General features: G+C 36.2%; 1 protein-coding gene across 1 annotated transcript; it reads left to right on the forward strand.

The window, feature by feature from the left end:
* The first annotated feature begins 28,830 nt into the window (after window positions 1–28,830).
* LOC131748611 (charged multivesicular body protein 1B2) lies at window positions 28,831–68,068 on the forward strand. Its single transcript, XM_067024054.1, has 8 exons — window positions 28,831–29,010; window positions 49,435–49,532; window positions 55,463–55,609; window positions 55,994–56,062; window positions 56,148–56,255; window positions 59,491–59,534; window positions 62,271–62,343; window positions 62,754–68,068. The coding sequence occupies exons 1-8, from the start codon at window positions 28,995–28,997 to the stop codon at window positions 62,796–62,798; spliced, it is 600 nt and encodes a 199-aa protein (XP_066880155.1). The 5' UTR covers window positions 28,831–28,994; the 3' UTR covers window positions 62,799–68,068.
* The last annotated feature ends 76,111 nt before the right edge of the window (window positions 68,069–144,179 follow it).

A 144,179-nucleotide genomic window follows, 5' to 3' on the forward strand; every position in this document is an offset into this window, starting at 1 on the left:
AATCATGAGTAAATTAGTTAAATTCTTTAAGTCTTTCATCTTTCATTTATAAACTGTATATAATTTCTATCCACATCAATGCTATGAAACGTAAGATGAAAGAATGTACTAAGTAAAGTGCCCAGCATGGTACTTAAGACATCATAGAGTCTTCGATTAACATTGAAATCAGCATGATATAGTAGATAAAGAGTATGATAGTCTCAGAATCCTAACACACCAGGGCTTAAATCTGTATCTATAATTTATAAACTACATTATGATGAATAAGTTACTTAATATTTGTACCTTAATTTTCTTATCTGTGAAATGGGGGTAATAATACACTTCATATGTCTATTTGATGATTAAATGAGAAAATACACAGTGAGCATTCAATCAGACATCCATTCTCTTAACCCTTCCTAAAAATCAAATGGAATATATATCTATATCTTTTAGAAATATGCATATGTGGTATGCCACTATAAAAATATTCAGCTCTTGTGTCTTCTATGAGACAAAGGATAACTGAGAAAGCCCGTATTCAAAAAAAAAAAACTGAGGGCTTCCCTGGTGGTGCAGTGGTTGAGAGTCCACCTGCCGATGCAGGGGACACAGGTTCATGCCCTGGCCTGGGAAGATCCCACATGCCACGGAGCAGCTAGGCCCATGGGCCATGGCCGCTGAGCCCGTGCGTCTGGAGCCCGTGCACTGCAACGGGAGAGGCCACAACAGTGAGAGGCATGCGTACCCCCCCCCCAAAAAAAAAGAAAGAAAGAAAAAAGAAATAAAATAAACTGTAGCCAAAAATACTGTTTTACTTTTTTTGGAAAGTATTACTACTTTAAGTGCATTATAATAAAAGGGCAAAATCCTAAAGTTAATTTATATAGTAAATGATATAAGATCTATGTTAAAGTCGAAGTGCTAGAAAAATAAAACAGTTGTACTATTTTCTCAATAATAACACTTTTTCCATTATTAAGGTTGTGGAATAAATTCCATAAAGAATACACACACACAGAGACACACACACACACACACACACACACACTCTCTCTCTCTCACTCTCATCCACCACTAGAGAAACCTATCTAGTTTTATAAATAATGAAAGTCACAATACTTTCAACATTTCTTAAAATCTCATGGGAAACTATCAAACAGCAAAAATGAGACTTATGAATTAATCAGTGAACTAAGTGTTAACATTTGCTACGACACAACATATTTCCATGACAAAACAAAGTATAGCGATAAGGACAATTACTACTGTTAAAATTATTCTACTACTGCTGCTGCTTGACAATAAAATATTAACTTTTTATTGAACATTAGCTGTGTTTCTTGTGGTCTGCTAAATATTGCAAAGTATATTATCTCATTTAATCTTTACAACAGCTGTATGAAGAAAATAAAACTATCTTAATTTTATAGATGAGGAAATTAACTTTCTAGAAGTCAAAGTTGGCAAGTCATGATATAAAAAACAAGTCTTACTCTAGAAACTCTGGAGTGATACCTACATACCAGAAAGAAATTTTGAGGAATTTTTGTTTTGATAGAGTAAATGAGGCCAGGCTGAAGGAAGGCACTAAAGACTTCCTGATAAAGACAAGTGGCATCCAATCCAAAAACATGGTATATTTCTCCATCTGTTTATGTGGGTCATATGGTAGTTTTATTTTTAGTTTTTTAAGGAACCTCCATACTGTTCTCCATAGTGGCTGTACCAATTTAAATTACCACCAACAGTGCAAAAGGGTTCCCTTTTCTCCACACCCTCTCCAGCATTTATTGTTTGTAGATTTTTTGATGATGGCCATTCTGACTGGTGTGAGGTGATACCTCACTGTAGTTTTGATTGGCATTTCTCTAATAATTAGTGATGTTGAGCATCTTTTCATGTGCCTCTTGGCCATCTGTATGTCGTTTTTGGTGAAATGTCTATTTAGGTCTTCTGCTCATTTTTTTATTTGGTTGTTTGTTTTGATGATATTAAGCCACTTGGGCTGTTTGTAGATTAATACTTTGTCCATTGCTTCATTTGCAAATATTTTCTCCTGTTCTGAGGGCTGCCTTTTCCTCTAGTTTATGGTTTCCTTTGCTGTGCAAAAGATTTTACGTTTAATTAGGTCCCATTTGTTTATTTTTGTTCTTATTTCCATTACTCTAGGAAGTGGGTCAAAAAGATTGTGCTGTGGTTTATGTCAAAGAGTGTTTTTCTAATGTTTTCCTCTAAGAGTTTTATAGTGTCTGGTCTTACATTTAGGTCTTTAATCCATTTGGAGTTTACTTTTGTGTATGGTATTAGGTAGTGTTCTAATTTCATTCTTTTACATGTAGCTGTCCAGTTTTCCTAGCATCACTTATTGAAGAGAGTGTCTTTTCTCCATTGTATGTTCTTGCCACCTTAAAAAAAACTAGAAATAGAATTACCAATTGACCCAGCAATCCCACTACTGGGCATATACCATGGGAAAAGCATAATTCAAAAGGAAACATGTACCCCAATGTTCATTGCAGCACTATTTACAATAGCAAGGACATGGAAACAACCTAAATGTCCAATGATGGATGAATGGATAAAGAAGATGTGGTATATATATACAATGGAATATTACTTAGCCATAAAAAGGAACGAAATTGGCCATTTTAAGAGATGTGGATGGACCTAGAGTCTGTCATACAGAGTGAAGTAAGCCAGAAAGCGAAAAACAAATATCATATATTAACGCATATATGTGGAATCTAGAAAAATGGTACAGATGAACCTATTTGTAGGGCAGGAATAGAGATGTAGACATAGAGAACAGACATGTGGACACATCGGGGGAAGGAGAGGGTGGGACGAATTGGCAGATTAGGTTTGACATGAATACACTACCATGTGTGAAATAGATAGCTAATGGGAACTTGCTGTATAGCACACAGAACTCAGCTTGGTGCTCTGTGATGACCTAGATGGGTGGGATGTGGGGGTGGGAAGGAGGTCCAAGAGGGAGGGGATATAGGTATACATGTAGCTGATTTACTTCATTGTACAGCAGAAACCAACACAACATTGTAAAGCAATTTTACTCCAAAGAAAGAATGAAAGGGAGAAAGAAAGGGAAGGAAACAAACTCTGGCTATCATGCTCCATTTTGTGTTAAGGATGTTAATGCAATAAGAAACTTTGGTTTTATATCCAAGGTCTTCTAAGTTAATGCCAGAAGTTAGGAATGCACAGTATTATGAAGTCAATAATTATGTATTAAAATGTCGTGGTATTTTAAGATATTCAATTAACAAAGTACCTATTGTAAGCTTGTCAAGAATAGAAAAGCAATGCTAAAGCTGGTTAAAATAAATATGATCCAGCAATCCCACTGCTGGGCATATATCCAGAGAAAACCATAATTTGAAAAGATACATGCACCCCAATGTTCACTGCAGCACTGTATACAATAGCCAAGACATGAAGCAACCTGAATGTCCATTCACAGAGGAATGGATAAAGAAGAGGTATTACATATATACAATGGATGTTACTCAGCCATTAAAAAGAATGAAATAATGCCATTTGCAGCAACATGGATGGACCTAAGTGAAGTAAGGCAGAGAAAGACAAATAGCATATAATATAACTTATATGTGGAATCTAAAAAAATGATACCAAGGAACTTATTTACGAAACAGAAACAGATTCACAGACTCTGAAAACAAACTTATGGTTACCAAAGGGGAAACGTGGTGTCTGGGAGGGATAAATCAGGAGTTTGGGATTAACATACACACACTACTATATATAAGATAGATAACCAACAAGCACTTACTGTATAGCACAGGGAACTCTAATTAATACTCTGTAATACCTATATGGGAAAATAATCTGGAAAAGAATGAATACATTTGTACATGTATAATTGAATCACTATGTTGTACACCTGAAAGTAACACAACATTGTAAGTCAACTATACTCCAATAAAATTTTTTTAAAGTTAAACAAGAATCTTAAAGACCCATGTTTTCCTTCACATTGCCAATGGTTTAGTACTTTTTAACACCTCCAAAATTCCTGATCATAATTACATGGCTTTTATTAAATAAAAGCTTAAGCAAAATGAAAATCTTACTGTATAAATAAACTGGTTCACATAGCAATATATGTTTATCCATATGTTATCCATCTTGAGACAGGTTTGGAATTTTCATTCAAGCTTAACTTTTTGTATTTACCTGTACGTAGAAATTCTGTCTTTCTTTTTTTCTGACAATGAAGATAATATATGAGGATACTGACACTGATTAACTGCATATTAAGGATTGTCTAAGGCATTTGGCTGATTCATGTTTTACTTCATAATCCCATAACAAATGCTGTGGGAATTTCCTGAATGAAAGGAAGAGAAAAGGAGCTCTTGGACCAAAAATAGCTGTATTATTATTTTTAGTCATTTAAGGTACAGGTTCTAAGAAGGACAGGCTCAGTTGACAAAGAGCTAGTTAGATATAGAAAACTGGCACAAGAGAGCTAAAGTGAGGGAATCAAGAAGGCCAAGGGCAAAACTCTTGGAATGCTGAAAGTCCGCTACTAGGAAGGGAGTAGAAGAGAATAAAAATGTTTACTTTAAAAATATGACTGACTTTTTTTACTGCTTTAGACACATGCTCAAAGGTGTATTTATACTATATGACACTGAAATATTAAAAACATCTGACACAAGTCAGCTTACTTACATGTTCACATAACATTATAAATTTAAATCTTTTTGGATAATTTGTATTTAATTCCACAACAAAGACATACTGAATAAAATGATCTTCAAAAAAATTTTTATCCTGAGAAGACAAAATATAAAATGAAGAAATAACTCCACAGATGTACTAAAGATTCAGAGAAACTATACATCATCAATTGGCCAGAAAGAGATAATTAAAAAGCATACAGAAGACCCATTTCCCATCGAAAGCACTACAAACACAGTAAGAATACATACAGAATCAACCGTATATTGATTCTGTATGTATTCTTACTGTATTCTGTATGTATTCAAGAGCACTACAAAGTAAGAATACATATAGTTGATTCTCATTATTTGCAGTAATTATGTTTCATAAAGTCACTACAAACACTTAATTAGCAAATAATGAACCATTATTCTTAGGGAAAATAAAGGATTAGATTCCTGCAAGCCTCTGGTCACAACATTTTGTTCAACCAATTAACACATAACCTTGTTTGCATATTTTTCTGTCTTACCAAACCTTATTTTATATATGTATGTGTATATATATACACATACATATATGGTTGATTAATTAGTATTGACTCACAGCCAACAGTACCATAACTCTTGCCTGAATGAAGCTTATTTAACAAATGTATTCTCTCTATAACGTATATCAGTTTTCTTGTGCTTAGAAACAGTCGACGGCACTTTAGCACTACACTTGGGGGCATTTTAAACAACAAAATCTCAAAAAAAATGTGTCACTAAATAGACGATGAAAAGAACATTTGAGAGCTGAAATAAGGCCTTATTTGACCTCATCCAGAAAGCTGCATTTCGGGCAAATCAAACTTTTCACTGCTTTATTCATGTCAGCAATGTATGAAAACAAACAAACAAAACACTGTAAGCATTGATTTGAGGTTGCAAATAGATTTTAATGAGTAGATGAATCTTCAAATATGGAATCTATTGAATAAGAAAGATCTACTATACCTGGAAGTCATCACTCTATTTCACTAAGGACATGTGGGGTCATATGCTATACCTAAACTTGGGATCTCAGGATAAGCAGGTTTATGAAAAAAATTCTGGCTTAGGACCTATACCCAGTTAATTAGTCCACATAGGTAATGCCTAGTGTCATATTTAAGGCCTTCTACAGAGGGCAAACACTATAAATACAGCCACTTACCAATAACTTCATCAATTAAAAATAGCAGACAAGGCTGAGTTTTTTTCATTTTTCAACTATGACACAAATCAACACTGTAAATAAAAGTAGATAACTTGATTTTGTAAAACAAAATAAATTTTTGATTATATATAGCATGGCCTGACAACATCTCATTGTACTTATGTCAGAGCCAAGGGGAAAAAATAGGAGAACCAAACTATTTTGTGTGTGTGTGTGTGTGCGTGTATGTATATATATATATATATATATATATGCCTCTAGAGACTATTTCTTTTTTGCTCAGTCATTCATTTAGCTAAGACCATTCAGTTATATACCATGCCGTAAGATTTTATTTTCAAATTATATTATTCTATAAAAACTATATATGAAGACACACATGGTTAAAATATAAGGCAATCTATTCTAGCCAGGAAATGGATTTCTTAAACTTAGATAGACTACATATTCTCTTTAAAAAAAAAGGAAACAAAGGCAGCATATCTGAGATACATTTTGCTAGAGAGAACTGAAATTCAGTATCCTTAGTCATTTTTATGAAACTCTGTTGTAGAACACACTTTCTTTCATTACTTTGCTTATGCCATTAGTTTTCTCCTTCACTTTTAGGAGCACAATAACAGATATTAATTTTTCCCTTTATGGAAACAAACTTTTAATATTTTTGTAATTAAAGGGGTTATGTAACATAATATCATGGTGAGTGGAAGGGGAGTTAGGTAAAAAAAAAGTTCAGTTTTTCATTCCTTTGTAACGTCCAAGTAAAAAAATATGTATAAAAATACAAAATACAACAACAGGCTCTTTAATAACAAGCACCCATTCCAAATATATGTTCAATCTAAAATTTGGAACTTGCCCTTTTTGCTGTTTGGGTAGTTTTTTTTTTTTTTTCCATTAAGCCCTGTATAGTTGTCTCATTCACTTCTATTAATTGAAAAATAAAGTCATTCATATATTGTTATATAATTCTATGTATAGCATCCCCATCCTTTCCCCTAAACTTACTGCCACACAGCTTGTCCAAAACAACAGGCTATTTTTGATACAGTGCTTGTAATAAAAACTTTGGTTGTGCAATGGCTTTTTTTTTCCCTCTTAAACCCTTACTTATCTCCTCTCTCATTAGTGAAGGAAATGAACTTTGTGTTCAGTGCAATATCACTCCCATTTCCCATTTCCACATACTACCCTCTTTCAATGCTCCACTCCTATCTTACTCCTAGGGAGATACCAAGATGTAATTTCCCACCCAGGCCTGCCCTTTCTGGACACCATTACATCTTCCAGACCTTTTCTTTTTCCTTTCTGTACTGATCTCTCTCCTCTAGATTCTGAAGTGCTTAGCCCTTAATAAACTAATTCATGCTAAATAGTTGCTGGCTATAATGTGTTATTCTCTTTAGGGAATATTAAAACAGGATTACATAAGAATCACTGATATTGAAAATTTCTGGTGTATGAGTGGATGGTGATAAGATTTGCTTTAACAACAACCTTCCAATCATACTATGTCTCATAAAGGCAATATGTTATAGGAAAAACAAAAAGGACTAGATTAGAAGGGAGCATATCTATATTTTAATATTGAATCTAATATTGTGTGTGGGACTTGGCAGTCACCTCACCACTTTGCACCTCAGTTTCCTCCTCTGTAAAATGAAAGGGTTGGACTAGATCACTATGAGCCTTAGAATCTCTAACTTTATATAATTCTATTCTACATCAACAGAAGGTTAGCTATACCACAGACACTGCACAAAACTACTTTGCTTAATTTGGAGCTATTAAAATTTTCAAAATTTTTCAATATGTAGCATTATCAATGGTTCTTCTAATGTACATATCTTTGTCTCAAATATCCAGAGAATTTGAGCTATTGCTCTGTAACCTCTCTGAACACAAACTATCAAATGTCACACACCGTTCTCCCATGTCATGAGCAAACAACAATCTGCAATCTTCCTAGGTAACTTCCAAAGATCAAGAAATTGTGTTGAACTTGATTCTGTACTTAAGGGAAAACAATCATGATTTACTAAAACCTGTTTTCTCGTTCTAGCTTATACCAAATCTAAAATCAATTTTGTTTACATCAAAATTCTGCTTTAAATCACATACAGTTAACCAGTCTGAACAGGAACCAATGCTATCAATTTCTAAAATGAATGATTCAATCAAAGTATTCTCCAAATATACCTGAACAAAAATGGTATTTCTTTTGGTTCAAATGCCTAAATTGGGTTCACCTTCACTCTTCTATTAGGATTGTGTAGTGGTTGACATCCCATCTAATAAGATAGTATTAGTTTAAAATTTATTCAAGAGAACAAATGAAAAGAATACACCTTTCAATACTAACAACCTCAATTTTATTCACAACTTGTAAATTGTCTCATTATTCATATGTCATTGAGTTCTTTAGTAATAATGAGCCTTACTGTGGCGTCATTGTTTTTGTGTTATATTAAGTGCAAAGTGAAAAAAATGTTGATGTAATTATACGTAATACAGTAAAATCTCTAATGATTTATGTTTGCTTATGTGTAAAATAGTGTAAAGATGCCACAAATGTCACCTGATAAACAAGGGACAACTGATTTCTCAGCCTCACTCATCTGGCTCTGAAACCTGTAAAACTATTTTAATATCATACAGCTCTGAACTATACTTTAAAGATTGCCATCTTTAACCTCTACTACTTAGGACAGAGTTAACTGGGGAAGTGGTACTAAGATATTATCCTTGATATGCTTCTTTGATTGGTAGTGTTTTCAGTCAATGAATATATGCCATGGAATAAACAAGAAATACAGTACTTACTTATATAAAAACTAGAGTTTTATAGTGTCCCAGTTAGGATTTAAGGTGGAGTTATTGACTAAACCAGCACAGGCATACCTCTGAAGTGGAAATAGGTATTAATCCTTACCCCCGTGTCTTCAATCCTGTCATTCTACCAATCTGGAATTACTTTCCTTTTCCCCTTGGCCTATCCTAATCTTTTAAGTTTAATGTCTTCCATAAAACCTTGAGCATTCTAATCAACACTGATCTCTTCTACACGAGTGCTGCAAAGTTAACACTTAATGTTATCTAATTGTTTAATATATGCTGGTTTGATTCCTACAACTGAGTTGTAACTTCCTTGAGGACAGAAATGTCTTACATTTCTTTTTTATACAGAGTGTGGGGAAATAGAAGGTATCAATAAATGTGTGATAATTGATTAATTAGATTCAACAAAGATATCCCATATTACACCATTAGTACAAAGACTTTATGGGGAGAACCTATCTACAAAGAAAAATTCTCCAAAAGTAATTAAAACCATAGATCTGCTTCATGAAGGAAAGGAAACTGTTGGTTGCAATAAAAATTGGTGTGTTCTCTCTGGTAACTGACTATACTGCTGAACTGAATGAATAAGCATTTTCAGAAATCTAATGGAAAACTGATGAATTCATAAAAGTGCTAACGAAAGATCAAGATAAAAAAAATTAATTACATGGGACTGAGTGAACTGATGAGGATGATTATAATTTTTGTGACTTTCTGTTTGAATAATTAAAAAAATGGTGTGCTCTCTGTGAAGTTTCTGATCATAACTTTTCCTATGATTACAAGCTTGAAGATAGTTCTTTGTCTATTCAATTTTAGAGAGGGCCAGTATTTAAAAGTTCTTACTATATTTCTTTCTATCACTAAAATGCTTCATATATAGTTAAAAAATAATAATAAAACAGGACTTGCTTGCTGTAACACTTAATAACATGATATTTTGACATGGTCTTCTTTTTAGCAATTCATAATGAAAATTGTCTTGTGTTGTGGGGGAGGACACATTTCTCTTGAAAGGTATTTTAACCAGAAGGGCACTTTATTTTTCTAGTTTATTTATTTATTTATTTTTGGCTGTGTTGGATCTTCATTGTTGTGTGGGGACTTTCTCTAGTTGCCGTGAGCAGAGGCTACTGTCTGTTGTGGTGCGTGGGCTTCTCATTGTGGTGGCTTCTGTTGTTGCGGAGCACAGGCTCTAGGCATGTGGGCTTCAGTAGTTGTGGTACATGGGCTCAGTAGTTGTGGCTCATGGGCTCTAGAGCACAGGCTCAGTAATTGTGGCACAAGGGCTTAGTTGCTCCGCGGTATGTGGGATCTTCCTGGAGCAGGGCTCAAACCCGTGTCACCTGCATTGGCAGGCAGATTCTTAACCACTGTGCCACCCAGGAAATCCTAGAAGGGTACTTTAATATATGATATTTAATAACTGCAAAATTGCAGGATCATCAGTCAATTAAGTTGTAATTATACCATTCATAAAATCAGGATCAATTTTGCTAGCACCAAAATTGATAATTTTTTTTATCACTATCACCCCAAAGACACCTAAGGTTCATAAGACAGTATTTTCCACAGTTAATTCTGTGGGATGTTGATTCAAGCTCAGTTTCTGACTGGTATCAAAAGTATCTAATATATTAATATCTAAAGAATCTGCTATTTGTATTAAACAGGCAGTTCTCAACTTTAGATATACTATTCACTTAAGGAGAAACATGATTTTAACAGATATTTTTGGCTATTGAAAATAGTGTAAGAGTTTCTCTTTTCTTTTCAGCCATTAATCTGTTCTAAATTTTTTACTCCTCCAACATTTGCATATTTATTTCCATAAAAGAAATGTAGGGTGAGCGGGCACTGCTGAGAAACTCCGAGGGCACAGAAGTGGCTGACATGTGGTGGCTTGAGGACTGGAAGACGAGGGCCAAAAAGAGCCTGAAACTGCTTCTGAGAGAGGAACTAAGATGGCGGAGTAGAAGGACGTGCTCTCACTCCCTCTTGTGAGAACACCAGAATCACAACTAGTTGCTGGACAATCATTGACACGAAGACACTGGAACCCACCAAAAAAGATACCCCACATCCAAAGACAAAGGAGAAGCTACAATGAGATGGTAGGAGGGGTGTAATCATAGTAAAATCAAATCCCTTAACTGCTGGGTGTGTGATTCACAGACTGGAGAACATTTATACCACAGAAGTCAACCCACTGGAGTGAAGGTTCTGAGCCCCACGTCAGGCTTCCCAACCTGGGGGTCCAGCAACTGGAGGAGGAATTCCTAGAGAAACAGACTTTGAAGCCTAGTGGGAATTGATTGCAGGACTTTGACAGGACTGGGGGAAACAGAGACTCCACTCTTTGAGGGCACACACAAAGTAGTGTGCGCATTGGGACCCAGGGGAAGAAGCAGTGACCCCACGGGAGACTGAACCAGACCTACCCGCTAGAATTGGAGGATCTCCTGCAGAGGTGAGGAGTGGATGTGGCTCACTGTAGGGACAAGGACACTGGCAGCAGAAGTTCTGGGCAGTACTCCTTGGTATGAGCCCTCCCAGAGTCTGTTATTAGGCCCACCAAAGAACCTAGGTAGGCTCCAGTGTTGGGTTGCCTCAGGCCAAACAAACAACAGGGAGAGAACCCAGCCACACCCATTAACAGTCAAGTGGATTAAAGTTTTACTGATCTCTACCAACCAGAGCAACAGTCATCTCTACCCACCACCAGTCCCTCCCATCAGGAATCTTACACAGGCCTCTTAGATAGCCTCATCCACCAGAGGGCAGACAGCAGAAGCAAGAAGAACTACAATCCTGCAGCCTGTGGAACAAAAGCCACATTCACAGAAAGATAGACAAGATGAAAAGGCAGAGGGCTATGTACCAGATGAAGGAACACGATAAAACCCCAGAAAAACAACTAAATGAAGTGGAGATAGGCAACCTTCCAGGAAAAGAATTCAGAATAATGATAGTGAAGGTGATCCAGGACCTCAGAAAAAGAATGGAGGCAAAGATTGAGAAGATGCAAGAAATGTTTAACAAAGACCTAGAAGAATTAAATAACAAACAAACAGAGATGAACAGTACAATAACTGAAAGGAAAACTACACTAGAAGGAATCAATAGCAGAATAACTGAGGCAGAAGAACGGGTAAGTGACGTGGAAGACAGAATGGTGGAATTCACTGCTGTGGAACAGAATAAAGAAAAAATAATGAAAAGAAATGAAGAGAGCCTAAGAGACTTCTGGGACGACATTAAACACAGCAACATTCGCATTATAGGGCTCCCAGAAGGAGAAGAGAGAGAGAAAGGACCAGAGAAAATATTTGAAGAGATTATGGTAGAAAACTTCCCTAACATGGGAAAGGAAATAGCCACCCAAGTCCAGGAAGTGCAGTGAGTCCCACACAGGACAAACCCAAGGAGAAACACGCCGAGAAACATAGTAATCAAATTGGCAAAAATTAAAGACAAAGAAAAATTATTGAAAGCAGCAAGGGAAAAATGACAAATTACATACAAGGGAACTCCCATAAGGTTAACAGCCGATTTCTCAGCATAAACTCGGCAAGCCAGAAGGGAGTGGCATGACATATTTAAAGTGATGAAAGGGAAGAAACTAAAACCAAGATTACTCTACCTGGCAAGGATCTCATTCAGATTCGATGGAGAAATCAAAAGCTTTACAGACAAGCAAAAGCTAAGAGAATTCAGCACCACCAAACCAGCTCTACAACAAATGCTAAAGGAACTTCTCTAAGTGGGAAACACAAGAGAAGAAAAGGACCTACAAAAACTAACCCAAAACAATTAAGAAAATGTTCATAGGAACATACATATCAATAATTACCTTAAACGTGAATGGATTAAATGCTCCAAACAAAAAAAAAAGGCTTGTTGAATGGATACAAAAACAAGACCCATATATATGCTGTCTACAAGAGATCCACTTCAGACCTAGGGACACATCCAGACTGAAAGTGAGGGGATGGAAAAAGATATTCCATGCAAATGGAAATCAAAAGAAAGCTGGAGTAGCTATACTCATAACAGATAAAATAGACTTTAAAATAAAGAATGTTACAAGAGACAAGGAAGGACACTACATAATGATCAAGGGATCAACCCAAGAGAAGATATAACGATTATAAATATATATGCACCCAACATAGGAGTACCTCAATACATAAGGCAATGGCTAACAGCTGTAAAAGGGGAAATCGACAGTAACACAATAATAGTGGGGGACTTTAACACCTTACTTACACCAATGGACAGATAATCCAAAATGAAAATAAATATGGAAACAGAAGCTTTAAATGACACAATAACCAGATAGATTTAATTGACATTTATAGGACATCCCATCCAAAAACAGCAGATTACATTTTCTTCTCAAATGTGCATGGAACATTCTCCAGGATAGATCACATCTTGGGTCACAAATCAAGCCTCAGTAAATTTAAGAAAATTGAAATCATATCAAGCATCTTTTCTGACCACAACACTATGAGATTAGAAATGAAGTACGGGGAAAAAAAAATCGTAAAAAACACAAACACATGGAGGCTAACCAATACGTTACTAAACAAACAAGAAATCACTGAGGAAAATAAAGAGGAAATAAAAAAATACCTAGAGACAAATGTCAATGAAAACACGACGATCCAAAACCTATGGGATGCAGCAAAAGCAGTTATAAGAGGGAAATTTATAGCTATACAAGCCTACCTCAAGAAACAATAAATATCTCAAATAAAAAATCTAAACTTTCACCTAAAGGAACTAGAGGAAGAAAAACAATCACAACCCAAATTTAGCAGCAGAAATCATAAAGATCAGAGCAGAAATAAATGAAATAGAAACAAAGAAAACAAGAGCAAAGACCAATAAAACTAAAAGCTGGTTGTTTGAGAAGATAAACAAAATTGATAAACCATTAGCCAGTCTCAACAAGAAAAAGAGGGAGAGGACTCATATCAATAAAATTAGAAATGAAAAAGAAGTTACAACAGACACCACAGAAATACAAAGCATCCTAAGAGACTACTGCAAGCAACTCTATGCGAATAAAATGGACAACCTGGAAGAAATGGACAAATTCTTAGAAAGTTATAACCTTCCAAGACTGAATCAGGAAGAAATAAAAAATATGAACACATTAATCACAAGTAATGAAATTGAAACTGTGATTAAAAATCTTCCAACAGACAAAAGTTCAGGACCAGATGGCTTCAAAGGTGAATTCTATCAAACATTTAGAGAAGAGCTAACACCCATCCTTCTCAAACTCTTCCAAAAAATTGCAGAGGAAGGAACACTCTGAAACTCATTCTATGAGGCCACCATCACCCTGATACCAAAACAAGACAACGATACTACAAAAAAAGCAAAATACAGACCAATATCACTGATGAATATAGATACAAAAATCCTCAACAAAATACTAGCAGAAACAGAATTGAACAACACATTAAAAGGATCATACACCATTATCAAGTGGGATTTATCCCAGGGATGCAAGGATTCTTCAATATATGCAAGTCAATCAATGTGATACACCATATTAACAAACTGAAGAATAAAAAGAATATGATCATCTCAATAGATGCAGAAAAAGCTTTTGAAAAAATTCAACACTCATTTATGATAAAAACTCTCTAGAAAGTGGGCATAGAGGTAACCTACTTCAACATAATAAAAGCCATATATGACAAACCCATGGCAAACATCGTTCTCAATGGTGAAAAACTGAAAGCATTTCCTCTAAGATCAGGAACAAGACAAGGATGTCTACTCTCACCATTATTATTCAACATAGTCTTGGAAATCCTAGCCATGGCAATCAGAGAAGAAAAAGAAATAAAAAGAATACAAATTGGAAAAGAAGTAAAACTGTTACTGTCTGCAGATGACATGATACTATACATAGAGAATCCTAAAAATGCCACCAGAAAACTACTAGAGCTGATCAATGCATTTGGTAAAGTTGCAGCATACAAAATTAATACACAGAAATCTCTTGCATTCCTATACACTAATGATGAAAAATCTGAAAGAGAAATTAAGGAAACATTCCCATTTACCATTGCAACAAAAAGAATAAAATACCTAGGAATAAACCTAGCTAGGGAGACAAAAGACCTGTATGAAGAAAACTATAAGAAACTGATGAAAGAAATTAAAGGTGATACCAAGAGATGGAGAGATATACCATGTTCTTGGATTGTAATAATCAATATTGTGAAAATGACTATACTACCCAAGCAACCTACAGATTCAATGCAATCCCTATCAAATTACCAATCACATTTTTTCTGGAACTAGAACTAATAATCTTAAAATTTGTATGGAGACACAAAAGACGCTGAATAGCCAAAGAAGTCTTGAGGAAAATAAACGGAGGTGGAGGAATCAGACTCCCTGACTTCAGACTATACTACTAAGCTACAGTAATCATGCCGATATGGTACTGGCACAAAAACAGAAACATAGATCAATGGAACAAGGTAAAAAGCCCAGAGATAAAACCACACACCTATGGTCAACTAATCTATGACAAAGGTGGCAAAGATATACAATGGACAAAAGAAAGTCTCTTCAATAAGTGGTGCTGGGAAAACTGGACAGCTACATGTAAAAGAATGAAATTATAACACTCCCTAACATCATACACAAAAATAAACTCAAAATGGATTTGAGTCCTAAATGTAAGTCCAGACACTATAAAACTCTTAGAGGAAGACATAGGAAGAACACTCTTTGACATAAATCATGGCAAGACCTTTTTTGATCCACCTCCTAGAGTATTGGAAATAAAAGCAAAATTAAACAAATGGGACCTAATGAAACTTGAAAGCTTTTGCACAGCAAAGGAAACCATAAATAAGACAAAAAGACAACCCTCAGAGTGGGAGCAATATTTGCAAATGAATCAACGGACAAAGTATTAATCTCCAAAATATATAAACAGCTCATGCAGCTCAATATTAAAGAAACAAACAACTCAATCCAAAGATGTGCAGAAGACCTAAATAGACATTTCTCATACATTTCTTCATACATTTCTGTATGAAGACATACAGATGGCCAAGAAGCACATGAAAAGCTGCTCAACATCACTAATTACTAGAGAAATGCAAGTCAAAACTACAATGAGGTATCATCTCACACCAGTTAGAATGGGCATCATCAGAAAATCTACAAACAACAAATGCTGGAGAGGGTGTGGAGAAAAGGGAACACTCTTGCACTGTTGGTGGGAATGTAAATTGATACAGCCACTATGGAGGTTCTTTAAAAAACAAAAAATAGAATTACCATATGCTCCAGCAATCCCACTACTGGGCATATACCCAGAGAAAACCATAATTCAAAAAGACACATGCACCCCAATGTTCACTGCAGCACTATTTACAATAGCCAGGTCATGGAAGCAACCTAAATGCCCATCAACAGACGAATGGATAAAGAAGATGTGGTACATATATACAATGGAATATTACTCAACCATAAAAAGGAACAAAACTGGGTCATTTGTAGAGACATGGATGGATCTAGAGACTGTCATACAGAGTGAAGTAAGTCAGAAAGAGAAAAACAAAGATCGTATATTAACACATGTATGTGGAACCTAGAAAAATGGTACAGACCATCCGGTTTGCAGGGCAGAAGTTGAGACATAGATGTAGAGAACAAACATATGGACACCAAGCGGGGAAAACCACAGGGGGGTGGGGATGGTGGTGTGCTTAATTGGGTGATTGGGACTGACATTTATACACTGATGTGTATAAAATTGATGACTAATAAGAACCTGCTGTATAAAAAGCAATAATAAATAAAAAAGAAAGAAATGTAACCAGATATGAAGACAGCTCTCTGAATGAAATGAAAATTCTATTTTTAAAAGATATAGTAAAACCTCATCAACATTAAAAGTACTAAATTTCAACTATATGCAAGTAAATCAGTCGGTTCCAGGGGTCAAAATCATATAAGGAATAAAATAACCTGGTCCTAAAGAAGATTATAAATTAATAGAAGAGGTAAGGCATACATAAAAAAAGATAACAACTATTTATGTAAGTAACCAAAGTTGTTTACCAATGTGATTACCACAGTGATTGCATCACTCTGAACATTTGATATCAAATTTTTAAGGGGCATCTTTTTAGAAGTTGCTGGGCTTCTAGGATACTTATACACTCATGCACCTGGCATAAGACTATTAACTAAATCTTCATCTTAACTGCAATGCATCCTATGAATTCCAGTAGACCTCTTTGGATCTAAAGTATAGAAATCTAGGATGAGCTTGAGATTCCTTGGTCAAGCATAATTTTTAAATTATCCAAAAGAGTTGTACTGAGGATGAATGTGAGAATTAGTAAAAACAAAAACAAAATTAGAGAAAGGTTAATAACAAAGGAGAGAGGAACACTAATAGAGTAATACAACTTTAAACTAACAAACAAAACAAATGTAAAAGAATAATATATTGGAGCATAGGCTTGTCAAATATATATCTATAATCTTTTTTCTTTTATACAAAGTTGAATAACTGTTTATGAAAATTATACTTTATTTATTAATATAATTATCAAAGGGAATTTTCAAGATGATCCTTTCTACCCTGTTCATAAGTACACCTTAAATGATGAAGGCTTAAATCTGAAGGCTGAAATAAAGAATGAAAGGCTTAATGCACACCAAACTGATAAATGGTCTTTATCAAGTTATATAATCGCTCTTTTTTCCTCTAATTTATAAATTTGTGTCTCTTTAAACTTTATATCTTACCTCCAAATAGTGAACTTCAGTTAGATAGATGTGAAATATTGGATGATTTCTTTTTGACAAAGAATTAAATCTGAAAAACAAAAATAGAAGTTTATTATTTTTTCTGTCTGGATAGTTGCCTAGATCTGATTAAGCTTCAGCTTAGGACCTGACTTAAAAATAAATTCTTATTTTTCTTTACATTCTTATCAGAATTTGTCTTTTAACTGGTTGCCTCTTTTATTCTAGTTTTATCATGGGTCAAGTGATACATAAGTATATTTCCCTCTATATCTTCACATTCCTTACCCAATACCCATTTTAGGAAAGTACTATATACATGGAAATGTTATGTTTTAGTATATCTCAGCTACAACTGACTAACAATTGTCTTTAAAACCATGAGTTTCAGAGAGGATGGAAGTATATGACAAACCCTCTAGACCAGAGCTGTGCAAATCAAATAGGAACTTAACTTGATATACTTATCCTTTATAGACTTTTGCCTGATACATTCATCTTGTCCTGTAGATAGTCTTTCCTTCTGACTGAATAAGAGCATAATAAAAGACATTCTGGATCAGACTCAGAGTCCATCCAGCTCAGTATTCTGCTACTGATAATGTCAGTTGTGCAGTTCTGAGCACACAGTAGGCAGTCTATTTCATTGAATTGTTCTTGAAATAAGCAGGTACGTCTGGGTTCTAAGGCACCAGTTCCCAAATAAAAGCCAGCTCTTCCACAAAATGCATGCAATTTTAACTTTTTTTTGAATCTTCATTTCTCAGTACATAAAACCTTTTAACATAAAAAATAGGACTGTCTTTCTGTAACTGTCTTTCTCTAGCCCTTCTCTGGACATTAATTCTTTCTCAAGGAATGGTTAAATTAAATGCCTAAATTTTTCCAAGCACCAACGGCATGCTTTTAAATCAATCAGTATGGTTTTCTCTTTTGTTTCAGATACTTTTCTTGATGTTTACCTCTTTGTTGATGGGGTGTTGTTTTGTTTTGTTTTTGTTTTCTTCCTTTTTGGCTAGAGAGGACATTACTTAGCTACCATGTCTAACTGTCTGAGAGGCTCTATTCTAACTATTCTAACATTCAAGATAATCTCACAATAAACCTAGGAAATAAATACTATTATCCCTGTTTTTGCAACTGATGAAATTGACACACAAAAGGTTAAATAACTTGTCCAAGATAAGCAGCTATTCAGTATAAGATCCTGAAAGTCAAACCCAGCTCTGAATGATTCCAAATGCCTTTCTCTTTCCACTGCCTCCAAAGTGAAAAATTTTGCAAAGATTTAAAAATCCTTTCCTGGGTATAAATTTTACTAATTATAGTAAAATGGTTTGAAACTTAGAGATGTTATGTTGCTTTGATCTTGCTATGGTTATTCCTGAAAAAGAGTAAGCTTAAAGATGTTTTTGTTGCTGTCATTGTGTGTCTATCAGCTTAATATAAAGGCAGTGCTAAACCCTGCAGAAAGTAGGCATAGAGGGAACTTTCCTCAACATAATAAAGGCCATATATAACAAACCCACAGCCAGCATTGTTCTCAATGGTGAAAAACTGAAACCATTTCCACTAAGATCAGGAACAAGACAAGGTTGCCCACTCTCACCACTCTTATTCAACATAATTTTGGAAGTTCTAGCCACAGCAATCAGAGAAAAAAAAAGAAATAAAAGGAATCCAAATAGGAAAAGAAGAAGTAAAGCTGTCACTGTTTGCAGATGACATGATACTATACATAGAGAATCCTAAGGATGCTACCAGAAAACTCCTAGAGCTAACCAATGAATTTGGTAAAGTAGCAGAATATAAAATCAATGCACAGAATCTCTGGCATTCCTGAACACTAATGATGAAAAATCTGAGAGTGAAATTAAGAAAACACTCCCATTTGCCATTGCAACAGAAAGAATAAAATATCTAGGAATAAACCTACGTAAGGAGACAAAAGACTTGTATGAAGAAAACTATAAGACACTGATGAAAGAAATTAAAGATGATACAAACAGATGGAGAGATATACAATGTTCTTGGACTGGAAGAATCAACATTGTGAAAATGACTCTACTACCCAAAGCAATCTACAGATTCAATGCAATCCCTATTTAACTACCAATGGCATTTTTCACAGAACTAGAAGAAAAAATTTCACAACTTGTATGGAAACACAAAAGACCCCGAATAACCAAAGCAATATTGAGGAAGAAGAACAGAGCTCGAGGAATCAGGCTCCTGGACTTTAGACTAACCTGCAAAGCTACAGTAATAAAGACAGTATGGTACTGGCACAAAAACAGAAATATAGATCAATGGAACAGGATGGAAAGCCCAGAGATAAACCCACACACATACGGTCACCTTATCTTTGATAAAGGAGGGAAGGATATACAGTGGAGAAAAGACAGCCTCTTCAATAAGTGGTGCTGGGAAAACTGGACAGCTACATGTAAAAGTATGAAATTAGAACAATCCCTAACACCACACACAAAATTAAACTCAAAATGGGTTAAAGACCTAAATGTAAGGCCAGACACTATCAAACTCTTAGAGGAAAACATAGACAGAACACTCTATGATATAAATCACAGCAAGATACTTTTGGACCCATCTCCTAGAGAAATGGAAATAAAAACAAAAATAAACAAATGGGATCTAATGAAACTTAAAAGCTTTTCCACAGAAAAGGATACCATAAACAAGACCAAAAGACAACCCTCAGAATGGGAGAAAATATTTGCAAATGAAGCAACTGACAAAGGATTAATATCCAAAATTTATAAGCAACTCAGGCAGCTCAGTAACAAAAAACAAACAACCCAATCCAAAAATGGGCAGAAGAACTAAATAGACATTTCTCTAAAGAAGATATACAGATTGCCAACAAACACATGAAAGAATGCTCAACATCATTAATCATTAGAGAAATGCAAATCAAAACTACAATGAGATATCATCTCACACCGGTCAGATTGGCCATCATCAAAAACTCTAGAAACAATAAATGCTGGAGAGGGTGTGGAGAAAAGGGAACCCTCTTGCACTGCTGGTGGGAATGTAAATTGATACAGCCACTATGGAGAACAGTATGGAGGTTCCTTAAAAAACTACAAATAGAACTACCATACGATCCCACAATCCCACTACTTGGCATATACCCTGAGAAAACCATAATTCAAAAAGAGTCATGTACCTAAATGTTTATTGCAGCTCTATTTACGATAGCCAGGACATGGAAGCAACCTAAGTGTCCATCAATAGATGAATGGATAAAGAAGATGTAGCACATATATACAATGGAATATTACTCAGCCATAAAAAGAAATGAAATTGAGTTATTTGTAATGAGGTGGATAGACCTGGAGTCTGTCATACAGAGTGAAGTAAGTCAGAAGGAGAAAAACAAATACCGTATGCTAACACATATATATAGAATCTAAGAAAAAATATGTCATGAGGAGATTAGTGATAGGACGGGAATAAAACACAGACCTACTAGAGCATGGACTTGAGGATATGGGGAGGGGGAAGGGTAAGCTGTGACGAAGTGAGAGAGTGGCAGGGACATATATACACTACCAAATGTAAATTAGATAGCTAGTGGGAAGCTGCCGCATAGCACAGCAAGATCACCTCTGTGCTTTGTGACCACCTAGAGGGGTGGGATAGGGAGTGTGGGAGGGAGGGTGACACAAGAGGGAAGAGATATGGGAACATATGTATATGTATAACTGATTCACTTTGTTGTAAAGGAGAAAGTAACACACTATTGTAAAATAGTTATAGTCCAATAAAGATGTTTAAAAAAAAGGCAGTGCTAGATCATTCTAGAGTTAGAGCAGTGGTTCTTAACTGGAGGTGATTTTTATCCTCTAGAGGATATTTGGCAATCTCTGGAGGCATTTTTGGTTGTCACAAGTTGAGGGGCAGGGGCTTACTGGTATCTAAGGGGTAGAGGCCAGGGATACTACTAAACATCCTACAACATGTAGGACAGCCCCTAAAACCAAATAATTGACCAGACCAAAATGTTTATAGTGCTGGTTGAGAAACCTTGATCTAGAGGTAAGAACAGTGGACCACACTGTAGATGATTTTGAAGAAAATAAAATTCAAAAATCAAAGAATATAAATACTAAAATATAGAGGACTTGAAAAATGTACAAAGCATGCTAACTCTGTTTTAAACCATCACTAGATAAATTTCTAAAACCAGGGGAAGGACTTTGACCGAATTTTGACGTGAGATTCCAAAATTGATCTGGGATGAAAAGTAGTAAGAAAGTAATACTAAATAAAAGTAGTATCTGGAGCTAAGTGTATAGGTTCTGTGGCCAGTAAAATGGGGTATTGGAGTAGAGGATAGTCTTTTAAGAGAGGTAGTATTTTGTTTGTTTGCTTTTTACCTTGCATTCACCTGTTCTGATAAGAGTATCTTATTTTTGCTTTTTCTTCTTTTAAGAGTTTTCTTCAAACAGCTCCTGGATGGTAAAATAATAGAGATAAGGAAAAGGTTTATTAAGAATGAGTTTCTCAGCCTTTCTTCTAAAATCAGGAACAAGTCAAGGATGCCTACTCTTGCCACTTCTAGTTAACATAGTACTGGAAGTCCTAGTCATAGCAATCAGAAAAGAAAAAGAAATGAAAGGCATCCAAAATGGAAGGGAATAAGTAAAACTGTCACTATTTGCAGATGACATAATACTATATATAGAAAACCCTAAAATCTCCACCAAGAAACTACTAGAACTAATAAGTGAATTCAGTAAATTTGCAGGATACAAGAGTATTATACAGAAATCCGTTGCTTTTGTATACACTAATAATGAGCTATCAGAAAGAGGAAGCAAGAAAACAATCCCATTTAAAATTGCATCAAAAAGAAAAAAAAAGATACCTAGGAATAAACTTAACCAAGGAGGTGAAAGACCTACACTCTAAACACTATAATACATTGAAGGAACTTGAAGATGATACAAAGAAATGGAAAGATATCCTGTGTTCATGGATTGGAAGAATTATTATTATTAAAATGTCCATACTACCCAAAGTAATTTACAGATTTAAGGCAAGTCCTTTCAAAATACCTATGACATTTTTTCACAGAATTAGAACAGATAATCCTAAAATTCATATAGAACCACAAAAGACCCTGAATAGCCAAAGCAATCTTGAGAAAAAAGCACAGAACTGGAAGTATCACACCCCTGAATTCATTCTATACAACAAAGCTACAGTAGTGAAAACAGCATGGTACTGGCACAAAAGCAAACACATAGATCAATGGAACAAAATAGACAGCCCAGAAATAAACCCAGGCACTTTTTGGTAAATTATTTACAACAAAGGAGGCAAGAATATACAATGGAAAAAAGACAATCTCTTCAATAAGTGGTGCTGGGAGAAGTGGACAGTTATATGTAAAACAATGAAATTAGAAAATTTTCTCAAACCATATAAAAATAAACTCAAAATGGATTTAAGACCAAAATGTAAGACCAGAAACCATAAAATTCCTAGAAGAAAACATAGGCAGTACACTCTTTGACATAATTCTTGGGAATATTTTTTTGGATCTGTCACCTAAGGAAAGGGACACAAAAGCAAAAATAAACAAATGGGACCTAATTAAACTTAATAGCTATTGCACAGCAAAGGAAACCATCAAGAACATGAAACGACAGCTTATTGAATGGGAGAAAATATTTGCAATTGATATGTCTGATAAAGGATTTATATCCAAAATATATAAACAGCTCATACAACTCAACATCAAAAAAATTAAAAATAGGCAGAAGAACTAAATAGACATTTTCCCAAAAAACTCATACAAATGTCCAATAGGCACAAGAAAAGATATTCAACAACTTTAATCATCAGGGAAATGCAGATCAAAAAAAACCCAATGAAATATCACCTCACACCTGTCAGAATGACTGTCATCAAAAAGACAACAAATAACAAACGTTTGCGAGGATGTGGAGAAAAGAGAACATTAGTACACTGTTGATGGGAATGTAAATTGCTTATAGCCACTATGGAAAACAGTATGGAGGCTCCTCAAACAACTAAAAATAGAACTACCATATGATCCAGCAATTACACTCCAGAGTAAATATTTGAAGAAAAGGAAAACACTAATTCAAAAAGATATATGTACACCAGTGTTCATAGCAGCATTATTTACAATAGCCAAAAAGATATATGTACACCAATGTTCACAGCAGCATTATTTACAATAGCCATGATATGGAAGCAACCTAAGTGTCCATCAACAAATGGATAAAGAAGATATATATATATATATATATATATATATATATATATATATATATATATGCAGTGGAATCTTCAAAACATAAAAAGACTCACAGATACACAGAATAAAGTAGTGGTTAACACTGGGTAGAGGGATGGAGGAAGGGGATTAAGAGGTACAAACTACTATGTATGAAATAAATAAGCTACAAGGGTATAATGTATAGAAAAGGGAATATAGCCAATATTTTATAGTAACATTAATGGAGCATAATATATAAAATGTTGAATAACTTATGTTGTATTTCTGAAATTAATATAAATCAACTATACTTCAATTAAAAAAAATAAAAAGTTAATTTCTCTGTGAACACTTACACCTGTATTAAAGAATTTCTGAATCATTCAATTCTCAAAACTATTTTGGAATCATCTGAAGTGGAAAGATCTCTAATAACAGCAAATGCTTTGCTCTTTCCCACAATATCACCCTTTAAGAATCAACTCACTGATTATTCAAGTTTAAAAAGATTTCCTGGCAAAGAGAAATTTTAGTGTTGAGTGTTCTGTTACAATAAAAGTTTCTATAGAAATGTTCTTTCTGATAACTATACATTGCAATCACCAAATATTACCATTTCTTATTAAAATAACAATGACATATTAGAAATTATCACATATAGAAATGGTAAATATGTGGAGGGATTTTTCCTAATTACCCAATACTATTTTTCATTATTTTTCTGTTCACTTAAACCTTACATTCGGATTCTCATCTTGTCTCCTTTTGCTCATCTCTCACTTCCTAATTATAAACTGGATAACTTTTCAGGTCACCTATGGCAGCCAATCAAACCAACTCCTCTTGTCTTTAAACTATTCCCACCTCGTCTTCTATTTGCCTCAGCTAAGAGCTTTACCTCGTCTATAGCTCTAATCTCTTTCACCTGCCACTTGAAGAGTGCTAGACCATGAAATTTTGAAAATCAAATAAAAAACAAGAGAACAATGAAACCAGCAAGGTGTTCTTTGTCTGCCTAGGAAAATAGTTTTTCCATTATGAACAGGAAAGACCCTCGTTTATACCTTGCTAGGATTTCCAAGAAACTGAATACTCTGCTTATAGAAATTAGAAAGACTTCCAGCCAGCTGGAATAATTCTTCATTTTACTCTTATGCTAAATGGGTACTTGAGCTATAGAAAGCAAGGAGACCGTAGTCTTATTTATGATTTCTCCTTGCCAATCTGCTACGTGCATTCAAAAGTACTGGATTAGGAATGAAAGGGTCCTGAATTGAATACAGACGCTATTTGCTCAAAACTTGCTTAGGCAAATCATATAATCTCTCTGAGCTTTCTTTTTCTCTTTTTTTAATTTAATTGGTAAAAAGGATAATAATGCCTGCCAGTTTGCCTCAGGTTACTTTAAGTATCAAACGAAATGATGTATAAGAAGCACTTTGTAAACCACGATGTTCCATCCAAATTGAGTTATTTTTGGCAGTATAATAAGATTTATATTTCTCTATATTAGAATTTTCATTTCTAGTACACAAACAGATGCAAATTATAGACTTCTGAGCCCTGCTCCAAACTTATTCTATCAGAATCTATAGAGGTGAGGCCCAACCATCTGTATTTTTAACAAGAACACTAAAGTTTGAGAGGTACTATATAATGCACCATTCTCTTTTCTGATGTATTCCTTTCTTTCTACTTCAAGGAAAGTTTAACTGTCATGTACCATTTAATTTTCTAATCATCTTGAAATTGTTTGCTAAAATATAACAAAAACGTTGTTGTGTTGTCACAAAACAACCTAAATTAAATTTTAAAAATTAAGTAATTTAGATTTCAACTGCAATTGTTTTATAAACGTTTTTAACTTTAAAAAGGAAAGCTTGTTCTTTGTAATACAATGGATTACAAAATATTTAGAGAACTAATAATGAAGAATCATGAAAATAACTCAGTTTCCTGGGGGAATTATAATTACCACATTAGCTTTATTCATGCTGAAGTTTAACACATTCAATAGCTGCTGAGTTAAGACACTATATTGGTTCTTTACATCTCAATTATCCCAGTAAAAATTCAAGATCTCTTAAAACACACCTAAGTTTCAATAGGTGAATTTTACCATATCTGAGTTTATCAATATGTGACTTATTTTGTTTCAGTTAAAACTTCTTATTTAGAGTTAACTAAGTCCCAAAAGAACAGTTTGGGAGGTCCTATACCTATCATCTTTATCACTTATAGCCCTGTTCTAAGAGTGAAAGAAGAAAAAGGTAGTTGCCTATCTAGGTTAGACAGGGTAGGTGGTATTACTAAATCTGGTAGAGTGGAAGAAACAAAACCAATATCTAAGATAACCCAAAATAACAGGAAATATGACTAAATACAATGAATAATGAATGAATAATTGTGCCTAGGGTGAGGGAGTAAAATTATAGTTTTAAAGACTACATCTGGCTTTAAAAACACTAACCTTAATCATCACTATGATAAACTAACCATTTCCATATTTCATACTAACATGTTTAGGAGACTAAAATAAGTTATTGATCTTAGTGTTTAATCAGATTATGTGTTAATATAACACCAATATATTCTTAGAGGCTATATTAATGTGGAAACAACCCAAATAACCATCATCAGGAGAATAGATGAATAAATTATGATATATTCATACAGTAGAATACTCTATTTCAGTGAAAATGAATGAACTATGGTTACATGTAGTAAGACAAATAAGGAACATTATGATGAGTTACAAAAGCAAGTCAAAGAAGAAAGAAAAACAGTTATTATTTCATTGACACAAAGTTCAAAAACATGCAACACTAAAGAACATATTGTTTAGGGATGCAAATACTATTGGTAAAACTATTAAAAAAACAGAGAAATTATATATAAAATTGAGACAGTAGTTGCCTTGAAAGAGGGAAGGAAAGGAATGTGATTAGGAAAGGAGTACATAAGGGAATTTATAGGGAATGGTAATTTTCTTTTCTCATAATGGGTGATAAGTCACAGGAGGTTGTTGTATTGCTTTTGTTTATTCTGTACTCATGTTTTACAAATATTATTTTATAGGCATTCAATGTTTAATAAAAACAATTAAAATTTGATGTATTTCCTTTCTCTGTAATATATTTGCTCTGCCATAAAACAAGTTTATGATTTTAACAGATTTCAATTCCTTGCTTTCAACAGCAGCAGTTACAACTGAATATGCATATACATTAAATAGTTCTATTACTGTCCCTAAGATCAAAAGAATTACTAAATCTAACTTTAAGAAATAAGACGTCTATAACTTTAAGAAATAAGATGTCCAAGGAATAATATGAGGGTAATTTTTGGAGTAAAAATTAGTTTAGAAGTCATAAAAATAAAAACAACTTCTTAATCTTCTAAGTGGTTAGTAAATCAAATATATAGGCTATGTATTTTTTTTTTTTTACTTTAGATGGACAGCAATAACAAATTTCCTAACTGAACAAATCTCTTCAGATTTTAACATTCCTAAAAACCTGATCCCAACCTAAGAAGTTCTACAATATGCAAAAACACTTTAAAAACAATTTTTAAAAAGGCTTATTCTTTTAAAAAAGAATATAACTAAAATACATAAAACTTGGAAATGCTTAAGCTTTAGTGGACTGTTCTGTCAACATGTGGATTTATTGAAAGAGCTGTGTTAACACATATTAAAAACCTAGGGACGAACATTTTAAAACTTTTTTTTTTACCTTTTTACAAAAAAAAGAATTCTCAAACTGTGAAATACAGTTAGTTGTTTACCTAGTATAGAAAGTGAAGAAACAATAATGAAATCTGTCAACTTTTGTCTGTCTCCATAAAAGTAAATCTTGCATCCCAAATATATACATATGGAGAGATATAAATAAAAATCTTTATACAGTTTCATCTATGGATGTGATTTACAGATTGTTCTTCCCCAGAACTATACTCAAAAAGGTTTTTCCAGCATTAAGGGTTTATAATTCGATAAGTCTGAAGCCTACCAATAGTCAACACAAAAGAGTAAAACACTAGCTTTTTGAACCATTTTAGTTTTCAATAGGAAATGATCCTAAAGATAAAAAGAGGCTTAGCCAATTATTTACTCATTCTTTTCCCCACATATTTAAATATTAACGATAAGAAAAATTTTAACGCCAAGCTTATAAAATTCCTCCATAAGGGTATAATTATTCTAGCTATTTTCCCCCCAAAGTAGTATCTCTTAGCTCTTTCCTGGAATGTCTAAGAGTGTTGAATTGAAATGCAGCGACACTAATGCCAAAGATCCCTTCCTTCCCATAAATCTAGAGATTCAGTGTCTAATAAATTACCTTTGGATATATTAATAAGTCACATATAAATACTAACCGCTATTTAGCCTTTATATTAATCTCCTTTCCATTGAAGATTTGGTAGTAATTTTCATATTTTACACCATCTATTATAAAATAATAATAAACTATTTATTACGAATATATATTTCACAGCAACTTCACCACTTAAACCTAGGCTTACTTTTTTCATCCTCCCCATCTAACCTAAAACTTTAGGATCATGATCCTTTTTAACACTTCAATTGAACCTCACAACTCAAAACTACCAACCCCGCTAATCCCTTATTTCATACGATTATAACTTTTTTAAAAGTACTTTAAAAGCCCTATACCTTTTTCCTTCATCCGTAAGACAAGCTCTGAGAACAAAAGTGAGGGGTCAAGGATAGTGTGAAATCTGAGGGAAGAGGTGGGGAAGAAGGTTAAAGAGAGTTTGGAGTAGGACAAAAGAAAGAACTAGAGGGTCAGCTGTGTGACGAAAACCGTTAGGCGCTGGTTAGGCGAGGGTGCAGCTAAGGACACGGGGGGGAGGGGTTTAACCTCTTGCCCTCTAACCCCCAACGCCCGGAAGCGACTGCAACACACCCTAACCGCCTCTCAGAGCGGCAGCCATTTTGGCTTTGCCCCAGCCCCGCCCCTCGGACGCGGACGGCTCCATCCCCCCACGCCCACCCCACCCCCGCCTTTTTCGCGCAGAAACAGGAAGTGGGATTGCGGACCTAGGAGCCAGGCCGGCAGCAGCTCGGGACTGGAGTCGCGCTCCGCGCGCACTGCCCTCAAATCCTTGCCGCTGCCCCTGGCTGTCATCTCCCAAGAAAAGTCGTGGGATCATGTCGAATATGGAGAGTATCCTTTCCTTTCTGAAAAGCTTCTGCTAGGGCTTAAAGAGGTGGGGGAGACGAGGGCCTGGAAGGCGCCTGGTGGTGACCTTTTAGGTCTAGCTGAGGAGGGGTGAGGGTTCTGACTCCGATTGGTAGGCGCTGGCAGCTTGTTTTGTTTTGTTTGTTGTTGTTTTCCTGGTAGCCACAACCATCCTGAATCAGGGGACGTGGGGCTGCTTTGAGAAGATTACTGAACACGAACCCTCCCTTGTTGAAGGTTACTGTCACTTGTTCTTTCAGTGAATTTATCCACTTCTGAAAAATCGAAAGAGTGGTGTGGAAACAGGCGACAGTTTGCCAGAGGTTTGGGGCAAAGGTATAGGTTTTGAATGGGTAACGAGGGCAAATAGTTTTTTGTGGAACTTCTTCCTTTTTCTGGATGGAGGTGACTGGTAATAAGTTCTTAATACCAGCCCTCCGAACTAAGTTGATTGCTTGCTTGTTAATAATCTGATTTAGCACGTGAGGAAACTCATAGTTTCCTAAAGCCACAAAAATCCATCAGTTGCACCTGTGTTACCACTTCAGCAATGAGTTCGAGGTTAGGAACCAAGCTGTGCGAAGCTCTGAATTGAAGAAGGATGAGATTGTTTTTCACAAGTGAAATACCATCACAGGGTTTCCATGTCGCTCTCTTTCTTCCAGAAATTGGCATTACAGAAATAGAATAGTTTGATATCTTGCTATTGAATGAAACTTGGCAAAATAACAAAATTGGGTCATAGAAATTCTTTCATAGCTCATATTGAAACTATTTTCATTCATTAATTTGTAAGTCTGAAATATAGAAAGACATTTGGTGAGAGGATTAAATTATGTAAACTGTACTGAGAATATTGGTAACATATTTGGTGCTGAACTGGCCAAGATAAACCAAGAATAAAATGTGAACCTTTGTGGAGGTGCAGAAATAGGTCATTTCATGAACAGAGTAGATGACTAAAAGGCCCAGTTTAAAGTATATAATTTATAGAAGTGTAACTGTGTTAGATGATTTTTATTAAAGCACCATCATAAAAGAAAGAGCACTGGATAATTAGGCAGAAGATAAATTTCCAATCCCAGTTCTGCCTTTTAAGAAACATGTGAGTTAGAATAACTCATATAGCCTCTGTTATGCAATGTTTACTCATCTATAAACATACTAACTGACCTGGCAGCCTTATAAAGCTCTTGTGAAGATAAAATGAAATGTAAGGGCTTACTAAATTATGAAGTTTTGAACATGTTAAGTATTAAAAAGTAGAGTACATACAAATTGCTATCTTTTTCACCAGATCTTTAGGAAGGGTTTGAGGTAATAGCTCTAAAATTGCTTTTATTTCCTACTTTAATAATGCAAGTTACATTTGTTCACCTAAAAACCTACTTTCTGTGATTTCCAATAATAAGATAGTTACTAATTTTCTTTCACTGAAAAGTATGTATGCCTGACTGTAATTAAAGTTAATGGTACTATTATCAGTAGTTTAATACATAACAAAAATGAACTATAACTACTCTTAAGTCCATCAAAGGAAGTGAGGACTTCATTCATACCGTGTGGCAGCGATTAGTTCTCTTGGTCCTTTTTTTTTTTTTTTTGCGGACCTCTCACTGTTGTGGCCTCTCCCATTGCGGAGCACAGGCTCCGGACGTGCAGGCTCATGGGCCCAGCCGCTCCGCGGCATGTGGGATCTTCCCAGACCGGGGCACGAACCCGCGTCCCATGCATGGGCAGGCAGACTCTCAACCACTGCGCCACCATGGAAGCCCTCTTGGTCCTTTTCTTAGAATCCAGACCTTTTCCTTTGAGTATAGAGGAAGAAAATGACATATGGACTCAGACCTGTCTTTCATAAATAAATAACTTGAACTGAAACTTGAGTAACATTTATTTGTCACCTATTTGAAATGCAGAAATCTCATTGTTACAGTATATAAGAAGGTTAAATGTGCTAACACAATTGAATTAGCATGGTAATTGTGACTTCTGTTTTGGGGCAGTTAGATACACTGAAGTTATGTTGGATTACATACAATATCATTTTAAACAACTTGATGGAATAGCCAAATTTATTTATTTTTTTACACTTTTATTACAGTATGTTTGCTTTACAACATCATCATGTTAGTTTATGCTGTATGGCAGTGTGCCTTTTCCTGGGGAAAATATTTGTCGCTGACATCTCTTTCTCTAGGGGATTCTAACCTGAAAAAGGTTAAGAAGCAACGAAATAGATAATAGGTACTGTAGACAGAAGAGTAAAGGGATGTTGTGAACTGGACTGGTATCATTGTCTCCTTTTGTAGTCACCTAGACAGATGCGACTATGTTATAGGCAAAAATTGCCAGCTACCTTAAAAATGCTCTCCATTGTGAATGGCTTTACATCCTAAAACAGAATTATAGATCAGAGTCTCTGAGGCTTTGCTAGTGTTGGCAAATGTATTGTGATTTTTTAACCAAGATATTAATAATAGTTCAAATTTTGTTTTTTAAATATCATCACCTAACAGTAGTCTTATAATGTATGTCCTTGCTTGCTAGTAGAATGTTGTCTTACAAGAGGTATTTTATGTAAGGAATGCTTATCATTCATCATTTGATGCTATTTGAGGATCAGTTCTGAGCAATTCACTATGAAAGTTAAAATGCAAAAAGAGAAATAAGAGTTGAGCTGGCTTTGAATTCCTTCTTGTTCTTCTATTCACAGTTAATTACCCATCTCTAGGCTTCAGTTTTTACATCTGTAAAATGAGGGAAGTTGACAAGTGATCTCCAAGGTTTCTTTCAATTCTGAAGATCTCCCTGAGTTTCTGTGTTCCCAAACTCTACCTTCCAGACATACACAAGGGATGATTAAGATGCTGGGAGCTGAAAAAGAGGGAAGTTGGGTATATAATGCCACTTTTTCTCATCAAATGTATGAATAACCACCTATGGTATGGCACCACTGCTTTATTCTGGAGCAGGCAGGTGCTAGTAGAACATTCTTATTCCTTCCTCTTACCTCCTTTGTTTTCAACCTTTACTTCTGTGTAAAGGATTGTAAAATCCTACCGTTGGCACCTGGAATCAAATAGCTTTCTGCCCTACTATGTTGGGATAACTTACTTTCCCTTGGTGTTGCTCCACCCACTTCAGAGAGGTAGGCAGGACGTAAGAGTTCTACTATGAATTTCTGCTAGTAAACTGACTATAACCATTTTTCTTGAGGAAGCAGATTGAAATCTTAGAGCAAGGTTTCCTTCTGTATGCATAATAAATATGTGGAACCCTAATGATTGTTATTTATTTAAATTTTAAAGCAATAATCTATTAAGGCATAGCTGATTTCTCCCCTTTGCCTGTCAGCAGTGTAATTGCTATTAAATAAAATCACACAGAATGTTGTTTTTCCTTTTAAAATTTATTTATTTATTTATTTTTGGCTGTGTTGGGTCTTCGTTGCTGCGCGTGGGCTTTCCCTAGTTGTGGAGAGAGGGGGCTACTCTTTGTTGTGGTGCACTGCCTTACTTGCTCCGCAGCGTGTGGGATCTTCCTGGACCAGGGCTCAAACCCGTGTCCCGTGCATTGGCAGGCAGGTTCTTAACCACTGCACCACCAGGGAAGCCCAACATAGAATGTTTTAAAGACACATTGGGATTTTTTTATTCCCTGACTAGCCGTATTGCCCAGTTAGGATAGGTGACTTACCTAAATCATGAGGTGGTAATGACAATTTATTGAACATCTACTATGTACCAAACTTTGTGCTGGGGATTTTATATATCATCTCAAAACCTCAAAACAACCCTAGAAGATGGGTGGTAGTGTCCTCATTTTGTAGAACAGGCAATTAAAGCTAAGAAAGCTCCAGAGCTTGTAAGTGTAAAGGATCTGGGCTCGGCTTCAAAGTCTCTGGTGTGTTCACGTTTCCATAGTGCCTCCAGAACTTACAGTGCACTTCAGTTATATTTGATCAAGTCCTAGGGTTATGCAGAGCTACTCTTTCTATATATTGACATTCCATTTGAGATTTTTGCTTTAAAAAGAGTTTGGAAAACCATGAATCAACACAATCACTTTAGGGAGGACCTAGCTTAGATTTTCTCAAAGACAGGTCTAGTTCATAGATATATTTCCTATTAAGACGTACACCTGTATGATGTAATGTTTTAAATTTTAATTTTCTAGAGTTAGAAGGTAGGGAATACTACTTTCTGAAAATTTGAAATAATTGTTCAGATGATTCATTGATTTTCTTATTTATCAATCCCAAGGGCTAAGTGATTTAGTGTTTTCCTTTTGCATGGATTTTGGCAGGAGGAGGGAAACCTATTGCCATTAATGGATATCTTTGAGACCAATTTTTCAGTCAGTGTTTATGTTAGCAAAAAAGCAAGCATGGTGGTGTGTGATAAACCTCATAGTGGCTAAGAGGAAGATGGTAGGGAGGGGAGGAAGAAGGGTACACTGGGCAAAGGAACTGTATATGAAGACACAGAGTCAGGTAACTGGTGGAGGCCATCAACACTGAAGCACAAGTTGCTGGAGCCTGGGATTACCCAAGATGTAGTTTGGGGCCTTATGCATTATTCTATACATGTTAATATGTATTACTGTTCAACCTTTCTAAACCTTAAATCCATCAAACATCAGGTATTTCAGTCATTGTCCTTTCAGCTGGCAAAGAAAAAGAAACACTGTCTTAATATCAACCACTTTGCCAAATTGAATTTATGATTAGTCAGTGAAGGAGATTATTCTGCCAGTGTTATTTTTACCAAATAGAAAAATACTCCAAGGATTTACAGCCAACTAAAATATCTAAAATATTTCACAGTATATCAACTCTGTTTCATAGTTCAATTTAGTGGTTGAAACAATGCCATTATTTTCCACATTAGCCATAGAGGATATTCACTTATTGTAGTGTATACAGAGGGTGATTATTTGAATAGCAGGCACCTGAATTTAAGAATCACATACCCTGGTTGTAGAAGGTACCCGAGAGTTAGAGGCAAGGTTTTAGACCCAGGAGTGTTTTGATTTCTGGCCTAGGACAAAAGATACATCATCAGAAAAATTGGTTTTACAGGTTGCCTGGGACACATAGACACATGAATATATTTGGCAGGGGTGGTAGTCTAATATATGTAGTCCTCCTCTATGGAATCATGTGCTTTACACTATATTTATGAGTCAAAATGGGAAAAATAAGAAGAGACCATGTAAAAAGTATTTTCCAAAGCCAAATGTCTTCAATTTTCAAAGCTGTCCTTTATTGTGAGACTCTCCTTCCTACATTTTTGGTGTTGCTCTATTCTTTCTGTTAATTATACCAGTCCAAGGATTTTTTTAAAAGTCTGGGATGTGCTATGACATTGTTTTTCTCACTCTTAGCCACAGAGCCCCTTTTTTCCTGAATGGAATCATGTAGAATCCTAATATACAACAGAAATAAACATCATTGTATTAGTATAAACTTATTCATAAGCTTATATGTGTAATTGAGTCCTCTTGCCCAACATCAGTGATGCTTTTTCCCCAGTATATCAGGTACCATTGCAAAACATTTTTCTACTATTCATTTACTTAAAACTATTGAGTACTTCTGTTAATCACTGCACTAAGCTGATGGTATAAGGATAATTAGGATTCATCCTTATTCTCAGGGTGTCCATAGTCTAGTTAAAGAAGTAGACATGTAAACAAATAATTATAATGAAATACAGAAAAGTACATCATATATAAAGTAACATGGGAATACAGAGTAAGTAGCTACTAACACTGTAAATTTCAAATTAGTGTTTCCACAGAGTATACTTAAAATTTAGGACCAGAATGTTTGAAAACAGCCTTGGAGACCAGCTATTTTATATTAAATTTATATCAAGCACAAACAGGTTCAACATATCCAAGTTATAATACTACTATACATTCCTAACAGTGTTGTCCATATACCAGTATTACTTAATACATGCTTTTGGGTTTTTTCTTTTAATTTTCAAGCAACCTTCTTTTTAAAATTGCAAAGATACCATCTCATGGAACAGGACTATAAACTCTTAATCTAACCTTTTATTTGAAATGAATTTTTTACAAAAATCATGTAACGTTAATCATCATCCCCCCAAGGGCAAGTACAAAAAAAGAATAAAAGACCAGTTACCTGCCACTGGACTTAAGAAATAAAACATTACCAACTCATCTCCCTTATTTCCCCACCAAAGGCAACCACTGTCTAAAAGTTCATATTTATCATTTCCATGCATTTGTTTATATTTGACCACATATGTGTACATTCTTAGGGTATAATTAATGTCTTGCATATTTTCCAATTTTATGTGTGTGGTATACTGTTTTTTTATTCAAGATGATTCTTCAGATTCATTATGTCATTTTCACTTTCACCTCTATGTAGTTTTTTTTTTTAACATCTGTACTTTTTTTTAAACATCTTTATTGGAGTGTAATTGCTTTATTGTCGAAATATCACACAATTTATCCATTCTATTTAGTGATGAACATTTAGGTTGTTTCCATGGTTTTCTGTCATTATAAACAATACTGCTATGATCATTATTGTACATATTTCCTGTGTAGCTGGGGACAGTTTCTCTATGGTATATACCTAGGAGTGGGATTGCTGGGTTGGAGACTAAGGGTATGTTCAAGTAATGATTCTTTGATGATTTCCATTGTAATCTATATACCTTTTATTTTTCTTATCATGCTTGGTAGGACTCCAGAACAATGCTTAATTAAAAATATATATATATATATATCATGATCACTTTCTTGTTACAGTCATCCCTGGGTATCTGCAGAAGATTGGTTCCAACACCCCCCTCCCCCTGCAGATACCCAAATCTGCAGATATGCAGATCTCTTAGTTGGCCCTCTATTCGCAGATGCAAACCCATGGATACAGAGGGATGACTGTACTGATTTTAAAAGAAATTCTAATTATTCACTGTTAAGGATGATGATTGCTCTAGTTTTTGATAGATATACTTTGAGGTTAAGGAATTTTTTGTGTGTGTTTTTTCCATTCCTAGTTTACTAGAAGTTTGGTCGTGAACCATTCATCTGAAAGTTGGCTTGATGAATACATCAAATGTTGGATTTTATTTAATGTTTTTTCTTTATATACTGAGATTATCATCTGTGTTTTCTTCTTTGACCTCCTAACGTGGTTAAAATACATAGATCGATTTTTTTAATGTTAAGCCATCCTTGCATTTCTAGGCAAAATCCATCATGAGTATGAGGTATCTTTAATACATTGCTTGAATAAAAATTTTTTTCTTGGTACCCACATTTTGATTCTGAATGATGAAAATAACTGTTTTCAGAACATTGTTACATGATGTTTTTAAAGTCTTGGCAGCTACAATTCAGAGTAATTAATTGAAGTGATAGACTTATGTTCATTCATTAAAATTGCATGTAAAAATTCCATGGGGGTGGGAGGGAATATTGCTTCATTGCTAATATTTTGTTTAGTATTTTTGTCTCTCTGTTCATAAGTGAGTTTAGTCTATGTGTCCATTAATATACAGTATCCTTTTTTGATTTAGGTATCAAAAGTTAGGGAGTGTTCTTTATATTTTCTATTCTTTGGAACAGTCTGTATAAAATAGGAATTGCTTTTTCCTCAAATCATTGATGTAATGTACCAGTAAAACCTTTTGGACCCGTGACTGTTGTTAATTAGTTACTTTGTTTATATGTTAAAATATTTTAACATTGAATCAAGAATTTAGAATTCTATTTATTTGTTTTTAGTTCATTTTGGAAATATTGTTATATGATGGTCCATTCTAATTCCAATTTATTGGCATAGTGTTCATAATTTATTATTTTAAAGTAACTTTACTGTATCTGCAGTTATTTCTCCATTTTTATTTCTACACTTTATTTATGCCTTGTCCTTTTCCTTAATTGCTTTCTGTAGAGGTATGTAAATGTTATTATTCTTTACAGAGAACTCAATTTTAAACTTTTTGATCCTTTCTATTATATATCTGTTTCTGTTTTTTCCCTCTGAGTTTTTTTCTTATACTTCCTTCGGATTTATTCTTGTTTTCCTGACTTTGTGAGATGAATGCTTATCGAGTTAATTTTTAGCCTACCTTCTTTACTGTGAGTTTTTAATGGTAGAAAATTCCATCTGAGTATGGCGTTAGCTTTACATCCCACAAACCACATTCCAATCATTTCATTGTCATTCAAGTCTATTTTTAAATTAAAAAATTCTTAAATCCATATATATAGTATTTTCCAAATACATTAAGTCCCCTACATACGAACGAGTTCTGTTCCAAGAGCGAGTTCCTAAGTACAATTTGTTCATAAGTCCGACAAACTTAGCCTAGGTCCCCAGCTAACACAACTGACTATATAATACTGTACTGTAATAGTTTTATAATACTTTTCACACAAATAATACATAAAAAACAAGCACAAAAAATAAAACATTTTTTTTTTTTTTTTTTTTTTTGTGGTATGCGGGCCTCACTGTTGTGGCCTCTCCCGTTGTGGAGCACAGGCTCCGGACGCTCAGGCTCAGCGGCCATGGCTCACGGGCCCAGCCGCTCCGCGGCATGTGGGATCCTCCCAGACCGGGGCACGAACCCGTGTCCCCTGCATCGGCAGGCGGATTCTCAACCACTGCGCCACCAGGGAAGCCCAAAAATAAAACATTTTTAATCTTACAGTACCTTGAAAAGTACAGTAGTACAGTACAACAGCTGGCATACAGGGGCTGGCATTGAGTGAACAGGCAAGAAGAGTGACTGGAGGTGGGAGATGGTAGAGCTGAAGGATCATCAGCAATAGGAGATGGAGGGCAAGCTGCAGTTGCACTCATGCCTGCCGTTGATGGCACAGGTTCTGGTTCCTTGCTGGATGCAATTCTACCTACCCTCTTGAAAACACGATCCAGTGATGTCTGGGTAGTAGCTCTTTTTTTCTCATCACAGATAACACGGTAGCACTGGATTGCATTCTGAATGGCTGCTGCAACCTTCGTGTACCATTCTACGTTGGGTTCTGTGCCTCAAAAACTAATGGTGACTCCTCAAATAAAGAAAATCCCCTTGCCATTTCCTGTGTCGTGAATCTCTTCGGTTCTTCAGTTACTTCTTCCTTTTGTCTCTCTTTGCCCTTTCTCTGGGCCTCCAATTCCATAAAGTCCTCATTAGTAAGCTCCTCTTGTTGCACAGCAAGGAGTTCAATGAAGTCATCCTCTTGCAGATCTAGCTTGAAATAAAGATATTGTACTACTGTACTCTATATTGTTCTGTAAAGTACAAAAGCACAACCACTTGTAGAGGATGCATGCACGTGAGAATGTACACCAGAGATGTGAACTAACGTGATTAGACATGCAAATGCACGTTCACATCTTTGAAAGTTTGCAACTTGAAGGTTTGTATGTAGGGGACTTACTGTAGATATAGATATAGATAGATATATACGTATTTAAAATAAACTTTAGGTAACTTCCCTGGTGGTCCAGTGGTTAAGACTCCACACTCCCAATGCAAAGGGCCTGGGTTCAATCCCTGGTCGGGGAACTAAGATCCCACATACTGCAACTAAGCCCATGTGATGCAACTACTGAGCCTACATGCCGCAATGAAGACCCAGCACAGTCAAAATAAATAAATAAAAAGAATAATACACTTTTAATCTTAGAGGAGTTTTAGATTCTTACAGAAAAATTGTGAAATAAATTCCCATATTAATTCATTATTGAGTTGTGGTTAGACAGTAGGTTTGTCTGATATCTATTATTTCATATTTGCTTTATGGCCCAGGGTGTGATCAGTTTTCATGTGTCATATGCTTGTAAATGATGTGTATTCTCAGGTTATTGGGCACAGGTTTCGCTGTAATTCTCTATATGTTAATTTTTAAATTAAGTTTCTTAATCGGGTCTTTTGTAACTTCTGTATTCATAGTTTTGTCAGTTACTGAGAGAATTTTATAAAATCTACCAAGATTAATAATTTTATCTGCCAGTTTTATATATATACCTACAAACACACTTTGAGGCTATGTAGAGGAACATGGAAATCTAGAATTATTTCATCAATTTGTGAATTTACTTTCTATCATTTTATAGTGATCCCTACTTTTAAAAACTTTCTAATGCTGCTTTTAGGTAGTCTGTTTTGATTGATACTAATAAAGCTACAACTGGTTTTTTAGGTTAGTATTTGTCTGGTATAATTTATTCTGTCTTTTTACATCCAGCCTTTCTGTTTTGGTGATTTAAAGTCCTGTTTAAAGCACATATTTATAATCTGTTTCATTATTTTTTTAATCCAGCCTGACATTTTGGGGAGGTTTCTTTTTATTGATATTTTATGATTTCTGTTTATCCTGTTTTCTCTGTGATTCACTTCTCTTTTGCTACTTTCTTCTGGATTTATTAGGTGGTTTACCCCATTTTTTCCCTTTACTATTTTAGAAGTTACATGCTATTTCCTTAGCAGTACCCTTCACATTTTTACATGCATAGTTAATTTAATTTCTAAATAATTAGAAGCTTTTTTCTTGGATTTTTAAACATATAATTTGTCACCCCATCCTCTGTTGTACATGTTTTTATTGTCTGTGTTCTGCCTGTCTAATCTCCAAAATCAGACATTATGATTATCTTATAGTCACTATTTCTCTGGATTTATCTGTGTTTACCAGTCTCTGTGCTCACTAAACCTTTCATTATGTCAGACGTAATTTTGTTTTTTGTAAAGTACATTCAGTCATCCTTATTTAGTCATCATTATTCTCAGATTCTGTGTTTGCAAATTTACCTACTCAGTATAATTTTTTTTAACCTGAAATCATTCCTTGCTATGCTTTCAGGGTTATTCATGGACATGCTCAGGCAGTGAAAAATTTGAGTGGCCAGAGGAGCACATTCCCAGTTGAGGGTGAACAGTGTGATGCTCTGCCTTTTAACTTAGCTCTCATACTGTAAACAAGTGTCTTTTTCACTTTGTCAAGTGCCACTATTTTTTTTTTTGCATTTTTTGTGCTTCTTGTTGGTGATTTCACTAATCTCCAAGTGTAGTGTTTAAGTGCTGTATAGTGTTCTGAAGTGCAAGACTGTGCTGTGCCTTATGGAGAGTATATGTGTGTTAGGTAAGCTTCTTTCAGGCATGAGTTATAATGCTGTTTGCCATGAATTCAGTGTTACAGAGTCAGCAAGATATATTAATTAAGATGTGTTAAAACAAAAATATGCATAAAACAAGGTTATGTATTCATAGGTTGACAAAAATGTTTTGACCACAGACTCGCAGGAACCTAATCCTGCATTTTCTTTAGGAGCAATGTTTCTGTACTCATTAATTCCCTGTTTGCTATTTCATGAAATATAATATGATTTCATGAACTATAACTACCATGAATAATAAGAATCTACTGTACATCCTTTGGAAGTTACATTAGCATTTTATTTGAAATTCTACTCAGTCTGATCTTTAGTTATTTTATAAATAATCTGAATTTTCACTATGGCTCTTTTAAATATTTTAGTATTTGGTATTCTGAGGTGTGCTATGATATATCTAAGTCTGGATTGATTTTTTAAGTATTTTTAAAATTTTTAATAGCTCTTTATTGGAGTATAATTGCTTCACAATACTGTGTTAGTTTTTGTTATACAGCAAAGCAAATCATCCATATGCATACACATGTCCCCATATCCCCTCCCTCTTTAGCCTCGCTCCCATCCTCCATATCCCACCCCTCTAGGTCATCGCAAAACACCAAGCCAATCTCCCTGTGCTATGCTTCTCCTTCCCACCAGCCAACTATTTTACATTTGGTAATGTGTATATGTCGATGCTATTCTCACTTTGCCCTAGCTTCACTCTCCCACCCCATGTGTTCAAGTACATTCTCTATGTCTACCTCTTTATTCCTGCCCTGCAACTAGGTTCATCAGTAACATTGTTTTTAAGATTACATATATATGGTTTAGCATACAGTATTTGTTTTTCTCTTTCTGGCTTACTTCACTCTGTATGACAGACTAAGTCCATCCACCTCACTACAAATAACTCAGTTTCCTTTCTTTTTATGGCCGAGTAATATTCCATTGTATATATGTGCCAAATTTTCTTTATCCATTCACTGTCAATGGACATTTAGGTTGGTTCCATGTCCTGGCTATTGTAAATAGTGCTGCAATGAACATTGGGGTGCACGTCTCTTTTTGAATTATGGTATTCTCAGGGTATATGCCCAGTAGTGTGATTGCTGAGTCATATGGTAGTTCTATTTTTAGTTTTTTAAGGAACCTCCATATTGTTTTCTATAGTGGCTGTATCAATGTACATTCCCACCAACAGTGTAGGAGGGTTCCCTTTTCACCACACCCTATGTAGCATTTATTGTTTCTAGTTTTTTTTTAATAATGGTCATTCTGACTGGTGTGAGGTGTTACCTCACAGTAGTTTTGATTTGCATTACTCTAATAATTAGTGATGTTGAGCATCTTTTCATGTGCCTCTTGGCCATCTGTATGTCTTCCTTGGTGAAATGTCTATTTAGGTCTTCCACCCAGTTTTTTAACTGGATTGTATGATTTTTTGATATTGAGCTCCAGGAGTTGTTTGTAAATTTTGGATATTACTCCTTTGTTGTTTCATTTGCAAATATTTTCTCCCATTCTGAGGGTTGTCTTTTTGTCTTATGTATGGTTTACTTTGCTGTGCAAAAGCTTTTAAGTTTAATTAAGTCCCCTTTGTTTATTTTTGTTTTTATTTCCATTACTCTAGGAGATGGGTCAAAAAAGATCTTGCTGTGGTTTATGTCAAAGAGTGTTTTTCCTATGTTTTCCTCTAAAAGTTTTATAGTGTCTGGTCTTACATTTAAGTCTTTAATCCATTTGGAGTTTATTTTTGTGTATGGTGTTCGGTAGTGTTCTAATTTCATTCTTTTACATGTAGCTGTCCTGTTTTCCCAGTACCATTTATTGAAGAGGCTGTCTTTTCTCCTTTGTATATTCTTGCCTCCTTTATCAAAAATAAGGTGACCGTATGTGCATGGGTTAATCTCTGGCCTTTCTATCCTGTTCCATTGATCTATATTTCTGTTTTTGTGCCAGTACCACACTCTCTTGATTACTGTAGCTTTGTAGTATAGTCAGAAGTCCAGGAGCCTGATTCCTCCAACTCTGTTTTTCTTTCTCAAGATTGCTTTGGCTATTCGGGTTCTTTTGGGTTTCCATATGAATTGTAAGATATTTTATTCTAATTCTGTGAAGAATGCCATAAGTAGTTTGATAGGTATTGCATTGAATCTGTAGATTTCTTTGTGTAGTATAGTCATTTTCAAAATATTGATTCTTCCAATCCAAGAACATGGTATATTTCTCCATCTGTTTATGTCATGTTTGATTACTTTCATCAGTGGTTTATAGTTTTCTGAGTACCAGCCTTTCGCCTCCTTAGGCAGGTTTGTTCCTAGGTATTTTATTCGTTTTTTGCAGTGGTACATGGGAGTGTTTCCTTAATTTCTCTATATGTTTTTTCATTGTTGATGTATAGGAATGCCAGAGATTTCTGTGCACTAATTTTGTATCCTGCAGTCTTACCAAATTCATTGATTAGATCTAGTAGTTTTCTGGTGGCATCTTTAGGATTTTCTTTGCATAATATCATATCATCAGCAAACAGTGACAGTTGTACTTCTTTTCCAATTTGTATTCCTTTTATTTCTTTTTCTTCTCTGATTGCTGTGCCAGGATTTCCAAAACTATGTTGAATAAGAGTGGTGAGAGTGGACATCTTTGTCTTGTTCCCGATCTTATTGGAGATGCTTTCAATTTTTCACCATTGTGTTTGATGCTTGCTGTGGGTTTGTCATATATGGCCTTTATTATGTTGAGGTATGTTACCTCTATGCCCATTTTCTGGAGAGTTTTTATCAAATGGGTGTTGAATTTTTTTCAAAAGCTGTTTTGCATCTATTGAGAAGATCTTATGGATTTTAGTCCTTAATTTATTAATGTGGTATATCACATTGTTTGATTTGTGTATATTGAAGAATCCTTGCATCCCTCGGTTAAATCCCACTTGATCATGGTTTATGATCCTTTTAATGTGCTGTTGGATTCTGTTTGCTAGTGTTATGTTGAGGATTGTTGCATCTATGTTCGTGAGTGATGTTGCTCTATAACTTTCTTTTTTTGTGGTATCTTTTTCTGGTTTTGGTATCAGGGTGATGGGGGCTTTGTAGAATGAATTTGGGAGTGTTTCTCCCTCTGCAATTTTTTGGTAGAGTTTGAGAAGGATCGGTGTTAGCTCTTCTCTAACTGTTTGATAGAATTCACCTGTGAAGCCATCTGGTCCTGGATTTTTGTTTGTTGGAAGATTTTTAATTGCAGTTTCAATTTCATTACTTGTGATAGGTCTGTTTATATTATCTAATTATTCCTTGTTCAGTCTTGGAAAATTGTACCTTTCCAAAAATGTGTCCATTTCTTCATGGTTGTCCATTTTCTTGGCACATAGTTGTTTGTAGTAGTCTCTTATAATCCTTTGTATTTCTGCAGTGTCAGTTGCGATTTCTCCTTTTTCATTTCTAATTTTATTGATTTGCCTCCCCTCCCTTTTCTTCTTGATCAGTCTGGCTAAGGGTTTATCAATTTTGTTTCTCTTCTCAAAGTACCAGCTTTTAGTTTCATTGATCTTTGCTATTGTTTTCTTCATTTCTATATCATTTATTTCTGCTCTGTTCTTTATGATTTCTTTCCTCCTACTGTTTTTGGGTTTTCTTTGTTCTTCTTTCTCTAGTTGTTTTAAGTGTAGGGTTAGATTGTTTATTTGAGATTTTTCTTGTTCCTTGAGGTGAGATTGAATTACTATAAACTTCCCTCCTAGAAGTGCTTTTACTTCATCCCGTAGGTTTGGGGTCATTGTGTTTTCATTGTCAATTTTTTCTATGTATTTTAAAAATTTCTTCTTTGATTTCTTTAGTGATCTCTTGGTTATTTAGTAGTGCACTGTTTAGCCTCCTTGTATTTGTATTTTACAACTTTTTTCGTGTAATTGATTTCCAATCTTATAGTGTTGTGTTCAGAAAACATTTTTGATATGATTTAAATTTTCTTAAATTTTGGGGGGCTTGATTTATGACCCAAGATGTGATCTATCCTGAAGAATATTCTGCCACTTTGAAGTGGAATGTTCTATAAATATCAATTAGATCTATCTTGTCTATTGTGTCATTTAAAGCTTGAGTTTCCTTATTTATTTTCTGTTTGGATGATCTGTCCATTGGTTTAAGTGGGGTGTTAAAGTCCCCTACTCTTATTGTGTTACTGTTGATTTCTCCTTTCATGGTTGTTAGCATTTGCCTTATGTATTGAGGTGCTCCTATGTTGGGTGCATAAACATTTATAATTGTTTTATCTTCTTCTTGGATTGTTCCTTTGATCATTATGTACTGTCCCTCCTTATCTTTTGTTAACAGTCTTTATCTTAAAGCCTATTTTATCTGATATGAGTATTGCTACTCCAGCTTTCTTTTTATTTCCATTTGCATGGAATATCTTTTTCCATCCCTTCACTTTCAGTCTGTATGTGTCCCTAGGTCTGAAATGGGCCTATTGTAGACAACATATATATGGGTCTTATTTTTATATCCATTCAGCCAGTCTTTGTCTTTGGGCTGGGGCATTTAATCCATTTACATTCAAGGTTATTATCGATATGTATGTTCCTATTATCATTTTCTTAATTGTTTTGGGTTTGTTTTTGTGAGTCTTTTTCTTCTCTTGTGTTTCCTGCTTCGAGAAGTTTCTTTAGCATTTGTTGTAAAACTGGTTTGGTGGTGCTGAATTCTCTTAGCTTTTGCTTGTCTGAAAAGCTTTTGACTTCTCTATTGAATCTGAATGAGATCCTTGCTGGGTAGAGTAATCTTGGTTGTAGGTTTTTCCCTTTCATCACTTTAAGTATATCCTGCCACCTCCTTCTGGCCTGCAGAGTTTCCACTGAAAAATCAGCTGATAACCTTATGGGGATTCCTTTATATGTTATTTTTTGGTTTTCCCTTGCTGCTTTTAATATTTTTTCTTTGAATTTAATTTTTGTTAGTTTGGTTAATATGTGTCTTGGTGTGTTTTTCCTTGGGTTCATCCTGTATGGGACTCTCTATGCTTCCTGGACTTGGGTGACTATTTCCTTTCCCATGTTAGGGACATTTTCAACTATAATCTCTTCAAATATTTTCTCAGACCTTTCCTTTTTCTCTTTGTCTTCTGGAACCCCTAGAATTCAAATGTTGTTGTGTTTAGTGTTGTCCCAGATGTGTCTGAGCTTGTTCTGAATTCTTTTTTCTTTATTCTGCTCCTTGGCAGTTATTTCCAACATTTTGTCTTCCAGCTCACTTATTCATCCTTTTGCCTCAGTTATTCTGTTATTGATTCCTTCTAGTGTATTTTTCATTTCAGTTATTGTTTTGTTCATCTCTGTTTGTTTGTTCTTTAGTTCTTCTAGATCTTTATTAAACATTTCTTATATTTTCTCAATCTGTGCTTCCATTCTATTACTGAGATTCTGGATCGTTTTTACTATCATTACTCTGAATTCTTTTTCAGGTAGATTGCCCATTTCCTCTTCATTTATTTGGCCTTGTAGATTTTTACCTTGCTCCTTCATCTGTGGCATATTTTTTGCCATCTTATTTTATTTTATTTTATTTTGAGTGAAATTGTGCCCCTGTTTTACTTGTTGTTTGGCCTGAGGCTTCCAACACTGGAGTTTGTAGGCTACTGGGTAGAGCTGAGATGGGTCTTGGTGCTGAGATGGGGAGGTCTGTGAGACCTCACTCCTATGAATATTCCCTGGGGTCTGAGGTTTTCTGTTAGTCCAGTGGTTCGGACTCAGAGCTCCCACCACAGTAGCTTCTGCCTGACCCCAGGCTTGCAAACCAAGATCCTGCAAGCTGGTTCACTCTGGGGTTCCTCCCATCTCCTTGGGCATTAGAATCCCCCACCAGTGGCCAGCAGGCTCCCTAGTTGTGGGGAGATGCTAACTCCACGTCTTCCCACACCGCCATCTTGACTCCACCTCTCTGGATTGATTTTTATATGTCCTGCTTGGGATTTTTTTAAACATCTTTATTGGAGTATAATTGGTTTACAATGTCGTGTTAGTTTCTGCTTTACAACAGTGAATCAGTTACACATATACATATATTCCCATATCTCTTCCCTCTTGCATCTCCCTCCCTCCCACCCTCCCTATCCCACCCCTCTAGGTGGTCACAAACCACCTAGCTGATCTCCCTGTGCCATGCGGCTGCTTCCCACTAGCTATCATGTCTGGGATTGTTTTTTTGTTTGTTTGATTTTTTGTTTGTTTGTGCTTCTTGAGTCTAAAGGTTTCATTCTCATCAGTTATGGAAGTCTCTCAAGTATTATCTCTTTGAATGTAGCATTTTGCACATTGTCTATTATATCTTTGTGGTATTGCAGATATTAGACCTTTTTATTCTGTTTTCTTTATTTCTTGTCCTCTCATATTAACCTTATTTTTTCACTGTAATCTTAATTCATATCTGTAGTCAGTTTGCTAATTTTCTCCTCAGCTTTGTCTAATTTTCTTTTATCTAGTTTGCTCCACCCCCAGCTGTGAGCCAAGGCCCATAATGACAGTGAACCTTGTCATCTCATCTTCCTTTGCCAGCTGATAAGACTCCTTTCTATCTCACCCTTATGCTAATGTTGTAGCCTTCAAGGTTCTAGGTTTATTCAGAAAATTCATTTCCAGAGTCTCATCTCATGGCCTCCATAGGGGGCTTTGGCTTCAGTGCTTACGTACTACTGATATTTACTTCTTCCTCTTTGTTTCTGTCTCCTGAGGATTTTCCTTCCATTTTTACAATCTAAGCTCTGTATTTAAAAGGGCATTTGTTGTAGTTTATCCAGTATTTCAAGGTGTTTTTATAAATGTGTAGGCCTCCATATTAATGGAAGTGGTTCATGTCTTTTTAGGATGAAGGGGGAAAAGCTTTATGGTATTAAATGGACTTTTGTAATGGATCTCCTATTAATATTTTTGCTAATGTTTTATATCATGATCATTTTTAACCATTAATATTAAATTAGACTTGGCTATAGTAGGCATTCAGTAGTCAGTCCTCAGTATTTGCAGTTTGTACTAAATTTCAGGTTTAAGGGAAACTGAAATCATTCTTTAAAAACAATAATGAATATATAAATTATATGAATTCATTTAAAATAGTTGGCTTCTTAATTCAACTTTTAATAATAGTGACTTTTTCTACAGAGACAGCAATTCTATTTGGGAGATGACTTGAAAAATAAAAAAATTCATTACTTTTTTCTTTATTTCCATCTAGCTCAGTGATTCAGGTTCTCTGCAGGGTTCGATTTTGCCCCCGTCCCCAAGTAGCATTTGACAATGTCTGGAGACATTTTTGGTTGTTGTAATTCGGGAAGCAGAGGGGTTGCTAGTATCATCTAGTGGGTAAAGGCCAGGAATGCTGATAAACTTTGTAGAATACATAGGACATCCCCCACAACAAAGTATTATCTAGCCCAAAATATCAGTAGTGCTTAGGTTAAAAAACCCTATTTATAAAAGGAGCTATAATTTTCTCAGTTACATAGCTGAAATTGATAAATCTTACTTAAAAATGTAATGTATATGATACATTAAAACTACCCAGAAATTCATACACATGTACTTATTTTTTATACTTATTTTCTTAAGAATTCTAGTTATATCTGTTGTTGATGAAAAATACTCATGGTAGCAAGTCATCCCTCATTATCCATAAATATAAGGTGTTAAATTAGAACCATGAAGCCTTTGAGAGATGAACAAGGTTAATTTATGGTTTAGCTTTGGTAAATAATCAAATAATGCTTATTTTCTGATAATGATATAATCAAACCAACAGTTAGCTCTTTAAACTATATGGTGTATGTGTGCCTTTCAAAAAAATGAACTCTGCATCCTTTATAAATGTCTCAAAGAAATATAGAATCAGGGTTTAAAAAAATTAGATTTTACCTTTTTCTAAAGGGCAGAAAACACATAGAATCATTCTTAATAGTGATTTAATCATGATACAAAGCAGTTGGTTTTGAAATAATCCACATTGCTTTGTCAGATTCATGTGCATTACTTCATATTTGTTTTTGCTTGTGTCATGAAAATGGAAGATTTGTGGTATTGCTTATTTGGGTCTTATTCCCATTATATTTTTGTCATTTTTAATTAAAAATGTTTAATCTTAAAATAGTTTTGGACTTAAAGAGAAATTGCAAAAATGGTACACAGATTTCTTTTATTCCCTTTACCAAGCTTCTCCTAATGTTAACACCTTACATAAACATAATCATCAACCAAAGGAAATCCACATCACTACAATATTAACTAAACTACAGATCTTACTTGGATTTCACCAGTTTTTCCCCTAATGTCCTTTTTCTGTTTCAGAATCCAATCATGCATTACATTTAGTTGGTATGCCTCCTTCGTATTCTCCATTCTGTAACAGTTCTTCAGTCTTTCTTTGCTTTTCATGAACTTGACACTTGACAAGAACACTGGTCAGTTATATCTTACATAGACTGACTCTCTCAGTTCAGGATTGCCTGATGGTTTCTCTGGAGTAAATTGAGGTTATGTTTTTGACAACACCACCATATAAGTATGCTGTACTCTTCCCAGTTCATCATTTCAGAAGGTAAATGGTGTTGAAATGTTTTATTATTGGTGATATTATCCTTGGTAACGTGGTATCTGCCAGGTTTCTCTACTATAAAGTTGCTCTTTTTCCCTTTGTAATTAATCTTTCTTGCCATTACTTTAATTTTTAAAATTTTTATTTTATTTTGGAGTATGGTTGATTTACAGTGTTGTGTTAGTTTCAGGTGTACAGCCAAGTGATTTAGTTATACATATACATATATTCTTTTTCAGATTCTTTTCCCATATAGGTTATTACAGAGTATTGAGTAGAGTTTCCTGTGCTATACAGTAGGTTCTTGTTGATTATCTATTTTATATATAGTAGTGTGTATGTTAATCCCAAACTCCTAATTTATCCCTCCCCCCACCTTTCCCCTTTGATAACCATAAGTTTGTTTTAATAGAAATAATTACATTTCTTAAAATTATTAAGTTTTATTATTTATTTTTCTTACTTATTTTCTTCTAAAATTATTTCTTAAAATAATTAACTTAATTTTAACAGAAAACAAATGTGGAAGAGATAAAAATTGTTCTGTTTCCTCAAATACTTTGTGAATATTTGGTTTAAATGGCATAATCTTATAAGTTTAATAATTTTAACATCTTGTTTTCAGGTAGTTAGGTTGGGAAATGACTTTTTTTTTAAAACCTTAACATATAATTTCAGAACACCTATTTAACTTGAAGTTTGCTGCAAAAGAACTTAATAGGAATGCCAAGAAATGTGATAAAGAAGAAAAGGCTGAAAAGGCCAAGATAAAAAAGGTAAGTAATTTTTAATCTTTTTACTTTTTTTTTAAACTCATGAAATGAGCACAGTTATATGATGGAAGAGTGGTTGTTTTTGTTTATTTTACATTAAAGAAAGATTACTGGCTTTAGCATTTTAAGCCAAATATCTATTTAAGTAAATTATTTATTATCTGACATAATTAATAATGGCTTTTTTGTTTATTACTACTTATGTGTACAAGTATGGCTCATAACACAGAGTATAACTGTACTGTTACCTAACTGTTCTGTTGCCTATATCTAATGACTATCCTTTGATTTGTAGCCAGAACCACTGTTACTGAGAAGTATAAAGCCTGTATGTAAGAATAATATGTCACACTTTTTAGCTCATTTGAATTTCTGTAGTCTCTAAAGTTTGGGTTTTTTTAAACATCTTTATTGGAGTATAATTGCTTTACAATCATATGTTAGTTTCTGCTGTATAATAAAGTGAATCAGCTATATGTATACATATATCCCCATATCCTCTCTCTCTTGCGTCTCCCTCCCACCCTCCCTATCCCACCCCTCTAGGTGGCCACAGAGCACCCAGCTGATCTCCCTGTGCTATGCGGCTGCTTCCCACTAGCTATTTTACATTTGATAGTGTATATATGTCAGTGCTACTCTCTCACTTCGTTCCAGCTTACCCTTCCCCTCCCCGTGTCCTCAAGTCCATTCTCTACGTCTGCGTCTTTATTCCTGTCCTGCCCCTAGGTTCATTAGAACCTTTTTTTTTTTAGATTCAATATATATGTGTTAGCATGCAGTATTTGTTTTTCTCTTTCTCACTGACTTCATTCTGTATGACAGACTCTAGGTCCATCTCCCTCACTACAAATAACTCAATTTCATTTCTTTTTATGGCTGAGTAATATTCCATTGAATATAAGTTATATATATACATAGTACATGCATTAATGTATATTGTGACTTGTGTATTGTGTATTTGCTAGGATTTACAGGACTCAGCATATAGTTGGACTCATGGCTATGACATATTACACTAAAGGATACAAAGGGAAAACACATAGGGTGATGTCTGGAGGAATCCAGGCTTAAGCTTCCAAGAGTTCTCAGTGGAATCACACAGGACAAGCTTAATTCCTACAGCAACAAATTGTGTCAACATGTGTTAAATGTTGTCTACCAAGGAAGTTCTCCTGTGACTAGGAGTCCAAGGCTTTTATTGGTAGTCATGCAGGGATCCTCTGCCTAGCACACACCAAAATTCTAGTCTCCCAGAAGGAAATCCAGTGTTTGGCATAAACCACATTGTATAAAGAGTCTAGGCACAGTGAGCCACTCTTAACTGTTCTGGGAAAGATGGAAACCTTCCCCAAATCCAAGTTCCTAGATGCTAGTTACATGCCAAACTTGCAAATAGACCTTTTGAAGGACAGCAGACTCAGGCTTGCTGTGTTAACTCTTTTCTGCACATTTGTATTTATATATCTATTTTTAATATTTTATTAACTTACTCTGATCTTTGGTAATAGTGTATATCCTACCCTTAATTTGAGTCACTTTGGGTATTTTGTCTACGCTCTTAATAGAGAAAACTTTATGGGAAGAAAACTTTCAGAAAAGGAGATAGAAATAGTTAGGCTGAGTTAGAAGAAAAAATGCTTAAAATTGATGTATTAGCATCATCCTTTTCTAAAAGTATAAGCCCAACTATTGCAAGGAAAGAGAAAGCATAAAAAAGATGTTGGTCTAACATTTTTGTATATTGAGAAAATTAGAAATAATCTAAAAATAAGTTTTGAATTTTCAAATCTCAGGCAAGCACAGCAGTATTAAAACATGCATATTCCCTACAAACAAAGTCCAGGCCCAGATGGTTTTACTGGTGAATTATACCAGACATTTAAAAAATTAAAGTACACCTTTGAACAACACAGGTTTGAACTTCACAGCTCCACTTGTACACAAATTTTTTTCAACAAAGACGTACTATAGTATTACACTATTCGTGGTCAGTTGAATCTGCAGATGCAGAACTGTAGATACAGAAGGCCAACTGTAAAGTTATACATGGATTTTTGACTGAGTGGGGGTTGGCACCCCTAGCCCCATGTTGTTCAAGGGTCAACTGTAATACCAATCAACCTCAAACTCACTCATACAGAAAATTAAAGAGGAGGGGACACATCCAAACTCACTTTTTGAGGCCAGCATTACCCTGATACCAAAACCAGACAAGGAAACTACAAGAAAAGAACATTATAGGCCAATATCCCTGATGAACATAGATGTAAAAATCCTCAACAAAATAGTAGCAAACCAAATTCAACAATGCATTAAAAGGGTCATACACCATGATTAAATGGAATTTATTCCAGGGATGTGGGGATGGTTCACCATCCACAAGTCAATCAGGGTGATATACCACATTAACAAAATGAAGGATAAAAATCATATAATCATCTCAATAGATGCAGAAAAGGCATGTGACAAAATCCAACATTCATTCATGATAACAGCTCTCAACAAAGTGGGTATGGGGGAATGAACCTCAACATAATGAAAGCCATAGATGACAAGCCCACAGCTAACATCATACACAAGGAAAAAAAGCTAAAAGGTTTTCCTTTAAGATCAAGGTAGGGATGCCAACTTTTATCACTTCTATTCCACATACTGCTGGAAGTCCTAGCCAGAGCAATTAGGCAAGAAAAAGAAATAAAATACATCCAGATCAGAAAGGAAGAAGTAAAACTGCCTCTATTAGCAATAACATGTATTACATATAAAAAACCCATGGCATTATATATAGAAGAATCTACCAAAAAAACCATTAGAATAAACAGATGCAATAAAGTTACAGGATACAAAATCAATATACAAAAATCAGTTGTGTTTCTATAACTAATAATGAACTATCAGAGAAATTAAGAAAACAATCCTATTTACAATTTCATTAAAAATAAAATACCTAGGGAAACTTAAGCAAGGATGTGAAAGACTAAACTGAAAACTATAAGACATTGATGAAAGAAATTGAAGAAGACACAAATAAATGGAAAGATATTCCATTCTCATGGGTTGGAACAATTAATATTATTAGAATGTCCATACTGCTCAAAGCAATCAACAAATTCAGTGCAATCCCTATCAAGATGCCAATGGCATTTTTCACAGAAATGGAACAAACAGTCCTAAAATTTGTATGGAACCACAAAAGACTTTGAGTATCCAAGGCCATCTTGAGAAAGAACAAGGCTCAAACATCATGCTTCCTGATTTCAAACTATATTACCAAGCTGTAATAAATGAAACAGTGTGATATTGGCATAAAAACAGACATGTAGATCAATGAAACAGAATAGAGAAATCAGAAATAAACCCACACATTTATGGTAATTTATTTGCAACAAAGGACCCAAGAATATACAATGGGGAAAGGACAGTCTGTTCAGTAAATAGTGTTGGGAAAGCTGGACAGCCACATGCAAAAGAATAAAACTGGACCACTGTCTTACAACATATACAGCAGTTATCTCAGAATGGATTAAAGACTTGAACTTTAAACGTGAAGTTATAAAACTCTAGAAGAAAATGTAGATGGTAAACTCCTTGACACTGGTCTTGGCGGTGATTTTTTGGAATTGACACCCAAAGCAGAGGCAACAAAAGCAAAAATAAACAAGTGGGACTATATAAAACAAAAAAGCTTCTGCACAGCAAAGGAAGCCATGAAAAAATTTAAAAGGCAACTTACCGAGTGGGAGAAAATATTTGAAAACCATACAGCTGATAAGGGGTTTACATCTGAAATATGTAAAGAATTTATACAAGTCAAAAGCAAAATACCAAACAATCTGATTTTAAAATGTGTAGAGGATCTGAATATACAGTTTTCATAAGAAGACATACCAAGTTGCCAACAGGTACATGAAAATGTTCTCAATATCACTCATCATCAGGGAAAGGCAAATCAAAACACAATAAGATATCACTTCACACCTGTTAGAATGACTGTCATCAAAAAGACAAAAAGCAAAAAGTGTTGGAGAAGTTGTGGAGCAAAGGGAAGCCTTGTGCACTGTTGGTGGGAATATAAATTGGTGCAGCCACTATGGAAAACAGTATGGAGGTTCCTTGAAAAATGAAAATTAGAACCTACCATATGGTCCAGCAATTCCACTTCTGGGTATTTATCTGAAGGAAACAAAAACACTAACTCAAAAAGATATATGCACCCCCATGTTCATTGCAGCATTATTTACAATAGCCAAGACATGAGGGGCTTCCCTGGTGGCGCAGTGCTTAAGAATCCACCAGCCAATGTAGGGGGCATGGGTTCAAGCCCTGGTCCGGGAAGATCCCACATGCTATGGAGCAACTAAGCCAGTGTGCCGCAAGTATTGAGCCTGTGCTCTAGAGCCCATGAGCCACAACTACTGAGCCCACATGCCACACTGCTGAAGCCTGCATGCCTAGAGCCCATGCTCTGCAACAAGACAAGCCACTGCAATGAGAAGCCCACACACTGCGATGAAGACCCAATGCAGCCAAAAATAAATAAAATAAATCAATTTTTTTAAAAAGACATGAAAACAATCTAAGTGTCCATCAATGGATGACTGGAAAAAGAAAATATGGAATATATATATATATATATATATATATATATATAAAGTTGAATATTATTCACCCATAAACAAGAAGGAAATCCTGCCATTTGCAACAACATGGATGGGCCTTGAGCATATTATGCTAAGTGAAATAAGTCAGAGAGAGAAAGGCAAATGCCATGGGATCTAACTTATGTGGAATCTTAAAAAAAAACCTCACGGATAAAGAGAATAGATTTGTGGTTGCCAGAGGAAGGAGGTGGGGGGTGTGTGTGAAATGGGTGAAGATGGCTGAAAGGTACAAATTATCAGTTATAAAATAAGTCCTGGAGATATAATGTACAGCGTGGTGACTACAGTTAATAATACTTTATTGTATATTTGAAAGTTGCTAAGAGATCTTAAAAGTTCTCATCACGAGAAAAAAATTGTAGCTATGTGTGGTTATGGATGTTAACTAGGAAAAAAATTTGGAAAGTGTTTGAGGTTACATATACTAATGTATTTATCACATTGGTGTTTATGTTATTGAAGAATTGGAAACAAACTAAATACCCAGCAAACAGGGATCTTAATTGATCCATGTGCTCTAATTTCAGTCACTTATGTACCCTATCGATTTTGCTATACTGGGGTACCATCTGAGCTATTTAACATTTTTCTTTAAATTGACTTTTAACTTCACACCTGGCCATAGCTATTACAGTATAGCAGAAAGCATGGATCTGTGCTACTTATATCCATTTCAGATATACATTTAAATAAATGCATGATTAAAATGAAGGTACTTATGTCTGTGTAACATCTAAAATCATTTTATGTACTATCAGTAGTGTTTGTACCACACACGAGGAAAGCCCTGATTAATGGTACATCCATACAAGTCTTTTTTTTTTTCTTTCAACACAGTCTTTAGAGTGATTATGTAATTATATATTTGTTGACTTAAAAAAATTTTAATTAGGTGAGAAAACAATATGCTCTGATGCATGTACTCTTGTAATTTATATTGTAATGTTTCAATAAATATGTTTATGTACTTGGAATACTTTATAGTGAAATATTAATAGTGGTAATGGCTGAGTGATTATGGGAAAATTTTTAAACTTTATATTCTGATTTCTTAAAATGTTAATGAGTATCTTTTAATCATAACTAAAAAATTAAAGGACTATAAATTCTCCTTTTATTTCCTAAAAATACTAATTGTAAAAGCTCTTAAATATTAAAAATATGTTAGTTGGGCATTGTTTTCCTATTTCTAAAATATCTGTACTTTTGCTTCCTATATTTACTTTTGGTGTTTGTCTTCACTGTTTAGTTTTGCTCTGTTTAAAACAGGCCATTCAGAAAGGCAATACAGAAGTTGCAAGAATACATGCTGAAAATGCAATCCGCCAGAAGAACCAAACAATTAATTTCTTGAGAATGAGTGCTAGGGTTGATGCTGTGGCAGCCAGAGTTCAAACTGCAGTAACAATGGGCAAGGTAAGCCTTAATATCTAGAAATAATAGGAACTATTGATTTAAGTTATTGGAGGTATTAAGAATTGTCAGAAATCTAAATCTACTGCAAAGTGCTGCAAGGGTACTGGCCTTCCTGGGCAGGAGAAAGATAGTCAAAATGCTTAGTGAGGAAAATGATTTTGGCAGTGGCTTTTCAGCTAAGGTCTAATTAGTTGTCTTCCAATGAATAGTCAAAGGTAAAAGATAGTCGATGCCTAGACCAGAAATACATAGTGTACTTTTTCTGTTAAGGAAACAGTAGATAAATTTTATAAGATGATCTACAAGTAATATAAGAAACTACATAAATTTTGAGGTTGTTTATATTATAGGATTCTCAGTCTTTTTTTTTTATACTCCCAATAGGTAACCAAGTCCATGGCAGGTGTAGTTAAGTCTATGGATGCTACACTGAGGAGTATGAACCTTGAAAAGGTAAAATAAATAAATAAATAAATTGATGTCCAGATAGTATCTTTTCAGAGTAAGTTTTTTCTTATGACCATATTTCTTTTTGCAGATTTCTGCCCTGATGGACAAATTTGAACAGCAGTTTGAAACACTGGATGTTCAAACACAACAAATGGAAGACACAATGAGTAGTACTACAACCCTAACAACACCACAAGTAAGAATAGTTTATCTACTTACACTAACTTCTAAAAATTACCTAACTTCGAAATATAATGGCTTTGTGAACCTAAATCATCTCTAGAATGTGAAGTAAACACAGTATATCCCCAAAATGCAAGTAGGAAGTTATGCTCTGACCCTGGATTTCTAAGGACATGTTAGAAGATGACATTTCCTATCTTGTTTTGAAGTTCTAAGAATTATTATAGGTCACATGTCTAGAGAGTATGGAACTTGGTTCTGCCCTGCTGCCAGTGGTCCTTATTGATAAAAGCATTGAACTAGAGACTCACTGAGGCCAGTGGGTATTAGATATTATCCTAACCCTAGTTAAGTCATCTCATTGCAGATATTCTGCTTCCTGCCTACTCTTTTTAGGTATGTTATTAGGCACAGATCACAGATGAACAAATAGTAAATTACAGGATCAATTATTTTTCAGAAAACTAGGATGTTTTCTAGGATGCTGTTGCATCTGCAACTTAGAGATGTGCTACAGAGAAAATTAAATTTGAAACTAGTTTGGATGTCACATGAGCCAGAAATAAAGTTTCTGTGAAACTTGAATATTAAAATAGAAGATTTATGTCATTACCACTCTTCTTTTTGATCCCAGCACCTAGCACATGATTCATCAAATAAACAAAAAACTTGTTATCACTATATAATATGATAATATGGATAATTTACAAAACAGGTTAGGAGAAAAATCAATAGCCATCCATCAGAATTTTACTGAAGGTGATGCCTTTCACTAAGTGGTAAATAATAAGAGAACAAGCTTATATTCAGGTTTTAGAGTTAAGAAGAAAGTATTCATGTGTATGTCTTATAGAGAGCATATATTTAGCCATTAAATTTATACCTCCAGAGTGTGGTGCAAAAATCAGGAACATCTGTATCATCTGGGAGCTTATTAGGGATGCAGAAATTCAGACCCTATCCACAGATATATTGAATTGGAATCATTTTAATAAGATTTAAAGGTGATATTTATTCCCTGATTTTGAGAAGCACTGTCCTAGAGTTTCTGATTCTTATTCAGGCACCTTAGGTGATTTCCAGGTGATTTTATGGTCAATATTAGGAAAGCACAAGGGGACTGGAAAAATGACTTGAAGTCAGGACACTTAGATTTCTAATCTCTACTCTGCCACTAATTAAGTTCGGGACCTTATGATACTCACTACCTTGGGCCTCAGTATTCATAGCTGTAAAATGTAGGGTTGGATTAGATGATATCTAAATGCCTTTTAGCTCTTAAAAATCTTGAGATTCATTCACCTAACATTTGCTAAGCACCTTCTACTGTTTCAGGTATTGTTCTAGGTGCTGGGGATATTCAAGTATATACAAAACATTTTTCATAAAGAATCAACAAAAATTTACAACAGAAATGGACATGCTTAGATGCCCAAATTCTCATAGCTCGCTAATGAGTAATTAGAATTTGAATTGGCATATTCACTTTGGAAAAGCAATGCAGTAATATCTACAGTCCATTCTTAACATAGCAGCCAGAGCAATCCTGATAAAACAAGTCAGATCATGTCATTCTTCTGCTCAGAACCCTTCAGTGGCTCTACATGTCTCTCAAAAAAAAGCCAAATTCTTTATGTGCCCTCTAATATCTGCCCTCTATAGTGCCCTCTAGTATCTGCCTCATCCTGCTTCTCTGACCTTATCTCCTGTTATTGCTCATCACTCTACTAAGATATTGGCCTCCTTGTTATTTCTCAAACACACCATGTACATTTCTTCCTCAAAGCCATTCACTTGCAGGTTCCTCTGCCTGAATCTTTTTCATCTGTCTTGCACTCATCCTCATTGCCCACTCCCCCACCTCCTTCAGTTCTTTGTTCAAATGTCATTTTCTCAGTGAGGTCTTTTATGATCATCCTACTTAGAAGTACACCAGTGGCACATCCACCATGTGCTGTACTCCCTATCTACCATCCCTGCTTTATTTTTCTTCATTGTACATATCACCTTCTGATAAAGTACATAATTTAAAAAGTTTTTATTCGCCCCTCCCTTTCGTGTGCACACACTAGAATGTAAGCTTAATGAAGGCAGGGATATTTTTAATTATTTTTGTTTACTGATGTATCCCTAACACTTAAAATGATATCTGGCATAAAGTAGGTGCTCAGTTAATATTTGTTGAATAAATCAGAGTATATGAAAATGCATGTGACCTGTAACCTAGTACTTCTATTTTTAAATTTATACACAAAAAACCTGCATGTGTATAAACATACTTCTACATAAGAATGTTCATTGCACTATTGTCTATAATCAGGAGAAATTAGGGGAAAATGTCTAAATGTTCAGAAATAAAATGGATAAATACAGTTGAGAGTATTTTATATAACAGTACTATACAGGAGTGAAAGTTAATGAACTAGAGCTCTAGATCTCAATATAATTAGATCTTATAAGGTTGAATTAAAAAAACAAGTTGCAGAATAGTATACTTAGTATAATGCCATTTAAGTAAATTTTAAAAACACAAATAATGGTATTTTAGATATGAAGTAAAAACAACACAATCTAAATACACAGAAGTATTTGATCTATTATTTTCTGAACTTCCTTATATTTTGAAGGTGAATGAAAGACAAGAGAGACTAAGGCCCAACACCATTATTAGAGGTTTGCTTAAAATTTGGCACCTTGTGGTAGAGCTGTAACTACATCTTAGAGCTCCTACCTGTATGTTCAAAATATTTTAAATAAGTTAAAAACAAGTTTTTTAAAATTAATTGGACTCTATTCCCTGAGAACTCCTGTACTGTTGTAAATATCTCAATACTTATATTTTATTCATCTCTAGATACTTTAAAAAGTAATCCTTAATATCAAATTTGCATCAAATAGCAGAAAGGACAGTTATGATTAATCTAAAATTTACATCTATTACATTTTAAATATGATCAAAGTTGGTTCACTCCGTTAGAGAGCTACATTACTCAGATTCAAATTATATGTGAATATCACTGTGAATATTTTTCACATAACCTCATAGTTTAAGGCTTCATAATTTAACATTATTCATAAATTAAATCATTTTATGAGATAATTCAGCTCCCTCTGGTGGTAAAAAAAAAATTTTAAACTTTCTTTTAAAACCTGTAGATCAGTTCCCCCTTTTTAAAGCTAGGTCAGAAACAAAAACTACCCAAAAAGCAAATACCATTCGAATACAAATTCTCATTTTTAAATTCTAGAACCAGGTGGATATGCTGCTTCAAGAAATGGCAGATGAAGCTGGGTAAGAAATTATTCAGATGCTTTTGAATAATCTTGATTTAATATCTACAAGTCCTACAATTATGTAATATGGATAAAAATATTTGTCTTTGCCACCAATGGTCAGAGTTAGGTTTTTGATCCTAGAATTTAGTGCTTCAAGGACCTTTGGAACATCCAGTTCTTTGTCATGCTCATAAAAATGTGACTTTGTTCCAATCATCTTAGTATTTTCTTAAAAATCTCTGGACATATATTCGGTTCATGTGTGATAAGAAATGAAGGAAGGTGACTGAGGGAGGCAGGAGTGTTTAAAAAGTTTTCTCTGTACCGTCTGTGTTCAGCATATAACAAATGTTTAATTTTTTTTAATAGGATCTTCCAAAAGAATTCTATGATCAGGCCATTAAGTCTTAAGCCCCGTTTGAGTCCTGCAAACTGAGCAATATGTGCAAAACGTCCAAGGAGTTGAAAAGATGGCAGCATTTCATTGTTGTAGATGGTTATTTGTTGTTTAAAAAAGTAAATAATTAACACCCTTTCTGGCACAGCTATTAGAAATAAGGTATCTGTTAGGCTATTTATTTTAGACTCTTCATGTTTGAGGGGAATGACTTGACTGTAATATTAGCTGTGCTACAGAAGTCATGTTATATCAGTATTCTCTGGTATTTTACTTAGCTCAAGAGAACATTATAGTAAAGAATTAAAAATATTTTTTCAAAGATAAAGATTACAACTGGGTGATACTAAAGTTTTATGCTTTATCTTCAAAGGTAGAGTAATAAGTTGAAATAAGGTTCTTGAAGACACCTGGAAAATAGAGTTGATGAATATTACTCTAGTGCCGAAACTAATGCTTAATTAGAAAGAACTTAATTAGTTATCAGCTCTTTAGTTCACTGTTGTATCTCTCATTAGTGGATTAAAACCTAGGTTAATAAATCAGGTTTGCGATATTTGAGAACAGGGCCGGAGGGTAGGTGGTACACTATTTTGCTTTGTTAGTATCCTAATATATCCCATATACCAACAAGGACTTAGTAAGAAGGATGATTTTTAAGTATTATAGGAGAGACTAAGACGTGTGTAAGAAGACTCTATTTTATTAATATGAGACTAAGAACTTGTTTCTGTTTGTACCAAAGATGAAATAAGAAGATTGGGCTTGAAAATAGAGCAAGGGAGGTCTTGTAAAATGAATATTGCCATATCACAGCCTTACTGACTCTTAGTGGAAATCAAGTTCAGAAGACAACTTTTTTATAAGATATAGAATAGGATTTCTCAAACTTGACACTGTTGACATTTTGGGCTAATAATCCTAGGGGCTGTCCTATGTATGTAGGATGTTTAGTAGTGTCCCTGGCATCTACCCACAAGTAATATCACCCCTCCTCCCAGGTGTGACAGCCAAAAATGCCTCCATACATTGACAAATATTCCGTGAGTGTAGGGAGCCAAAATCGAGTGGTTACTTCTGTCAATAATGGGTGGTGACTGGATCAGTAGAAATAGGTAGAACCATTGATGTCAAAATACCCATCCTTATAGATGTTTAACTATAGCAAAATTCTGTTTTAGTATAGCAAAATTTTAGTATACCATATCTTTACCTTTTAAATAACAATCTGTCTCTAGAATCTCCTAATGATGAAGTTACTGTATTCACTAGTGTTTTCAAACTGGAGTTGGCATACACTCGTCTAGAGACAGGCAGAAAGAGTAGTTTGTATCCTACAAGAGTAGTTATAATGGAGATTAAAATCGTGGCCTTGGAAGGAGACAAACCTAGATTTGAATCCTGTCTGTCACTAGAGTGATCTTGGGCAAGCATACTTAACTTTTCTAAACTTCAGTTATATGAGTAGATGCAAGTAATGATTTCTAGCAAGGGTAGCTCAGGATCTAAACACTGAACTTGAAGTTAGCTCGAATGTTAGATATGGATATTGATCCTGAGGCTGCATATGTCTAACCTTTTTTATCTTTTTTTTATCTTTTAATTTTCTTTACAGTAGAAGACATATAGTAATCTCTAGTAAATTCAGTACATTGGATAACCATTGTTTTGGTCTTTCTTTTTGTTCAGATGACCAGATCATTATTCTATATTTTATTCACTTTTCTATCATAAGATTATCATCCACATGGGTTGCCACTAGGGCTCAACAAAAACTCTTTAAAATTAGTAATTCATTTATCCTAAGGTGGACATTCAGAATACGTATTTTTAAATTTATTTATTTATTTATTTTTGGCTGTATTGGGTCTTTGTGCTGTTCACAGGCTTTGTCTAGTTGCGGCATGGGGGGGGCTACTCTTCGTTGCAGTGCGAGGGCTTCTCATTGTGGTGGCTTCTCTTGTTGCGGAGCACCGGCTCTGGGTGCATGGGCTCTAGAGCGCAGGCTCAGTAGTTGTGGCACATGGGCTTAGTTGCTCCACTGCATGTGGGATATTCCAGGACCAAGGATCAAACCCATGTCCTCTGCACTGGCAGGTGGGTTCTTAACCACTGCACCACCAGGGAAGTCCCCAGAATATTTTTAAGTTCTATTTGCATCTATAAAATTGAACCAATATTATGTTTATTTAAATTAAGATAAAATGCTAGGTAGAATATTCAAATTTGCAATGAGCATGTTTTTGTAATTTTTGTTTTGTAATTTATAATAACAATTATAAGCTTGTTATAATTAGATAAGGAGAAAAATGCTTATATTAACATTCATTTATGTTAATTATTTTAAAATTGTAGCCTTGATCTCAGTATGGAACTACCACAAGGTCAAACAGGTTCTTTTGGCACAAGTGTTACTTCCATGGAACAGGTAGAAGTTGGATTTTATCTTGATTTGTATGAACTTGATGAATGAATTAAATATATGTGTATTTATATTTATATATAAGCAAATATATTCTCCTTTTATCTATTATAAAGAGTATTTTTCTACTATAATATGATGTCATCGTAAATAAGCAAGATGTGATTAGCCTTTAACTCCTTAATGATGGACATTGCATGCATGTTTCATTTAGCAATTGAATTTGTTCCCCTTCATAGCCTTCTGCTCTATTAAGTTCTCCATTTATTTTGAAATGTTTAAAAAAAGTAAATTCTTAATATTTTGTGTGAGTTTTTGAGACAATATTTTAAATCTTTTTCAAATATGAGCTATTTAAAATATTAGTGATTTCTATTTGTCACAGCCCTGTGACTTTTAATCTTTGCTTTCTCCAGGATGAACTATCACAGAGGCTTGCTCGTCTACGTGATCAAGTGTAATTTAAAGAACTGGCACTTTTGTTTACTTCACTGGTTTCTGAAATATTTTGTGTGTATGTATAGATAAGTTTCACTCCAATTACACTAAGTATGCCATACATTACAGAATGCTTAACACTATTTGTATATAATGCTTTCTTTTACCTTGCTGTACTTTCCAGTACTTTAATTCCAGAGAGTTCCCACCTTGACAGATTTTACACTTTTGTATATTATGTTGAAAAGTGCGAGAGACGGTTTTTTTGTAGGTGTCTTAGACTGAGCTAGCATTAACTTGTTGTATATGAAATATCTTCCTCAAAAATTACATTAAAAATTCTAGGACCAAAGTACTACAGAATAAAGTACTTTATACAGAATAAAGTATAGAATAAAAGTTTTGGTTTCTTTTTAACTCAAGGTAGTTTTAAATCTCTGTCTACATTCACATGTGATGCATAAAAATAAAAATAAAAACAGGGAAAATATGTTTACTTAATATGTTTACATAACCAAAAACACCTCATTTAGCATCATACAATGGATAGTGCTACTTTTTGTTTTGTTTGTTTTTGCTATTCAAGCAGAAATTCAGTTGACTTTTAATCTGTATTCATCAACTTTTAAATTTAGATTACTATGAGAATCTTTACCTAGTAATTTAATGACTTAATTGAATTCCTTAAATAAAAAAATTTTTCATTGATAAAAAATCTGCAAAATTAAATCAAATAAATTAAGGTTTGCTCATTAAATATTTTTCTCTTTGGTAAATATCACTGTTAAGACTCTCCGAGAAATTCAATGTTTCATACTTTCAAATGAAACTGAAACACATTTTTAATAATTCCCCAATTTGCATTCAACCCTTGTTAGGTTGTATTTTTTTTTCTTTTTGTGGTATGTGGGCCTCTCACTGCTGTGGCCTCTCCCATTGTGGAGCACAGGCTCCGGACGCACAGGTTCAGCAGCCATGGCTCACGGGCCCAGCCGCTCCATAGCATGTGGGATCTTCCCGGACCAGGGCACGAACCCGTATCCCCTGCATTGGCAGGCGGACTTTCAACCACTGCGCCACCAGGGAAGCCCTAGGTTGTATTTTAAAAGGAGATTAATTTGCATGGCCTTAATAGCATTTACATTTCTCACAGAATTGTTGATTGGTTTTCAAAAATCTTGGCCTGTGTTTTTAAACCAACCAACAAAAAATAACAAAACAAAATTGAACCAACTCAAGTTACAACTATTGTTGATCCTTGAACAACGTAGAGGTTATGGATTTCAAGCCCCCTTTGCAGCTGAAAATCTGCATATAACTTTATAGTTGGCCCTCTGTATCTGTGGTTCCACATTCACAGATTCAACAAAACACAGGTTGTGTAGTACTATAGTATTTATTGAAAAAAATCTGTGTATAAGTGGACCCACACAATTCAAACCTGTGTTGTTCAGGGGTCAACTGTACTATAAGTCCTGGTTAAATGTACTGTAAGTCCTGGTTAAATGTGTTCATTCTTTTATCTTAAACAACTCTCATAACTGGAAGAAATGAAGTGGAAAATAAATAAATTGGAATAAAATGTTTTGCCCAGCTATGCAAATAACTTCCAGACTAATGGAGGTTGGGAGTATAACATACGGGGTGGGCAGAAAACTCATAAGATTGTAAAGAAGACTAGACTCTGGAAGGCCAGGATTCTTGGGGGAAAGTATTTGATGACCAGCTGTACTACTTGCCACCTCCCCAGGAATATCTATATTTTACACAACTAAAATGAACAAATTAACATGTGCCTGCACTTTTCTGATGTAGCAGTCTCAAATGTGGAGAAGTGACCAAGTTACATTTTAGAAAGTGTACTACTAATCTAGGTTAAGTAGGTAAGGTGTTTTTCCTTACTTAATGTATGATTGATCCATGAAAGAATGCCAATACTTCATGAAATTCTGTTAAGAACACATCTGTTTAGGTAATCTTCGTTCAAAGTGCAATTATGGAGGCTCTTTGTTTTAAATTTTTAAATTTAATTTTATTTTTTATACAGAAGGTTCTGATTAGTTATCCATTTTATACATATTAGTGTATATATGTCAATCCCAATCTCCCAATTTATCACACTGCCCACCCCCACCCCCCGCCACTTTCCCCCCTTGGTGTCCATACATTTGTTCTCTACATCTGTGTCTCTATTTCTGCCCTGCAAACCGGTTCATCTGTACCATTTTTCTAGGTTCCACATACATGTGTTAATATACGATCTTTGTTTTTCTCTTTCTGACTTACTTCACTCTGTATGACAGTCTCTAGATCCATCCATGTCTCTACAAATGACCCAGTTTTGTTCCTTTTTATGGTTGAGTAATATTCCATTGTATATATATACCACATCTTCTTTATCCATTCGTCTGTTGATGGGCATTTAGGCTGCTTCCATGACCTGGCTATTGTAAATAGTGCTGCAATGAACATTGGGGTGCATGTGTCTTTTTGAATTATGGTTTTCTCTGGGTATATGCCCAGTAGTGGGATTGCGGGATCGTATGGTAGTTCTATTTGTAGTTTTTTAAGGAACCTCCATACTGTTCTCCATAGTGGCTGTATCAATTTACATTCCCACCAACAGTGCAAGAGTGTTCCCTTTTCTCCACACCCTCTCCAGCATTTGTTGTTTGTAGATTTTTTGAAGATGCCCATTCTAACTGGTGTGAAGTGATAACTCACTGTAGTTTTGATTTGCACTTCTCTAATAATTAGTGATGTTGAACAGCTTTTTATGTGCTTCTTGGCCATCTGTATGTCTTCTTTGGAGAAATGTCTATTTAGGTCTTCTTCCCAGTTTTGGATTGGGTTGTTCATTTTTTTAATATTGAGGTGCATGAGCTGTTTATATATTTTGGAGATTAATCCTTTTTCTGTGGATTCGTTTTTTTTGCTAAGTACTCACCATTCATATATGTAAAAGAGAGCATGTATAAATGAAGATTATTTTCACTGGTTAATGAAATGAGAAATTACTCTTTTGCTATGTTTGGGTTAAACCTATTTAACTTTCTTGGTAATTCATAATTTGACTATATGATGTGACCTCAATGCAGTAATCTTCCATTTTGTTTATCATTGATGCTTTGTCTTTTCTACTTAAAGGGTAAGTTTATTTATTTACATTTGGAATATCCCAGAGATGCATAGAAGATATTATTACAGACTAAAATATCTATGAAATAGAGTTTTCTTATTTTCCATCGGTGGGAATTGTAGCATTTGCTTTTTTGGTTTTTTTGACTTGAATGCAAATTGTTAAATTGCAAATATGGTTTACTTCATCTAGAAATATAAATGACTCTGATCTAAAGATAACTGCTCATAGTTTTATTTAACAACCGAATCAAATTTGTCTTTTAAAACTAATGTTCTCTGATAGACACAAAGTTTTGCTTTTGAATTCATCTATTGTTACAATTTGTTCTTAGACCAACAGCCCCACAACCTGTGAATTCTTTCTTACCTTGTTAGTACAAATTATATTTCTACTTTGATAAGTGATTCAATCATTGAAAAGTAACACATCAGACTATACTATCATGAAAAGTAGATATCACAGCACCTTTCATTTACCTTCAGTTTTAGTTCCCTATCAATCTACTTTTCTCCAGATTTTTTTTCTAAGTATTTGATTATATCATTTGGAAAAATGTATAAGGTTAAAAGCTCAGAAATATTTTGCTGCATCTTCACCCTTTAGACAATTTGGCTATTATTTAGAGTAATCTTAAAAAGGACCCCTGACAAAAATTATATCCCTGCTCCTATATGCCTCAATGCCTAAAATTTTCCACTTTTTTATATAAGCATTGTGGGCTGGATTATTTTAACTGCTAATTTATTACCAATCATTGCTACAAAGAAACAAATAGGAGATAGAACAAGTAAATTATGATGAGAGATGAGTTTGCTTTACAATTTAGAAAGTTATGGGAAAGGAACATCTGGATGGACTATCTGAAGAGAGTCTTAAGGGTACTAGTTATCTATAAAGAAAATAAGAACAAAATGATTGAGAAGTTGCAAAGACAAACCTAGCCTAATTTTCGGTGGATTTACTCAAGTTAGTAAATAACTGTTAGTAAAGAACTGTTCCAAGAGAGTCTTAAATTGGCTCTAGTGTAGACTGTAGAGGAAAAAGCCCCAGATCTGATCTACAGTGATTGATTTGGATTTCTAGCTCTAGCTCTGATACCAACTTCTAACTTAGATAATCCTCTTACCCCCATCTGGGCCTTATATTCCCTTTCTACAAATCTTTTTAGAGTACATTGGTTGCATAAACTGAAGTGAGTTGCTGTAGTATAGTACATTACCTCCATTCTTTTCTTTTTTCTACTCTTCACCCAAAAGACTGCTAAATGCAGTATTAAGATGTTATGAGTCTTAGAGTCTTTTGTCTCAGGAGAGCTAGAGAACATCTAATCCACCCATAACTCATTTTACAGAAGAGGAGACCAGAGAGGTTCAGATCTACCACATTTATTGGGCATCTACTATGTGTTAGGAATGGTTCTGGGTACTTTGATATATTGTGGTTTATTTAATCCTCAAAATCCTGTGAGCAGTTGGATGATTGTTATCCCAATTTTTAGAGAACAGGAAATAGGCTGATAGTTGAAGTAGATGGTGAAGAGTCATACAGCAACTGAGAAACAGAGCTTGGATTTTATTACTGATATGTCTCACTTCAAATTCAGTGCTCATGGCACTGTACTATACTGTATTCTAACTGGAATTACAAGAGAAGTCTTGTTATACCTCATCCACATTCTATTCCCAGTATATAATTTTCTGATTTTATTGCTGAGACAGTGAAAGCAACTAATCAAATTCTTGACTAGAGGGTAGTTCATTCTGAGACAAACAGGTGTTCTAGGTGAAGACTGGTTCTTTCTTCTCCTATTTCTTTCTTCTCCAGTTTGAGCTATCAGAAAAATATGATTTTATTTCAGTTTGGAAATCATAGCCATTTTTCCATAAGTTAACAAATGGAATCAATTTGTTGCAAAGTTAACTAAGTTGTATTCATACTCAAGCTTTTCATTTTCCACACTGGCAAATGCTCCCAAGCAAAAAGATATATTGGTAAAAGTCATTTGACTAAAATTACAAGAATAAAATCTATCCAGCCTACTGCCTACTGATGATACTGTCTATATTCTTGTCAGTATACTACTTCTCTACTGTACTAGCAGGTACAAAGTTCTTGAAAGTGCCTCACTACAAATAAATGTCTGTTGTGCCTGTGGTGCTTAATAATTTATATATTAACCACTAACTCATGAGTTATTTCGTCTGCCAGACAGGTAAAAGCCTTCCAGCCTTCAGTTAGAAAAGTCCAAATAGAATGTTAAAGGAAAATTTATTCCTAGTAAAATAAGTTATTCTGTTTAATGTTTGTTCTCTAACCTAGGGAAGAAAAAAAAAATGTCTTCAGTGTCTTGCTTGGTCATTAAAATAAAGTTGGGTCCCATGTTCCAAGTGAAGGTTCATAAAATGATGCTGTGTCCATTTCTTAGAAATCTTACTCAAACTTGATCATGCCAGAGCTTGACATGTTTAGCTTTTGCTTTATCAAAATGACATGAAATCATTGGCAGGAAAAAGATTAAATATTTTGGAAAATATCACACAGTGATTTTATGTTACTTCTATAAAGGGATTTGGGTTTGAAGTAACAATAATAATTATATGGAATCTTGATAATTTCTTCTTTAGATTCAGTCAAACAAAGTCTAAGAGCCATTCTGGGGTTAAATGAAAGATGATGGAGTATACTTTTCCAGGTAATGAGAAGAAAAGAAAGATTTCCAATTACCAAAATCTATAGAGATTTCCCAGCTCATTATGCCTTTTTGAAGCCCTCCAGGTGGAATTGCCTATTTACAGAAGAAAGAAAATCGAAAGCTAAATTCATTATTCCCATTCATGTCACACCAATTGTAAGCTTCATTAAGAAGATGTATTACTTAGCTTGGGTGAAGATAGCAATACCATTCCACTTGTTTCTGCCTTATAACAAAGTGAATCAGCTATACATATACATACATCCCCATATCTCCTCCCTCTTGCTTCCTTTTAACTGACCAAGAAGGCCTGGACCCTATGGAAAAACCTTCCTGTTGCTATAAATCTCCAAGTAGAACCATATCTGAGACACCCCAATTCTTCTGACGTTGCGTGTGAGATTAGAGTGAGAAAGAGGTTCAAAATGGCAACACTCATTGAAGTAGGAAATTTTCACATTAAATAACTATTTTTTCAGTACTTACTATGCACAAGGCCCAAACTTGTCTTTACTTATACTGCCCAGATGGATGTTCGATGATTCAAAATATTTAGAGGTTTTGTTTTTGAGGGGAGGGAAATGATAACATATATTAAGTACCAGGTATATAACTATTACTATTTTACCTGTTACTTCATTTAATCCCCTCAACAACCTCATGAGGTGAATATAATCCCATTTTACAGATAACAAAAATTCAGGCCTTGTCCAAAGTAATGATAGTAATTAACACTTTTTGAACATCTTCTATATGCCAAGCACTATTCTAAATTCTCTGCGTATACTAACTCTTTTAATTGTTACTTCCATTTTACAAATGAAGAAGTTAGTAAGTGTCAGGGCTGAAATTCACACCAAAATATTTAAGTTCTTTTAGTTTGCAAGGAACCTAGATAAGCTTAGATCATGTCTGCTAAAGAGGATTTATTATAAAAATATGTAGAGAAATACAGAGGTCAGTACACCATTTTGATGACCATACAACCAGGCCTCACAGGTAACTGGAACCTTTACATATTCAAGATACAACAGTAGCTCTAGCAGTCTAATAAGAGAGATGGATTTTCAATACCTCTACTAAAAGTTCCCCTCAGAAACTATTATGTTTCTCTTTCCCCTAATGTTACAGCATTTGGTGATCATCATTATCAGCTTACTCTACCTGTTTTTACGGCTTCAATCAGCACTCATAATTGCCATAACCAATCTTTTTCTGTTTTCCATGTCCCTAATCCTTCTTCCTCACTACCAAATTCAAGAGAGGATCTGATGGGGCTTCCCTGGTGGCTCAGTGGTTGAGAGTCTGCGTGCCGATGTAGGGGACACGGGTTCATGCCCCGGTCCGGGAAGATCCCACATGCCGCGGAGTGGCTAGGCCTCGTGAGCCATGGCTGCTGAGCCTGTGTGTCCAGAGCCTGTGCTCCACAACGGGAGAGGCCACAACAGTGAGAGGCCCGCCAAAGGCCAAAAAAAAAAAAAAAAAGAGAGGATCTGATGGACTCAGCCAGTTACCATCTCTCTAGGTCCCCTACTGGGCAAAGTTTTCATTCCAATTGACAAGCCCTTTATATGCTGCTGAATGGGATGGTCACCAAAGGATAAGGAAGCCCTCAGAAGGCTAGAGTGAGAATGGGAAACACCTTAAATGCCCTGTCCTGTACATTGACCCTTAAGCCCATATATGCTTATACCATGTCACTTTTTTTTATTATGGTGTATGAACATTTTTATGTCACTAGGTCCTTACACCTTTTCCATTATCTTGATAGTAGAGTACTCAAATCTCAAGTCAAGCCCAGAAGGCATAAATTTGTCTCCAGTTTCCTGGCTTTCCTTTTAACACCCATCACCTTACTTTCAGCACCCTCCCTCTCATCATGTGTCAGAGACCATTGCTTTCCTGCGAAGGAATTAACATGTTGAGCACTTACTATGTACCAGGCATGTCACAAATATCTCATAATTCTCACCACAATCCCATAAAGGGAGATGTTAATCCCCATTTTACAACAGACTGGGCTTGAGGCTCAGACAGGTAAAGTGACTTTGTTGGAGTCTCAGAGCTAGGGTGAGTGAGCCCAGATTTAATCCCACATCTGAATCCAAAGCCCATTGTGTTTACACTCTGCCAAACTGTCTGAAAAAGAGGCATCAGCCAAACTCACTCATGGAGACTTTGGGAACTCTCCTGCAAGATAATTTGGATTTTAGGTAATAATAACATCTACCATTTTAAAAAACATTTTCCATGTGCCAAGCACTTAATAATATTATCTCTGTAATCATCACCACAACCCTTAGAGGAAGGTACCATTCTTTACCCATTTTTAAGATGAGGAAAGTGAACTTTAGAGAAAGTAAGCAACTTAACCTTGGATGAAGAGTTAGTAAATAGCTGAGTCCCAATTGGAAACTTGGCTCTTAATCACCGCTTTCCATTTTACGGCCTTAGGAAGAGGGCAATGCTTAACACAAGCACTCTTAACACAAGCGCTGCCAGTAGAATCTGGGGCATGATTGCAAGGCTTACAAGAAGATATTTTTCAGTGGGAGATTATAATGCATCTATTTATAAGGCTATCCCTGTCTGAAGCATCCCTATTCTTGCTTATGTGGAGATAAAAATTTGAGAAACAGGTTCTCTGTTACCCACTTGACCAACCTCATTCCCTAAATTAAGCCCCAGTGCAACAGTGGAACTACTCTTGATGCCCACCTTATGCAGAGATGATCGTCTCTTTGCAGCCCTTTGCTTTTTTACCTGGAACAAGTTGTGCTGGATAACCATGGAAGCTGAGTCTGACCAGCTAGGAGTCACTGCTTTTCTGAGGATGACAGGCTGTTAGGGCCTTTGAGGTTGAACACACAGTTTCATTGTGTTAAGCCTCTGCATGAACAGTCTCTACTCATTTAATTCAGTACTGGGACATGGTGTCCGAGGGCTGTAGATACCAAGGCAAATACAGCAAGTTTGTCCTATAAATTAGCTGCTTCTTTTACCCAGTGGATGATTCAAAGAGAAGTGATCCTGGATCATTTCAAGGCCTTGGAAACAGTGTGGACCACTGTTTCACTGTCCTGGAGTGTCTTTAGAATTTGTGAATCTTCCACTGAAAGCAGCTCACTGGGAGAGGGCAGCAGTGAGCCGCTCAGGGTTCTCCGTGTAGCCTCCCTCCAGAGTACAGACCTCTACAAAGGGTCACTGTTTCTTCTCTGGCCCTCGGGCTACCACTACGGGACAGGAGAGGAGGCTACGGTGGCAGCCTTCTTCATCTTGGGCTTCTTTCCTCCCTATGAATACCCAGAAAACCATGCTATCTATGAATGTCTGGGCCTCTTCCTCATGGAACAGATGGGGACATTGAGACCTAGAGAAGGACATGCCTGGAAAATATGCTATATCCATATCTAATCAGTGGGCTTTCTTGGCTCTAAGATATGAGGAATGATAATTTTTTAAATTAATTTGCATCAAAAAAGCACTTTAAAATTAATTCAGTATAACTTTTCTAGAGTGAAAAATTTACTAACATTCAACCTATTGTCTTCTGGCCCCTCCAAATTAGTTGATATCTTATTTGTTAAAACTCATATGGCAAGGATTTATTATTATTATTTTCAGCATCATAATCATTATTCAAAAAGTTTAATTTCTCTAACGCCTACTAATTTACAGGATGCTTTCACGTGCCATGAAAGATTCATTTTCACAACCCTAAAAGAAGAAAGCAGGGTAGGATATTATTAACTTTGTTTCATAGAAGAGTATCTGGAGGCAAAGATATTGAGTGATCTCTCCATGTCAAACCCACCTACCTGTGGTTCTAAGCTTCTAGCATTCTCCCCACTTTCTTTTCTCTTTAGAGAATATTGACCCCTACTGCCCAAATACCACCTAGCAAGCAAATTACCTTACATGCTCCCAAGGATGGAGAGAATATGTGAGAAAAGTTTTAAAGTCCCCCACCCCCCCACCATGTCACACACATATTGAAAACAAAACAGGGACGTCCCTGGCAGCCCAGTGGTTAAGATGTAGCCTTCCAATGCAGAGGATGTGAGTTCGATTCCTGGTTGGGGAACTAAAATCCCACATACCTCGCAGCCAAAAAACCAAAATATAAAACAGAAGCAATACTGTAACAAATTCAATGAAGACTTTAAAAATGGTCCACATCAAAAAAAAAACTTTAAAAAAACAAAAACAAATCAAACAAACAAAACTCTGCCATCAGTCACAATGCCTCACTTTCCACTATTTGATGCATTCTTTGAGCTGCTTCTTTTCTTACAAATTCCTTGAAATAAATATCCCATTAAGCAGTATCAGCCATTCACATACTCATTTTCAATTTCTGTATCTAAATTCAGCATAGCCCGATATTAAAGAAATAAAAGTTAAGTCAAAAATAGATATTGACTTGGGTGAGGTTTAACATGGATAATGCCCACTGCTCAGAAATACAGTGCTGGAGAATTAGGAAGCCAGGACTGGTTAGTCACTAAAAGGAGAGGTGGGAAGAATATGCTGAAGAAAAGCTTTTCCAAATTCCCCACTGGTCTCAGAGTGTGTCATCTCTCACAGAAATGAGGACTTCAGTAGCTGTCAAGACTGGGGTACAAATTTGCCATCTTTGGTCTATTTGTCATAACCTCCCCAGTCATACTGGAAAACATAATTTCTCTGACACTTTTCAGTGGGAAATAGATCCCAACCATCTTGATGTGTTTTACAAGCCTTAACATACTTTCAGACATGAATTTAATCCTTCTATAAATGTGTGCCATTTTAATAGCATGGTTTCCAAATTAAAGGGGAATGTGAAGGAATGGAAAGGGCAGCTCTCATTAAATAGTGCTAGAAAGAAAAAAAAAATTCCAAAGCTCCCTCTACTCTGTTACAAAAATCCCACTGAGAGCAGCCTCTGATCTGTCCATTGCTTTGGAAAACAGCAGAGAAGCTGACAAGGACTCACCTTAAAATTATAGAATCTAGAAAAATGGTACAGATGAACCTTTTTGCAAGGCAGAGATAGAGACACAGATGTAGAGAACAAACACCAAGGGGGGTAAGGGGGTGGTGGGATGAATTGGGAGATTGGGTTCGACATACATACATTAATATGTATAAAATATATACCTAATGATAATGTGCTGTATAGCACAGGGAACTCTACTCAATTCTCTGTGGTGACCTAAATGGGAAGGAAATCCAAAAAAGAGGGGATATATGTATACATATAGCTGATTCACTTTGCTGTACAGCAGAAAGTAACGCAACACTGTAAAACAACTATACCCCAAAGTAAAAAAATAAAATAAATAAAATTTTTAAAATGAGATGGAATAGTCAGCTTCCTACAAGGATGTCTCCTGCCCCAGAATATGTCCCTACTGTCAACTGAAGTATCTTAAGTTCCATCATAAAAATATCCTTGGGGTGTATTAAAGCATCAATACTCTTTTGAAGGGGAAACTTAAACTGTTAAAGCTCAAACAGTGGTTCTAAAAGTGCAATACTCAAACCAGCAGCAGCAGCATCTCCTGGGAACTTGTTACAAAAACAAATTATTGGTCCCACCCTAGACCTAAAGAATGGGTTAGGAGAGGCAATCTGTGTTTTAACAAGCCTACAGGTGATTCTGATGCATGCTAAAGTTTGAGAACCATTTCCTTAGTAGGATTTAGTTTATCAGATAGTTTTTATCCTGCATAGTAACATATTATTATAGCTGTTTTTCTTTTATAGTAGTAAATGTGCCAGATAGTGACACATTACAAGGCATATCTCATTTAATTCTCAGAATAAACCCACAGAGTATTATTTTTTCCTCTATTGTTGAGATGGAGAAACTATGTCAGTGAGATTAAGTTATTAGCCCAAGCTTCTAAATGATGGAGTCTATAGTGTATCTCAGGTCTTCTAACTCTAGATCTGTGATTTTCAATCATGGCTGTACATTAGTATCATTTGGGAGCTTATAGAAATCCCAATGTCAAGGTCAAACTCCAGACCAGTTACTTCAGAATTCCTGGAGGTTGGACACTTGGGTAATTTTTTTGTTGGGGGTAGGAGTTTATTAATTTATTTTATTTTTGCTATGTTGGGTCTTCATTTCTGTGCGAGGGCTTTCTCTAGTTGTGGCAAGCGGGGGCCACTCTTCATCGCAGTGCATGGGCCTCTCACTATCGCAGCCTCTCGTTGCGGAGCACAGGCTCCAGACACGCAGGCTCAGTAGTTGTGGCTCATGGGCCTAGTTGCTCTGCGGCATGTGGATCCTCCCAGACCAGGGCTCGAACGCATGTCCCTTGCATTAGCAGGCAGATTCTCAACCACTATGCCACCAGGGAAGCCAACTTGGGTAATTTTTTAAAGCTTTCAATTATTTCAATGTGCAGCCAAGACTCAACATTTGTTCTGAACCCTGACTACACTTTAGAATCACCTGGAAAGCTTAAAAATTGAAACTAAATTTCACCAATTTAATGTAGTGTTTAAAGAGTCCCACCTATGACTTCCCTGGTGGCACAGTTGTTAAGAATCGGCCTGCCAATGCAGGGAACACGGGTTCAAGCCCTGGTCTGGGAAGATCCCCACATGCCGCAGAGCAACTAAGCCCGTGTGCCACAACTACTGAAGCCCGCATGCCTAGAGCCTGTGCTCTGCAACAAGAGAAGCCACCACAATGAGAAGCCTGTGCCCTGCAACGAAGAGTAGCCCCCTCTCTCTGCAACTAGAGAAAGCCCACATGCAGCAACAAAGACCCAACACAGCCAATAAAAAAATACATACTAAATGAATTTTTTAAAAAATAAAGAGTCCCACCTAGCCAATGAGGATTGAGACCCCATGTTTTAGAAACTGTTTTACCACCTCCTTGAGCTTTAGAGAGTAAGGCCTATGAAAATGAGCCTTGATTGGTGCTGGGGGCCTATCGTGCAGGGAGATGTCAGGAGGCAACAAAGAAAAACTGTATTCACAATTTTACCAAGAGTTGGCTTGCCCAAAGTACGTTTATAACCCATGCACCCCTTCCCTAATTCTGGGTGTTTCTTCAATCCTTATCTCCTATTCCCAAAGGGAGGACTCCATTTGTGCTCTTATGAGAGAGACAATCAATATATGACATAATTTTTAAGCACAAGGTTCTAAAACCAGACTGGCACTTGCTACAAGGTGACCATGGGCAAATCACTGAAACTCTTTGTGCCTCAATGTCTTTATCTATACTGTAAAATGTGAATAATTGTATTACCTACCATAAAGGTCTTCAAAGGGTCATTGAGAAGACTAAGGGAGGTGATCCATGTAACATGCTTAACACATTGACAAAGTGTTATCTAGCCTCTGTGCCTCAGTTTCTTCATCTGTCAACTGAAGGTGAACATACCCATAAAGACAAAAATAAATAAATGGGACTTAATTAAACTTAAAAGCTTTTGCACAGCAAAGGAAATCATAAACAAGACAAAAAGACAACCCTCAGAATGGGAAAAATATTTGCAAATGAAACATCAGACAAAGGATTAATCTCCAAAATATACAAACAGCTCATGGAGCTCAATATCAAAAAATCAATCCAATTAAAAAACGGGGGCTTCCCTGGTGGCGCAGTGGTTGAGAATCCGCCTGCCGATGCAGGGGACACGGGTTCGTGCCCCGGTCCGGGAAGATCCCACATGCCGCGGAGCGGCTGGGCCGTGAGCCATGGCCGCTGAGCCTGTGCGTCCGGAGCCTGTGCTCCGCAACGGGAGAGGCCACAACAGTGAGAGGCCCGCGTACCACAAAAACCAAAAAAAAAAAAAAAAAAAAAAAAAAAAAAAAAAAACGGGCAGAAGACCTAAATAGGTATTTCACCAAGGAAGACATACAGATGGCCAAGAGGCAAATGAAAAGATGCTCAACATCATTAGTTATTAGAGAAATGCATATCAAAACTACAATGAGGTATCACCTCACACCGGTCAGAATGGCCATCATCAAAAAATCTAGAAACAATAAACGCTGGAAAGGGTGTGGTGAAAAGGGAACCCTCCTCTGCTGTTGGTGGGAATGTAAATTGATACAACCACCATGGAAAACAGTATGGAGATTCGTTACAAAACTAAAAATAGAACTACCATATGACCCAGCAATCCTACTACTAGGAATATACCCTGAGAAAATCATAATTCAAAAAGAGATATGTACCACAATATTCATTGCAACACTATTTACAACAGCCAGGACATGGAAGCAACCTAAGTGTCCATCAACAGATGAATGGATAAAGAAGATGTGGCACATATATACAATGGGATATTACTCAGCCATAAAAAGAAATGAAATTGAGTTATTTGTAGTGAGGTGGGTGGACCAAGAGTCTGTCATACAAAGTGAAGTAAGTCAGAAAGAGAAAAACAAATACTGTATTCTAATGCATATACATGGAATCTAAAAAGACAAAACAAAACAAAAACATGGTACTGATGAACCTAGTTGCAGGGCAGGAATAAAATTGTAGACATAGAGAATGGACTTGTGGACACAGGGAGGGGGAAGGGTAAGCTAGGACGAAGTGAGAGAGTGGCATTGACATATATACACTACTAAATGTAAAATAGCTAGTGGGAAGCATCTGCATAGCACAGGGAGATCAGCTCGATGCTTTGTGACCATCTAGAGGGGTGGGATAGGGATGGTGGGAGGGAGTCTCAAGAGGGAGGGGATATGGGGACATATGTATGCATATGGCTGATTCACTTTGGTGTACAACGGAAACTAACACAGTATTGTGAAGCAATTATACTCCAATAAAGATCTATTTTTAAAAAATGTATGGCATGATCTGGTCTCAACTCCCTAACACACTAAATAGAAAACTTACATACGCAGATCAAGACTTATCTCCCCTCTCTTACCCAGCTTACAGATGAGACATGATCGTTTTTGTTTCTTGTCAGGTTAGATTATAGTTTTAAAAATTCACTGTTTGGAGGTTACAGGTGGTTTGAAGGGAGGATGGTGTGTCAAGTCCTAAGGTTAAGGCAGGTCTTATGCCAGATAGTCCAGAGGAATTGGCTGAAAATGCAGGATTATGTGTGGTCACTTAAAAGTAACAGCTGATGCAAGGATCAAATGCACCCTGGTACCTGACCATCCTTCAGAGAGTACAGGCTGTGTTTTTAAATATAATTTTGTAAAACGCGACATTCTTATGAGGGATAACTCCAGATCTGAAGGACACGGAAGGGTTTATAAGTGCTTTAAAGTGTTATATGTGTATGTTTTGAATGTAATCATTTGTTCTGAAGAAATAAAAGTGTGTCCCATAAAAAAGTAACACTTATGAGAATTTATCTCCCTGACTTTTAAGGTATGGTGCCTGAAATCCCACAATTTTCTATTTATTATCACTATCCCATTTCATACATGAGATTGCATGTGTGAAAGCACCTAGTACCTATCCAACAATAATTTGAAAAGAGCAAAACATCTAATCCAGCAGCATCTCCACTCTCCTTCCTTGCCACACACACTAAAAGATATAAGTAAACAATGAATTAATTAAAAAGTCAGTCTATATCAATATTCCTTTTAAAAATCATCATGAGAAACCTTAATTTGCCCTCCAACAGTGTTACACATTAGTTCCAGTCTGTTAGAAAGGGCTGAGACGAATTGCTATGACCTGGAAGTTGATAAAATCTATGAGAGTTACACTAACTTTCTTTCAAGATTTAACAAATAGAGTCACTCTGGACATCCCCAAAGGTCTGGCCTCTCATTTTCTGCAGGCATACTCAATATCCATGGTGAAATTTTAATGTCCTATCAGATTTCTATTGATTCAGGCAGCAGGTGCTTAGATTTATTAAGGCCAAAAGAAAGGCTAAATTATTCAATAAGGAAGAAGGGCGTGTGGAGTGCCACTAGAAATCCCATTTCAAAGTTAGAGCAATTTCATTTATGGCCCCTAGATCATATGTGTGCCCTTTAATTTTTCAGTTTAAATTCCAAACAACAGTTCTAAATATGTTTTTTGCAAAAGAGAAGCACTTGGCAGGACTAAGATAACTATACATCCACATTTTGATAGCATAGAATCAGTGGTATGCTGAAGCTGGCTGGGACAGGCTCATGAGAGCTTATTGTTATGTTTTTAGAAAATTTGTGAGCAAGTAGCTTGAAATTGGCCATGATGGGAAACATACACCAAGACAAATCAGGACTTTTTCATTTTATTTTTCTTCAGAGAGTTGGTTGTTAAAATTGATTTGTTTCTACTACTATACTATATGGGATCAAAATGACCACTTTTCTTACTGACATGTACAAGCAAACATCGTGAAAACAGCAATTTTTCTGTTTTCCCTCACAACAAAGCTTCTATGATATTAACAACAGTTAGAAACTTTTCAGCCATTATTTCTTCAAATATTTTTCCGCCTCCACTCTTTTGGGTACTTCAAATACACATATATTGGGACTCTCTTGAAGTTGTTCCAGAGCTTACTGATGTTCTTTTCACGTTTTCAAATTCTAATATCTGCTTGTGTTTCAATTTGAATAGTTTGTATTGCAGTGTCTTCAAGTCCACTAACTTTTTCTTCTGAGATGTGAAATTTTGTAATTTGCTGCTAATCACAGCCAGTGAATTTTAAATCTCAAGCATTGTAGTTTTCTTCTTTAGAAGTTTAACTTGGATTTTTCTATATCATTCATGTCTCTACTCAGCTTTTTAAACATATGAAATATAGTAACAATAACTATTTTAACATCCTTTTCTGCTAATTCTAACATGTATATCAGTTCTGAATCACTTTTGTTCGATTAATGTTTCTCATTTATGGCATGCACTTTCTTGCTTCTTTTCATGCCTGGTAGTTTTTCATTGGATATCAAATGTGAATGTTACATATTTCAATGCTGGATATTTTTGTATTCTTATAAATATTCTTGAACTTTACTCTGGGCTACCATTAAGTTACTTGAAAAGAGTTTTGGTCATTCCAGGTCTTCATTGTAAGAGTTTTTTAGGCAGGACAAAAATAGCATTTAGTTTGGAATATAGACTCAAGACATTATTCCTCACCATTGAGGCAAATGCCTTCTGAGTACCTATTTATCTTTAAATTATATGTTTTCCAATATCACTGGTAGTAATACGCACTAATTCTAGCCCTGTGTGAGCACTCTTCTTTGTAATCCTATCAGATAATTATTTCTCCAGTAGTTTACTTACATGCATTTACTGATGAGTACTCTGCTAAATACCCTCTGCAACTCTTCAGGATTCTTTCTCTGTAGATCTTTCCTCTCTGGTACTTTGTTTTGTGAACTCTAGCCAACTTGATCTCCCTGGACTTTCAGCTCCATTTCCTTAACACAGGGAATTTTCTCTGCTTGTGTTCCCTCTCTTTGTTCCATGGCCTGGAAAGTCGCTCAAAATAATAACCTGGGGCAATCATAGGGCTTATCTCATTAGTTTTTCACCTCTCAGATATCACTGCCCTTTTTTGCCTGATATCCAGTATCTTAAAAACTGTTATTTTATATAGTTTGTCTATCTTTCTTGGTTGTTTCAGGCAGGTGAGTAAATCTGGCCCCTGTTACTCTATTTGGACTAGAAGTGGAAGTTGATGGAATTGAATGTGATCTGATATCCAAGATAGATGCTTTAAGATATTTCCCTTTATAGTTATGCAATATGTAGTCTTCAGTGTGTATATGGACTTGAAGGCCACTTAGGATGAGACTGATTGCAGGAGACTAAGGATATTGGCTATGATACCTTCCACATTTATGAGAGAGGGTGTGGTTTACAATGTGTCAGTATTATTTTTCTTTATAATCATCCATTCCTTCTTTTTATAGTCACACATATTGATTTTCCTCTGGGGAAACATCCCTTTCTCACTCTCAGTCTATGTAAGCCCAGTATGGCTGACATCACTCTGTAGCAAATAGGGTTTTCACATGACCCAGATCTGGGAAATCAGAACCATTGCCCTCTAAACTATAGATATTTGGTTTAGGAAGGGTAAGTTTGTCAAAGACTTAACTCCAGAATGTTTGCTGGAACCATTGGAAAGAGGCCATTTCTTTCCACTGGACTTGTAGCTGGTTAGATGTAGGAATAGATCTGCTAAAGGCTACCCACCCCATACCCCTCTGCTACCCAGATATACATACAGAGAAAGAAAAATAGAGACCAACTCCTTGTGACATTTTTGAGTCCGTGAGTATTCCTAGAGTTTTAAGTTATAAATAAATTTATTTCATTGCTAAAACCAGTTTCAGCTGAATTTCTATTAATTACAAATAGAAAATTTTGACTCATACATAAGTGATCATTGTCAGCAGGGGCTCATAGGGAGATAAGTGATTTAACAAATCATTAAAATACAAAGTACAAAATGTTCAGCCTTAAGAGTACAAATAGCATGATTTCAGAGAAGGGATAAATTACAATAAAATATAGAACTGTCATTTATTGTGTAATTATACTGTGTTGTATATACATTGTCTCATTTAATTCCCATAAGATCCTGATCAAGTAGGTATTTATTTATTCCTATTTAACTGAAGAAACTGAACCTCAGAGAGATTAGGTAACTCTCCAGAGATCAGGAAGCTTGAAAATAGTAGAGGCAAAGGTGTAAACTTTCTGTCTCCCTTCAGTGTTTTTAGCACTTCATTATATTGCAGTTGTGGCTTTGAAGAATCTGAGAAGCTGAGAGGGCTTTGTGAAGAAAATGGACTTTGCAGAATGGGTGCTGAAGGAAAGGAAGGGTGTTTCAAGCAGCAAGAGAGCAAGAGCAAAGGGACTGAATAGGTTTGAGAATGGCTGGCTCTCTGGGGGAGAAGTAAGAGATGATCAAGAAACCTGCCTGGTGCTCTTGAACTTCCTGATGGCATCTACTCCTGATGCTGCTTGGATGTTGAATTTTCTGTTCATCTATTCTTTCTTTCCATCCTAGTTGCTCCCCAGGAGCTTTGTTTTGTAATCATTTTATCCTGGTTTTGTTTTGATTGTCATCCAGTCAGAGGCATAGGCAAGCCTGAGAGTGAGGTAGAGAGCACACCATTGATTGGTGAAGGAGCTAACACACAAAACAGATGCCACCTTTTACTAACTTCTTTACATGCCTCATACTCTTGCTTTTACTTGGCATCCTTCAATATATTTTTATAATATTTCTAATAACTGTCACATCAACATTTACTTTTAAGAATCTGTTTCTAAGAACACCAAGTTATTTAACTAAGAGATACTCTCATAGTTCTTTCTATAATATGCACTGATCATTTTCCAAATATTAGCTTATTTAATTTTCATAATGACCTTATGAGATAAAGATATGCCATTATTCCCATTTTGTAGGAAAAGAAACTGAGGCACAGAGATATTAAGTAATTTGCTCAACAATAAACAGCTAAAGTGTGGAGCTGAGATTTGTACCAGCTTGGCTTCACAATCCACATATTTATCTACTACATTGCAGGAGGTAATATAGATGACTACTCTCATAAAGACACATGCATCCAGGCTGTGATTTTATTTCTCATTTTTGCCTTGTAGGCATTCCTAGAGATCTTTCTGAGACCCTCCCAAGATGACTAGGCCCTAAAGATGTGTCTGGTTGGCAGTCCCTCCCCACCATAATCCCATCTTTCCTAGCCTTTGAAGTAGGATCCAGATATTATTGACCCTTGAAAACTTTGAGGATTTTAAGAAGTATAATTAATGCTTAGATATTTTTCCTACCCATTTTCCCCTCTTGTCGGTTACATTTATAGGATGTCTGAGGCATCCTCTTTTGGCTCTAGTTAGTGCATTGTGCAAACACATGGGGAATCTGCCGGCATTATTTGGGCTCCTACCTACCCTATCTAAGGACAGGATTTCAATTGTGCATCTCCTTAAACAATGGATACAAACATGAAAGTGATTTAAAAGGCAATGGTGTACTTTGGAGTTGAAGCATTCAGTCTTTGTAGCTGATCCAAGAAAGAATCTTCATTCTTCATTTTTTCCATATTGTCTTAAATTGTTCTGTTTCAGTGAAGTCTTAATACCAATATGGTTAACTTTAAAATTATTTTTCAAAGTCCAGAGTGCTAACCACAAGATGGTAAATTTATTGATATGCGATTGTATCTACAATTAAAAATAAACATTTAAAAATAAAAATGAATAATAAATAAAATTAAGGTTTCAGCAATAATGGCTTTGAAACAGGAGGGAAGGAGGCAGGGCACAACCTTTGAAAGAATGACATAGCACCAGGACATGACATAAACTGATTAGAACCAAATGGATCCAAGATAGTGGACAGATAGACTTTTTCCACTAGACCTTGAGCCTCAGTATATGCTCACATCAGCAAGCTAAATGACACATCGACAAGCACCAAGTTCCAACACCGACCATAAGGATCAAAAAGTGGGCCGTGGTCCAATTCCTGGAAATCCCCCCCTTCCTAAAATAGCTGGAATACTCCTTCCACTTATTAGCCTATGAAATTGTGAACTCCTATAAAAATTGACAACCCCATACCCTTGTGCCTTTTCTCACCTTCTGAGATGGCCCACACTCTGTCTGTGGAATGTGTTTCTCTCTAAATAAATCCACTTCTTACCTATCAGTTTGTTTCTCACTGAATTCTTTCTGTGATGATATATCAAGAATCTGAGCTTCATTAAGTCCTGAAACCAAATGTGTGATCTCAGTTGGAAGACTGTGAGTTTCAGCCAGGTTTGAGTTCTGGCCACATGGGTTCAAGTCCCAATCTAAGGTGCATGGTTTCAGTTTTATCTGATATCTTCACTTCACCAGCAGTTGCCCCTTTCTGTGCTACAGAAGCTCACTTGAGCTTATGGGGAAGGGAAAGGAAGAAAGAGGAAAAGGGAAAGAGAAACAGATATCCAAGTCATGATACTATGAGGAGCATTTTAAATGAGGGTAAATTGAGACAAATTGAGACTTCTCAGATTCACACAATCCTTACAACAATATTACCTTGTCCCCCAATCTAATCATGCTACTCCTTCCTTCTATTAAGTTAATTTTAAAAATCACTCTTCCTATAATTAGCAACATTTGAATATGGATTGTACATAGGGTACATCTATGTTAACTGTCCTGAATTTGATAATTGTACTATTTTCTATAATATATTGTATTTGTTCTTTGGAAATACACACTGAAATAGGGGTGAAAAGTCATGATTTTTGCAACTTACTCTCAAATTGTACAGTAAGAAAACAAAAAGGAGAGAAGTAATTTTTTTTTTAATTCTTTTACCTGAAAGAAAAAAAAGTCTATCTTCTTTTTTCAACTGAACCAGTTGGCTGTAGCAACAGCTCACATTTCCTTACCTCAGGGCCATACAGCTAGAAACTGACAGGACTGGGAGAAAAACCTATGGCTTCTGCTTCTAATTCAATTGTTTAAAAGTGGGTGTGATGGCATGTAATTTTAAGAAATTTCTTTTGACTTGTAACCTATGGAAAACAAATCCTAAAACTGAGGTAAAATGCTGTTGGTATCTTTTCCTTTAAACTCAAATTCCGTTGACAAAATAATTCAGATGAAGGCTTTGCTAAATATCTCAAGCAAATGAAGCAAATACAGTTTTCTACTGAAGCTAATTCACAATACATCTTACTACTCTCTAGCGTAAGTGTGATACCAGATGCTGTCAGACACAAACTATCAAGCGATGGTGTGTCTGCTTCAGGAAACTCAGTGAGTCACAACTTATTTGTTTAATCTTTTTTTTTTCCTTTTACGAGTCATTATTACATTCACCCTCACGTAGAAGGCACAGACTATTGTTTGAACAACATCCAATAAGGAAGCATTAAGAATCTCAGACAGGGATAGAGGGAATATAATATTTAATTTGGGAATATTTTCCAAATATGATATTATTTGAAAATCCAATTGGACACATTACAAATGTATATCACCTTAGTTCTTTGTAGAGCACCATGGGAATCAGGAAAAGCTACAGATTTTTGAAATATTTTTGGCAGCAAACAGAAAGCATGAAATATGTTGACCAATGTTCAGACACACACTGTTTAGCCCACAATTCAGTAATAATGTGGTGTTCATTAAACTGTTTTCAGAGTTTGCTTTTGCTTTAAATAGGAATTTACTCTTTCCCCCCTTTGATCATATTAATATATGGCTCTCAGATGCATAAATTGAACAATTTTCCATTAGGCTGGTAAAAAAAGGAAACAAAAAAAGAGAAAGAAGGAGAAAAAGAAACAACTTGGAAGAGTTCTTCCATTATTCTTGGGCCTCCCTGGGTAGCCAAGAACTGGATGGTCCAGAAATTTCAAGACAGCTGGTAACAATATTGAACTTTGAAGACTGTCACACTTATGGTGTGTTAATTGAACTCCCTTTGACAGTGAGCAGCAAACTTGGTAGGTTACCTCCTAAATGGAACTGAAGAATGGTCTCCTGCAAATCAATTATCATCTCAGTGTTGGTGTGTGGGAACACTTCTCGCAGGTCTGTGAAGAGAGTCATCAGGATGGACTGACAACAACAAATGGGAGCTGGAGAGACTACTCAGAGACCCTAGGGTGATTGACCTCTGCTACTTCACATGAAATCCAAACAAGAGGCAAACAGGGGCTGAAAGAATCAGACAGTAAATCACAGACTTGGATTATGCAGCACTGCTATCAGATGCTTCCAAATGTTTGAGTAATATTGAGTAGTAGGTTAAAGTGAGACATAGTGAAGTAGACAGACAGTCATGAAGCCCATCTAGCAGGGACTTGTGAAGGCCAACATCTGCTTGCTTTAATTTCATTGATGCATTACTAATGAGGGAAAGAAAATGACCTTAGTATAGCATATGTTCTCTCTACCCCTCCCTTTGGATAATCGATCATTTGAAAATTATCTCTTTGGCTGGTTATTTCCTATGTGAATTACTTATCACCACCACTTGACCTCACCTCCAAAATTTTTCTTTTAAAATAAAGGAAGAAAAACATTGTGCTATGACCTCTGTCTCATTGCAATATGATTCCACGTGCCAAAAAGGAAAGCCATGTAACAAGACCCAGATGCTATTAGTAGGAAAATTGAACACCGTTTATAAAGTCTAGATGATATTTAAGGAATTTTAAATTGTGCTTTAAATGACAAAAGTCAGGAAACTCAAGGTTTGGGCTGATTTTCTTCTTCCTCTGATGTCTGGAGAGTAAAAAGAACAAAGGAAAGAAAATGAAAACAGTTGAAAGAGAAAAAGGAAAGCACCAAGACAAAGGAAAACCTTTATTTCTTAGTCATTTTCTGCTACTCAATTTTATCTACTGAAAGTCATGGGCCATTTTCTTCCTGATAGTCTTCCTGTTTCCACACTGCTGAGATACTTTTGTATGCATGGTGTGCTTGCTATCTCACAAGGACTTGGAACTGATCAAGAAATGGATAACAATGAGTTAAACCATATTTGTGATTGCACATCATATTGAACATACAAAAGAAAGTTACTGGCAAAATTAGGTCTCACATTTTTCCTTGAAATACAAAAGACAAGATGATTTTGTTAAGAAAACAAAAAGGAAAAGCCACTGGCACAAGATCGAAAAGTACATGCGAGGCAAAACCAGCAAGCAAAGGAGCTAAACTTTGAGTTTCATTCTAAAGTCCAGGTCCTCTAGAGTTAATTTGATTGAGAGCAAGAAGCCAGGAGACTTTGGTATCATCTTCTCTGTTGCTCACTAAACATGTGACCTTGGGTAAGTCACTAAATCTTTTGCGAAGGGCCTCAATTTCTTTATATGTAAAGTGAGGATGATAATATATTTGTCTATCTCAATTGTGTAGGGCCCCAAGATATTTACACTTTATTGAAAACTTAAAGGCATACAAATGTTAGGGTTATGCTTATGACTATTATTAGTTTTTAACCATACTTAAATAGCTGATAAAGCTCCTTTTGTAGGGGCAGGATGCTAGGGGCTTGTCCTGCACTGGAGCCAACAGAAGCTAGACTAAAAGAACTAACATTATTTAAGCACTTGCCATGTGCCAAAACCTTTATGTGCATCAAGTCACTTAATGCCCGTAACTTTCTAAAGTAGAAATAGTTACCCCCATTTGACAGATAAAGAAACAGGCTCGGTGATTTGCCCAAGGTCATACAGCTAAGATGTGGAAAAGCTGGGATTTGAATCTAGGGTCTGCTGCCCCAAACTTGCTGCTTCCAAAGTGAGATGGAGAACCAGATTAAATCAGGTTCTCTGAATGGGGTGCACTATATCAAATTTGGCCTAAAGAAAATGGTTCCCCTTTGGGGATTCCTGCTTTTAAGCATTTCTATCAGTATTAATGAATGTGATGAACTGAGGTGCTATTCATTCCAAGAGTCTAGAGAGGGCAATGCCTAACCCATAGAATAAAGTAATAACAGTTGTTTTAAAGACCTTGTAGTATTGAAGTAGAGGAATTTTGTGGCAGGGCTTCCTTTAAATCATACCTTTTGAAAATTGCCTCATTTTTCTACATTTACAAATGTTCTTAATTCTTCAGAACATCGATAACAATGCTTCCTTAACTTTCTAGGGTGCAGCAACCACACCTGGGTTTGAATCCTGCTCTTTCACTACCTGTGAAACCTTTGAAAAATATTTAACTTTCTTGAGCTTAGACTTCCCCTTCTGCAAAACAGAAAAAATAATTATTACCTCATAGTGTTTTTCTGAGAGTTAAATGAGACAATGTAAGTTGAAGTGCCTGTTTCATAGTCTTTCTCCAAAAATAAAAATAATAACAACAATTAAGTAGTTATATAGTATTTACTATGTTGCAAATATTGTTATAAGCACTTAGTTATATTAACTTATATAATCATAATGACCCTCTGAAATAGGTACTATTATTATCTTCATTTTATAGATGAAGAAACTGAAGCAAAGAGGGGTTGACTTGCCTCAGGTCATATAACTATAAAGTGGCAAATCCAGGATTCCAAAAGAGTGGCTCTCTGATTGTTGCCTGCCTGTCAGAATTTTCAAAAGAAGACAATTCCATAAAAGAAAAGAAACAAAAGTTTTGAATGATGAAAGCACAGCTGGATTGTTTATGACTTCTGTAGGTGAATATTTTTGAAACAGCAGTGGAAAAATTTGGGAGAATTTGTTTAAAAATGAGCAACAACAATAAAATTAATGATAGGTAACACTTATTCAGCCTTTACTACATACTAGGTTCTATATTACCTCTCAGTAATCCTGACCTATAAGTATTCAATAAGCATTAATAAGTATTAATATTTTTATTATGATTATGGAGCTCACAATCTAGTAGAAGGAATACAACATGTACACAGATAATTAGAATACAAAATAGAAAGTTCAAAGTGACAAGAAACATTAAGATAAATTGATGTGGGAATTCAGAAGCAAGAGAGGGCACTTATGGGATGGCAACATGTATGCCACTGATAATCAAAGAAGGTTTTAAAGAGATAGTAATTTACAAGAGGCAACTTGAAGTGAAGGTAAAGGCTGCAAAATGTGGAACAAAAAGGGAAATCACAGTCTGATAGAAGGTACAAAGACAGTGAAATGCATGGTCTGTTTTGCGAATGACAGGTAATTCAATTTTTTGTGTGTGAAGGTGGGGCTGTAGGAGTTGAACTCAGAAAATTAGGGTGAGGTCAGAATTGAGGAATGAGAGATTTGAATGTCATGCCAATGACTTTTAACCTCATTCTGTGGGAAGTGGGAAGTCATTGCAGACATATAAAAATGTTTTTTGGTATGAATAGAGAGCTCAACTTCAGGAAAACTAACCTATCAACAAATGTAGAATGGATTAGAGAGGAAGGAAATAAAGGCAATGGATCTAGTTAGGAAGGAATTGAAATAGCTAGTTGATGCTCACACACACACACACACACACACACACACACACACACACACACACAGAGGCTTTGTTTCTGAGTCAAGGGACGAATTCAACAAATATTTGTTCAAAATATACTCACAAAATTCTTACCCTGGGCCAGGCGCTTGGTAAGTTGAGCAGAGTCCCTCTCTGAAGGGGCTTAGTAAATTACAATTTAATAATTATAGCTTTAAAGTATCTTAGAAGCACATTCTCTGAAAAAGTAAGACTTGATAACAGTTTACTTTTTTCAAGAAACAATTTAACTATGAAATCAAATAGGAAAATAATAACCTCATAGAGATTGACAATAATCAAGCATGCAAATATTCATGAATACACAGCCATAACCTGTACTTATATCCTACAACCAGTAGATGGCGATTAAAAGCTTTAATCCAGATAAAAACAAGTGGCTTTCAACTCAAAGGATAGAAGAGAATAAGTGAAAGAGGACAGAGGAGAGAAGAGCAAACAAGGGGAGAATGAGAGGAGCTTGAAGGGAAAAGAAAGGTTGGAGGGAAGGAGTGGGAAATGGCAGGGTGATAGAAGCTATGCTTGCAGTTCAAATGTCTCTCTGAGATATACTTAGTTCAGAGCTCTCTTTCCAGAAGTTAAATTTGCAGCTAGCCCTGCTGGTGGGAAAGAAATTTGTATTGGCTTCCAGGCAGATATTGAAGAAGATAATTTTCTTATTCCATAATCCCTCCAACTGAGTTTAGTAGAGAGAGAGAGAGCAGCTGTGTTTGAAGGTGTCTCAGAGGCCTTTTGACCCCATGGAGCAAGAAATGTTCTTGAAAAACCTCATAACTATTCTGCGCTCTGGGTGTCTCTTTCTTTCTAGTTAAGCTCAAAATCCTAGCAGAGGAAGAGAAAAGTTGGAACAGACAAGTTCCCAATATATTACTGGGAGCATTTACTAAAGTCAAAACAAAGAGGAAAATTCTAGTCAAGTTGACCTTTTGAGATCCAGATGGAGACCGCTTCCAAAGGAAGAATTAGGCATGAAAATGCTCAAAGTTGGATGTTGGCTGTGGTTCAGCAATGGTTTGGGGGAATTACAGGACTAAAGATGAATAAGGGAATAAAGGAGAAGGTATAAGAGCTTCTTGTCTCTTTCTTTGATAATATAAATCCATTTTACTTCCTCTTAGTGCAGACTATCTTGAGCAAACATTAGATCTATCTTCCTGGATAGACATGGGAAGATCAGGAGTTCAGAATGGTTACGGGCAACTTTCTGTAGGTCGGAAGTCAGGCATGGGTCTTACCAGGCTAAAGTCAATTGCTTTTTCCCTACTGAGAGCTCTAGGGGAGGTTCCATTGCCTTGCCTTCTCTGCTTTCTAGAGGCCACCTGCATTCTTTGGCTCAGGGCCCCTTCCTCCCATTTTCAAAGCCAGCAATATTGCATCTTTATGACCATTATTCCTCAGTCACATCTCCTTCTGACCACAGCCCAGGAAGGTCCTCCTGGTTTTAAGAATTCATGTGATTAGATTGTACCCACTCAGATAATCCAGGATAATTGCATAATTTCAAGGTCAAAACCCTTAATCATATCTGAAACAACAAAATCCCTTTTGTCATGTAAGATAACATATTCATAGGTTCCAGGGATTAGAGGAGAGAGGAAGAGGGAAGGAGATAGGGAAGAAGGAAGAGTGAGAGCCAGGAGAGAGAGAAAGAGAGAGAGAGAGAACCAAGTTCACATAATAAATGAACAACACTTTTTGTCTAGGAGTATTCAACAGAACTGCTTAGAAATGGGTATAGTGCATCAGTCAGTTGATCAGACAGGTACTTTGAATGTCTCATATTAAACAAATGATATTAAAACAGGCTTTATTTTTGGTGGTATGAATTTGACAGTGACAGAGGAATGTTAAAAGTAAATTTTTAAAAAGAAGATATTTGTCTTTCTCCATCTGACTTGTTCAATGAGCATAATACCCTCAAAGTCCATCCATGTTGTCACAAATGGCAAGATTTCATCTTTTCTTAGAGCTGAATAGGATTCCATTATACATACCATATCTTCTTTATCCATTCATCTGTCAATGAGCACTTAGGTTGTTTCCATATCTTGACTATTGTAAATAGTGCCACGATGAACATAAACGTTCATATATCTTTTCAAATTTAGTGTTTTTGTATTCTTTAGATAAATACCCAGAAGTGGAATAGCTGGATCACACATCAGTTTTACTCTCAATTTTTTGGAGGAATTTCCATACTGTTCTCCATAGTGGCTACAACAATTAACATTCTCACCAACAGTGTATGAGGGTTCTCTTTTCTCCACATCCTCACCAACACTTGTTATTTCTTGCTTTTTGATAATAGCCATTCTAACAGGTGTGAGATGATATCTCGTTATGGTTTTGATTTGTATTTTCCTAATAATTAGTGATGTTGAACATCTTTTTAAGTGCCTGATGGCTACTTGCATGTCTTATTTAGAAAAATGTGTATTCAGCTCCTATGCCCATTTCTTAATTGGATTGTTTGTTTTAGGTTGTTGTATTGTCTGGGTTCTTTATATATTTGTATATTAAACCCTTAACAGATATATGATTTGCAAATATCTTCTCCCATTCAGTAGGTTGTTTTGTTGACAGTTTCCTTTGCTGTGCAGAGGCCTTTTGGTTTGATATAGTCCTATTTGTTTATTTTTGATTTTGTTTGCTTTGCCTGAGGAGACATATCCAGAAAGATATTGCTAAGACTGAGGTCAAAGAGTATACTGCCTATGTTTCCTTCTAGAAGTTTTATGGTTTCAGGCCTTACATTCAAATATTTAATCCATTTTGAGTTGATTTTTGTGTGTGGTGTGAGATAGTGGTCTAGTTTCTTTTCTTTATTTGTTTTTTGCATGTATCTGTCCAGTTTTCCCAACACCATTTATTGAAGAGAGTAAGCTTTCTCAATTGTATGGTCTTTGCTTCTTTGTCATAAATTAATTGTCCATATATGTGTGGGCTTATTTCTGGGCTCTCAATATTTTTCTTTGGATTTATGTATTTGTTTTTCTGCAAATACCATGCTGTTTTGATTACTATAGCTGTGTATTATAGTTTGAAATCAGGCAATATTATACCTTCAACCTTGTTCTTTTTATCTCAGGATTTCTTTGGCTTTTTGGGGTCTTTTGTGGTTCCATATAAATTTTAGAATTTTTGTTCTATTTCTTTGAAAAATGTCATTGAGATTTTGATAGGGATGGCATTGAATCTGTAGATTGTTTTAGGTAATATGGACATTTTAACAATGTTTAACCTTTCAATCCATGAGCCAAGATTATCTTTCCATTTATTTGTATCTTCCTCAGTTTCTTTCAACCACATATTTAATAAGTCATATGGAGAAAGACAAATACCATATGTTTTTACTCATATGGGGAATATAAAAAAAATGAGCAAACCAAACCAAACAAAAAAAAATAAACACGTAGATACAGAGAACAGAGTAGTGGTTACTAGAGGGGAAGGTGTGGGGATGAGGGTGAAATAGGTAAAGGTTTCAACTGTGTGATGATGGTTGGAAACTAAATTTTTAGTGATAAGCATGCTGCAATGTATATAGAAGTAGAAGTATAATGTGGTACACATGAAACTTATATAATGTTATAAACCAACATTACCTCAATTTAAAAAAATGAAATAAATAAATAAATAAATGGTACAGTATCCCTGCTTCATGCTATACTAGATCGCATGATGATGATGATGAAAAAAATTATTTTTACCAATCACTTGCTAAGCCTGAAACATTATTCTAAGCATTTTACATGAAAAATCTTATTTAGTCCTCCAAATAACCTCAAATCCATTTTACAGATAAGGAAAAGGAGGCATAGAGAACTTAAATCATTTGCACACTTATAATTAGTAGAATCAAGTACCCATCCATCAGTAGTCTATTTTATACATAGTATCAATAATATATATGTGTCAATGCCAGTCTCCCAATTCCTCCCACCCCACGCCTTTCCCCTTTGGTATCCATACATTTGTTTTTTACATCTGTGTCTCTATTTCTGCTTTGCAAATAAGATCATCTATACCATTTTTGTAGATTCCACATAAATGTGTTATCATATGATCTTTGCTTTTCTCTTTCTGATTTACTTCACTCTGTATGACATTCTCTAGGTCCATCCACGTCTCTACAAATGACCCAATTTCATTCCTTTTTATGGCTGAGTAATATTCCATTGCATATATGTACCACATCTTCTTTATCCATTCCTCTGTTGATGGACATTTAGGTTGCTTCCATGTCCTGGCTATTGTAAATATTGATGCTATGAACATTGGGTGCATGTGTTTTTTTTTTTTTTTTAATTATTGTTTTTTCTGGGTATATCCCCAGTAGTGGGATTGCTGAGTCATATGGTAGTTCTATTTTTAGTTTTTTAATGAACCTCCAAACTGTTTTCCATAGTGGCTGTATCAATTTACATTCCCACCAAAAGTGTATGAGGGTTACCTTTTCTCCACACCCTCTCCAGCATTTATTGTTTGTAGATTTTTTGATGGTGGCCATTCTGACCGTTGTGAGGTGATACCTCATTGTAGTTTTAATTTGCATTTCTCTAATAATTAGTGATTTTGAGCACCTTTTCATGTGTTTGTTGGCCATCTGTACTGATGGCAACGTACTGTATAGCTCAGGGAACTCTACCTAATGCACTGTGGTAACCTAAATGTGAGGGAAGTCCAGAAGGGAGAGGATATCTGTATGTGTATGGTTGATTCATTTTGTTGTGCAGTGGAGGCTAACACAACACTGTAAAGCAACCATACTCCAATACAAATTAATTTTAAAAAAAGACATTTAAAAAAAAGAACACATCCAGCTGGCTGTGGAGCTCAAGCTCTTAACCTTAACCATTATACTCTACTGCTTCTATGTTTTAGCCTTTCATGAAGAACTTGAGAAAGTTATATAAATATTATCTAAACACCAACTAAACATGCATAGCCCCTGGTTGTTGAGGGACAGCATTTCTTCTGTTTGACTTTGAAAGAAGAAATTATCTCAAAGCTTTTCAGTACTACCCTTTTTCAGGGCTTGATAACTTGAAATGGTGTCAAAGTTTCCTTTATATTCAGTGGTCCATGTCTCCATTTCTACTTTGTCAGTTCTTGTCTGCCAAGGATGATGAGAGGTAGGAAGACACTGCAAAACAGTTCTCTCCAGTACTGTTATTTTTGCCAGTTTTATTTGAATGAGTTTTCACATATACTCTAGGGCTTAGAAAACAAATGATGTGTTTGCAGGCACAAAGAGGAATGTATAATACCTAATATTCATTTTTGATTCATTTTAGAGATAAGTTTGAAGAGAAAGGAAATGGAATATACAATGTCTATCCTCAAGAGAGTAAAGATAAATTGTTTAGATCTTCACTTGATAAACTCTTCCTGGACACCTTGGCCTGCAATTCTCAGAGTATGAGGTGAATGGGGTAAGGCCTTACTGGAACCAGACCTGGCTTCCCACAGATATTGGTAAAGGAAAAATGATATAGAAAATATTTCTAGACAAGTATTTTTCCTCCATCAAGATAGAATTAGTCCTTAAAATTATTATTTTTGAAATTATTGATATTATTTATTAAATAATTATATATTATTTGTTAAAAGTAACCATTGGCTAATCATTTTTAAAAGGCAATATGCAATTAGTATGATAATATTCTCTTTTGTATAGATCTTTACAGTAGGCAGATTTTTTTTTCCCTTGATTTGTGTAACAGGCAAAGAAGACAGCAATGAATTCTACAAACAAGGAAGAGTTTCAACAATTGCTTAATCTCCCTTAGTCATTGGTTGCAGAACAAGAAGTTTAATCCAGGTTATCCAAATCCCAGTCCAATGCTTGTCCCCAGTTGTCTTCAGAGAAGCACATCCAAAAGACAGGTGGTGAAAAAAGGCAAAGGAGTGTTGGAGAGACAGTAGATAACAAATTAAGTTTAGTGTTTGCAATAGCTATATTTATTAAACAAAAACAAAACAGGAGAAAACCTTAACCTACCCTCTGCCATCAAGAGGTTGATGCCTCCAGTTTGTTGTCTATGTGATGTCTTGTACAGATATGGGGAAAAATGGCTAGAAGGGTCTCAGATAAGGAGATGGTTGACAGGATGGAATGACTGTCAGAGTATGCACTGGAGGCCAAGGTCAGTTCATATAGAAACTATAATCAAAATGCTAACAATAGTTAGTATTTACTGAAGGTCTTCTGTGTGTTATTATCTTACTTACATACTCTCTAAAACTCAACCCAAGGTAAGTCCTATACTTATCCATAGTGTATGGACATAAAAGTTGAGTCCCAGAAAGATAAGAGAATTGTTTAAGCTCACATAGGTAGTAAGTTAAAGAGCTGGGGTTCCAAACCCAGATGTAATTGGTTTTATGGGTAGCCTATTATATTTTTATTTCTATATTGAATATATGAATATTTTAGTTCTATATTGAATATATGATATTCCTTGGAAAAATTAATATATTTTCATATAAGAATAAACTACTTTCTCAATCTCTGTCTTTTTTTTTTTTTTTTTTTTTTTTTTTTTGCAGTATGTGGGCCTCTCACTGTTGTGGCCTCTCCCGTTGCGGAGCACAGGCTCCGGACGCGCAGGCCCAGCGGCCATGGCTCACGGGCTTAGTTGCTCCGCGGCATGTGGGATCTTCCCGGACCAGGGCACGAACCCGTGTCCCCTGCATCAGCAGGAGGACTATCAACCACTGCGCCACCAGGGAAGCCCTCAATCTCTGTCTTAATTCCTCCTTCTTTTTTGGTTTGTATCTTACTAGACCTTTTTCTATGCATTTACATATGCTATAGAAAGTATATCATGGAATGTGTGTGATTGTATGATACCATACTGAATATATTGTTCTGCAGTTACTTTTTATTCAGTTATATATATGTATATATTCTCTCTCTCTCTCTAATCTATCATCTATCTATATTAATCATTTCATATCATTAGTCTTTTTAGCTGATAAACTGTAGTCCATTATATAGACAAATTATGATATTTTTCAGCCAATACTTTCTTAATGGACATTTAAGCTGTTCCAAATTTTACATTATTGCCAATAATGCTGAACCTCCTTGCATATGTCTCCCTGTGCATAGGTACAAAAGTTTATTTGTTATAGTAACCATATGTCTTTGTGCAGACACATTATAATTGTTAACAAACACTACTTAATTGCACTCTCAAGTGATGGTCACGATTTATACTTTACCTGCAGTGTTTGAGAGTGCTTATTTCTACATTCTCTGTTTTTGCCAACTTACTTGGTGAAAAAAATTGTGTTTTCCTGCTTACTAATGAGATTGAACTTTATTTCATATAGGCATTAATAATTTGGTTTTCCTCAACTTTTAAATATCTATGTATACATTTTGCATTTTATGATTGGAATATTTATCTTATTATTGATTTTCAGGAGTACCTTATACATTCTAGATACTAATGCTTTCTCTGCTACTTATGTTGCAAATATTTTTCCCAAGGGCTTCCCTGGTGGCACAGTGGTTGAGGGTCTGCCTGCTGATGCAGGGGACACGGGTCTGTGCCTGGTCCAGAAAGATTCCACATGTCACAGAGCAGCTAGGCCTGTGAGCCATGGCCACTGAGCCTGCGTGTCCGGGGCCTGTGCTCCTCAACAGGAGAGGCCACAACAGTGAGAGGACCGCATACCACACACAAAAAAACACAAAAACAAAAACAAAAAAACCAAATATTTTTCCCAATATTATCACTTGTATTTTAAATTAAGAATGGTATCTTAGACTTCCCTGGTGGTGCAGTGGTTGGGAATCTGCCTGTCAGTGCAGGGGACATGGGTTCAAGCCTTGGTCCGGGAGGATGCCACATGCCACAAAGCAGCTAAGCCCGTGTGCCACGACTGCTAAGCCTGTGCTCTAGAGCCCGCATGCCACAACTACTGAAGCCCACAAGCCTGGAGCCTGTGCTCCACAACGAGAGAGGCCACCACATTGAGAGGCCTGTGCACTGCAGCGAGGAATAGCCTCCACTCACCACAGCTAGAGGAAGCCCACGCACAGCAATGAAGACTCAACTCAGCCAAACATCAATCAATAAATAATTTTTTTAAAAAAATAATGGTATCTGTTTGTCATACAGAATTTTTTAATAATGGCATAGTCAAATTTATTGATGCTTTTCTTTTTGTTTCTTTTGCTTTTTATTTTGAAATAATTATAGGCTCACAGGAGGTTGCAAAAGTAATAGAGTTTCCTGTACTTTTCACCCAGTTTGCAATAATGATGACATTTTAAATAGCTGTATTTCAATATCAAAACCAAGAAACTGACATTGGTACAATGCTATTAACTATATTACAGTTCTTATTCTGTTTTCGCTATTTTTACATGTATTAATTTGTGTGTATTTCTATGCTATTTTAATCTTATGTGTAGATTCTTGTAACCACCACTGAAACCACCATGCACAACTATTCAATGTCCAGAAAGATCTTCCATGTGCTATCCCTTTATAGTTATACCCTCTTCTTCCCTGCCATCTCTAAACTATGACAGCCACTAATCTGTTCTCCATCTCTATAATTTTGTCATTTTGAAATTACTTAAAAATGGAAGCTTATAGTATGAAGCCTTTTGAAACTTACCTTTATCACTAAATATAATATCTTTGAGATTCATCCAGTTTTTTGCATGTATCAATAGTTTGCTCCTTTTTACTGCTGCATAGTATTCCATAGTATAGATACAACAGTTTGTTTAACCATTAACCTTCTAAATAACATCTGGGATATTTCCAGGTGGGGCTATTACAAATAAAGAATCTATGAATATTTGTATACAGGTTTTTGGTGTAAAGAGAAGTTTTAATTTCTCTGGGCTAAAGGACTAAGAGTTCAAGTTGTTGGGCCATATGGTAAGTGTATGTTTAACTTTATAGGAAACTACCATATTCTTCAAGAGCAGTTGTACTATTTCACATTCCCACCAACAATATATGAGTAATCCAGTTTCTCTGAATCCTCACCTGCATTTTGTATTGTTCCTGTTTATTTTTTTTTTAATTTTAGGCATTTTGATGGGTGGGTACTGATATCTCATTGTAGTATTAATTTGCATCTCTCTAATAGCTAAGGATATTGAACATCTTTCAATGTGCTTATTTGCCACAAGTATCCTCTTTGGTGAAATGTATGTCTATTCATGTGTTTTGCTTATTTTCTAGTGATATAGTCAACTTTATTAATGCTTTTCTTTATACTTTTAATTTTTGTCTTCTTTAAAAAAAGCACTTCTTAAGCTCCAAATCATATATAATTCATTTAATGCTTTTGTAATCTTTTTTTAACATCTTTATTGGAATATAATTGCTTTACAATATTGTGTTAGTTTCTGCTGTATAACAAAGTGAATCAGCTATATGTATACATACACACACATATCCCCTCCCTCTTGCATCTCATTTATGATAAAAACTATATGATATATATGTGATATATATATGATATATATATGATATATATATGATAAAAACTATATATAAAACTAGGAACTGTATATATGACAAACCCACAGCCAACTTCATTCTCAATAGTGAAAAACTGAAACCATTTCCTCTAAAATCAGGAACAAGACAAGTATGCCCACTCTCACCACTATTATTCAACATAGTTTTGGAAGTTTTATGCACAGCAATCAAAGAAGAAAAAGAAATAAAAAGAATCCAAATCGGAAAAGAAGAAGTAAAGCTGTCACTCTTTGCAGATGACATGATACTATACATAGAGAATCCTAAAGATTTTACCAGAAAACTACTAGAGCTAATCAATGAATTTAGTAAAGTAGCAGGATACAAAATTAATGTAATCTTTTAAAAATTGAAGTATACTTGATTTACAATATTGCATTAGTTTCAGGTATACAGCAGGTATAGTATACAGCAGGTATTTGTTTCAGGTATACAGCATAATAATTCAGGATTTTTTTGCAGATTATATTCAATTATAGGTTATTACAAGATACTGAATATAATTCCTGTGGTATACAGTAAATCATTGTTGCCTATTTTATGTATAGTACTTGGTATCTATTAATCCCATACTTCTATTTTGTCCCTGCCCCCCTCCCTCTCTCTTTTGGTAGTCATAAGTTTGTTTTCTACATGAGTCCTTTTTTATTTTGGGGACTCTATTCCGGAACTAACTTTTGTGAATTCTGTGAGGTATGGCTTTAATGTTATTTTTTCCCCAAATCAACAGCAATTGAACAACTGAATAATACGTTTGTTCACCACTGTTGGAAATACTATTTTTATCACATTCATGATTCATATATATCATATACTAATTGCTAATCATATACTATATGCTAATTGTATATAATCATGTACTAATTATGTCACATACTTACTATATAATCTGTTTCTATAATCTAATTCTACTGAGCTATTTATTTAATCTTTAACCAATACCACACTGTTTTACTTTTTACAGTCCTATCATATGTCATAATATCTGATAGAATGGGTTCTACTCCTTTTCCATTGATATAGCACTGAACTTATAGGTTATATGGGGGAATAAATGATTATATATTTACAATATTGATTCACTCCTCCATTAGTATTATAAAACTCTCAGTTGACTCAAATCTCCTTTTATGTCATTGCCTGTCATTTTTCTACATAGCACATTACCTCTGTGGGGATGGAAGATTAAGTTACAATTTGAAGGACAGCAGCAGGATTGGAGCCTTACTAGGTGTCACAACTTGGCATGTGGTGGTCTTAACTGTAGGATACAAATAGGATATTTCAAAGGTATGGGCATGGACAGAGGAAGACTGATAGTGTGGCTCCCTAGTTTCAGAGCCCTATGTACAAACCATGGGAGATGCTTAGGGGGCACCTACAGTTACCCAAGGCCAAATACAGAGCTCTAATATTAGAAGAAGGTGCAAGACTGGGTGGGAAAGATGACATCACAAACTTAACACAACCTGAGAAGAGTTTGGAAAAAAGTCACTTGTAGTAATTAAGAACCCACAGAAACTGAATTAGGCCTCACTTTTTATAATATTTTAAAAAAATATTGCTAATTTCTATAAGGCATTGAAATACAGACAGAATTTCTCCACCTCCTACTTTTACCCCAACCCCAGTGATTACCTGATAATATTTTATTCTAACTAATGTATTGGCTGAGTGCACTTAATTTGACTGAGAGAAAATGTGGTTTTGAGCCTGTTAGGGAGAGTAATTTAGGATTAAATACTTGCATCAGAGAAACTTCTTATGTATTGTCCAGGGAGGGTACATTTATAGGAACTAAACTCCAAACCAGAAGAGTAGTCTAAAAGCCTTATGTCCAATTCCTGGCTCTGCCACTTGCTAACTATGTATCTGTGGGCAAGTTACTCAACCTGAGAGTGTTTCCTCATCAGGTAAACGTGAATAGTAACAGTACTTACACCACCAGACTGTTCTGAAGAATTAAATGAGACTGTGTATATAAAACACTTGCTAAAGGGCCTGGCACGTGCTAAGTGCTTGGCAAAGAGTGATTTCCTTCCACTCTGTCCCTCTCATCTGTAAAGACTAATCATCCCTCTGCCTAACCTTCAGGGTCTTTGTGAGACTCCAGCAAGGTAACAGTTAAGAGAACACCTTAGTGTACAGTGTATTTCAAAGGCTCTAGGTTATCACTCAACTTGTTACAGGGGAAAACCATTTAAAATAATGAGGTATAAAAAAACACAAGGAAACTTCAGGTAAATATCTGAGAAAAACATATGACCATGAAAACAATGGTGACTTAGGTGCCTCTGAAAGGGCAATGCCTCAGCAGCTGTGATTTCATCAGTGTTGGGCGAAGGCAGGTTGTGCAAGCTAGGAAGCTGGCCTGGCAGATAGCCTAAGTGAATGGCCAGGGAGCCTGTTTCGATTGCTATTTTCCAAGGCCTCCAAAAACGTGATAACTGACCTGAATTTTAAAATAGTAAAAAGAGTGAGAGCTCGCCTAGGAACTAGTTGTAGGCGAAAGTGAGAAATGTGGTTCTCATTTACTCAAATAATTGCTTCCAGATGAGTCACCCATTAAAAGAAGTCAAAGAAAGGATCTAAAGAAAACAGACCAGCAGCAGTGCAAGCTGCTAGGTGTAGCCAATGCAGTTCCTGGGATAATAAACAGAAATTCTGCAAGCAGGGGTACAGGGCAATGACTATTCTCTGCCTTAAGAATGGATATACAAAATAATTTATTTCATCAAGCAATTTCTAAAGCAACAGAATGGCTTTGAACACAGTGTTTTCCAACCTGTTTGTAAACTTTAAAATTACATTTAGGGTTTCCCTGGTGGTGCAGTGGTTGAGAGTCCGCCTGCTAATGCAGGAGACACGGGTTCAAGCCCTGGTCCGGGAAGATCCCACATGTCGCGGAGCAACTAAGCCCATGCGCCACAACTACTGAGCCTGTGCTCTAGAGCCCGTGAGCCAAAACTACTGAGCCCACATGCCACAAATACTGAAGCCCGTGCACCTAGAGCCCGTGCTCCACAAAAAGAGAAGCCACCGCAATGAGAAGCCCATGCACTTCAACAAAGAGTAGCCCCCGCTCACTGCAGCTAGAGAAAGCCTGTGCACGGCAACAAAGACCCAACGCAGCTAAAAATAAATACATAAATTTATAAAAAAAGAAAATAAATTACATTTAACCTCTTGAACCCACTTAAAATTAAAGAAAAATCATTTCATGCTTTCATTATGCAGGATAGTTATTTTATGATAAAAACAAACATTTTAAAATCTGTATATCAAATATAGTTTTAGTTAATTTAAAAGAAAACAATTATAGTTCATGTAAGGACACTTTTTCCCTTTAAAGTTAATACATATAGATAAACATAAATTAGTTAAGTAAAAGTATGATTTGGGAACAAATAGATTCAAAAGTAGTACATCTTTGGCTTGAGAACTGAATATATACATAAATGACTAGTGTCTCATCTTGTAATATTCTCATCTTGTATTTTTTTCTCACTCTTCCTTTAATAATAGAATCATGCCTTCAAATATATCATATTATTTGTGGAAACAGGGTTATCGGATAATTTATTTGTGAAATTAACAGCAATGAACATCTAACAATATTTCTTGTACATTGAATATTTATATTTTCCATGATAGCATGGGCTCTTTAGCTTTTGCAACTCATAAAAATTTTTAATGTCTAATACATTTAGATTGAGCTGAATAATAATTGATAAATGTAGTCAAATATCAGAGGTTTATAATTACTGATTTGATGGATTTTTAAAAATCAACTGATTTATTAACACAGTTTTGATGCTTATTTTCTGAACAATGAGGTTAAGAGATTTTAGGTTACGATTTGCAAATAATGTGAATAGCCTTTATTCCCATGAAGGAAAAAACAAATTAAATATAATTTTTACTTTGTTTTCTATCTCTTACATTGGTTTTTGAGGTATTAGAGATATCTTGCTATGTTGTATAAGAATATCAGACAAGTGCAACTTATTTCTCTATATCTCTATATCTGATGAATATCATCTTGAAGCTAAATGATTAAAATTTTCAAATTTGTTGTTTTATGCTTTTCATTAAATTGATATATATCAGTATCAGTGTTCCTAGTGTTTCCTATTTTAACCCATAATTAATTATGGACATAGAATCCCTTTGACAATTTTAAAATATATAAAGGTCAAAACCAGCACAGCAGGTAGCAGTGTTTAGCTATAATAAATAGACTGATTGAGACCTGAGCTTGCTCATTTGGTCTCCTATAACCAACATGTATGCTCTCTTTATATATACTAATATATGTTCAAGTTATTTAATTTTAAAGGATATACACATATAAATAATTATATTTTATTTTAAATTTAAAATGAATTGATGTCATCACTACTCAGAAGTACATTCACATGTCACGAGAAGATTGTGAACACTTCTATTCTAAATACTATTCTAAAGAAAGGAAAAAGTCAGAAATGTTGAATGGGTGTCACTGCCCCAAAATATATGCAAATGAACTTTTCCCAACATTAAAACTCTATACCATGAGTGATTATGATCATTCATATGCCTGGCCTCAAACTAAACATCTTACCCCATCAAAACACAGATTTTATTCATCCAGTAACTTCTGCAAATTAGCTTACAGTAGTTTCTATATTCTATAATAAAGATCACACTATTTAGCTTCACTTTTAAGAAGCTCCTTAATCTAGCCTCCTCCTAACCATTTAACTTTATCTTCCACTTCTCCCCAAAAGGTCCTTCTACTCCAGCAAGTCCTCCCTATCTCAATGCCTTTGATAATACTACTTCTTTTGGCCATTAGATTGAAACATATAAAATGTATGTTTTATGTCTAAAGTCATTAAATAGTAGTAATTTCAGATGGCTCAACTTAGAATGCTTTTCAATCCCCTTTTCTTAGCTTAAACCCTACCTACTCTTCAGGATCCAGTTTGTATTCTATCTCCATCAAGAAGCCTTCTTCCGTTATTTCAGTTTATACAGACTTTTCCCTTCCTTGAATTCTTAACATATTCAGATTACACAGTGTTACACATATATGTTCAAATACATATACTTATGTATGCTACATAAGTATACCTCCTCTTTGCACAAATATGTAATAGTATGTGCCATTGAATTACCAGGACATAAAGTACTAGAAAACCTACTGCAAGACACTCTGGTTTATATTAGCTTGCACATTGTCTTCCCATAAAAACGAGTCTAAGAACATTTTAGGAGACCTAACACTTTTGCCTTAATTTAAAAGGAAAGTGTTCCACCAGCAGGGAATAGGCCAGAGATCACAAACACAAATACCTTCAGGAGCCCAAACAGTTAATATAATGTGTAAATGATGGACACAAGATTAACTAGTTGTTGGTAGAGGAGAGGAAGGACTATGTGGTAAACAGGAAAAGGTATGCATTACAGTAGAAGAAAGGGTATTCAATTCAGATTTTCTAAAACATGGGGTAGAAAAAAATCCGGTGAAACAATTCTAACTCTTGGATTTGCCATTCTGGAGCAGCAGGCATTTGTGAGCCCAGATTCCCCTGGGGATCCATGAAAGCAACAAACAAAGAGAGCACTCTTTTCCCAGGGCCAAAGGTCACCTAATTATTTCCTTTGTCATAGTTTCCTACTCTCTGATTCTCTCTATCTTAGCTTTGGACTTGTCTGGTTATTTTGTTCTTATCTAACCTCCCTGGACTCTGCTCTGTTTTATTCGCTGACAACCCCCTCAGTATCTAGCACTCTCTATGGCCATTTCAACTTTGTCTGCCTCTCTGAGATCAATATTCTACCTTCCTGACCCTACCTGCCAGCCTCTGTCATCTTCATCACACTCTTAACTCTCCACAGCTTCTACTTTGGGAGAAATGTTTAATCTGACTCTTGAATGAATTTTTGGTTTCCAAATATTTCCGGAAAGCTAGGGTGGATTTGGAGTCCCTTAATTCAGAAGGATTTTAGGAAAAATTCAAAGAATCCAGCTGGATTCAGTACCTAATATTAAGGGATTCCAGAGCTTCAGTATGGCTTGAAGACTTTGGCTAACATAAATTCAAATTTCAGTAAACATACGAATAAATATCTGGGGTATTGCTGTCCAATAAAACATTCCATGAATTTCAATATAGTAACTATAGGTCATATTTTGCTATTAAATACTAGCAATGTGTCTAGTGACTGGGTAACAGAATTTTAAGTTTTATCTAATTTTAATTAAAAGCTCACTGGACCTAGAGTTAGAGAAACCAGGTCTGCCATTACCTTTTATGATTTTGAGCAATCTAATCTTCTGGGCCTCAGATTGTTTATCTGGAAACTAATGATGATAAGAATAATTGCCCTGCTACTTATAGGGATATTTTGAGGAGAATATGATATAACTTTGAAGAAAGCAAGTTGTAAACTCTCAAGTGTTCTACTCATGCATGGGTTGAAGATGTTATAGGTGACTATTCTTTGCTAAAACTTACTGAAAGGGAGACCTTCAAGATGTTAGAGGAGTAAGACGTGGAGATCACCTTCCTCCCCACAGACACATCAGAAATACATCTACATGTGGAACAAGTCCTACAGAACACCTACTGAATGCTAGTAGAAGACCTCAGACTTCCCAAAAGGCAAGGAAAACCCCATGTACCTGGGTAGGCCAAAAAAAAAAAAAAGAAAGAATAAACAGAGACAAAGGAATAGGGACAAGACCTGCACCTCTGAGAGGGAGCTGTGAAGGAGGAAAATTTTCCACACTCTAGAAAACCCCTTCACTGGCGGAGATGAGGGGTGGCAAGAGGGAAGCTTTGGAGCCACAGGGGAGAGCATAGCAATAGGGGTGCAGAAGGCAAAGCGGAGAGATTCCTGCACAGAGGATCAATGCTGACCAGCACTCATCAGCCTGAGAGGCTTGTTTGCTCACCCACCAGGGCAGGTGGGAGCTGGGAGCTGAGGCTTTGGTTTCAGGGGTCAGATCCCAGGGAGAGGACTGGGGTTGGCTGCGTGAACTCACCCTGAAGGGGGCTAGTGAGCAACAGCTGGCTAAGCGGGAGTCCAAGAAAACGTCTGAAACTGCTTAGGAGGCAAGAGACCATTGTTTCAGGGTGTGTGAGGAGAGGGGATTCAGAACGCTGCTTAAATGAGTTTCAGAGATGGGTGCAAGCCACACCTATCAATGCAGACACCAGAGATGGGCATGAAATGCTAAGGCTGTTGTTGCAGTCACCAAGAAGCCTGTGTGCAAGCACAGGTCTCTATCCACACCTCCCTTCACAGGAACCTGTGCAGCCTGTCACTGTCAGCATCCTGTGATCAAGGGAAAACCTCCCCAGGAAAACACATGGTACACCTCAGGCTATTACAATGTCATGCTGGCCTCTGCTGCCTCAGGCTTGCCCTGCATTCCATACACCTCACTCTCCCCAGCCTGAGTGAGCCAGAACCCCCTAATCAGCTGCTACATACTTTTAGTATGGGACTATAACACCCCACGTTCACCAATGGACAGATCATCCAAAATTAAAATAAATAAGGAAACACAAGCTTTTAATGATACATTAAACTGGATGCAATTAATTGATAATTGTAAGACATTCCATCCAGAAAGAACAGAATAAACTTTCTTATCATGTGCTCATGGAACATTCTCCAGGATAGATCATATCTTGGTTCACAAATCAAACCTTGGTAAATTTAAGAAAATTGAAATTGTAATAAGTATCATTTCCAACTACAACACTATGATACTAGAAACCAATTACAAGAAAAAATCTGTTAAAAATACAAACTCAAGGAGACTAAACAATACACTAATAAATAACCAAGAGATCACTGAAGAAATCAAAGAGGACATAAGAAAATACCTAGAAACAAATGACAATGAAAACACGACCACCCAAAACATATGGGATACAGCAAAAGCAGTTCTAAGAGGCAAGTTTATAGCAATACAATCATACCTTAAGAAACAGGAAACATCTCGAATAAACAACCTAACTTTGCACTTAAAGCAATTAGAGAAAGAAGAACAAAAAAACCCCAAATTTAGAGAAGGAAAGAAATCATAAAGATCAGATCAGAAATAAATGAAAAAGAAATGAAGGAAACAATAGCAAAGATCAATAAAACTAAAAGCTGGTTTTTTGAGAAGATAAATAAAATTGATAAACCATTAGCCAGACTCATCAAGAAAAAAAGAGAGAAGACACAAATCAATAGAATTAGAAGTGAAAAAGGAGAAGAAACAAGTGACACTGCAGAAATACAAAGAATCATGAGAGATTACTACAAGCAAGTATATGCCAATAAAATGGACAACCTGGAAGAAATGGACAAATTCATAGAAATGCACTACCTTCCAAGATTGAATCAGGAAGAAATAGAAAATATAAACAGACAAATCACAAACACTGAAATTGAAACTGTGATTAAAAATCTTCCAACAATCAAAAGCCCGGGACCAGATCGCTTCACAGGTGAATTCTATCAAATATTTACAGAAGAGCTAACACCTATCCTTCTCAAACTCTTCCAAAAGATAGCAGAGGGAGGAACACTCCCAAACTCATTCTATGAGGCCACCATCACTCTGATACCAAAACCAGAAAATGACATCACAAAGAAAGAAAACTACAGGCCAATATCACTGATGAAAATAGATGCAAAAATTCTCAACAAAATACTAGCAAACAGAATCCAACAGCACATTAAAAGGATCATACACCATGATTAAGTGGGGTTTATCCCAGGAATGCAAAGATTCTTCAATATATGCAAATCAATCAATGTGATACACCATATTAATAAATTGAAGGAGGAAAACCATATGATCATCTCAATACATGCAGAAAAAGCTTTTGACAAAATTCAACACCAATTTATGACAAAAACCCTCCAGAAGGTAGGCATAGAGGGAATGTACCTCAATATAATAAAGGCCATATAGGACAAACCCACAGCCAACATCATTCTCAGTAGTGAAAAACTGAAAGCATTTCCACTAAGATCAGGAACAAAGCAAGGTTGTCCATTCTCATACTATTATTCAATGCAGGTTTTGATGTTTTAGCCTCAGTAATCAGAGAAGTAAAAGAAATGAAAACAATCCAAATCAGAAAAGAAATAAAGCTGTCACTGTTTGCAGATGACATGATACTATACATGGAGAATCCTAAAGATACTACCAGAAAACTACTAGAGCTAATGTGTATGCAGAAAGCTCCAAAACACAGAAGAAACGAATTAAAGTTGATACAAACAGATGGAGAGATATACCATATTCTTAGATTTGAAGAATCACCATTGTGCAAACAACTATACTACCCAAAGCAATCTACAGACTCAATGCAATTCCTACCAAACTACCAATGGCATTTTGCACAAAACTACAACAAAACATTTCCAAATTTTTATGGAAACATAAAAGACCCCTAATAGCCAAAGCAATCTTGAGAAAGAAAGACAGAGCTGGAATAATCAGGCTCCCGGTCAGCAGAGTATACTACAAAGCAACAGTAATCAAGACAGTATGGTACTGACACAAAAACAGAAACATACATCAATGGAACAGGATACAAAGCCCAGAGATAAACCCACACACGTATGGTCACCTATTTTTGATAAAAGAGGCAAGAATATACAATAGAGAAAAGACAGACTTTTAAAAAGCGGTGCAGTGAAAACTGGACAGCTACATGTAAAAGAATAAAATTAGAACACGACCTGGGCTTCCCTGGTGGCACAGTGGTTGGGAGTCCGCCTGCCAATGCAGGGGACATGGGTTCGTGTCCCAGTCCAGGAGGATCCCACATGCCACAGAGCGGCTGGGCCCGTGAGCCATAGCCTCTGGGCCTGCGCGTCCGGAGCCTGTGCTCCACAGCAGGAGAGACCACAACAGTGAGAGGCCTGCCTACCGCAAAAAAACAAAGAACACGCCCTAACACCATATAAAAAATAAACTCAAAATGGATTAAAGACCTAAATGTAAGGCCAGAAGGTATAAAATTCTTAGAGGAAAACATAGGCAGAACACTCTATGACATAAATCATAGCAAGATCCTTTTTGACCCACCTTGCAGAGAAATGGAAATAAAAGCAAAAATAAACAAATGAGACCTAATGAAAATGAAAAGCTTTTGCACAGCAAAGGAAAACATAAACAAGATGAAAAGAAAACCATCAGAAAGGCAGAAAATATTTGCAAATGAAACAACTGACAAAAAAATAATCTCCAAAATTTACAAGCAGCTCATGCAGCTCAATGTCAAAAAAAACCCAACCCAATCAAAAAATGGGAAGAAGACTTAAATAGCCATTTCACCAAAGATATACAGAATGCCAACAAACACATGAAAGGATGTTCAACATCACTAATCATTAGAGAAATGCAAATCAAAACTAAAATGAGGTATCATCTCACACCGATCAGAATGGCCATCATTAAAAAAATCTACAAATAACAAATCCTGGAGAGGGGGTGGAGAAAAGGGAACCCTCTTGCACTCTTGGTGGGAACATAAATCGATACAGTCACTATGGAGAACAGTATAGAGGTTCCTTAAAAAACTAAAAATACAACTACCATACAACTCAGCAGTTGCACTACTGGGCATATACCCTGAGAAAACCATAATTCAAAAAGAGTCATGTACCACGTTGTTCACTCTACTTCCATTTACAATAGCCAGGACATGGAAGCAACCTAAGTGTCCATCAACAGATGAATGGATAAAGAAGATGTGGAACATATATACAATGGAATATTACTCAGCCATAAAGAGAAGCAACATTTAGTCATTTCTGGTGAGTTGGATGGACCGAGAGACTGTCACAGAAAGTGAAATAAGTAAGAAAGTGGAGGTCCTCTAGGAAGACGGTGGAAGAGAAAGACACGGAGATCACCTTCCTCCCCACAGATACAGAAGAAATACATCTACATGTGGTACTGCTCCTACAGAACACCCACTGAATGCTGGCAAAAGACCTCAGACTTCCCAAAAGGCAAGAAATCCCCCACATACCTGGGTAGGTCAAAAGAAAAAAGAAAAAACACAGACAAAAGAATAGGGATGGGACTTGCACCAGTGGGAGGCAGCTCTGAAGGAGGAAATGTTTCCACACACTAGGAAGCCCCTTTGTGGGCAGAGACTGTGGGTGGTAGAGGGGGGAAGACTTGGAGCCACAGATGAGAGCACAGCAACAGGGGTGCGGAGGTCAAAGCAGAGAGATTCCCTCACAGAGGATCCATGCCAACTGGCACTCACCAGCCTGAAAGGCTTGTCTGCTCTCCCACCGGGGCAGGCGGGGGCTGGGAGCTGAGCCTTGGGTTGTGGTCGGATCACAGGGAGAGGACTGGAGGCCTGAACACAGCCTAAAGGGGTTAGTGAACCATGGCTAGCCAGGAGAGATTCTGGGAAAAAGTCTGGAACTGCTGAAGAGGCAAGAGACTGTTGTTTCCCTCTTTGTATCCTGGTGTCCAAGGAGAGGGGATTAAGAGTGCTGCTTAAAGGAGCTCCAGAGATGGGTGCAAGCTGTGGCTAACAGTGTGGACCCACAAAACGGGCATGAGATGCTAAGGCCACTGCTGCCACCACCAAGAAGCCTGTGTGCAAGCACAGGTCACTATCCACACATCCCCTCCTGGGAAACTGTGCAGCCCACCACTGCCAGGGTCCCGTGATTCAGGGACAACTTCCCCGGGAGAATGCATGGCATGCCTCAGGATGGTGCAACATCATGCTGGCCTCTGCTGCCACAGGCTCACCCCGCATCTGTACCCCTCCCTACCCCCGTCCTGAGTGAGCCAGAGCCCCCGAATCAGCTGCTCATTTAACCCCGTCCTGTCTGAGCGAAGAACAGACACCCTCAGGCGACCTACATGCAGAGGCAGGGCCAAATCCAAAGCTGAATGCCGGGAGCTGTGTGAACAAAGTAGAGAAAGGGAAATTTCTCCCAGGAGCCTGAGGAGCAGTGGATTAAATCTCCACAATCAACTTGATGTACCCTGCATCTGTGGAATACCTGAATAGACAACGAATCATCACAAATTGAGGAGGTGGACGTGAGAGCAAGATATATTATTTTTTCCCCTTTTCCTCTTTTTGTGAGTGTGCATGTATATGCTTCTGTGTGAGATTTTGTCTGTATAGCTTTGCTTTCACCATTTGTCCTAGGGTACTGTATGTATGATTTTTTTTTTTACTTTTCAAAAATTTTTTTTCTTAATAATTATTTTCTATTTTAATAAGTTTATTTAATTTTATCTTTACTTTATGTTATACTCTTCCTTTCTTTCTTTCTAACTTTTCTCCCTTTTATTCTGAACCATGTGGATGAAAGGCTCTTCGTGCTCCAGCTAGTAGTCAGCGCTGTGCTTCTGAGGTGGGAGAGCCAAATTTAGGACACTGGTCTACAAGAGACCTCCAGCTCCATGTAATATCAAATGGTGAAAATCTCCCAGAGATCTCCATCTCAAAACCAAGACCCAGCTTCACTCAATGACCAGCAAGCTACAGTGCTGGAAACCCTATGCCAAACAACTAGCAAGACAAGAGCACAACCCCACCCATTAGTGGAGAGGCTGCCTAAAATTATAATAAGTCCACAGACACCCCAAAACACACCACCAGACGTGGATTGCCCACCAGCAAGACAAGATCCAGCCTGATCCATCAGAACACAGGCACTAGTCCCCTCCACCAGGAAGCCTACACAACCCACTGAACCAAATTTAGCCACTGAGGATAGACACCAAGAACAATGGGATCTATGAACCTGCAGCCTGCAAACAGGAGACTCCAAACACAGTAAGATAAGCAAAATGAGAAGACAGAAAAACAAACAGCAGATGAAGAAGCAAGGTAAAAACCCACCAGACCTAACAAATGGAGAGGAAATAGTCAGTCTACCTGAAAAAGAATTCAGAATACTGATATAAAGATGATCCAAAGTCTTGGAAATAGAATAGAGATAATGCAAAAAAATATTTAACAAGCACCTAGAAGAATTGAAGAGAAAATAAGCAATGATGAACAACACAATAAATGAAATTAAAAATACTCTAGAAGGGATCAATAGAAGAAAAACTGAGGCACAAGAATGGATAAGTGACATGGAAGATAAAATAGTGGAAATAACTACTGCAGGGCAAAATGAAGAAAAAAGAATGAAAAGAACTGAGGACAGTCTCAGAGATCTCTGTAAAAGCACCAGCATTTGAATTATTCGGGTCCCAGAAGAAGAAGAGAAAAAGAAAGGGACTGAGAAAATATTTGAAGAGAATATATTTGAAAACTTCCCTAATATGGGAAAGAAATAGTTAATCGTATCCAGGAAGCACAGAGAGTCCCATACAGGATAATTCCAAGGAGAAAGATGTGAAGGTACATATTAATCAAACTATCAAAAATTAAATACAAACCAAACATACTAAAAGCAGCAAGGGGAAAACAACAAATAACACACAAAGGAATGCCCATAGTGTTAACATCTGATCTTTGAGCAGAAACTCTACAAGCCAGAAGGGAGTGGCAGGACATATTTAAAGTGATGAAGCAGAAAAACCTATAACCAAGATTACTCTACCCAGCAAGGATCTCATTCAGATTTGATGGAGAAATTAAAATCTTTACAAACAAGCAAAAGCTGAGAGAGTTCAGCACCACCAAACCAGCTTTACAACAAATGCTAAAGGAACTTCTCTAGGCAAGAAACACAAGAGAAGGAAAAGACCTACAAGAACAACCTGAAACAATTAAGAAAATGCGAATAGGAACATACAAATCGATAATTACCATAAATGTAAATGGATTAAATGCTCCCACCAAAAGACACAGACTGGCTGAATGGATACAAAAACAAGACCCATATACATGCTGTCTATAAGAGACCCATTTCAGACCTAGGGACACATACAGACTGAAAATGAGGGGATGGAAATAGATATTCCATGCAAAAAGAAATCAAATGAAAACTGAAGTAGCAAATCTCATGGAAGACAAAATAGACTTAAAATAAAGACTATTACAACAGGCAAAGAAGGACACTACATAATGATCAAGGGATCACTCCAAGAAAAAGATCTAACAATTGTAAATATTTATGCACCCAACATAGGAGCACCTCAATACATAAGGCAAATCCTAACAGCCTTAAAAGGGCAAATCAACAGTAACACAATCATAGTAGGGGACTTAGCACCCCACTTTCACCAATGGACAGAACATCCAAAATGAAAATAAAAAAGGAAACACAAGCTTTAAATGATACATTAAACAAGATGGACTGAATTGATATTTATAGGACATTCCATCCAAAAACAATAGAATATACATTTTTCTCAAGTGCTCATGGAACATTCTCCAGGATAGATCATATCTTGGGTCACAAATCAAGCCTTGGTAAATTTATGAAAATTTAAATTGTATCAAGTATCTTTTCCGACCACAACACTATGAGACTAGATATCAATTATAGGAAAAGATCTGTATAAAATACAAACACATGGAGGTTAACAATACATTACCTAATAACGAAGTGATCACTGAAGAAATCAAAGTGGAAATCAAAAAATACCTGGAAACAAATGACAATGGAGACACGAAGACCTAAAACCTATGGGATGCAGCAAAAGCAGTTATAAGAGAGAAGTTTATAGCAATACAATCCTACCTTAAAAAAGCAAACATCTCAAATAAACAACCTAACCTTGCACCTAAAGCAATCAGAGAAAGAAGAACAAAAACCCCCAAAGTTAGCAGAAGTAAAGTAATCATAAAGATCAGCTCAGAAATAAATAAAAAATAAATGAAGGAAACGATAGAAAACATCATAAAACAAAAAGCTGGTTCTTTGAAAAGATCAACAAAATTGATAAACTATTAGCCAGACTCATGAAGAAAAAAAGGGCGAAAACTCATATCAATAGAATTAGAGGGCCTCCCTGGTGGCGCAGCGGTTGAGAATCCGCCTGCTGATGCAGGGGACACGAGTTCGTGCCCCGGTCCGGGAAGATCCCACATGCCGCGGAGCGGCTGGGCCCGTGAGCCATGGCCACTGAGCCTGCGCGTCCGGAGCCTGTGCTTCGCAACGGGAGAGGCCACAACAGTGAGAGGCCCACATATCACAAAAAAAAAAAAAAAAAAAAAAAGAATTAGAAATGAAAAAGGAGAAGAAAAAGCTGACAGTGCAGAAATACAAAGGAGCATGAGAGATCACTACAAGCAACTCTATGCCAATAAAATGGACAACATGGAAGAAACGGACAAATTATTAGACATGCACAACCTGCCGAGTCTGAACTAGGAAGAAATAGAAAATATGAACAGATCAATAACAAGCACTGAAATTGAAGCTGTGATTAAGTCTTCCAACAGGGTTTCCCTGGTTTTGCAGTGGTTGAGAGGCCGCCTGCAGATTCAGGGAACATGGGTTCATGCCCCGGTCCAGGAAGATCCCACAGGCCGTGCGGCAGCTGGGCCCGTGAGCCATGGCTGCTGAACCTGTGCTTCTGGAGCCTGTGCTCTGCAATGGGAGAGGCCACAACAGTGAGAGGCCTGCTTACCACACACACACACAAAAATCTTCCAACAAACAAAAACCCAGGACCAGATGGATTCACAGGCGATTTCTATCAAATATTTAGGAAAGAGCTAACACATATCCTTCTCAAACACTTCCAAAATATAGCAGAGGGAGGAACACTCCCAAACGCTTTCTGCGAGGCCACCATCACTCTGATACCAAAACCAGACAAAGATGTCACAAAGAAAGAAAACTACAGTCCAATATCACTGATGAATATAGATGCATAAATCCTCAACCAAACAATAGCAAACAGAATCCAACAGCACATTAAAAGGATCATACACCATGATCAAGTGGGGTTTATTCCAGGTATGCAAGGATTTTTCAACATACACAAATCAATCAACATGATACACCATATTAACAAATTGAAAGAGGAAAACCATATGATCATCTCAATAGATACAGAGAAAGCTTTCAACAAAATTCAACACCCATTTATTATAAAAACTCTGGAGAAAGTAGACATAGAGGGGACTTTCCTCAACATAATAAAGGCCATATATGAGAAACCAACAGCCAACATCATCCTCAATGGTGAAAAACTGAAACCATTTCCACTAAGATCAGGAACAAGGCAAGATTGCCCACTCTCACCACTCTTATTCAGCATAGTTTTGGAAGTCTTACCCACAGCAATCAGAGAAGAAAAAGAAAAAAAAGGAATCCAATTTGGAAAAGAAGAAGCAAAGTTGTCACTGTTTGCATATGACATGATACCAAACATAGACTACCACTGGCATTTTTCTCAGAACTAGAAGAAAAATTTCACAATTTTTATGGTAACACAAAAGGCCCCAAATAGCCAAAGCAATCTTGAGAACAAAAAAATGGAGCTGGAGGAATCAGGCTCCTTGACTTCAGACTATACGAGAATGCTACAATAATCAAGACACTATGGTACTGGCACAGAAACAGAAATATAGATCAATGGAACAGGATACAAACCCCAGAGATATACCCACGTATATATGGTCACCTTATCTTTGATAAAGGAGGCAAGAAATACAGTGGAGAAAAGACAGCCTCTTCAATAAATGGTGCTGGGAAAACAGGAGAGGTACATGTAGAAGTATGAGATGAAAACACTCCCTAACACCATACACAAAAATAAGCTCAAAATGGATTAAAGATCTAAATGTAAGGCCAGAAACTATCAAACTCTTAGAGGAAAACATAGGCAGAACACTCTATGACATAAATCACAGCAAGATCCTTTATGATCTACCTCCTAGAGAAATGGAAATAAAAGAAAAATAAACAAATGAGACCTAATGAAACTTAAAAGCTTTTACACAGCAAAGGGAACCATAAACAGGACCAAAAGACAACCCTCAGAATGGGAGAAAATATTTGCAAATGAAACAATTGACAAAGGATTAATCTCCAAAATTTATAAGCAGCTCATGTAGCTCAAAAACAAAAAACAAACAACCCAGTGCAAAAATGGGCAGAAGACCTAAAAAGACATTTCTCCAAAGAAGATATAGAGATTGCCAACAAACACATGAAAGAATGCTCAACATCAGTAAGCATTAGAGAAATGCAAATCAAAACTACAATGAGATATCATCTCACACTGGTCAGGATGGCCATCTTAAAAAATATCTCAAAACAATAAATGCTGGAGAGTGTGTGGAGAAAAGGGAACCCTCTTGCACTGCTGGTGGGAATGTAATTTGATACAGCCACTATGGAGAACAGTATGGAGGTTCCTTAAAAAACTACAAATAGTACTACTATATGACCCAGCAATCCCACTAGTGGGCATATTCCCTGAGAAAGCCATAGTTCAAAAAGAGTCATGTACCAAAATGTTCATTGCAGCTCTATTTACAATAGCCAGGAGATGAAAGCAACCTAAGTGTCCATAATCGGATGAATGGATAAAGAAGATATGGCACATATATACAATGGAATATTACTCAGCCATAATAATAAATGAAATTGAGTTATTTGTAGTGAGGTGGATGGACCTAGAGCCTGTCATACAGAGTGAAGTAAGTCAGAAAGAGAAAAACAAATACCGTATGCTAACACATATATATGGAATATAAGAAAGAAAAAAAGAAGGTCATGAAGAACCTAGGGGTAAGACAGAAATTAAGACATAGACATACTAGAGAATGGACTTAAGTATATGGGGAGGTGGAAGGGTAAGCTGTGACAAAGTGAGAGAGTGGCATGGACATATATATTTACACTACCAAATGTAAAATAGATAGCTAGTGGGAAGCTCCAGCATAGCACAGGGAGATCACCTCTGTGCTTTGTGACCACCTAGAGGGGTGGGATAGGGAGGGTGGGAGGGAGGGAGACACAAGAGGGAAGAGAGATGAGAACATATGTTTATGTATAACTGATTCACTTTGTTATAAAGCAGACAATAACACACCATTGTAAAGCAATTATACTCCAATAAAGATGTGTTTTTTAAAAAAAGAAAGTGAAAACAAATACCATGTACTGAGACTTGTATATGGAATCTAAACAAAAAATAGTTCTGAAGAACCTACAGATAGGACAGAAATAAGATGCAGACATAGAGAATGGATTTGAGGTCTCGGGGAGGGGGGAGGGTAAGCTGGGACAAAGTGAGAGAGTGGCATGGACATATATACAGTACCAAATGTAAAATAGATAGCTAGTGGGAAGCAGCTGCATAGCACAGGGAGATCAGCTCAGTGCTTTGTGCCCACCTAGAGTGGTGGGATTGTGAGGGTATGAGGGACACACAAGAGAGGAGATATGGGGATGTGTGTATGTGTATTGCTGATTCACTTTTTTGTAAAGCAGAAACTTACACACCATTGTGAAGCAATTATACTCCAATAAAGATATAAAAAATAAATAAAGCTGGAGTTGCAATACTCAAAGCAGGCAAAATAGACTTTAAAATAAATACTGTTATAAGAGACAAGGAAGGAAACAACATAATGATCAAGTGATCAATCCCAGAAGAAGATATTACAATTGTAAATATTTATGCATCCAACATAGGAGCACTTCAATACATAAGGCAAATGCTAACAGCCATAAAAGGGGAAATTGACAGTAACACAATAATAGTGGGGAACTTTAACACTCCACTTTACACCAAAGGAGAGATCATCCACATAGAAAATAAATAAGGAAACACAAGCTTTACATGACAAAATAGACCAAATAGACTTAACTGATATTCATATGACAACCCACCTGAAAGTGGCAGAATACAGTTTTTTCTCAAGTAAACACAGAACATTCTCCAGGAGAGATCACATCTTGGGTCAAAAATCTAGCCTCAGTAAATTTAAGAAAATTGAAATCATGTCAACCATCATTTCCAACCACAATGCTATGAGATTAGAAATCAATTACAGGAAAAAAAAAACTGTAGAAAACAGAAACACATGAAGGCTAAACAATACACTACTAAATAACAAAGAGAGCACAGAAGAAATCAAAGAGGAAAAAATACATAGAAACAAATGATAGTGAAAACAAGATGACACCAAACGTATGGGATGAAGCAAAAGCAGTCCTTTTTTTTTTTAAACATCTTTATTGGAGTATAACTGTTTTACAATAGTGTGTTAGTTTTTCCTTTACAACAAAGTGAATCAGTTATACATATACATATGCTCGCATATCTCTTGTGTCAACCTCTCTCCCACCCTCCCCATCCCACCCTGCTAGGTGGTCACAAAGCACAGAGGTGATCTCCCTCTGCTATGTGGCAGCGTCCCACTAGCTATCTAATTTACATTTGGTAGTGTATATATGCCCTGCCACTCTCTCACTTCATCACAGCTTACCCTTCCCCTCCCCATATCCTCAAGTCCATGCTCTAGTAAGTCTGTGTTTTATTCCCGTCCTACCACTAATCTCTTCATGACATTTTTTTTTCCTTAGAGTCCATATATATGTGTTAGCATACGGTATTTGTTTTTCTCCTTCTGACTTACTTCACTCTGTATGACAGACTCCAGGTCTATCCACCTCATTACAAATAACTCAGTTTCATTTATTTTTATGGCTGAGTAATATTCCATTGTATATATGTGCCACATCTTCTTTATCCATTCATCTGTTGATGGACACTTAGGTTCCTTCCATGTGCTGGCTATTGTAAATAGAGCTGCAATAAACATTTTGGTACATGACTCTTTTTGAATTATGGTTTTCTCAGGGTATATGCCCAGTAGTCGGATTGCTGGGTCGTATGGTAGTTCTATTTGTAGTTTTTTAAGAAGCCTCCATACTGTTCTCCATAGTGACTGTATCAATTTACATCCCCACCAGCAGTGCAAGAGGTTTCCGTTTTCTCCACACCCTCTCCATCATTTATTGTTTCTAGAGTTTTTGATGATGGCCAATCTGACCGGTGTGAGATGATACCTCATTGTAGTTTTGATTTGCATTTCTCTAATGATTAATGATGTTGAGCATTCTTTCATGTGTTTGTTAGCAATCTGTATATCTTCTTTGGAGAAATGTCTATTTAGTTCTTCTGCTCATTTTTGGATTGGGTTGTTTGTTTTTTTGTTATTGAGCTGCCTGAGTTGCTTGTAAATTTTGGAGATTAATCCTTTGTCAGTTGCTTCATTTGCAAATATTTTCTTCCATTCTGAGGGTTGTCTTTGGTTCTTGTTTATGGTATCCTTTGCTGTGCAAAAGGTTTTAAGTTTCATTAGGTCCCATTTCTTTATTTTTGTTTTTATTTCCATTTCTCTAGGAGTTGGTTCAAAAAGGATCATGCTGTGATTTATGTCACAGAGTGTTCTGCCTATGTTTTCCTCTAAGAGTTTGATAGTGTCTGGCCTTAAATTTAGGTCTTTAACCCATTTTGAGTTTATTTTTGTGTGTGGTGTTAGGAAGTGTTCTAATTTCATACTTTTACATGTAGCTGTCCAGTTTTCCCAGCACCACTTATTGAAGAGGCTGTTTTTTCTCCACTGTATATCCTTCCCTCCTTTATCAAAGATAAGGTGACCATATGTGTGTGGGTTTATCTCTGGGCTTTCTATCCTGTTCCATTGATCTATATTTCTGTTTTTTTGCCAGTACCATACTGTCTTGATTACTGTAGCCTTGTAGTATAGTCTGAAGTCAGGGAGCCTGATTCCTCCAGCTCCATTTTTCATTCTCAAGATTGCTTTGGCTGTTCGGGGTCTTTTGTGTTTCCATACAAATTGTGAATTTTTTTGTTCTAGTTCTGTAAAAAATGCCAGTGGTAATTTGATAGGGATAGCATTGAATCTGTAGATTGCTTTGGGTAGTAGAGTCATTTTCACAATGTTGATTCTTCCAATCCAAGAACATGGTATAGTTCTCCACCTATTTGTATCATCTTTAATTTTTTCCAGCAGTGTCTTATAGTTTTCTGCATACAAGTCTTTTGTCTCCTTAGGTAGTTTCTTCCTAGATATTTTATTCTTTTTGTTGCAATGGTAAATGGGAGTGTTTTCTTAATTTCACTCTCAGATTTTTCATCATTAGTGTATAAGAATGCCAGAGATTTCTGTGCATTAATTTTGTATCCCGCTATTTTACCAAATTCATTGATTAGCTCTAGTAGTTTTCTGGTAGCATCCTTAGGATTCTCTATGTATAGTATCATGTCACCTGCAAACACTGACAGCTTTACTTCTTCTTTTCCTATTTGGATTCCTTTTATTTCTTTTTATTTTCTGATTGCTGTGGCTAGAACTTCCAAAACTATGTTGAATAATAGTGGTGAGAGTGGGCAACCTTGTCTTGTTCCTGATCTTAGTGGAAATGCTTTCAGTTTTTCACTACTGAGAATGATGTTGGCTGTGGGTTTGTCCTATATGGCCTTTATTATATTGAGGTACATTCCCTCTATGCCTACCTTCTGGAGGGTTTTTGTCATAAATTGGTGTTGAATTTTGTCAAAAGCTTTTTCTGCATGTATTGAGATGATCATATGGTTTTCCTCCTTCAATTTATTAATATGGTGTATCACATTGATTGATTTGCATATATTGAAGAATCTTTGCATTCCTGGGATAAACCCCACTTAATCATGGTGTATGATCCTTTTAATGTGCTGTTGGATTCTGTTTGCTAGTATTTTGTTGAGAATTTTTGCATCTATTTTCATCAGTGATATTGGCCTGTAGTTTTCTTTCTTTGTGATGTCATTTTCTGGTTTTGGTATCAGAGTGATGGTGGCCTCATAGAATGAGTTTGGGAGTGTTCCTCCCTCTGCTATCTTTTGGAAGAGTTTGAGAAGGATAGGTGTTAGCTCTTCTGTAAATATTTGATAGAATTCACCTGTGAAGCGATCTGGTCCCGGGCTTTTGATTGTTGGAAGATTTTTAATCACAGTTTCAATTTCAGTGTTTGTGATTTGTCTGTTTATATTTTCTATTTCTTCCTGATTCAATCTTGGAAGGTAGTGCATTTCTATGAATTTGTCCATTTCTTCCAGGTTGTCCATTTTATTGGCATATACTTGCTTGTAGTAATCTCTCATGATTCTTTGTATTTCTGCAGTGTCACTTGTTTCTTCTCCTTTTTCACTTCTAATTCTATTGATTTGTGTCTTCTCTCTTTTTTTCTTGATGAGTCTGGCTAATGGTTTATCAATTTTATTTATCTTCTCAAAGAACCAGTTTTTAGTTTTATTGATCTTTGCTATTGTTTCCTTCATTTCTTTTTCATTTATTTCTGATCTGATCTTTATGATTTCTTTCCTTCTCTAAATTTGGGTTTTTTTTGTTCTTCTTTCTCTAATTGCTTTAAGTGCAAAGTTAGGTTGTTTATTCGAGATGTTTCCTGTTTCTTAAGGTATGATTGTATTGCTAAATACTTGCCTCTTAGAACTGCTTTTGCTGTATCCCATAGGTTTTGGGTCCTTGTGTTTTCATTGTCATTTGTTTCTAGGTATTTTCTTATGTCCTCTTTGATTTCTTCAGTGATCACTTCGTTATTAAGTAGTGTATTGTTTAGCCTCCATGTGTTTGTATTTTTTACAGATCTTTTCCTGTAATTGATATCTAGTCTCATAGCGTTGTAGTTGAAAAAGATACTTGATACGATTTCAATTTTCTTAAATTTGCCAAGGCTAGATTTGTGACCCAAGATATGATCGATCCTGGAGAATGTTCCATGAGCACTTGAGAAAAATATGTATTCTGTTGTTTTTAGATGGAATGTCCTATAAATATCAATTAAGTCCATCTTGTGTAATGTATCATTTAAAGCTTGTATTTTCTTATTTATTTTCATTTTGGATGATCTGTCCATTGGTTAAAGTGGGGTGTTAAAGTCCCCTACTATGATTGTGTTACTGTTGATTTGCCCTTTTAAGGCTGTTAGGATTTGCCTTATGTATTGAGGTGCTCCTATGTTGGGTGCATACATATTTACAATTGTTATATCTTCTTCATGGATCGATCCCTTGATCATTATGTAGTGCCCTTCTTTCTCTCTGGTAATGGTTTTTATTTTAAAGTCTATTTTGTCTGATATGAGAATTGCTACTCCAGCTTTCTTCTGATTTCCATTTCCATGGAATATGTTTTTCCACCCACTTACTTTCAGTCTGTATGTGTCCCTAGGTTTGAAGTGGGTCTGTTGTAAACAGCATATATATGGGTCTTGTTTTTGTATCCATTCAGCCAGTCTGTGTCTTTTGGTGGGAGCATTTAATCCATTTACATTTAAGGTAATTATCGATATGTATGTTCCTATTACCATTTACTTAATTGTTTCAGGTTGTTCTTGTAGGTCTTTTCCTTCTCTTGTGTTTCTTGCCTAGAGAAGTTCCTTTAGCATTTGTTGTAGAGCTGGTTTGGTGGTGCTGAACTCTCTCAGCTTTTGCTTGTCTGTAAAGGTTTTAATTTCTCCATCAAATCTGAATGAGATCCTTGCTGGGTAGAGTAATCTTAGTTGTAGTGTTTTTTCCTTCATCACTTTAAATATGTCTTGCCACTCCCTTCTGGCTTGTAGAGTTTCTGCTGAAAGATGTTAACCTTATGGGGATTCCCTTGTGTGTTATTTGTTGTTTTTCCCTTGCTGCTTTTAATATGTTTTCTTTGTATTTAATTTTTGATAGTTTGATTATTATGTGTCTTGATGTGTTTATCCTTGGGTTTAACCTGTATGGGACTCTCTGTGCTTCCTGGACTTGATTGACTATTTCTTTTCTTATATTAGGGAAGTTTTCAATTATAATCTCTTCAAATATTTTCTCAGTCCCTTTCTTTTTCTCTTCTTCTGGAACCCCTATAATTTGAATGTTGGTGCATTTAATGTTGTCCCAGAGGTCTCTGAGACTGTCCTCAGTTCTTTTCATTCTTTTTTCTTTCTTCTGCTCTGCAGTAGTTATTTCCACTATTTTATCTTCCAGGTCACTTATCCGTCCTTCTGCCTCAGTTATTCTGCTATTGATCCCATCTAGAGTATTTTTCATTTCATTTATTGTGTTGCTCATCGTTACTTGCTTCCTGTTTATTTCTTCTAGGTCCTTGTTAACTGTTTCTTGCAATTTGTCTATTCTATTTCCAAGATTTTGAATCATCTTTACTATCATTATTCTGAATTCTTTTTCAGGTAGACTGCCTATTTCTTCTTCATTTGTTAGGTCTCGTGTGTTTTTATCTTGCTCCTTCATCTGCTCTGTGTTTTTCTGTCTTCCCATTTCGCTTATCTTATTGTGTTTGGGGTCTCCTTTTTGCAGGCTTCAGGTTCGTAGTTCCCGTTGTTTTTTGTGGCTGTCCCCAGTGGCTAAGGTTGGTTCAGTGGGTTGAGCAGGTTTCCTGGTTGTGGGGACAAGTGCCTCTGTTCTGTTGGATGAGGCTGGATCTTGTCTTTCTGGTGGGCAGGTCCATGTCTGGTGGTGTGTTTGGGGATGTTGGTAGCCTTATTATGATTTTAGGCAGCCTCTCTGCTAATGGATGGGGCTGTAGACCTGTCTTGCTCTTTGTTGGGGAGAGGTTGTCCAGCACTGTTCATTGCTGGTCCCTGAGTGAAGCTGGGTCTTGGTGTTGATATGGAGATCTCTGGGAGGTGTTCGCCATTTGATATTGCGTGGAGCTGGGAGGTCTCTTGTGGACCAGTGTCCTGAGGTTGTTTCTCCCACCTCAGAGTCAGAGCTCTGGTGCCTGGCTGGGGCTCCAAGAGCGTTTAATCCACACGGCTCAAAATAAAAGGGAGAAAAAATAGAAAGGAAAGAAAAGGAAGGAAAGAAAGAAGGAATGATGGAAGGAGGAGAGGAAGAAAGGGAGGAAGGAAAAGAGGAAGGGAGGAAGGAAGGAAGAAAGGAGGGAAGGAGGAAAGAAAGGAAGGAAGAAAGGAAGAAAGAAAGGGAGAAGGCAAAATAAAGTAGGATAAAGTAGAGTTATTAAAATAAAAGATAATTATTAAGAATAAAAATTTCTATTAAAAAAAATCAGAAAAACGGGTCGGTCTAACCGTAGGACAAATGGTGAAAGCAAAGCTATACAGACAAAATCTCATACAGCAGCACACACATACACACTCACAAAAAGGAAAAAGGGGGAAATAATAGTATATGTTGCTCCCAAAGTCCACCTCCTCAACTTGGGATGATTCGTTGTCTATTCAGGTTTTCCACAGATGCAGGACACTTCGAGTTGTTTGTGGAGCTTTAATTCGCCACTTCTGAGGCTGCTGGGGAGACCTCCCTCTCTCCTCTTTCTTCGCACAACTTCTGGGGTTCAGCTTTGGACTTGCCACGGCTCTGCGTGTATGTCGTCCAAGGGCGTCTGCCCTTCGCTCAGACAGGATGGGGTTAAAGGAGCAGTTGATTCCGGGGCTCCAGCTCACTCAAGTTGGGGGGAGGGAGTGGCACGGGTGCGGGGCAAGTCCGTGGTGGCAGAGGCCGATGTCACGCTGTACCAGCCCAAGGTGCCCCATGCATTATTCCTGGGAAGCTGTCCCTGGATCCTGGCACCCCGGCAGTGGCGGGCTGCATGGGGTCCTGGGAGGGCCAGTGTGGAGAGTGATCTGTGCTTACACACAGGCCTCTTGGTGGCGGCTGCAGCAACCTTAGCATCCCACAGCCGTCTCTACTGTCCATGCTGACAGCCGTGGCTTGTGCCCATTTCTGGAGCTCCTTTACACAGTTCTCTTAATCCCCTCTCCTCATGCCTGAGGAAGCAAAGAGGCAAGAAAAAGTCTCTTGTCTCTTCAGCAACTCCACGCCCCTTTCTGGAGCTCCTTTAAGTGGCACGCTTAATCCCCTCTCCTCGTGCCCAGGAAGCAAAGAGGGAAGAAAAGGTCTCTTCCCTCTTTGGCAGCTCCAGACTTCAACCGGACTCTCTCCCGGCCAGCCGTGGTGCACTGACCCCTTCAGGCTGTTTTCACTCTGCCAACTCCATACCTTTCCCTGGGATCCCTCTGAAGCCCGAGCCTCAGCTCCTGGTCTCCGCCCACTCTGGTGGGGGAGCAGACAAGCCTCTCGGGCTGGTGAGTGCCGGTCGGCACTGATCCTCTGTGGGAATCTCTCCCCTATGCCCTCCGCACCCCTGTGGCTGCACTCTCCTCCATGGCTCCGGAGCTTCCCCCTCTGCCACCCGCAGTCTCTGCCTGCAAAGTGGCTCCTAGTGTGTTGAAATGTTTCCTCCTTCACAGCTCCCTTCCACTGGTGTATGTCCCGTCCCTATTCTTTGTCTCTGTTTATTCTTTTTTCTTTTGTCCTACCCAGGTACGTGGGGAGTTTCTTGCCTTTTGGGAGGTCTGAGGCCTTCTGCCAGAATTCGGTGGGTGTTCTATAAGGGATGTTCCACGTGTAGATGTATTTCTGATGTCTCTGTAAGGAGGGAGGAGATCTCTGTGTCTTAGTCTTCTGCCATCTTTAAGCCATCTCCCAAAAGCAGTTCTAAGAGGGAAGTTTATAGTAATTAAATCTAACCTCAAGAAACAAGAAGAATCCCCGATAAATAATCTAACCTTAAAACTAAAGCAGCTAGAGAAAGAAGAACAAAAGAACCCCAAGGTTAGGAAACGGAAAGAAATCATAAAGTAAAGTGCTAAAATAAATGAAATGAAACAAAGAAAACAATAGCAAAGATCAATAAAACTAAAACTTGGTTCTCTGAGAAAATAAAATTGACAAACCTTTAGCAGACTCATCAAGAAAAAAGGGAGAGGATTCAAATCAATAAAATTAGAAATGAAAAAGGAGAAGTTACAACGGACACTGCAGAAATACAAAGGATCATAAGAGACTACTACAAGAAAGTATATGCCAATAAAGTGGACAACCTGGAAGAAATGGACAAATTCTTAGCAAAGTGCAACCTTCCATGACAGAACAAGGAAGAAATAGAAAATACAAACAGACAATCACAAGCAATGAAACTGAAACTGTGATTAAAAATCTTCCAACAAACAAAAGTCCAAGACCAGATCACTTCACAGGCGAATTCTATCATTTAGAGATGAGCTAAAACTTATCCCCTCAAAGTCTCCCAAAAAACTGCAGAGTGCGGAAAACTCCCAAACCCCTTCAATGAGGCCACCATCAACCTAATACCAAAATCAAACAAAGATATCACAAAAAAAGAAAATTACAGACCACTATCACTGATGAACATAGAAGCAAAAATTCTCAAAAAAATAATTGCAAACAGAATACAACAACACATTAAAAGGACCATACACCATGATCAAGTGGGATTTATCCCAGGGACGCAAGGATTCTTCAATATATGCCAATCAAACAATGTGATACACCATATTTACAAACTGAAGAATAAAAATGTATGGTTATTTCAATAGGTGTAGAAAAATCTTGTGACAAAATTCAACACCCATTTATGATAAAAAGTATCCAGAATGTGTCATAGAGGGAAACTACCTCAACATTATAAAGATTATATATAACAAACCTAGAGCAGACAACTTTCTCAATGGTGAAAAACTGAAACCATTTCCTCTAAGATCAGGAATGAGACAAGGATGTCCACTCTTGCAACTATTATTCAACAGAGTTTTGGAAGTCCTAGCCAAGGCAAGCACAGAAGAAAAAGAAATAAAAGCAATCCAAATTGGAGAAGAAGTAAACTGTCACTGTTTGCAGATGATATGATACTATACATAGAGAATCCTAAAGATGCCACCAGAAAGTTACTAGCACTAAACAATGCATTTGGTAAAGTTGTGGGACACAAAATTAATGCACACAGATCTCTTGCATTCCTATACACTAACAATGAAAGATCAGAAAGAGAAATTAAGGAAACAATCCCATTTTCCATTGCAACAAAGAGAAATATTACCTAGGAATACACCTACCTAAGGATGCAAAAGAACTGTTTTCAGAAAACTATAAGATACTGATGAAAGAAATCAAAGATAACACAGACAGATGGAGAGATATACCATCTTCTTGGATTGGAACAATCAATATTGTGAAAATGACTCCTACCGAAAGCAGTCTACAGATTCAGTGCAATCTCTATGAAATTACCAATGGCATTTTTCACAGAATTACAACAAAAAATTTACAATTTGCATGGAAACACAAAAGACTTCAAATAGCCAAAGCCATCTTGAGAAAAAAAATAGAGCTGGAGGAATTAGGCTTCCCAAATTCAGACTATACTACAAAACCTACAGAAATCAAGAAATTATGGCATTGGCACAAAAAGAGAAATATAGATCACTGGTACAGGATAGAATGCCCAGAGATAAAACCACCCACCCATGATCACCTAATCTATGACACAGGAGGCAAGAATATACAATGGAGAAAAGACAGTCTCTTCAATAAGTGGTGCTGGGAAAACTGGACAGGTACATGTAAAAGAATGAAATTAGAACATTACCTAACACCATACACAAAAATTAACTCTAAATAGATTAAAGACCTAAATGTAAGACTGGACACTATAAAACTCTTAGAGGAAAACATAGGAAAAACACTCTTTAACATAAATCACAGCAAGATCTTTTTTGGCCCACCTCCTAGAGTAATGAAAATAAAAACAAAAATAAACAAATGGGGCCTAATTAACTTAAAAGCTTCTGCACAGCAAAGGAAACCATAAATAAGATGGAAAGACAACCCTCAGGATGGGGGAAAATATTTGCAAATGAAGCAACTGCCAAAGGATTAATCTCCAAAATATACAAACAGCTCATGCAGCTCAATATCAAAAGAACAAATAACCCAATCAAAAACTGGACTGAAGACCTCAATACTCATTTATCCAAAGAAGAGATGCAGATGGCCAAGACACACATGAAAAGATGCTTAACATCACTAATTATTAGAGAAATGCAAATCAAAACTACAGTGAGATAGTTTTGACTGGTCAGAATGGCTGTCATCAAAAAATCTACAAACAATAAAGACTGGAGAGAGTGTGGATAAATGGGAACCCTCTTGCAGTGTCAGTGGGAATGTAAATTGACACAGCCACTATGGGGAACAGTATGGAAGTTCTTTAACAATCTAGACTTAGAACTACCATATGACCCAGCAATCCCACTATTGGGCATGCACCCTGAGAAAATCATGATTAAAAAAGACACATGTACCCCAATGTTCATTGTATCAATATTTACAATCTCCAGGACATGGAAGCAATCTGAATGCCCACCAACAGATGAATGGATAAAGAACATGTTGTACATATGTACAATGGAATATTACTCAGCCATAAAATGGAACAAAATTGGGTCATTTGTAGAGATGTGGATGGAACTAGAGTCTGTCATACAGAGCAAAGTACATCAGAAAGAGAAAATCAAATATCATATATTAAAGCATATATGTGGAATCCAGAAAAATTGTACAGATGAACCTATTTGCAGGACAGGAATAAACATGTGGACATAGAGAACAGATGTATGGACATGGAGGGGACAAGGGGATGGTGGGATGAATTGGGAGATTAAAATTGATGTATATACACTACCATGTGTTAAATAGAAAGCCAGTGGGAAATTTCTGTATTTCACTGGGAGCCCAGCTTGCTGCTCTGTGATTATCTAGATGGGTAGGACAGAGTGTGGTGGGATGGAGGTCCAAGTGGGAGAGGATATATGTATACCTATAGCTGACTCACTTCAGAGTACAGCAGAAAATAACACAACAGTGTAAAGCAATTATACTCCAATTAAAAAAAAACAGATAAACGGATAAAGATGTGGTACATATATTCAGTAGAATAATACTCAGTCAAAAAAATGAACGAAATAATGCCATTACAGCAACATGGATACAACTGGAGATTATCACACTGAATGAAGTAAGACAGAAAGAGAAAGACAAATACCATTCGATATCACTTATATGTGGAATCTAAAATATAGCACAATTGTACCTATCTACAAAACAGAAACAGACTCACAGACATAGAGAACAGATTTGTGGTTTCCAAGACGGAGGAGGAGAGAGAGGGATTGATTAGGAGTCTGGGGTTAGTAGATGCAAACTATTACATTTAGAATAGCTAAACAACAAGGTCCTAATGTATAGCACAGGGGATTATATTCAAAACTATATTCAATATCCTGTGACAAACCATAATGGAAAACAACATAAAATGTATATATGTGTATAACAGAGTCACATTTCTGTACAGCAGAGATTGGCACAACATTGTAAATCAACTATACTTCAATATAAAACTAAGAATGTTAATCTTAAAAATCTTAGAGGAAAATATAGGCAGAATACTCTTTGACAAATCGTGGTAATATCTTTTTTGATCTGTTTCCTTGACTAAGGTAAATAAAAACTAAAAAAAATATAGAACATAAGTAAATTCAAAAGTTTTGCAGAGGAAAGGAAATCATAAACAAAAAGATAATCTACAGAATGGGAGAAAATATTTATGAACCATGCAACGAAGAAGGGATTAATCTCCAAAATTTACAAACAGCTCATGTGTCTCAATATCCAAAAACAAACAACCAAATCAGAAAATGGGCAGAAGACCTCATTAGACATTTCTCTGAAGAAGTCATACAGATGGACAAAAAGCACATAAAAAGGTGCTCAACATCACTAATTAGAGAAATGCAAATCAAAACTACAAGGAAATATCACCTCACACTCATCAAAATGCTGGAAAGAGTGTGGAGAAAAGGAAATCCTCCTATACTGTTGGTGGCAACATAAACTGGTAAAACCACTACAGAGAACAGTATGGAGGTTCCTTAAGAAACTGAAAATAGAGCTACTGCATGATTCACCAATCCCACTCCTGGACATATATCCAGAGAAAACCATGGTTTGAAAGGATACATACACCACAATGTTCATTGCAGTGCTGTTTACAATAGCCAAGACATGGAAGCAACCTAAATGTCCTTCAACAGATGAATGGATAAAGAAGATGTGGTACACATATCCAATGAAATATTACTCAGCCATTAAAAAGAAGGAAATAATGCCATTGGCAGCAACATGGATGGTGCTGGAGATTATCATACTAAATTAATTAAGCCAGACAGAGAAAGACAAATATCATAAGATATCACTTATATATGGAATCTAAAATACTTGTACAAATGAAATTATTTACAAAACAGAAACAGACTCACAGACTTAGAAAATGAAATTATGGTTATCAGGTAGGAAGGGTGCAAGGGAGGGATAGATTGTGAGTTTGGGATTGACATGTACACACTGCTATATTTAAAATAGATAACCTTCAAGGACTTACTGTATAGCACAGGGAGCTCTGCTCAAAACACTGTCATGACCTAAATGGGAAAATAGTATGAAAAAGAATAGATACATGTATAAATAACTGAATCACTTTGCTGTACACCTGAAACTAACACAATGATGTTAATCAACTATACTCCAATATAAAATAAAAATTAAGAAAAATGATATGATTTATGTCAGAGAATGTTTTGCCTGTGATCTCTTCTAGGAGTTTTATGGTGTCATGTTTTAAGTCTTAAAGCCATTTTGAGTTTACTTTTGTGCGTGGTGTGAGGATGAGTTTTAACTTCATTGATTTACATGCAGCTGTCCAACTTTCCCAGCACCACTTGCTGAAGAGACTCTCTTTTTCTCATTTTTTATTCTTGCCTACTTTATCAAAGATTAATTGACCATAGGTGCGTCTGTTTATTTTTGGGCTCTCTGTTCCATTGATCCATATGTCTGTTTTTGTACCAATACCACACTGTTTTGATTACTGTAGCTTTGTAGTATTGTCTGAAGTCTGGGACAGTTATGCCTCCTGCTTTTCTTTTTCCCCCTCAGGGTTGCTTCAGCAATTCTGGGTCTTTTATAGTTCCATATAAATTTTTGGAATTTGTTCTAATTCTGTGAAAAATGTCATGTTTAATTTGATAGGGATCACATGAAATCTGTAGATTGCTTTGAGTAGTACTGCCATTTTAACAAGAGCATGGGATATCTTTTCATTTCGTTGGATCCTCTATAATTTCCTTCATTCATATTTTATAGTTCTCAGTGTATAAGTCTTTCATCTCTTTGCTCAGATTTATACCTAGGTAATTTATTTATTTTTACTGTGATTTTTAAAAGTATTTTTCACATTCCCTCAGTCTCCCAAGGTAATAGTAATTAAAATGAAAATAAACAAATGGGACCTAATCAAACTTACAAGCTTTGACACAGCAAAAAAAACATTAAAAAAATCAATGAAAACACAACCTACAGAATGGAAGAAAATATTTGCAAATAATGAAACTGACAAGGACTTAATCTCCAAAATATACAAATAGCTCATAAAACTTAACAAAAAAACTCAACCTGATCAAAAAATGGGCAGAAGACCTTAATAGACATTTCTCCAAAGAAAACATACAGATGGCTAGTAGGCACATGAAAATATGTTCAACATCACTAATCATTAGAGAAATTCAAATCAAAACAACAATGAGGTACCACCTCATAATGGTCAAATTGGCTATCATTAAAAAGTGAACAAATAACAAATGCCAGAGAGGGTGTGGATAAAAGGGAACTCTCCTACACTGTTGGTTGGAATGTCAATCAGTACAGCCACTATAGAGAACAATATGGATGTTCCTCAGAAAACTAGAGTTACCATGTAATCCAGCAATCCCACTCCTGGGCGTATACCTGGACAGAACTATAATTCAAAAATATACATGCACCCTGGTATTCATAGCAGCACTATTCACAATAAACAAAACATTGAAACAACCTGAATGTCCATCGACAGATGAATGGATAAAGAAGATATGGTACATATATACAATGGAATATTACTCAGCCATAAAAAATGAATATTGCCATTTGCAGCAACATGGATGGACCTGGAGATTATCATACTAAGTGAAGTAAGTCAGAAAGAGAAAGACAAATACATTATGATGTCACTTATATGGGGAGTCTAAAACATGGCACAAGTAAACATATCTACAAAACAGAAATAGACTCACATACATAAAGATAAAACTTGTGGTTGCCAATGGTGAGGGGGGAAGGAGAAGGATGGAGTGGGATTTGGGGGCTGGTAGATGCAAACTATTACATTTAGAATGGATCAACAATGAGGTCCTGCTGTATAGCACAGGGAACAATATCCAATCTGCTGGGATAAACCATAATGGAAAAGAATATATATATTAAAAGAATGTATATATGTGTAAAACTGAGTCACTTTGCTGTTCAGCAGAGATTGGCACAACATTGTAAGTCAACCATACTTCAATTAAAAAAAAAAACACGATTAACCAAAGGAAAAATATAGAGAAATGAGGTCACCATAATTAAACATTTTTTGCCTCAAAGGATAATATCAGGAAATTGAAAAGACAACCCACGGAATGGGAGAAAATGTTTACAGTAAAATATCTGATAAAGTGCTTGTATCTAGAATATATAAATAACTATTGAAACTCAATAATAAAAAGAGAAAAAATGCAATTAAAAATGGACAAAGTAATATGTATAACTGATTCACCTTGCTGTACACCTGAGACTAACACATTGTAAATCAACTATATTCCAACTAATTTTTTTTAATGGACAAAATATATGAGTAGGCATATCTCCAGAAAAAGGTATGCCAAAGACCAGTAAGCACACAAAAGGATGCTCGAACCTTGAGTCATCAGGGAAATCCAAAACAAAATGATGAGATAATGCTTCACACCTGCTAGGATAGATATAATTAAAAAGAGATAATAACAGGTTGTTGGAGAGGATGTGGATGAATTAAAACCTGTCAATACTGCTGGTAAGAATATAAAATGTTATAGCTCTTTTGGAAAATAATCTGACATTCCTCAACAGATTAAACAGAGTTATCATATGAGTCAACAATTCCAGCCTAGGTATATACCCAAGAGAATTGAAAGCATATGCCAGCACAAAAGCTTTTCCATGAATATTCATAACATAATTCTTTTCTTTATTAATTTTTATTGGAGTATATTTACGTTACAATGTTGTATTACTTTCTGCTCTACAGCAAAGTGAATCAATTATACGTATACATATATCCACTCTTTTTTAGATTTCTTTCCCATTTATGTCACACAGATCATTGAGTAGGGTTCCCTGTGCTAAACAGAAGGTTCTCTTTAGTTAGCTATTTTATACATAGTAGTGTATATATGTCAATCCCATTCTCCCAAATCTTCCCACCCAACCCTTCCCCTGGTAACCACAAGTTTGTTCTATACATCTGTGACTCTCTTTCTGCTTTGCCAATAAGTTCATCTGTACCATTTTTCTAGACTCCACATATAAGTGATATTATATGATATTTGCTTTTCTCTTACGGACTCATTTCACTCTGTATGACAACCTCTAGGTCCATTCATGCCTCTGCAAATAGCACTATTTCATTCCTTTTTATGGCTGAGTAATATTCCATTGTATATATGTAACACATCTTTATCTATTCATGTGTCTGGACATTTATATAGCTTCCATGTCTTGGCTATTGTAAATAGTGCACTGAACATCAGAGTGCATGCATGCTTATAAAGTATGGTTTCCTCTGGATACATGCATAAGAGTGTGATTGCTGGGTCATATGGTAGCTCTATTTTTTTTTTTTTTTTTTTTTTTTGCGGTACATGAGCCTCTCACTGCTGTGGCCTCTCCCGCCGCGGAGCATGGGCTCCGGACGCACAGGCCCAGTGGCCATGGCTCACGGACCCAGCCGCTCCACGGCATTTGGGTCCTCCTGGACAGGGGCATGAGCCCACGTCCTCTGCATTGGCAGGCAGACTCTCAACCACTGCACCACCAGGGAAGCCCCGGTAGCTCTATTTTTAATGTTTTAAGGAACTTCCATACTGTTCTCCATAGTGGCTGTACCAATTTATACTGCCACCAACAGTGTAGGAGTGTTCCCTTTTCTCCACACCCTCTCCAGCCTTTATTGTTTGAAGATTTTTTGATGACGGCCATTCTGACTGGTGTGATGTGATACCTCTCTGTAGTTTTGATTTACATTTCTCCAATAATTAATGATGTTGAGCATCTTTTCATGTGTTTGTTGGCCATATGTATGTGTTCTTTGGAGAAATGTCTATTTAGGTCTTGCCCACATATTTTGATTAGGTTATTCATTTTTTTCATATTGAGCTGCATGAGTTGTTTGTATATTTTGGAGATTAATCCCTTGTCATTTGCTTCATTAGCAAATATTTTCTCCCATTCTGAGGGTTGTCTTTTCATCTTGTTTATGATTTCCTTTGCTGTGCAAAAGCTTTTAAGTTTAATTAGATCCCATTTATTTATTTTTATTTTTATTTTCATTACACTGGAGGTGGATCAACAAAGATCTTCTGCAATTTCTGTCAAAGAGTGTTCTTCCTATGTTTTCCTCTAAGAGTTTTATACTGTCTGGTCTTACATTTAGATCTTTAATCTATTTTGAGTTTATTTTTGTGTATGGTGTTAAGGAGTGTTGGAATTTCATTCTTTCACATGTAGCTGTACAGCTTTCCCAGAACCACTTATTGAAGAGACTGTCTTTTCTCCATTGTATATTCTTGCCTCCATAGTCATACATTAGGTGACTATAGGTGCGTGGGTTCAACTCTGGACTTTCTATCCTGTTCCCTTTATCTACATTTCTGTTTTTGTGCCAGTTACATACTCTCTTGATTGCTGTAACTTGGTAGTATAGTCTGAAGTCAGGGAGCCTGATTCCTCCAGCTTCATTTTTCTTTCTCAAGTTTGCTTTGGCTATTCAGGGTCTTTTTGGTTTCCATACAAGTTGGCAAAATTTTTGTTGTAATTCTGTGAAAAATGCTATTGGTAATTTAATAGAGATTGCATTTAATCTGTATATTGCTTTGGGTAATATGGTCATTTTCATAATATTGATACTTCCAGTCCAAGAACATAGTATACCTCCCTGTTTGTGCCATCTTTTATTTCTTTCATCAATATCTTATACTTTTCTGAGTACAGGTCTTTTGATCACTTAGGTAGGTTTATTCCTAGGTATTTTATTCTTTTTGTTGTGAAGGTAAAAGGGGTTGTCTCTGTAATTTCTATTTCTGATCTTTTGTTGTTAGTGTATAGGAATGCAAGGGATTCCTGTGTATTAGTTTTGTATCCTGCAAGTTTACCAAATTCATTGATTAGCTCTAGGATTTTTCTGGTGGCATCTTTAGGATTTACAATGTATAGTATCATATCACCTGCAAACAGTGAGAATTTTACTTATTTTCCACTTTGGATTCCTTTTATTTCTTTTTTCTTCTCTGATTTCAGTGGCTATGACTTCCAAAACTATGTTGAATATTAGTGGCAAGAGTGGATGTCCTTGCCTTGTTTCTGATCTTAGAGGAAATGCTTTCAGATTTTCATCATTGAGAATGACGTTTTCTGTGGGTTTGTTATATATGGTCTTTATTATGTTGAAGTAGGCTCCCACTATGCCCGATTTCTGGAGAGTTTTTATCATAAATGAGTGTTGAATTATGTCAAAAGCTTTTTCTGCATGTATTGAGTTGATCATATGATTTTTATTCTTCCATTTGGTAATATGGTGTATCACATTGATTGATTTGCATGCTGAAGAATCCTTGCATACCTGGGATAAATCCCACTTGATCATGGTGTGTAATCCTTTTTTTTTTTTTTTTTTTTTTTTGTGGTATGCGGGCCTCACTGTTGTGGCCTCTCCCGTTGCGGAGCACAGGCTCCAGACGCGCAGGCTCAGCGGCCATGGCTCACGGGCCCAGCCGCTCCGCGGCATGTGGGATCTTCCCGGATCGGGGCACGAACCCGTGTCCCCTGCATCGGCAGGCGGACTCTCAACCACTGCGCCACCAGGGAAGCCCTGTAATCCTTTTAATGTGCTGTTGGACTCGGTTTGCTAGGCTTTTGTTGATAATTTTTGTGTCTACGTTCATCAGTGATATTGGTCTGCAATTTTCTTTTTTTGTGATATCTTTGTCTGCTTTTGGTATCAGGGTGATTGTGGTCTCATCGAATGAGCTTGGGAGTGTTTCTTCCTCTGTGAGTTTTTGGAAGAGTTTGAGAAGGATAAATATGAGCTCTTCTCTAAATGTTTGATAGAATTCACCTGTGAAGCCATCTGATCCTGGAATTTTGTTTGTTGGAAGATTTTTAAGCACAGTTTCAATTTCAGTACCTGTGATTGGTACATTCATATTTTCTACTTCTTCCTGGTTCAGTCTTGGAAGGTTTTACCTTTCTAATAATTTGTCCATTTCTTCCAGGTTGTCAATTTTATTGGTATATATTTGCTTGTAGTAGTGTCTTATGTTCCTTTGTACTTCTGCAGTGTCAGTTGTAACTTCTTTTTCATTTATAATTTTAGCTCTCTTTTTTTCTTGATGTGTCTGGCTAAAGGTTTATCAGTTTGGTTTTTATTCTCAAAAACCCAGCTTTTAGTTTCATTTATCTTTGCTATTGTTTACTTCTTTCATATATTACTTATTTCTTCTCTGATATTTATGATTTCTTTCCTTGTACTAACTTTGGATTTTGTTTGTTCTTTCTCTAATTGCTTTAGGTGTAAGTTTAGGTTGTATCTTTGTGATTTTTCTTGTATATTGAGGTAAGAATGTATTCCTATAAACTTGACTCTTAGTACTACTTTTGCTGCATCCCATACGTTTTGGGTCACCATGTTTTCATTGCCATTTGTTTCTAGGTATTTTTAAAATTTCCTCTTTGATTTGTTCGAAGATCCATTTGTTATTTAGTAGCATATATTTTAGCCTCCAAATGTTTGTGCTTTTTGCAGCTTTTTTTTCTGTAATTCATTTCTAATCTTAGAGCATTGTGGTCAGAAAAAATGCTTGATATTATTTCAATTTTCTGAGAATGTTCCATGTGCACTTTAGAAGAAAGTGTATTCTTCTGATTTCAAATGGAATATCCTATAAATATCAATTAATTCTATCTGTTCTAATGTGTCTAAAGGCTTGTGTTTCCTTATTAATTTTCTGTCTGGATGATCTGTCCATTTGTGTAAGTTGGGTATTAAAGTCCCCCAGTATTATTGTGTTACTGTCGATTACCCACTTTATGGCTGTTAACATTTACCTTATGTATTGATGTGCTTCTATGTTGGGTGCATAAATATTTACAATTTTTAAATGTTCTTTTTGGATTGATACCCTGACCATTATGCACTATTTTTTCCTTGTCTCTTGTAACAGCCTTTATTTTTAAGTCTATTTTTTATGATATGAGTATTGCTACTCCACCTTTTTAAATTTCCATTTACCTGGAATATCTTTTTCCATCCCCTCATTTTCAGTCTGTATGAGTCTGAAGTGGGTCTCTTGTAGACAATATACATTCATGTCTTATTTTTGTATCCATGCATCTAGTCTATGTCTTTTGGTTGGAGCATTTAATCCATTAACATTTAAGGTAATTATCAATATGTATGTTCCCATTGCCATTTTCTTAATTGTTTGGGGTTTGTTTTTGTGTCTTTTTTCTTCCCTTCCTCTTTTGTTGTCTTCTCTTTGTTTCTTGCCTAGAGAAATTTAGCAATTTTTGTAAAGCTGGTTTGGTGGTGCTGAATTCTCTTAAATTTTGCTTGTCTGTGAAGCTTTTTATTTCTACATCAAATCTGAATGAGATCCTTGTTTGGTAGAGTATTCTTGGTTGTAGGTTTTTCCCTTTCATCACTTTAAAATATCTTGCCACTCCCTTCTTGCCTGCAGAGTTTTGGTGAAAAATCTGCTGATAACCTTATGGGAATTCCCTTGTATGTTATTTGTTTCTTTTCCCTTGTTGTTTTTAATATTTTTTGTTTGTATTTATTTTTATTTTTTAGTTTTATAAATGTGTGTCTCAGTGCATTCCTTCTTAGGTTTATCCCATATATGACTCTCTGTGCTTCCTGGACTTGGGTGACTATTTCCTTTCCACTGTTAGGGAAATTTTCAACTGTGATCTCTTCAAATATTTTCTCAGGCCCTTTCTCTTTTTCTTCTTCTTCTGGGACTCCTATAGTTTGAATGTTGGTTTGATTAATGTTGTCCCCAAGGTCTCTGAGACTGTCTGCATTTCTTTTCATTCTTTTTATTTTACTTTATTTTATTTTATTTTATTTTGTATTCTGTTCTGTGGCAGAAATTTCCACCATTCTGTCTTCAGGGTCACTTATCCATTCTTCTGCCTCAGTTATTCTCCTATTGATCCCTTCTACTGTATTTTTCTTCTCAGTTACTATCTTGTTTATCTCTGTTTGTTTGTTCTTTAGTTCTTCTGGTTCTTTTCAAAATTTTCCTTGTATGTTCTTGATCTGTGTCTCCATTCTATTTCCAAGATAGTTGATCATCTTTACTATCATTACTCTGAATCCTTTTTCAGATAGATTGCTTATCTCATCTTCATTTAGTTGTTCTTGTAGGTTTTTATCCTGTTCCTTCACCTACAACATACTTTGTTGTCTCATTTTGTCAGACTTACTGTGTATGTGATCTCCTCTCCACAGGCTGCAGGATCGCAATTCCACTTTCTTCTGTGTCTGCCACATGATAAGTAGTTTTGTCCAGAGGCTTGTGCCTTTATCCCATTGATAGGGAGTTTGATTGGTGTTGTGGTCAGAGTCTCCCTTAGATATTTAACACGGCCTCCCCTTTGCTCTGTGTTTGTCACTGCCCTGTCAGGGGTGGGGTCTGCTCCCTAGTTGTTAGAGTAGAGACGCCCAGATCTGTTTATAATCTGTTACTCTAATCTGCAGTATGAGGTAGGTGGGATTGGAGCACTCCCAGTAGGAGTGAAGCCACTGAGTTTTCCTCTCTGGGAGCTGTTCACCTGTGAATGTGCTCTGCTGTTTCCCCTTTCACCTGTTTTGAGGGCTCACACAGTATAATGTTGTTGGCAATACTTACAGTCTTGCCTTAACTGTGGCCATGCTGGCAATTGGCCCTGGTGACTCTCAGGCATTGTTTTTACACAGCCAGCAGCATAATTTCATTGAGGTTAGGTCCCAGTACTACAGTAGTCATGCACCTGGACTCACTGCGGGAGCTATGGAGGCAGCTTGTACTCTGGTCTTGTTCTACCCCCAACATGTACATGCCCACAGAGCCCACAGCTGCTAAACCCAGACCCATCCTAGCTGCAAGAGAACTTGTTGTCCTTTTGGATGTTTTGCAGGTGCTGAATTTAGGAAGCCATCAGCAAAGTTGTAACTCCACAGTTCACACAGCCATGAGAAAATATTTTAGCTCTTCTTCCTTAGTCACATAGCCTCTGGAGCTCAGCTTTGGTCAGCTCCTCCTCTGGGAAAATTTCCTAGTTGGAGGAGCTATCTACATGCTCTCAGGACAGCAGGGACAGATCATCGCACTTCCTGATGTATTTCCTAGTCGGGTGAATTATCTGCACCCTCCTGGGACAGCGGGGCATATCCCAGCACCCCCTGGCAGATTTCCTAGTAATGAGAGCTATCTTTTCCTTCCTGGGACAGCAGGGTATGTTCTGGCACCCACTGATGGATTTCCTAGAATGGAGAGCTATCTGTGCACTCCCAGTGCAGCAGGGCATGTTCCAGCATCCACCGACTTGGACCTTCTAGTTGTGACAGTTATCCACGTCCTCTTGGGACAGCATGGGCAGGTCCTGGGGCCCACTGGAAGAATTCCCAGTGGCAGGATTTGTCCTCTACCCTTCAGGTCAGCAGGAGCAGGTCCTGCAGCCTGCAGTGGGATTCCTAGTGGGAAAAGCTATCTGTGCCTTTCTGGGTCAGTCAGGGTGGGTCCTGGGGTCTGCTGGCAGAATCGCTAGTGGCTGGATCTGTCCACACCCTTCTGGGTCAGTGGGGGTGTGTCCTATGACACACTGGTGGAATTTGGGGAACTCTCCACGTCCTTCTGGGTGAGCAGAGGTGGGTCCTGGCCTCTGCCCAAGGGCCTGGAAGAGGTGGCCAGTGCCCACCTCTGGAGACCAAGATGGTGGCAGTGATTTGCACCTGTCCCAGAGCTCCTTTAGGCAGTGTCCTGTTGTCTGAGAGTGCTCACAGGGAAAGAAGCTTTTATGGTGGTTCTGCCCCTCTCTTCGTACACCTCCCAATAATGTTGCCTTGCCTCTCTGGTTGGCATGGGTTACTTCCTAGTACACCCTCAGTTGCCACGGCCCAGCCTCTTCAAGCTTTTTCCACATCTAACCCTAGTCCTCTCCCTCAGACTGAGCTTCAGAGTCTGAGCTTTAGCACCCGAACTCCACCCACACTGACAGAGGGGTACCTTAGTTTGGGAGCACAGGGTGGTAGTGCAGGTTACTCTCTGTTTTGCCTTCCAGAAACTGGTTGCTGCTCTCCCCTTTTCAGGCTCCAAAACTCTCCCCTCCATCCAGTCTAATTTCTCTGCTGGTGAGGAGCCTTCCCAAGGTGCGGGAACCCTTCCTCCTTCAGAGCTCCCTCCCTGGGATGCAGGTCCCACCCTGATTCCTTCTTTTTCTTTTTCCTTTTGTCCTACCCAGTTACATGGAGGTTTTCTTGTCTTTTCAGACATCTGAGGTCTTTTGTCAGCACTCAGTAGCTCTTCTGTGTGAATAATTCTACTTGTAGATGTATTTTCAATGTCTGTGCAGGGAGGTGAACTCTGCTTCTTACTCCTCTGCCATCTTAATCCCCCCCATTAGTGAACTTCCATAAAAGCATTATTCTTAGTAGATAAACAAAATGCATATCCATACAATGGAATAATATCCAGCAATAAAAAGGAATGAAGTACTGCCTCAATGCGGATGAACCTTGAAAACATTATGCTAAGTGAAAGAAGCCAGTAACAATAGCCAATATATTGTATTATTCCATTCATGTAAAATTTCGGAAACAGGAAAATCTATAGAGACATAAATTAGTAGTTGGCTAGGGTGGGGGAAATGTGGGGGTTCGTGGGTGACAGCTAAAGGGTAGAAGGTTTCTATTTGGGGTGATGAACATTTTTAAAAATTGATAGATGGTTGCACAATTATATGTATATATATATATACACTACAGAGAATTTAATGATGTACTTTAAATGGGGAAAAAATGTATCCTGTGTGAAAATATCTCAACAAAGATATTTTAAAAATATTACAGAGATCTTGTTAAACATTCACCTTGTTTTCCTCAATGATAATATTTTACATATTATATAATATATATATTTTTTGTATAACATATATGTAATTATATAATATGTATAATATTGTTTAATATAGTACAATATCAAAAGCAGGAAATTTATTTTGGTATGATCAACAGACATTAAGTAGAATTTACCAGTTTTTACAAGCATTCATTATTGCATATATTCATAGTTCTGTGCAGTTTTGTCATTCATATAGATTTGTGTAACCACCCCCACAATCTAAATATGTAACAGTTCCATCACCACAAAGGAACTTCCTTGTGTTATCCCCCACTAACTCCTTATTCCTAACAGTATTTGCTTTTGTCCCATCAACTGCAGAAAACCTTGCTTTGCAAATAAGTAACATAATCAAAATAATGGGACATAATCTAATGTTGAAAATGTAATTAACTCAAGCTATTGCATTATAGGTGTTGAATATTCCTGTGTTTCCCTCAAAAATGTAAAATAACCTATGGCACCACTGTTGGTTTGTTGAGATGCCACAGAGTGTTTCATTACACAGTTTGGGAACCACAACTATAAGTAACTTGTGAAGCATTATATACAACAGGTAGGAAACCCTCATTCTGTGGCCAGGCACTAACTCTAAGGAGCTGCCTTTTACCTATCCAATCTCTGGCCTTGAAAAATAACTCCTTATATGTGAGCCCCAAAGTTCATTATGCTCTCTCTCCATAGCTCATCTAACATGCAAGATGTCAGAAGATAAAGTCATCTCTATTATAGTTGTTCTTCTAAACCCTGCAGTAGTCTCCCTGCAAATAGCAGAAGAAGGTGATAGTTTCCCTTCTGAAAATTAATGTAAACTGATGGCTTAAGGTATAGAATATTGTTCCATGTTACTGTGCCAGATGTGACACCCAACTGTAGCAATTTTATCTAAATAATCTATGACTTCTGACTGTTTCGTGGTGACTAGAGCTTCTTAGATCATTGTTTTTCTCCTTTCTCCTATGGTAAGCCCTAAATATGTAGGACTTGAATTGCCATATCAACTTTGAAGTATTTCTAAGACTGAATTACTTTAATATGCATGTTTATATTGTGTCCTAAAATGGTACAGAACAAACTCCTTCATCTCTCTCCTTTCCCTTTGTTTTATCCTACACACCTTTGCTTACCATGCTTTAGTGGAAATAGCACTAGTGTTGGAGTTTGAAGTTCTGAGTCCTAGCTTCAGCTTTGTCATGATGAGTTGAGGTTAAACCGTGTGAGGTTAAACAACTCACCTTCTCTAAATCTCAGATTCCTTATCTATAAAATGCGGGAAGAAGTAATTTCTAATGTCCCTTCCATCTCTTTATATCACGAGGTTGTATGATTGAGTTTCTGGTTTGAGTAGACTTTTGTATACGAATATGTTTCTTCATGCTTCTCATTCAACCATATAATGGCAATAACAACCTCTATTCCTTAAATCCATGAGCTAATATCTGGAAAATGTTTTGGAATTTTTGAAGAAGAAAATTCTATATAAATAAATATAGTAGTGCAAATAGGGAGCAAGGAAGAATGACAAGACTACCAGGGTAATATGAAAGCATATTTTGCTATGAGAGCACAGCTACATACAGAGGCAATTGGATTATTTACAATAATTCCCTATCATTTCCTAATCCTCCAGACTACTACCTCAAATAAAGAAGTTTCTTTGTAAAGTGAATGTGGGAAGTCTTCATCTTCCTCCAAGTAAAAACTGAAACTGTGTGGACCTTGGAAATATAAAGCAAAACCCACTTTAAGGGGTTGAGAAAACTAATTTGGAGTTGAATTGAGGTCATGCCTAACACTTTGACAGAATCCAGAAATCAAAAAGCAGACTTGTTCAAAAGAGGAAAAAACATTTTATGGGCCTGTCAGATGAACTGGTATGAATTAAGCCAACAATTATAATTTAGTGCCAGGGTAAGTTTTCCTTGCATGTAACTATATAATTGAACAAATTACTCAAATGATAGAGCATCATTTTTGTGCTTATCCTTGTTTGTTTGCTTGGGCTAACAGACTGATTGATGTGCCTTATATGGCTCATCATTACAAGTCAAAACCTCCCTGAGGTGGAAGTTGAAGTCTCTCGAGTAATGATTTTTCTCCTTAAGGACTTTATAATTTCTGTTGGTAAAATGGAGGGTACTTAGGTATAAAATAGAAGAAACTATATTCATTGTAATCCCAGAATATATGGAATACAGGAGAAATACCCACTCCAAAGTATGCCTTACTGTCTATTTATTCCCAAAATAATGATAAATGACAGCCCACAAAAATTATATCCAAATGTTTATGTCTGGGGAACAGATGACAATTGTATAAGAAGAATAGGCTATTGGTGAATGGTGATTGACAGCACAGCTCAGAATGTGGGGAGCATGTGTTGGGCTTCATCAGATACTGGGGAGTTGCTGACAGCTCACTCTACAGTTCACTTCCTTCTTGACCCAGCAGCAATTTGGGATGAATGCTGAATTTTTCTCAACTTGGGAATATGAGGCCCTACTGAAAATTTGTTTTCTCCACTAAGGTAAAGCTTTTCTAGGATGTATGGAGCATTACTGTAACTTTGAAAACAAGGGCTTGAATGATAAGAAATTTTATTTTTAAATATTGTATTTACCTGGTAAGTCCATCCAGCTCTGGCAATGGTTTTTGTCTGAACACAATTGGAATGACAGACCAAAGGCCCATTGGAAGTAAACTGCTAGGTCAAATTATTCAAAGTCTTAAAAATTCTTATTCACTTGGAGAACAATAGAGCAATATAAAATACACAAAATTTGGCTACATTGTATTTGTCCATAATAGTCACTAAATGGATATAATGAGGTAATATTTTTAAAATTAACTATAAAATTACACATTAATATATTTTCCTTGTAAAAAGTTTAAAATATTACAGGTAAGTCTAAAGTACCCCCTCTGGGCTTCCCTGGTGGCGCAGTGGTTGAGAATCCACCTGCCTATGCAGGGGACACGGGTTCGTGCCCCGGTCCGGGAAGATCCCACATGCTGCGGAGTGGCTGGGGCCGTGAACCATGCTGGGCCCGTGAGCCATGGCCGCTGAGCCTGTGCGTCCGGAGCCTGTGCTCCGCGCAACGGGAGAGGCCACAACAGTGAGACGCCCGCGTACCACAAAATAAAATAAAATAAAATAAAGTACCCCCTCTACCATTCCTAATGTGTATCCTTTCAGAGCTTTTTTAAATTAATTTAGACACATAAATGTACCCATAAAACTATATAGTAATTAATTTGAATTATATAAAATGCCATTTAAGTAATCAAAATATTAGCAATTCCACATGGTTTCACCTCATATTATGTGTGGGGGTAACTTAAAATAATTGCATTATAACATATATCACTCTCTGACTTTCTTTTAATCTCCTATTTGATGAAATTTCCATATTAATGCCTACTGAGCTACTTCAGTTAAACCGTTAGCCAGAATCCCCTTATATGGTTTATCATAGCTTACTTGGCCATGCCTTGGTTGACATTAGTTTTCAAACTTTGTTTTAAACAACACTGATATGAAAAAAGAATCACTTTCCTCTTTTTTAATTGAAGTATAATTAACATACAATATTATATTAGTTCCAGGTGTACAACATAGTGATTCAATATTTATATACACTGTGAAATGATCAACACAATAAGTCTAGTTATCATCTGTCACCATAAAAAGTTAATGCTATATTATTGACTATACTCCCTATGCTGTACATTACATTCTTGTGACGTATTTACTTTATAACTGGAAGTTTTTTCCTTTTGATCCTCTTCACCAATTTTACCCACCCTCAATGCCCCTGCCTTCTGTTAATGACCAATCTGTTCTCTGTATTTATGAATTTGTTTGTTTCATTTTTCAGATTCCACATATAAGTGAAATCATATAGTATTTGTCTTTGTCTGTCTTATTTCACTTTGCATAATATCATCAAGGTC

The sequence above is a fragment of the Kogia breviceps genome, chromosome X (assembly GCF_026419965.1).
Source record: "Kogia breviceps isolate mKogBre1 chromosome X, mKogBre1 haplotype 1, whole genome shotgun sequence".
Taxonomy (NCBI): Eukaryota; Metazoa; Chordata; class Mammalia; order Artiodactyla; family Physeteridae; genus Kogia; species Kogia breviceps.

Excerpts from the sequence above, each read along its gene's own strand:
- LOC131748611 (XM_067024054.1), top strand. Across the intron at positions 55,610-55,993 it reads CTGCAGTAACAATGGGCAAG|GTAACCAAGTCCATGGCAGG; the intron begins GTAAGCCTTAAT and ends TACTCCCAATAG. Across the intron at positions 56,063-56,147 it reads GGAGTATGAACCTTGAAAAG|ATTTCTGCCCTGATGGACAA; the intron begins GTAAAATAAATA and ends TTCTTTTTGCAG.